General features: G+C 53.6%; 1 protein-coding gene across 3 annotated transcripts; it reads right to left on the minus strand.

Moving 5' to 3' along the window:
* Positions 1-45,672: 45,672 nt before the first annotated feature.
* NDST1 (N-deacetylase and N-sulfotransferase 1) lies at positions 45,673-109,496 on the minus strand. Of its 3 annotated transcripts, none has more exons than XM_039239465.1 (15): positions 109,382-109,496; positions 76,771-77,632; positions 70,114-70,608; positions 67,166-67,253; positions 65,650-65,804; positions 64,816-65,001; positions 63,163-63,291; positions 62,085-62,267; positions 60,882-60,978; positions 59,561-59,684; positions 57,002-57,176; positions 54,399-54,569; positions 53,712-53,821; positions 51,924-52,026; positions 45,673-50,657 (listed from the first exon to the last, which is right to left on the minus strand). In XM_039239465.1, the coding sequence occupies exons 2-15, from the start codon at positions 77,284-77,286 to the stop codon at positions 50,538-50,540; spliced, it is 2,652 nt and encodes an 883-aa protein (XP_039095396.1). In that variant the 5' UTR covers positions 77,287-77,632; positions 109,382-109,496; the 3' UTR covers positions 45,673-50,537. The 3 variants fall into 3 exon arrangements, with proteins under 3 accessions (XP_039095396.1, XP_039095398.1, XP_039095397.1); XM_039239467.1 differs by lacking the exon at positions 109,382-109,496 and adding an exon at positions 108,931-108,991; XM_039239466.1 differs by lacking the exon at positions 109,382-109,496 and adding an exon at positions 80,340-80,450.
* Positions 109,497-111,993: the final 2,497 nt, after the last annotated feature.

Raw genomic sequence — 111,993 nt, forward strand, 5'->3', positions numbered from 1 at the left:
TTCTCGGAAAGGGCAACTCTGGGCCCAGAGCACGGAAGGACTCACCCAGGTTGTACAGCACGTCAGATGCAAGCCTCGCCCGAGGACCCAGGCATCCGGGCACCTGCCTCCAGCTAAGCCCTGCTCCTCCCCAAGGGGTCAGCTTTCCCTCCTCCCTCCCCTGACCTCCAGGGGTCCAAACAGCATCAGATGCTCTACAGTCCCTGGGCACACCGTTCTGAGGGGCTGCCGAGACCTCCCGAGGGCGGGCCCAGGGAACGTGGCCTTGGAAACCCCATGTTCCTTCTGCTGTTCCCTGTGTGATGGCGGAAAGACACTGGCTTTGGGATCAGATCTGGATTCAAATTCTGACCCTGCCATTTGGTGTCTACCTGATCCTGGGTGAGTCTCTTCATATTTCTGAGCTTCAGTTTTCCCAGCTGCAGAATGGGTTAAAATAGGGCCTCTTTCAAAGGGTTCTTGTAGGGATTAAGTGAAAAGCGCAGGCTCATTCCATCACTCAGCAGGGAATGAAGGAGCACAGTTGTATTGTCACCTGCTGGGCTCTGGGGAGGAGTGTACAGCCAGGTGAGTGTACAGTGCTGGCGCCCCCTGACTCCCCAGCTGCAGTACCCACAGTGGGCTTTGTGGCTGCAGGGGAAGGGAGAGGGAGTGAAGGGTGCTGAGAATCAGGGCTTAAGTATGTGCATTGCAGGGGTCAGTTCGGACTGTCCCCCTGACTTAGTCATGTTGGGGAAATCGGAGGCTCTGATCCTATAGAGGGGAAACGGAAGTAGCAGAGAGGGGGGAAGCAGCCCAGGAGGACTAGACCCTCATTCTCCTGAAGCCCTTTTGGCCCCGAAGTCTCCACACCTGGCCTCCCCACCTGCAGTCTCTTCCTGTCTCCACCCTCTATGCGGTCCAGTCCATTCTTCTAAAGCACGGCCTTGAATGTCTTGCTCACTTGTTCAAGGACCCTCCATGGCTCCTTATTGCTCACAGAATTAAAAAAAGAAAAACCAGTTGCAAAGAAAGGGAAATGCAGATTCAGAGGCAGATCTCATGATTCGTGGCTGAAGGGAAGGAAGGAGGGCTTCCTGGGGACAATGATGCTTCAGCTGGATTTGAAGGACCTTGACAGGAAGTGCTTGGCATTCTGAGGGCTGGAAGGTGCTCCATCCATCAAGGCCCAGTGAAGGCAAGAAGGCAGGACGATTTGCGGATGAACCTGGAGAAACAATGTGGGCCCCGGTAGGCTGAAGCTAGGGCGTGTGTGGCCAGGCAGAGGGAGGTCAGGCTGGAGGACAAAACTGTGACAGGCTTCAGTTGCCTAGGCTCTCTCCTCCTGCTTGAGAGGTGAGGTAGAGGGTAGCCCTTATAAGACTAGGGGAGCCACCGGGGCGCCTGGGTGACTTAGTCGGTTAAGCGTCCGACTTTCGCTTAGGTCATGATCCCACGGTTCGTGGGTTCGAGCCCCGCGTCAGGCTCTGTGCTAACTCCCAGCTCACAGCCTGGAGCCTGTTTCAGTCTGTGACTCCCTCTCTCTCTGACCCTCCCCTGCTCACGCTGTCTCTCTCTCTCTCCTAGAAATAAATAAAACATTAAAAAAAATTAAGAAAAAAAAGAAAAAAAAAGACTAGGGGAGCCACCGCAAGGCCCCGTTCTTGGGGTAGGACTGGGAGGAGAAGATGGGAGGGTGGAACAAGGACTGGCGTGCAGGGATTCCTGCCAGAGGCACATTTTGGAGCCATTTCCTCAACACCTGGCACTGCGCCAGGCACATAACAACAATGATAATAGCTGATGTTTATGAAGTGTTTACTATATCAGGTGCCATTCCAGACACTTAGTGTGCAATAACTCATTCCATCCTCAACACAGCCCTATAAGGAAGATGCTATTCTTATCCCCATTTTACAGATAGGGAAGTTGGGCTTACGTGACTTGCCAAGCTCACACAGCTAGTAAGTGGATGAGTCAGGGTTCATATCCTGATAGTCTAGCTGCAGATAGCACTCTTATCCATAGGCTCTACTGGCTCTATAGTGTAACTAATTACTGAAGGAAGGAAGGAAGGAATGCGAAGGAAGGATGGGAGGGAGAGAGGGAGGAGATTATCTCCAACACCTGGTACATTGCCTGACCCATAGTAGTCACTCAATAAATATTTATCAAAATAATGACTGTGAAGTGACCAAGGCATTAGCTGTATATATAGCCTAGGGGCAAAAATGGAGTTCTCCTGGGGAAAGGAGTAAGTCGGCTCTGGTCCAAATGGTTCATCTGCCTCCCTCACCCCTGCATGACAGCACTCAGCATCAGGAGTGGGGTGGGGGTAGTGTCTGGTCTGTCCAGAGCTGAGTTCCCCCGTCACTAGGAAGAGATCTTCTGTGGTCCTTGGGAATCTGGGCTAAGAGCCTATTCCTGTCTTAGTGCTTCTCTCCAAGGAGGGGATGGGAGCCAAGGTGGGGGGTTTCTTCCTTATGGTTCCAAAGGGGAAATCCCAAGCCCCCCCAACCTCTGGAACAGGTGAGCATAAGGAAGCCCAGCATTCATGATTATCCTGCTATATGTTCTTGGAAGAGTCACTTCCTTTCAGTGGGCCCTCATTTTCCCCAGCTGGAAAGGCCTTGCGCAGAGTGGTTGGAGGGGTATTCACAGCCAAGATTGAAACTATCCCTGAATTCACCCTGGACTTGCCCTGTCCCGTCATTTTCCAGTGAGTGGAGTCAGTGCCAGAGAGAAATGCAAGCAGTGGCCACACATTACTGACTGACCCCTCCCTCCAGCGCTGCAGGACTGACCGACCAATCCTGGCCTCATTCCTGCCTGCCTGCCTCAGCCTCCCGCTAGCACTGCCCTGGCTGCTCTGACCTCTCCTCCTCCCTCCCTACTTCTCTCCTTTCCTCCGTTCCCGTCCACCTCCTGGGGCAGAAGGAGCCAGGTCGAGGGGGTGTCATGTGAAGCTGGGGGCAGCTCAGGAGGTGTCAGGAAGCTATCGCTTGGCAAGAGGTGAGGGCCTGGGAAGAGGTCCCCATGCTGGGCAAGCTGAGTGGTCTCGGAGAGATGAGTGTCAGCCAGGCCTCAGTGCAGCCTCACGGTAGTTGGGTGACCCAGCCAGTCACATCATCTCCCTGAATCTCAGGTGCCTTCTTGGTAGAATGGCTACTCAGTCATTCATTTATTCATTCACTCATTCGACACGTACTCACTGGATGCCAGCTATGTACCAGCGGCTATTCTAAGCACTGGTGGTACACAGTGAACAAAAAAGAAAAAAAACCCTGCCCACGTGAAGCTCACATGTTAATTGGGGTGGACGGATGATAAATAAATAAGAAAGTATGTCAGATGGTGATAAGTACAATAGAAAAGTAATTAAGCAGGACAGAGAACCAGGGACTGCAATGTATCATTAAGACAGAGAAAACAGCGATATTAATGTGAAAAACCTTGACAGATGACATTCTGTGTTTTTATGGCATATGTATTTCAAGTTCACAATTATGTTAAATTCTCATATGCAATTATAAATACATAAAATCAACATTAGGTGGCAAACTCAGGCACATAAGCCTGCAAACCTCTGAGAGATTTATTTCTTATGCTAATATTCTGATTATACAATTGTTCATTTCATCTTCCGCTATGAGCACATATAACATTTAGGATCGAGTATTTTTATAATCCTGGATATAAAAACATGAATTTGTATATTAGCATTATCTCTTTGAAAACATTGTTTTCCAGATTCATTACACTGAAATTATCTCCTCAATGTAAAACACACGCTAAGCAATGAACTTGAGGATTACTATAATAATGGTGTCATATAGTTGTGAAGATGAAGTCAGGTAAATGTATATAAGTACTTGATAAGATGTAGCTATTGTTAGAATTATTATTTTTGGTAAGGGGTGACTGGGGATATAATCAGAATAAAAGCTACAATTTACTGAATGGACTAGGTACTGGGCACTGAGTTCATACCTTATAGCAATTATGATCTTATTTATTCCCCATAATAACTTTATGCGTCAGGTACCTACTACTATTCCCATTTAACAGATGGGGGAATAGAGGCTGGGAGTATGAGTCTACCCATGATACCAGAGCAGGAAAACAACAAGCCAGGACTTGAGGGTGCCTGGGACCTGAGCTGGTCATTTGGGGGCTCTCTGAGGGTCAGTGCAAAGGACCCTTCATTCTGGCTATGACCTGGGCCACATCCCTCCGCTCCCAGGACTTGGTGACCCACCACCGCACAATCACAGGGCTGGGCTTGGTGGCTCCAAGTGCCCTTCGAGCTCTGGATTACCCATGAATTGCAGCACCCAGGATGCTGGAGGATTCGAGCCCATTCTAAATGGACTTGCCAAATCCAGCCTGCTCACAAAATCAGCCAAGTCCCATGCACGTCACATCTATTTCTGCCCTGCTGGGTTTATAAATATGTGGGCCAGGGAACCAGCTTCGGCAGAACCGGAGAGACTGAAGTAATGACTATAAATACAGGGCCAAGGCTGTTTGGGGTCAGGTAGGAGATGCTGCAGGGTCAAGGCCAGCTTGAGAAACCACACCCCCAAGGTCCTACATGCAGTTCTGTCACCTGGAAACACCACAGAATGGAGGCCCCAGGATCAGGGACTTTCCCATGGCCACAGGGGCAGTGAGGGTCAATGGTGGGGTTGGAGCACCGGGCTCCTGGCTCTGAGTAGAGGCTGTTCCTCACGCCACCTACTGTCCACGCTCATAAGTGCCCCCTCACCCCGCCCTGATCAGTCAAACTGGGAGAGCCCAGTTTGAACAAACACATGATATTGTGACTTAGGTTTATAAAATAAGCTTCTACTGGGGCGCCTGGGTGGCTCAGTTGGTTGGGTGTCTAGCTCTTGGTTTTGGCTCAGGTCATGACCTCATGGTTGGTGGGTTCAATCCCCGTGTCAGTGTCTGTGCTGGCAGTGGAGCCTGCTTGGGATTGTCTATCTATCTGTCTCTCAAAATAAATAAATAAACCTAAAAAAAATAAATGAAGCGTCTACTAATAACATACTGCTTTTTATCTGTGGGATATATTGGGGTTCTTAAATTTTTCCTTTGAGAACATTCTATGACTAAAAACTGAGGAAATTACTAACATACCTACCTCCTGCTCAGTAGGATTCTTCCCCACGCAAAGTGGCCCAGCCACGTGCTGACGCCTGCCATCCTGACCCGACCGTCCACTGTGGGAATTTCTTCCCAAGCCTGCATTCAGAGATGTAGCTTTGAGAGCTCATAATTGGCCGTGGTGGGAGTGGTTACACCACAGAGATGGGCACATGCTACAAATCAGGCTCCTCACCCCCCGGAGAGCTGGTTGTTCAACATTAGCAGCACACCACTGGTCAAGACCATGGCTGGTGAACCCCGACTATGCCTGTTTCCTGGCGTGCCAAACTCGGGCTAATTATCTTACCACTGTGAGCCTCCGTTTTTCCATCTGTAAAGTGGGAGCCATAACCACACCTACACCATATCTGCTGTGAAGGCTAAATAAGCGTGCACCCCTAAGGGTTAGCACAGCAGTTTCCAAACTTGTGTGCACAGCAGAATGCTCGAGGATGTTACACATGCCAAAGGCCCAGCCACACCCCAGGCCAATTCAGTTACAACCTATGGACGTAGTCCCCAGCCACCCATGTACTATTTTGAAATTCCCCAGGTGATTGGAAGACTCAGATTAAGAATAGGGACATCGGTGTTTATGCCAAGGGCTTGGGGCCTCGGCGCAGCTTTCCCTGGACCACCCCCAATGAAAATCAGTGGTAAAAATAATAATAGTGGCCAATATGTATGGGATTCTTCCTCTGCACTAAGATCTACCTCGATAGACAGTCTCGTACAGAGCTACACCGTCCAATCCAGTGGCTGCTAGCCGCAGGCACTACTTGCATTTGAGATGTGGCAAGTTCACATTGAGATGGACCGTGAATACAGGATAGCATCAGATTTCACAGTCTTCGTTCCCAAAGAAGAACGTAAAATGTCTCACCGCTAACTTTTTAGAGATTTATTACATGTTAGAATGATGCTATCCTGGTTTTAAAGAAATGTATTATTAAAATAAATTCCACGAAGTTTTTTTTTCCCCCACTTGTTTCTTTTTACTTGTTTAGGGTGGCTTCTGGAAAATTTGAAATGACATATGTACTCGCATTATTTCAATAAACAGTGCTGGCATAGAGGTTCGGGAAGGCATACCCTAGTGCCTCAGTCCTGGGCTTCACATTATATTCTGTATTGTGCCACATACCAGCTGTGACACCTTAGGCAAGTTCTAGGACTCTGTACCTTGGTTTCCTCATCTGTCAAATTAGGATCATAATAGCACCTACATCTTATGGCTTTGATGTGAATTCAGTGTCTTGGTACAGAGAAAGCGCCCGTGAAAAATCAGCTATATGGGGACCATCTGGCACACAGCTAAGTGATTTCCTTGGATTATCTCATGCCTCAGTAGGTGCTGAGCTCCCTGTCACTGGCAGGGAACAAACAGATCCTGGGAAACTCCTGGGCAGGCTGCTCCAGAGGTAGTCAGGAAATTGAATGTGGGTCAGGGAGGCATTGGATGAAATGGTCTTTGAAGATGGCTTTCAGCAGTTGCTTGGTGTTCTCCATTAATCTCTTCTCCACCCTATCCTTTTCATTCAACCCAACTGAATATAATAAACATTTAAAGGTGCCCCTGGGGGCCAGCGTGGTGCAGGACACTGTGGGGGGAAACCAAGGTAAGTGGATGTGACTCCTGCCTTCAAGCAGTCCAGCATGGGCAAAGGGCATGAGGTAGTGGCTTGGATATTTATTTTTTATTTCTTTATTTCTTTATTTTTAAATGTTTTATTTATTTCTAGGAGAGAGAGAGAGGCAGTGTGAGCAGGGGAGGGTCAGAGAGAGAGGGAGTCACAGACTGAAACAGGCTCCAGGCTCTGAGCTGGCAGTCAGCACAGAGCCCGACGCGGGGCTCGAACCCACGAACAGCGAGATCATGACCTAAGCGAAAGTCGGAAGCTTAACCGACTAAGCCACCCAGGCTCCCCGTGGCTTGGATATTTATAATACAAGGTGGGAGGTAGCAAGGGCTGGGAGTAGTTACCTAACCTCTTTAGGCCTCAATTTCTCCATCTGTAAAATGGAGCCAATGACAGAAACATCTCCTAGGACTTGTGAGGATTACAAGAAATCATATGGGAGAAGCACTTAGGACAATACCAGGTACACAGACAAGCCCAGGAAGTGTTGGTCATCATTCGGGTCCCACAAGGGCTGGCACTGTGTCAGCTTTTGCTCATTCATTCATTCATTCATTCATCAAGCAGTTTTTAAACATGTGCTGTGATCCGGGGCTGCTCTGGGAGCTGGGAGTACAGCAGGGGTGAGTCACAGTCCTGGACTTGGAAAGGCTGAGGCAAGGCATGGTAGACAGGGAAGACAGACCACAAACTAGTAGATGAGTAAAGAAGCCAGGTAATTGCAGATCATGAAAAGCACTCTGTAAGGGATAGAGGGAAGAGGCACAGCCCCTGCTCTGGGGCGGGAGCTATCACACCCCTAGGACCTACTGTAATGCCTGGCACCTAGTAGGTGCTCACTAAATGCATGCTGCACAGATCTCGAATGAGAGACACTGTAGGGTGTGGGAAGGGGGTGGACTGGTTCTGCCTGGAAACTTTCTCTGATGGGGGGGAATCAGATTGTCAGTTCATCAGCCACCTGGTGGGACAGGGAGGCAGGCACCTAAGGCTGGAGACCTGGGTTCAAGCTGAAGTTATGATCTGCCTGTGAGCCACTGACTTCAGGCAAGCCGTTTCTCCTCTCTTGCTTCAGTTTACCCCTCCAAAAAGTGAGGAGGTTGGAGAAGATGCTTGCCAAGAGTTCTTCCAACTCTGGTAAGCCTGTGGATCTATCTTGTCTAAGATTCTGTGTCTTGGGGCTGCCTGGGTGGCTCATTCAGCTAAGGTCCTGACTCTTGATTTTGGCTCAGGTCATGATCTCACGGTGTGTGAGATTGAGCCCTGCGTCAGGCTCTGAGCTGACAGTGTGGGGCCTGCTTAGGATTCTCTGTCTCCCTCTCTCTCTGCCCCTCTTGCACTCAATTTCTCTCTCTCTCTCTCTCAAACATAAATAAACATTCAGAAAAAAAGTTTCTGTGTCTTGGTTCTGGAGGACAGGGGGTGGGGGAGGGGTTGAGGCCGTGAAGCATGGAGACACTGGCTGAGAGAGAGTGCCCGGGCCTACCTGGGGGCCCCTCCACTTTAGCCCACCTGTGGAAGGAGCCAAAGGCAGGGGACACTGTGCCGTGGCCGAATATTGGAACTGGGAGGAAGCTAAAGCCTCCATCTGATTCTTTTTTTTTTTTTTAATGTTTTATTTATTTCTGAGAGAGAGACACACAGTGTGAGCAGGGGAGAGTCAGAGAGAGAGGGAGACACAGGATCTGAAGCAGGCTCCAGGCTCCGAGCTAGCTGTTAGCACAGAGCCCGACACGGGGCTTGAACCCACAAACGGTGAGATCATGACCTGAGCCAAAGTCGGACGCTTAACTGACTGAGCCACCCAGGTGCCCCAGCCTCCATCTGATTCTTGAGGTCCCTTTCGGTCAGGGCCCTGAGCCTCAGCTTGTTCACTCCCGATATCTGGGGCCTCACTTTCCCCAGGGACAGTTCACTCAGTCTATTTTGAGTGCCCCTGTTCCACAGAGGCGAAATCTCCCTTCAGGTAGCCCCTCCACCCCGCCCCAATGATCTCGATCCCATCGTCTGAGAATGACGGAGCAAGTTCAGCCCTGTGTTCTATTCCTTCCCTCAAGCTAAATCAGTCCCTTCAAACCATTCCATGCAGGAGAGAATTTTCTGACCCCCACCCATCCTGTTCACTCTCCTCTACCGTCATGGTCTGTCAGACTCTCAGAAGTGAACAGACCCTAATATTCCAGGAAAACCAAACCAGTACACACGATGGCAAGCCCATCACCACCTCCACTTTGGATTCTCTATCATCAGCACAGCCTAGCATCCGATTGGCCCTTTTTCTCACTCTCTCTCTCTGCTGGGTCCTAAACTCCCTAGCTCCCTAGGGATCCCAGAGACCTCACTGTATAACTGCAACTTTCATACCACGCCCCCCACATCCTGGACCTGTGCTGTTGGTATTGTGAGCCCAGAAGAGGACTCCGATATGTATTTTAGTTACTTTGACCCTCTGTGGAAAGGATTCTCAGGGAGCCGTGGAGTCAAGGTAAGAGAAAATCATAATCGCCACGGACCCCTACCCCCACCCTGTCCAGCACATTCTCGCACACACAGGATGAAATAAAATGATGGATGGGAAACATGTTTTGTCAACACTTATCCAAAGCTATTATTAAGGAAACTCAGACCACACTTATTGAGGCCTTGGCTGTCAGGCTGAACAAGGGTGAGGTGTGGACACCCAGGTCTAGAGGATGGAGGTCCAGTCTCAGGGGTCCGGGTGGGTGGGGGACAGGGGGTCCGGGCAGAAGGTGCTGAAGGAGGAGGCTGGAGCAGCTGGGTCTAACTCTGCGGAGGCGGCCCTTTGCCCGTCTCTGACCCCCGCCTCTCCTCTCCACTCAAGCCTTAGCTCTGCACACACGGAGGCGGCCCAGCCCTGCTGCCTCTGCTGTGAGCAAGGACAGGATGCCTCCCTTCCCTGGGCTTGAGGCAAGGGCAGCCTCGGGCTGCTCCTTCACATGGCGTGGACAGTGGACGTGAAAGTGCTGAACGCAGTGCCTGGTGCAGAGCCAGATCCTGGGCCCCCAAAGACAGCGAGGAGTAGCGCTCACCTGCCGGGCCCTGGGCTCGGGGGCCTGCTTTGGGACAGGGGTGAGGGGGCTGCGGCGCCGGACAAACTGCGTGACATTGGCTGAGTTGCTTTGCCTCTCTGAGACCGTTTTAACAACATGCAAACCAGGGCTAATTACAGTGCCCTCCTCATCGGGCTGCTGGGAGGATGAAACCAGTTCATATAAGTAATGGGCTTCGAGCTCAACAGTAAGTGCGCGGTGTTATTGCGGTTGCAGTGAAGAGCTGAGCGAGGGGTTCTAGAAATCCTCCATCTCAGCACCTGCCCTCCAGCCGGAGCTGCCGCACCAGGTGTGTGCATGTGTGTATATGTCCATGTCTTGTGTGCGTCTGTGTGTGTCTGCATGCCTGTGTGCAGCCGTGTGTGCGCGCGCGCGCGTGCGCGCAGGAGTGTGGGGCGGTTGTCGGAGTCTGTGCAGCGCTGCTGGGAGTGGCCCAGGAGGTGTCTCCGCCAGTCCAAACAACCCCAGTGCTTCAAGCTCCAGGCTTTTCTCTGACTCTGTTTGCTTTCTTTCTCTCCTTTCCGGTTTCCCTGTAACTGGTTCCTGCTTCCAGTGAGCAGAGCTGGAGGGAGGCCCTGGCAGGGTAGGTACGGGGCCCTCCCCTGCCCCCTGAGCACGAGGTTTTCTAGCCCCTGCTTCGCTGCCACAGCCCCGCACAGAACCTTGTCCTCTCCGAGCCTCAGTTTTCCCGGGTCCCCCTGTAGGAAGCCGCCCCACTCTCCTGCTGGCAGTGCCCGAGAAGAGGGCTGTTCCCGCCCACCCACTGCCCGGGGCGGGGCACAGCAAGCACTCCAGGAGCTGATTTTGGTAGATCTGAAACCAGTCCCCAGAGAGAAGCCTTCCTGGGGCTCCCTGGGCGTCTGGCCACCTGGCCTTACTACCTACACGGGCTGTGACCCCACCCAGGGACCAGAGGGACTATTTGGGAGCATTGGAGGGGCAAGGGCCCCTGAGGCCAGCCATGCCCAGGCCTCCTGGTTCCCATTCAGCCAGGGGAGGATTCACTGAACACTTACTACCTGCCAGGGTGGCTTCCTGGACCCCCACTGACGCCCTACGAGGTAGCCGCTATCCCTGCCCCAGTTTTACAGATGAAGAAACTGAGAGAAGAGGTAAGCCGCTGGCTTGAAGTTACAGGGCAGGTAAGAGGAGGGCCAGGCCGGAGCCCGAGGATGGGAAAGAGTGGGCGCCCTCCCCTCATCTCAGGGCAGTCCTTCTCGGTCTCATTCTCCCCCTCGTGAAGTGGTGATGACATCCCGCTCTTAAGTCAGCAGTGCTGCTGACAGGCCCGATACCCCTGAGCTACTGCTTACTGGGTGCAGTGTGTGACGTCGCTTTTCTACCATCATCTCAGGAGTCTTCATGTGACCCATTTTACAGATCGGGAAAGTAGGGCTGAGAGAGGTGCGGAGACCCGGCGAGGTCCCGTAGCCGCAGAAGGAACGGAGCGAAGGCCCACCCGACCGTCTTTTTTCTTCCTTCTCTTTTTTCCTAACCCCACAGCAAACTCCAGCTTTCCTTTGCCTGAAGTCGGTATCATCACCAGTAGACCTGGGTGTGACTCTACAAGGAAAGTACCTTGCTGCCACTCCACACTCTGCAAACCCAGGAAAGGGAAAGCAAGGTGAAATCTAAGGAAGCAGGGTGCCCGGGCATCACTGTGGCTAGGTTTCACTAGAAGCCCCTGCCTTCGTCGGAACCCACTGTTTAGCACAATGAGGGTTACACATGTAAGTGGACCCTGGTCGTATGAACAGTTTCGTCTTCTAAATGGGAATGCTTCTTTACGAAGGGCTTGCTCTTTAAAGCCCCTTCCTCCCTACTGAGCAATGCCAACCCCACTCTCTGGGCAGGCAGACCTCTCTATGACGATGCCCAGAAAGCTGTCCAGTGCAGCATAAAGCAGGCCTCTGTTTGCCCTTGGCCTTGGGTGTAGCTGCTAGCAGTTCCGCAGGACCCACAAGGCCGCTGAAGGCCAACTGAAATGTGATAAGTTCTGTAAGCAGGGACTGTGCCCCTGACCCTGGCCAGCTGCTTCTCCAGGATTTGACACAGCTGGTGGAGGCTGCAAGGGAACCTGGTCCCACGGACTGTGGCTGTCTCCATGTGGCCCACCCCTGCTCCAAGGAGCCCACCCCCAAAACTCACGAAGTTCCCTCCTGCACCCTGGAAAGCACCCCTCTAGAGGTGCAAGAACCTCCTAGAAGTAGATGGATGTTGCTTCCTCCTCAGACAGAGCTAGATAATTACTGCAGCCTCCCTAAGAACAATGCTCCCGAGGCTGGTGTGGACCCCGAGGCCCTGAGGACGAGGAGCTTGCCCTGGGCTCCTTCCTCTGCACCTGCTGCCTCCTCAAGGAGGGGTCTTGAACTCTCCCCAACCCAAGGATGCTGTCCACATCCTTGAGCCAATGTGTGGTGCCCTCTGCCCATTGCAGGGCGAGACCAGAAAGCACAGTCTTGGAAGACTGTGCGGCCAAGCAGGGTCCTGCTTGCCTAGAGTCCATAATGAGAAAATCACCAACAAAGACCAACAGGTAAACAAACAATGTCATGGGTAACAATAACAGCATCAGCAAGCCACTGAGTAAGGGGGGGCATGAGGGGCCATATCCTTAATGACACCAGCTCTAACCAGTCCAGCCTGGAGAAGTGACGGAGAGGCTGTGCCCAGGGGCTCCCCACACCTCCTACGTCCTCCCGGGTGCGCCCCTCCCAGGGGGTGGTCCTGGGTTGGTCCATAAAACACAACTGAGTAGCCAGGAGGCCAAGGCTGAATGGCAGGAAAGGCTGAAGCCAGGGTGGCCCCTCACCTACCCGCCCAGCAATTCAAAGCAAGGCTGAGGCCGGATAAAGCACTTGAAATGTCAGTCAGGGAACAATCTCGTTCCCAAACTCCCTGCCTTTAACCTTGGGCACTCAGCCTGACCTTGGGATGGGCTGATCTTTTCTCAGCAATGCCAACTCCGTCTCCAGTCCCTTCACACACACACACACACACACACACACACACACACACACGTACACGCACACACTGTGTGACAACTGGGCTTTTTGCTGTAATCACAGAATTACAGAACCGCTCATTTGTGGTGGCCAAAAGATGGTTTACAAGCAGATCACACTGGGTCCTAGACAGGCAGAACCAACATTCTTCTGAGCATTTAAAATGGTAGAAGCATTGAGAAAGCCTGTTGCCAAAATGGACAGGACCCCAGGGACCGTCTAGCATCCCCAGTCTTCATTCATTTGAGCAGTGTGTAACTCTCATCTAATGTATTTTTATGTATGTTTCCCCAGTGTAGGTGAAAATCACAAGTCTCGTTCAAATGAAGATTAACATTCCACGTGGCACATCTCACGGGCTGCCGGGGCGGCACATACCACACTTGGGGAAATACTACCTTGACCCAAACTTGCCATTGTAGGGATGGGGAGAACTGAGGCCCAGAGAAGGGAGGAGACCGGTCCAACTTCCTTAGCAAGGTAGCAGCGGGATCACCACCAGACCCCAGAACCCTGCTCCCAGAAAGTCTCACTCCTTAGGGAGAGAAGTTCCTGGACTCAGGTCACTGGGCCCCCCAGGGGCCCCTGTTTGCCGTAGAATCTGAGTGCAGGGTCCCCCCTTTTCCCCAAGGCCTTGCCCTTGTCCCAGTTATCCTCTGACCCCTCCTGGAGCTGACACCCCCACCCCCTTCTCCCCGATGCTATGGGAAAGCTGGCCCTTTCCTTGGGACTGTTTTCCTCTCCGTCCATGGCTACAGTGAAGGTGCCATGTGCCTGGGAGTGAGCCCTCAGAAAAAAGATAACAAGAGATGTGGGAGAGGAGGCTATTATCAGCCCCTTGCTCCGTGCCTTGGCCTTTCTTTCTGTGAAATAGGTAGAGGCTTGAGGGAAGGCTGAGCTAGGCTAGAGGGAAAGGAGCAAAGGAGGATGGTGGTCACAGGGGTGTCCCTGCATGGAAGGGCCAGCCCCAACTCAGCTGGCGTGTCTCCTCGCCCCAGCAGCAGGCTCCTAGGCTCAGGGATGATAGGTGGGAGTCTGCCCAGGACTCTGGTCACAGGAGGCCAAGAGGGAGGCCAACCTTGCCCCGTGCACAGCCACCACCGACCTGCAGACACGCTCACGGGCACACACTCATCCGTGCGACCTGCACACACACAGAACTCAGACACTCACACGCGGTTTGTGATGCACTCTCATCTGTACAGATGCAAACGACCCCAACCCTTCCTACCCCCACTCACCCTGGGCACACACAGGGCCAGCCTGCCTCTTTCCTCCCCCTAGTCCCAAGCCCCAGGCTTGGCGGCGTCTCTGTCCCGCTGCCTGGGAGACACATGTGGTTTCAGTTAGCAGCAGAGCGGGCATTTCCGTCCCAGACAGCCGGGCCCTGCCAGGGCCCCGGCCCCGCAGGCGCCCGCAGCAAGGGCCACTTCGACCCCCCACTCCTGCACTGGCCATACCAGGGGCCCCAGAGGGCCCTCTCCCCAGGAAAGCCCTGCTTTCCTCTCCCAAGGTCTCCCCTCACCTGGAGCCGGAATCCGCACCCGCTCGCGCAGGGACCAGCTATGCCCGGGGCCTCCGGCCACGACTGCCAGCCTGCTTCCTCGCTCTCACTCTGTCTCGGAGCAGAGGCTGAGCTGGATGGAAGGAGGGCAGGGTGTCAGGGGGGCGGGCGGGAGGGAGGGGAGGGGGCGTGTGGAAATGAAACTTTAATAACAGAGCCCCTTTTGTTTCCGAGCATATGGGATATTTCATACATACTGAAGACATTAGCCGTCTATATTTTTAAGGGCTCCGGCTAAAGGATGAATAAATACAGCCCATATTCCGCTCTGCAAACACGCACACGCAGAGTGCTGACTTCTGGAGCATTTCAAAACCCGAAGAGAAAGCCCCCAGTGACACCGGACACTTAAAAATAAATATGTTTCCAAAGCCTCCAGCTCGCCTTGCCCCTCTTACAGCCACCTGGAGGCCTTGGGGCTCCTTCCCTCCCACCGCCCTCCCTGCATCCTCTCTACCTTTTACTTTGGAGTAGGGAAGCCAGCCCCTGGAATCCGGCCTACGTCCTGGTTCTCTTTCCCGTGACCCCCTACCCCCACCCCCAACTCCCAGCAGGATCCTAGTGTGTCCGAGTTCCAAAAAAGCTTGGAAATCTTTGTCCTTTTCGTTTCAGAGAAAGGGCACCAAGGCTCAGAAAGGGGCAGGGACTTGCCTGAGGTCACACAGCAAATCAGGATCTTGAGCCAAGGGGCAGTGCCTTCTTCTTTCAATAGAAGGGATCCCTCGCTTCCCCCACCTGAGGTCAGGGGTGGGGAGACCCCAGTGCCCCAGAGGGAGGGCCAAAGTATGGGCTGGGAGAGTGCCCGCCTGTCTTTCCCACTGGATGCTGTTCTGGGCACCCCCCCCCCCTCCAACTCTGGGCACTCATCCAGGGGAGACGTCAGCAGGGCTGGGAACTGGGCCGGCCCCAGGAAATCCCCTTCAGGCCGGCAGATCCCAACAGGCCTGGAGGCCTCAGGTGAGGGAGACTCCCTCCCTGGCGGCCCGGCTCCCAGTCCCTGGTGCCCCCCATCTGTTCTCCTGGAGGAGAGACAGAGGCCAGGCCTTGGCCAGAATCACAAGGCAAGATGACGGGCGAATGGAAAATTGAACGGGGCTTCAGACCCTGTGCTTGTTGGCATGCTTCGCTGGTGAGCTCTTCCCCAGCTCCCCCTACTCAGGGGGCCCCTTCCTCCTGGTCTGCACCCCCCACTGATGTTTATTCACCCTCAGCAGGGGCCTCTGCTCCCCGGTCCTGTTAGAGTTCACCAACTGTCTCACCATCCATTTAGCTGAGTAATATACACATACTTAGTGCCCTGAATAGATGTGAATGATGGATCGTGATGACATGGACAGCCTCTGTGATGCTCTGCGGCCCGCGCCAGGCATGGGGGCTCTGACAGTGACTGTGAGATAAGTTGACTTCGTCCCAGAGCTTGGGGAAGAGAAAGAGCATCCGCTGTGGCAGACAGCTCCACATGTAGGGGAAACTGAGGCCGGGGAGGTTCAGATGCTTTTCTAGGCCACACGGGTGGTAAGTAATAGGGCGGGGCCTCCAACCAGGATTCCGTGACTCCAGAGTCAGTGCTTAGAACCCTTGAGGGGCTCACTCATCGCCTGGACCCCACCCTGGCCCCAAGACTGTGCAGTGCTACGTTGTTCTTGAATGTTCTGCATTTAATAAGAATCGGCAGGGAGAGCACCCTCAAACCCTTCATGAGAATGGAGCACTGATGTAGGAGTTGGTGGCCTGGGGTTCTGGCCTCACGGTGCCACTAACAGCCGTGTGAGGTCCCTTCTTTAAGGACACCGCTTTTCTCCTCTGTAAAGTGGAGATAACCATTTCACTGAAGTATGAAGATCCTATGAGATAAAGGATGCGAAGGGGGGCTTTGCCAAGTACGTGGTGATTTTCCCGTCTGGAATTTCATGCTGTGGATAGATCCTGGCATTAAATCTTGTCTGGGTTCCAGCGGGCCCTGACTGGCGGCCTCCTTATCAGCCGGTGGACCTTGCTGTAACCTGCACTAGCCCCCAGAGTCAGCTTCCTGAAGATGACCTTGTATCTTGCCACCACTCCCCCCACAGAGATCCCACAGCAGCTCCCCCATTGCCCCAGGGCAGCCAGTGAGTTAGAGGTGCATTCAAAACCCCTGGGAACCTGGTCCCCACCTGAGCTTCCCCACTCTTTCCCAACCCAGACCCTGTACCCATGTCAGCCTGGCATCCTCAGACCTCTGGAAGCTTTCCTGCCCCCAAGTGATCCAAATTAGTGCCACCTTCACTTCTATCATCAGCTCACCGATGAGAAAGGCCAGTGAGCCTTGGTGACAGCCCAGAGGCCTTTTTCGAAAGGAAGCTTCAGACACGTTCTAGGCTGAGTTCTGCAAGGTAGGAAGGTTTCTGGGTAAGTGAGAGGTTATTGTCTTAATGCTAATTATATCACAAGATAATAATAAAGCAGCCACTTTACTGTGTGTCAGGCACCGTGTTGGTGTTCCACGCATAGCCTGCTCGTTCCTGACAACCTGACAACGTTTTGAGGCTGGTAGGGTGGCTAAACTGTCCGCCGGAAGCCCCACACCTGTCTGTGGCAGAGCCAATATTCAAGCGTAGCCTGCCCAGCTCCAGCTCATGCTCTTAACTGGCTTGACACGTCAGTGTTTTCTATCCCCATCGACAGTGTGAGCCCTTCGGGGAGAGAGATTTGGCCTCACACTTTTCATTCTCTGCAGAGCAGAGCTGAGCACAGTCCTTTGTTCTTAATTGGCATTAGTGAATAACTGCTGGATTAAACACGGGAGCGGTCCCGGTGAGATTCAGCGATGGAAGGAGGCAGTGTGTGTGTGTGTGTGTGTGTGTGTGTGTGGGCACGCGCGTGCACTGTTTCCTCAGCCTGGCGAGCCCAGCCTAACTCATGAGGGGCCATGACCATGGTGGGTCACTCAGAGTCGGGATTCCACTGCCGATAAGTATGACTCCCTCTGTTTCCAATCCTTTTGGCAATCTGGTGGCCCTGAACACAGCACACCAAAGCTCAGATCTCTTGGGCTCAGTGACCATCCTGTGTATGTGGACAGTGAGGGGTAGGGAGGCTCAATGTACAGGAAAACAGTTCTTTAGCAATGGGCTCAGCATAAGAGGTTTTAAATGAAGACTTAAAGAAAGAGGAAACTCCAAAGCCCACTGCCCCCCCCCCCCCGCCACAACTTAGCAGAAACCACAGGAAGACAACAGGGGTCACCTTAACTTCCCAAAGGGGATTCGTAAGACACAGCACTCTACCCCCAACCCTCACTATTGCAACCCTGCAAGTAAGCACCAGCCTTTACCATCCAGGCCCCCTGCTATGGATTGGAATGTAAAGAGAAGTCATAACGGTTACCACCTTTGAAGATTCCATGGCTGGAAACTTAGCCAGACCAGTTGGTCTAAAAATCAAACACCATCTTCCTTCACCCTCTAGCCTATATATGCTGGTTCAGGTCTTAAATGGATAGAGAGCCTGAGACAGAGCAGGAGGTGAAACCCCTGCTGGGTCCCCGCCTCCCCTGTTCATCAGGACACTGTCCCCCCAGGCCCTGCCCCCCAGCAGCCCCAGGAAGGCATCCAGGCTGCGAGAAGGGTGGACCACACGTCCAGGAACCCTCGTCTCTGGCAGAGCAACCTTCACCAGGGCCCCCTCTGACACATGAGCCGCCCTGATCAGATCACCGGTAATTGAGTTGCTTTGGGGGGTAAATTCCATCCAGATGTGAAGGGCGGGGTAGACTTCCTGAGCAGAGCAGAGGCGGGGTACTGATACAGGGGGGCCACGCAGCCAACTTGCCAAGCACCCAGGAGGCCTGGGCTAGAACATCATTTTGTGAACAATCTAGCCGTAGGATTTCAGTGCCAGGATGTGTGTCCAACCCGCCCCCCCTTAGTGGGTATCTGGGGAAACTGAGGCCTGGGGAGCCTAGAGAGCAGAAGAGACAGGTCCATCAGTGACTGGTCGCTCCCAGATCTCCTGTCTGGTCAGATCTCTTAAATCTGAGAGTTTTTAGATGGAAGAAGGTAGAGCAGCTTTTTCCTTAGGTTAGGAGGTCACGACCCAGGGTCACGGAGTAGGGAATCTTCAGATGGGGGAAACTCTAATCATCTCCATCTTAAACTTCCCCAACCAGAGAGAGTTCTGTGTTCCATTGGCAGGGATTTGAGGGGGCTGGGAGGGAGAAGACTCCAGGGACAAGCCCTTAAACAACATGCACCTCCCCAGGCCACACCCTGCCCGGTCCTTGCTGGTGGTGGGAGAGCCCGTGGCCTGGCCCTGTTTTCCCAGGGGAAGCCCCTCCACGCTTCTCTCCTTTGACCTTCTCTGGGCTACATACCTTCCTGGCTCCTTCGGGCTGGCTTACTGGAAGGCAGGAAGAGGCCAGGCAGCCGGGTGGGTTGGCGGGGGGGGGGGGGGGGGGGGGGGGGGGGGGGGGGGGGGGGGGGCATGAGAACTTGGAGAGAATGAGAGGAAATGGGGGGGGGTTGGGGGAAGAGATTAAGAAGGGAATTTTTTTCCTCCTGCCTCATGTTTTGGCTGCCTTAGTGTGAACATGTCTAGGCGCCTTATCGCAAAGGCCAGCATAGTCTGCACGAGAAAGAAAATAGTGTCTGCAGCGGGAAAAATTACATCTTGATAAAATATCCCTTTGGAATGGCATTGTGGGTCTCTTATCAGCAGGCGGCTGGACCCCACATACCTCTTGTCTGACTGTCCCCAGGCCCCTAGCCCCCTCTTCTTCTTCCCCCTCCCTAGCCCTCTATCCTGTGTCCTCCTCAGCAGATGGCCTGTGCTGAAACTGTGGGGGCCATCAGGAGACCCCTCCAGTTCTAGTCCTTTCTCTGCCCCTGATGCTGTGTGACCTGGGCCAGATGCCTTCATCTCTCTGGGCCTCTGTTTCCCGTCAGCGAAGGGCAGGGAGGGATGGATGGACCAGCTGGTTTCTAAGAGCCTTCCATCACGAACACTTTGTGATACTGACATCCTCATTCTTGGTGGTTCTGTGTGTTGTGAAAATTTCCACGCTCCACCCAAATGCCATCACAGGCTAAATGTCTCTCATTAAAAACGTGCAGGGGCACCTGGGTGGCTCAGTCAGTTGTGTCCAACTTTAGCTACGGTCATGATCTCACGGTTTGTGAGTTCAAGCCCCATGTCGGACTCTGTGCTGACAGCTCAGAGCCTGGAGCCTGCTTCAGATTCTATGTCTCCCTCTCTCTCTGCCCCTCTCCCGCTTGCACTTTGTTCTCTCAAAAATAAATAAACGTTAAAAAAATGTTTAAAGTGCAAATCCCCTTCATTTCCATTAGACACGTGAAGCCCTTGCTTCACAAGTAAAGCTATGCAGCCCAGAGCTTGGGCCACTGAGAAGGGGCCCTTCTCAGCTCCCACCTGAGAAGCCCAAGGTGAGCACAAGGCTTTCAGGTTTGTGGATTTTTTTAGATACAACTATTTTTCCCACAAAATATTTCCTACATAGAAACCCATGTGGAAAACAGGTAAGGGAAGCAGTCATGCCTGATGTGACCCGGGCCCTCATCCCCTGCACCACGGGAGTGTGCAAACCGCCCGGGCGGCAGAGGGAGGTCTCAACGCCGCAGGAGACTGGCTCAGCCGCCACCTCACTGAGTGAAGTTGGAGGACCCCTTCCTCTCCTTGAGTCTCCATTTTACCATCTGAAAACAACTGGAGGGGCAGCGCTCACCACATCCACCTCACTAGCCACCAGGTTGTTAAGAGCTAAGCTAAGCAAGAAAGGAGAACCTCTGTAAACTCTCAGAGCTTCTCAGTATTGAGAACTTGGGAGTCTCAGAGACCAGGAGAGCTCAGAGGGACCATCTCTCCAGGTCCTTCCTCACGCAGCTGGGGAAACTGAGGCCAAGAGGGGCGGGCAACGACTTGGCCAAGGTCATGCAGTGACATAGCAGAAACAGGTACCAAAGGAGAGAGCCGGCCATCTGCCATCTGTGCGGAAGGCCTGTCCGAAGGCCAGGGGGCCGACTTCTTGTTTTTTTGGAGACCCTGCCCAGCTTGAAGATTCAGTACGAGCCCTCTGAGCTTTCCACTCACTCAGCCCCCCCCCAGCCCTGAAGGGCAGGGCCAGGAGAAAGCCCCTTTGTGTAGCAGCCAGGCCTCAGCTCTGACTGAGTGTTTGTTTCCTAAAGACCTTCTCCAGGGCAGAGAAGCCCCGTGTGCACCCCCAGCCCCGCCCAGCCAGCCTCCCCTCCACCTTCCACACCAGCCTCAGGCCCTGAGTCTTGGCCTGCTCCACAGAGCACCTCTGTCCTCCGGCCGGCCGGGCGGCAGGGTGTGGGCCGACACACGTGTGCGAGTCTGCAGGCTGGACTAACACAAGGCTGGGGCCAGCTCACCCGTGCGGGGGCACCTCCTTCCTCCCAGCAGGGAGGGCCCCTCCCCCAAACGGGGCCTCGTGGATCACCTTGTGTTGTCCTGCTTTGTCACTGCAGAGCCACGTACTGCTGGAGCGGGCCCCTCAGGCCACGACTGGCACACGGGCAGTTCCGGGACTGCCATCGCCTTGTCCACGATGCTGCCCGTTTTCCTGCTGCACCCAGACCCTGCCTGACATCCTTCCCTCAGGGAACGCCAGCCCGCAGGGCACCATTCACTCAGGACGGGCATGGGCGTTTTTACCCATTAACTAGATCAAGTCGCTTGCGGTGCCTAACACAGAGCGAAGGCCCAGGAAGGAGAGGGGGCTTGCCTGCAGCCACACAGTGGGCTGGGTGCTGAGCAGGGAACGGAGCCCAGGCTCCGGAGCTCTTCCTGCAACTCTGCAAGAAAGACACTTAACCTCCCACCCTGGTTCTAGCCTCACCTCCACTCCCAGCATTCTCCACGCACAACCTCTTCCTAAGGATACTACCCAAGTCAGGGCCACCCACTCCAAGCAACATCCCCGTCCCAGCCCTGAGACGCACCCCTGCAAATGAAGAAGTCAGCAATCAAGCCTTAACAGGTAGAGTTCAAAGGATTGCATCTAAGAAGACTCCGTTGGGCTACAGACCTCTGAAGGACTATCCTGGGCCAGGGGGGAGACTTTGTTCCGAGGGCCCAAGGGAATCTACAGAGACTCTGGGGAAAGGCAGACTTCTGTTCAGGCTAAGGAAGGGCTTTCTCACGGTCAACACTGCCTAACTATGGAAAGAGATGCCTTAAGAGGTAGTGAGCATCCCGTCAGTGAAGAAGTGCAAGTAAGTTTCACATTCCTACACGGGGTGAGCAGGGGCTGGGGGAAGTGTTGGAGGAGAGTCCCTCAAAAGCCCTTTTGTGTCCCAAGAGGGTGTGATTTGGGCAAACACATACAGTCACTCATGCTCACAAGCCACATTTCCTCAAACACATGCCCCTCTGTTGTCTCAGAGCAGGGTTGACTGCATCCCTGCGGGGTGTCCTCTGTCCCTCAAACTCGGGTCAGTGGGGGAAGGGTGTGGCCTTGCACACACCGTCCCTGACTAGGACCCAGACCCCATATCTCCCTCTTCCTCGTGGAGCCTTTCAGAAGTTTGCTCAAGTGCAAGGCCCCCTTCAAATCTCCACACTAGTTCGCTGGTTGCTTGCTCTAATTCTACCTTGAATCAGACAGCTTTTCTCCAGATTATTTTTGGTGGCATAAGGCTACTGCATGGAAACATCTAATCTCTGAGCAGTGAGAAAGTTATTCCTTTAAAAACTGTCTTCCATTCATCAAGGAGAAAATGGAACTTAGCAAAAAAAAAAAAAAAAAAAAAAAAAACAAAATTCCCAGTTAATTTTGAATTTCTTTCTTTTTTTTTTCAGTACAGGTATAGCCCATGCAACATTTAGGATACACTTATAAAAATATCATTCATTGGGGGCACCTGGGTGGCTTAGTCGGTTAAGTGTCCGACTTTCGCTTGGGTCATGATCTCGCGGTTCGTGGGTTCGAGCCCCGCGTCGGGCTCTGTGCTGACTGCCAGCTCAGAGCCTGGAGCCTGTTTCAGTCTGTGACTCCCTCTCTCTCTGACCCTCCCCTGCTCACGCTGTCTCTCTCTCTCTCCTAGAAATAAATAAAAAAACATTAAAAAAAAATATCATTCATTGTTTATCTGAAATCGAAATTTAACGGGCATCTTGCATTTTTTCTGACATTTTCTCCTCTAATCAAGGAGGCAGCCGTAGCTGGATGCTAGCCTGTCTTCCTTTCGCATTTGCTAATCTCCTTTGTTCATTTTTTTGTCAAAGAGAGAGCTAGCTAGAATTGAATGACATTGTTTTTATTTTATTTAATATGGTGCTCTGCATGGCAAGTGATAGAAGTCTTCCATTTACATTAGCAATATAAAGCTCCTTTTCAAAGAAATGTATTCAAGTTTTAAAAAGGAGTCAATTTAAAGAAAAATGTCATATAAGTAAAATCACAGGCTAAACACAGATAGGACAAACAACCAAGGTAGAACCCAGAGGCCTGACAAGGTGCGTCCCCCGTTCCCCACCTGTGGGCCCCTAGGACACACAGCTGCCCTGACTTGACTCCTTCTTCACTTGGGCCCCTGGCCCCTGACCCTGAGAATTATCCAGCCCCCAGGGCAGGCCCTCAGGAGATGCGGAGGCTCATTGGGGGGGGGGGTGTTGCAATTCTCAGGGAGAGGCTTTAGCCTGTCCTCCATCACTGAGGTCCCCTGAGCCCCTTTATATAAAACAGCCTCCCCGGCCTGGGCTCGACTTCAGAGAGGCCGTTTCTGCGGAGGCAGCCGCCAGGGACTTCTCAATGTGTTTCCAAGTCAAATCCAAAGCTTTTCAGCTTTGCCAGAAAGCCAATCCCCCTTCCCCATTCCGGCTGCCTCCGGAGTCAGGGCCACGTCCTCCCAGACAGCCCTCCCCTGGCTCTTGAGCCTCCTGGCCCAGACCCCATCGGTGCCCCCACCCTCCGCCTGGCACCCTGTTTCGGTTCATCCCCACGCCCTCCAGCTGAGGCTTGGAATCAGAGGTGGGGATTTAGGCCAGGAGGAAAGAAGGATATTATTCCCTGGAGGCAGTGATGGCCCCAGGCCCTCCTTAGAGCCTGACTAGACAGGGGTGGGGCCTTGGATTAGCAGGGCTACTGCACACCAGCCCCCTCTGCTTAGAACCCCCTTTCCCACTCCTTGGTTATCACCATCATCAACAGCAGAAGCCTCTGTATCAGGCACTACGCTAAGTACTTTCAGGAATCTTCTCAATTCCCCTCACAAGGACTCTCCGAGGCGGGAATTATCATCTTGTTTTACAGAGGAAAAAGTTGAAGCTCAGAGGTGTTAAGTAACTTGACCAAGGTCACACAGCTCAAAGGGACAGATCCCAGGATCTGAGTCCACCCAAGGTGACGCAGACGACCACGCTGCCCCCCAGCCTCAGCTGCAGGTATTGGCCCCAGGAGGGTTTTAGGAAATAAGGTGGGGAAACTGAGAGACCAACAAGCACAGGCTGCCAGAGTCTGCTCAATCCCAGTAGAAATCCCCTTCATGGCCTCCCCCATGTCTGGACACCATCTGAGAGGGAGCACTTCACCAATTCGTTGTGTGGCCTGCGGTGGCCCCCTGGCCTCTCTGGGCCTCTGAGTCCCCTTCTGGGCTCTATCACAGGGGCCTAGGCCAGGCAGTGATGGTCTTTCCACCCCCCGCCCTCCCGGGAGCCCGTGGTCCCAGCAGGAGTGGAGTTGGGGGAGCACATGAGGTGGGCAAGGCCTGGGGACCGTCTCAGCTTGACTCCTCTCTTGATCCTCAGCAAAGATGCTTCTCCCCGAGGCGGAGGCAGGATCGGCCCAGACATCAAAGGGCCTGCACGGCTGGCGCTTTGATGGGAGTCTTGTAAAGTAATAGGAACCATGAGGATGACACTGTGCCCCGGCCCAAAGCACAAGACTTGGAGAAATGAAAAGAAGAAACTCTTGGCAGCCTTCTGCACGGGTTTTGGCTGAACCCGGGCCCCTCACAGCTGCCGACAGCCTGTCCTCTCCCCACTAGGCTGCTTGCGGGGGTCCTGTGCACGGCCGGTCGTGGGCCTGGGAACCTCTCGCCGCGGCAGAGGAACACGTGCACTGAGGCCCCTTCCTCCCAGGCTCCATGAAGCAGTGCAGGGAGCGCGGAGCTCACAGGGGCTCCACGGGAATGCTCCTGAAGGATCTTAAAGGCCCCCCCTGGGGTACCTGGGTGGCTCAGTCTGTTGAGCATCCGACTTCCACTCAGGTCATGATCTCGTGGCCGTGAGTTTGAGCCCTGCTTCAGGCTCTGTGCTGACAGCTCGGAGCCTGGCTCCTGCTTCAGATTCTGTGTCTCCCTCTCTCTCTACCCCTCCCCTGCTCACACTGTGTGTGTGTCTCTCTCTCAAAAGTAAATATTTAAAAAAAATTTTTTGATGCCCCCCCCCCTTGACCTTGAGACCCTGTGGCTCATAATCAGATACCTTGTTCTTTCCGCCCCGTACCTTAGAAACAACTGACTAGATCCTGGACGCCTGTCATCTATCCCCCTGACCAAAACTTGCAGGGGGCGGTGTGGTGACATACCCTGAGACCCAGCAATACCACTGCTAGGAATCTATCTGCCGGGTACCAGCCCATGTCCTCACAGGTGAACGCACAAGGATATATTCATCTCAGGATTGTCTGTGGTGCCAAAAGCCTCGGAACAAACATCCCAGGTAGGGACCAGGGAATGAAGGGCAGACTGTCCACACCATGGAGCAACACACGGCAGTAAAATCCATGTGGTGTGCGAGATATACTTCCTCTGTTCAAAACGAGGGATGGTACATTGAATAAATATAGCCTAGAATATTGCTGCAAGGATATAAATGACCGGGCAATAGGGGTTAATAGGGGTCACTCCCCTGAGGGAGAGGGAAGGGAAACAGATTTTACCGAGCATTCAGTGGTACTCTTTCCTTTTTTTTTTCTTTTTTTTTTTTACAATGAGCATGCAACATGAATTTTTTAGTGTCAAAAAAAAAAAAATGTGAAAGCCTTACCACCAAAACAGAAAGTTTCTCTACTTTCTAGAGGATAAAGTCTAAGGGCTTCAGCCTGACTTTATGGCCCAAGGAGTCCCTGCGACTGCCACCCTGGCCTCTTCTTCTGTCCTTTGCCCTCTTCCTGCACCCCACCCCGTACCGGTGCCATGGGACTGTCACCTCTATCTCTTGTCTCTGTCACACACACACACACACACACACACACCCCAGAATCCCTTCCTCTTCTGACTCCCCAGTCCTGTGTCTGGGGCCTCTGAGTGCACTTCACACCTGTTTTCTTCTGGGGCCACCACAAAGCGCCCTTCCTTGCCAATACATAGAATCCCTTTTCCTCAAGGCTGGGGCCGACAGCCCAGGGCCGACTCTGGTGGGAGTTCTCCCCAACTAAACCCACCTCTCCTCAGCTTTGGGAGCTGGGTTCACAGGTGTCCAAGGAGGTGAAGAACTTCCCCACAAGGCATGTGGAGCCAGAAACTCCCTGAGGGGCCCTGCGGCCCCTTCCTGAGAGTGCCAGTGCATGCCCTGAGGTACAGCGAAGGCCAGGCCAGCTCAAGAGTCACATGGAGGCTGGCCTCCCCCTCCAGATTTGGAACCTCACCCGCCCTCCACCCCCGGGGCCTGGCACCCACTCTGACAGCTCTCTGGGCTTTCTGAAAGCTGTGGGAAGGGTATCTGTACCCACGTCTGGCAAAGCCCAGTGAGGCCGGCCTTCCCAAGAATGCAAAGAAAACCTAGCTTTTGTAACTTTTTCTTCTAAAGAGGAAATGGAGGCCCATTGACTTGTCCCAGGTCACACAGAGACTGCGGAAGAGAGAGGACTGGAACATGAGACTTTGACCCCTTTCCCAGAGGCGGTTTTTCCCCATGGTCCCAAAACAGGGAATTGGGGCCACCTCACTGGTGATCTTGGGCAAATCTACTTCACTTTTCTGAATCTGTCTGCTCATCTCTTATAAAAGGGAGTTGAGTTCTGTAATTTCCTCTTCTAATTTTGATGCTGAGCTGTGTTATTCTAACAGTATAATGCAATTTTTAAAAAGTATCTGACTTTAGCAACCTAGAGTTTCATGATTCTTAATATTCTTATAGTCTAACATTCCAAGGTTTTGCCTACCCATGCTTTCACTCATGTATCTGTCCCTGCACCCATTCATTCATCTATTCACTATCCAGCACCCATTCATCAATACATCCTTCCACACTTTCATCCCTTCTACTCACCTATCCATGCACACGTGCGCACGCGCGTGCACACACACACACAGACAGACACACACAGACAGACAGACAGACACACACACACACCCCTTACCCATTTGTTCAACAAATAGCTCTTGTGTTTTTACTCTACACCGGAGCCTGTGGACATTCTGGTGACCATGAATCACTCATCTCCTGCCCTCTCAGGGCTTGCAGCCAGAAGGGGCACAATATCAATCAAATAATCCCGTAAATGAGAACATAATTACAAACCATTCTAGGAAAAGCCCCAGTTCTAGAAGTGCTATTCCAAAGGAGTCTGACCACACCTCCAGTGTGCAGTGGGGGGACAGAGGGCAGATACCAGGCAGCTTCCTCAAGGAGAGGTCACCTGAGCTGAGAACCAAAGGAGGAAAAGTCGGTTAACCAGAAATCAGGGTGGAAAGTGAAGGGTTGCGGGTTCAGAGGTCCCTGGTTTCATCATTCACTGGCTCTACTGTAGAGCACTGGGTTCTGACTTCTGTGATTTGGGGATTTGACTGAGCACATCATAGCACTGCTCTCAGCTGCCCTACCCGTCCTGGATAGAAATAAGTAGCGGAAGTAGGGCTCCCCTTCTCCCTTCTCCACTTTCCAGTCTCTGCCCACCACTCACCTCTGCCAGCTCACTGGCCTACAGCTGCCCCATACGCCAGGGAGATGGATGCCAGTGGGTCCCGCAGAACTTCAGAGCCCGGTTCCTGCACCTGACATGTCAGTGCCTCTCTCCAAGGGTGGCACAGTCACTAGGGGCCTCTTGGCTCCTCCTTCCATGGCACCTGGTTAATGACGCCAGGGAGAACTTTGCCCAGCCCAGGCCTTCCTGTGATTTCTCCGGGGCCAACAGTCTCCAGTCCCCAAGAGCACTACAGACCAGGGTCAAGGGCCAGGCTCATCTATCAGTCCCTCCTTTAGGAAAGGATCTGAGGTCAAGAGCTTGCTGGCCTCCCCTCTGATTGATCTGTCCCCTCGTGAGCTAGGACTCACGGGTACCTTGACTTTAAACTGTGCCTCCAGGGGCACCTGGGTGGCTCAGTCGGTTAAGCATCCAACTTCAGCTCAGGTCATGGTTTGTGGGTTTGAGCCCCGCATCGGGCTCTGTGCTGACAGCTAGCTCAGAGCCTGGAGCCTATTTCAGATTCTGTATCTCCCTCTCTCTCTGACCTTCCCCTGCTCATGCTGTCTCTCTCTCTCTCAGAAATAAATAATAAACATTTAAAAAAAACTTTAAAAACTATGCCTCCTTCCCAAGATGCTCCCTCCCCTCTTCCCATCCTTTAATTTATTTATTTTTATAATTTATTTTTATTTTTTAACTTGCATCCAAGTCAGTTAGCCTATCATACAATAAAGATTTCAGGAGTAGAATCCAATGATTCATCCCCTACATATAACACCCAGTGCTCATCCCAACAAGTGTCCTCCTCAATGCCCCCTAGCCCATTGAGCCCATCCCCACCTCCTCCCATTCTTTTAAAAGCCTGCTCAAATCCCAGCTTGCCAGAGCCTTCATGTGTCAGCTGCCACAATCCCTTCTTCACTCACAGCAGTGCAGACTCATGAGAGAGCTTGAGCTTTGGAGAAACATGCCTGGGTTCGAGTTCTGACCAGCTGTGAGTCTTGGTTCCTTACCTGTTAAAAGGAGGAAAGATGGTAATAATAGCACCTGCTTATCGGGTTATCAGGAGGAGTAAATAAGAGAAGGCATATAAAGTGCCCAGAGCCATTGGTGCTACAGTTAGTGTTCATGCTGCTCTGAGCTCCTGCCACATACACAGCACAGCACAGCCGTTAGCCCTCCTCGTGGGGCCTGAGCTTAGCTCCCCAGGAAAAGCCACAGCCTTGGTGTGGGACGCTTGGCTGTTAGGTCTGGCTCTGCCACCCACTCCTTGAGTGACCTCGAGCGAGCCTGTCCTCTGGGCCTCATATGACTAGCTGAGCCGTCAGTCCCTGGAGGATGGGAACCTGGATGCTCTCCCCGCTATAGCCCAGCGTTGACCTCGGGCTAGGCACAGGTAAGTAAGCCCTCAAGTTCAGCTTGAGAGGGCAAAGAAGGAGATAGAAGGGGAGATGAAGGAGGAGAGGGAGGAGGGGGAAGGCAAGAAGGGTGCTGCTCCCCTTATAGTTCAAAAGCGCAGGTCTGAGGAAAGTTCTGGATCTACATGAGAAACCAAGAAGGTGGTTTGCAGATGATTTCCTGCATCTCCAGCTGCCTGAGTCTGGACAAGCCTGGTCTATTCGACTGTGTACCACAGGCTGGGTGAGACTTGGAGGGGCTCATGTGGCATGCCCTCGCTCGGCCACCAGCAGCTCGGGGGGGAAGGCAGCCCACGGGGAGCTGGAGTGGGTCAGCGTGCATCCAGTGCAGGGAGAGGGACCCTGTGTGCCAAGGACGGGATCCTCTGCTCACCATCTCTGTGACCTTAGGCAAGTGACTTACTTCCCCCTTCTGTGCAATGGCGCTAATGCTCCTGGGGGCATTATGTGATGCGTGGGAAGTGCCCACCACATAGGAAGTGCTCAACGGATGGGTTATTAAAATTACTGTTATCCTGTTAATATATTGTGTATCTGAGCATGAGGCAGAGTGGAGGCTTCAGTGTATGTGTGTGTGTGTGTGTGTGTGTGTGTGTGTGTGTGTGTGTGAAAGGGAAAAGAATTCTGGAATGCTGTCCAGAGTAGCTGATGTGTGGGTTTGCGTGTGAAGGTGAATGAGAGTGTGTACATGCAAATGTCATGGAAGGAGCTGATTCCATGCAGTTCATGAGATTCTTGGGTTCAAGGAATCCTTGAGAGATCACCTCTCCCCTCCTCCAACACTTCCTCAAGAGGCCACCACTCGGGCTGCATCGCACATCTTCTCCCCAGGTTACCAAGGAGGCGGGTCCCCTAACACCCCATGTGGGTCTGTCCCGTAAGCAGACGAGTCACTGCACAGAACTGTGCCTGTTGTAAGTGCTTGGAAAGTGAAGTCCTGTCTTCGTGTCTGCCACAGTCCCCACGAGCTTCACGGAAGTCCCTGCCAGCTGGGCAGGATTACAGAAGAGGGTGCTGTCATTCATGGGCCGCATGCACTGGAGAGAACAGTGATACTGGCTCTCCCAGCTTGCGGATGGGCAAAGTGAGGACCAGACAGGACTTATCCAAGTTCTCCTCACCTCCAGTCCAGGGCATCCCCACTCCTTGGTGTCCTCTAGAAAACATTAGGGAGAGATGTATCCCTAGGCCCGCAGTGACAGCCCAGTATCCCCGCAGGTACCACCACCTTCCTCCAAAGGTGGGGCCAGGCCAGGGTGGGCGTGGAAGGCAGCCTCCAGTGTGAAGCACGTGAGCTGAGTTGGGGGAATGAGGGCTTACGTGTGCAAATTAGATGGGTCCAGGCTTTCAGAAGGTCAGTTTGATCAAATGTCCCCCACGCCCCCAGAGGACATATTCTTCAGCTGACTGAGTTTACTTCTTGGAATTTATCCCAAGGAAATAATCTACATGTGAACAAAGGTGTAGGTACAGAGCAATTCGGTGCTACACTGTCCATTTTAGAGAAATTCCGAAAATCTCCCCAAAGCCAACGACACGAGGCAGCCGCATAATGAAAAGGCAGCGACAAGGTCGATGTGGCCCCACATTTCTGAGTGTGGGCAGCTGTTCAAAGCGTGCTGCTGAGTGGATGAAGGCAGGTTACAAAGCTAGATGTGTATGATGAGCCCACTTACTGACAAACATGCATACATAAATATGTATATCCACAGCCTCAGAATATAAAGAAGAACTTGCACCATGTTAGCAGTTAATAATCATACACGGTGAATCTAAGGCTGATGTTTAGTTCTCTTTTATTGTTGCTTCTTCTATATTTTTTTCGTTTCCCTTTCATTATTATGTATTAAAACCCAAATCCTTAGAAGGCCAGGGATGATGTTGTGCTCTTTGCTACAATCACGGTTCCTGAGAGGAGCATATGAGGCAATGAACATTGGATGGGTCTTGGCACCTGCTGGTGGGACACCACCTTCCTACCCAGAATCTGCCTTCAGATCCATTCCTCAAGCCGCAAACCCAGGGGCTGCACCTGGCTCTCCCAGCTCTGTGTGGGGCCCAGGTCCGGGCCACACCTCTGCCTGGGGCTCTGGCCAGAATATCACAAGAGCCTTGGGCAGGTGGGACAGTTTCCTCTTTGGAGGCAGCTGCGTGCCTCACCCAGCAGGACTGGGCGGGTGAGAACCACCATCCCCAGTTCTGAACAGAGTCAAGGCCCAGGGAGACCCTGCCACAGGCCAAAAGGTCAACAGCAGAACCAAAGCCACCTGAGCCCAGCTGCTGAAGAAGAGGAGTTAGAGGCTCAACATCTGGGCGGCTGCCCCCTGGCCCGCTGCCGGTCTTCCCCACCCCCACCCCAGCTCCCCAAAGGCCAGGAACATCTGGCTGCTGGCCTTGTTCCAGCAGGGGTGAGTGGCGGCTGAGGGGCCTCCTTCCGCCAGGCCCCGCTGCTGTGGCGCAAGGCCCATCAATCAAGGCTGCGGGGCTGGCTGGCGCTAGGAGGGAAGCCGATGCCTTCCCCACCCCCTCCCCAGACATTCCTGCGTAATGCAATCTCCTTTCCTGTCTATTTATTACCAACCCACAGAGCTCGGCCAGGCTCAATCCGCAGAGTCAAACCCCACCAGCCAGCCCTGACTTTTCCTGGGGAAAGGGGTTCCCCAGGGAGGAGCCCCGGACCCTAACCTAGTGTGTCCTGCCCCGCTCTCCCATCCTACCCCTGCGTTTGCTCAAGGGCCCAGATCTGAGTGGAGCAATTCACACCTTTTATGTATCCTGACCTGGGAAATGAGCACTTTTCTCATTGTCTTCATGTTAACAAATGAAAAAAACTCAGGCTCAGAGAAATTAACTCACTTGCTCCGAATCACATAGCAAGTCAGAGTCGGCCTGATCTCCTAACCCAAGCTCCTTCCTTGCTCTTCTTGCTGAAAATACTGTTCTTTCTCCATTGAATGGTCTTGGCACCCTTGCAGAAAATCAGTCGACCACAGAGATGTGGATTTAATTCTGGACTCTCAGTTCTGTTCCATGGATCTAAATGTCTGGCCCTGTGCTGGTACCGTACCATCTTGCTCTGCAGTGAGTTTTGAAATCAGGACCTGTGAGTCCTCCTACTTTATTCTCCTTTTTCAGGATCATTTTGGCTATTCTGGAGCCCTTGAAATTCCATATGAACTTCGGAATCAGCTTGTCAGTTTGTACAAAGCAGTCAGCTGGGGTTTGGATGGAGATGGCATTGAATCTGTAGACCCGTTTGGGGAGTATTGGCATCTTAATAATATTAATGGAGCCTTCCAATTGACGAATATATGATATTTTTCCATTTAGTTAGATCTTCTTCAGTCTATTTCAACAATGTTTTGCAGTTTTCAGAGATAAGTTTTGCACTTTTTTGATAAGCTTTTTTGTATGTATTTTATTCTTTTTGATGCTGCTGTGAAAGAATTGTTTTCTTTTTTTTAAACATTTTTTTTTAATGTTTATTCATTTTTGAGAGACACAAAGAGAGTGCAAGTGGGGGAGGAGCAGAGAGAAAGGGAACACAGAAACTGAACCAGGTTCCAGGCTCTGAGCTGTCAGCACAGAGCCCGACGCAGGGCTCAAACCCACAAACCGCGAGACCACGACCTGAGCCGAAGTCAGACACTTAACTGACTGAGCCACCCGGGCGCCCCAAGAATTGTTTTCTTAATTTCATTTTCAGATTGCTCATTGCAAATGTATAGAAGCACAACAGATTCTTGTATATTGCTCTTTTATACTGCAACCTTGATGAAGTCATTTATTAGGTCTAATAGTTTTTTAATGGAGATCCTTAGGGTTTTCTATGTACAGGATCATGTCACCTGTAAATAAAGATTAGTTTTACTTCCCTCTGTCCAATCCAGATGGCTTTCTTATTTTTCTCCTCTTGCTTTGTAATTCTGACTAGGATCTCCGTTACAATGCTGGGAGAAGAAGAGCAGACATCCTTGCGTTGGCTCGTCTCTTCTTCCTGTCCTACATCTTTCTCCTTCCTTTCCCATACTTCCTTTTCCTCACCTTCCATCCCAAACAGTGGGGGTTGTCAGGAGAGAATTCATACACACACATAAACACATGGTAAGTGGCAAGAATAAAATGAGAAAGAAGGAAACCAATGTATTCTGAAAACTCAAGGACGAATACATCAGGAACCCCACTATATAACTGAGGAAATTGAAGCCCAGAAAAAAGATGTGACAACTGACATTTATTATATACCTACTATGTGCCAGATACTCAGGATACAGAGATGAATCAGACACTGAAGGGTCAAAGCTGGAATTCAACTGGAGATAAAAATTCGAGGAGACACACACTATTATCCTATAATGAGGGAAAACACAAAAGGGACCTATTGCTGTCAGGCGAAAACCTCTCTCACTTTCTAGGAGTGGCAGGCTAAGAGCTGTCATGATAGTAGCGAGATAAAGACTCTAATTCCATTCGGGCCCCTGTTCCTTTGCTACGGCTGTGGGATCTCGGGTGCCCAATGATTTTCCCTGTGACTTAGTTTACCCTTCTGTAGAATAGGGAAAAATCTAGTAGCAACTTCAGAGGCCTGTTATGAGGATTAAAGTAGTTAATATGTGAAGTGGTTAGTAGGGGTGTGTAATGAAGTTATGTGACTGGTTCTTCTTCTGTGTGTTTGACACCCACAGATACCAGCCTAGTTGTATGGGAAGCTGGGGTGTGGGGGGCAGTGAGGCTGCCCATGCTGGGGTCTTGGGAATGGATTTGTCCTTGCTGCTTGGATCCTTTTGAGTCGTGGAAGAAACTGACATGACTTCTGCTCGCATGGTGTTTGCCAAGGGCTTACTATATCCAGGCCCATGCTGGGGACTTCTCAAAGATGACAGTCATAATGGTTATTATTCTTATTGTCGCCTACTATAAATCGGGGCTTAGCCAGAGGACCACAGTCAGTAGGAGGAACATGCTAAGGAGATTTATTGCAAGGAATTGGCTTACGCAGTGGTAGGGGCTGGCTAGCAAGTTTGGAAATCTATATAGGATGGTTAATTTTATGTCAATTTATCTGGGCCATGGAGTGCCTGGATACCTGGTCAAACATTATTCTGGGGACTTCTCTGAGGATGTTTCTGAATGAGATTAACAGTAGACTGAGTAAAGCAGATTCGCCTCCCTAATGTGGGTGGGCCTCATCCATGTAGTTGAAGGGTTGCTACAACAAAAAGGCAGACTGTCCTAGATGTAAGGGAGAATTCTTTCTGCCTGTCTGCCTGCGAGCTGAGACATTGGCTTTTTCCTGCCATTGGACTTGAACTGAAACTTTAGCTGTCCTGGATCTCAGGCCTTGGAACTACACCATCAGCTTCCCACTGCATCGCATATACACATACATAATGAATAGAATGTATATATACCTACACACATTCCATTCCATTGGTTGTGTTTTTCTGGAGAACCCTATCTCATACAAGCATCAGGCCCCTGTGGAATCTCTTCTCCAGGGACACGTGGGCTCTGCTCTGAAGGTCTTCTGCCTGATTCAGTAAGGCCCACCCAGATTATCTAGGATATTCTTCCTCACTAAACATCAACTGGTCATGGGCTACAATCACACCTATAAGTTACCTTCCCAGCAACAGGTAGATTCGTGCTTGGCTGGATAGCCGGGTGTGCAGCCTGGCCCAGCCGGCACGAAACTGACCAATGCAGCATGGGCCAAATGGGAAGCCAAGCCCATGGCTACATGTCAGCTCATTTGTTTCTCTAGCAGTCCCATGAGGAAGATTTTTTTAAACTCTTTTTTTTGCTAGAAGGAAGTGACTGGCCCGGGGTCACACCGTGGTGAGGGAAGGCGTTGGCGTTTGAACCCAGGCTGTTCCCAGCACACACTCTTCCCCACCCACGGGTCCTGCATCACTGCCTGATCCTCTTCTGCCCTGACACAGCCGGCCCTCTGTGGTAGCTTCTCCTCTCCACTTTAGAAGCAGGTGGAGGCTCAGAGAGGGCCCGTGGGCGCCCTGGTCGCTCAGCCAGGAAGAGGAGAGCTGTTTCACATCCTCTCAGATTCCCCTTCTCGCAACAGCCATCTTCTCGCCTTCCCTTACCTCAGCTGTCCGCCCCAAAGGAAACCACTGACCTTTCAAAAAAAATTTTTTTAATGTTTATTTTTGAGAGACACAGAGAGACAGAGCACAAGTGGGGGAGGGGCAGAGAGAGAGGGAGACACAGAATCCAAAGCAGGCTCCGAGCTGAATCCGAGCTGTCAGCACAGAGCCCTATGCAGGGCTCGAACCCACGAACTCTGAGATCATGACCTGAGCCGAAGTGGGACGCTTAACAGACTGAGCCTTGCAGGCGCCCCAAAACGCTTACCTTCTGCACCTGAATGCTCTGTGTGACATGGACCCACTCTTTCTCCTGGCTTCAGCATTGTCCTGTCTGAGGAGGGGCAGGGCTCTTTTGGATTGGACATTGGGTGGAGGGTGAGCACAGGGTGGAGCCCAGGGACACCTGTCTCCTGGAGGCTCCTATTCTGGGGCTAGGCCCACCCCTGGGGATGTCCTGGGGCCATCCTGTGGGAGACACCCAGCCAGGACCACAGGGCCTCCAAGTATCTCTGTCACCGGCCTCAGGCTGGACGAGGCCCGAGCTGCCCAGTGGAAAGTGCATTCCTCGGGAGACCAGAGCGCCTTCTGAGACACCAGGCCCCGGAAGGGTCCTGGCTCAGCCAACACCGTGGTCGGTTCTGGCCACAGTCTAGCCTGCACAGCCCTTCCTGTGGGGACCTCAGTGCCAGGGAGGCGGCCCTGCGAACAATGCCCTGCTCTGTTCCTGGCATGGGAGGGGATGGCTGGTTTAGCCGCACCTCACACCAGCCAGGGATTCAACGCTCCCCTCCGCTAACGGGAGCTCTCGGGCCTCAGAGGAAACAGACACCCCACACTTAACTCACCCTCCCAGCTCCCAGACAGGCCACAACTCAGAGGTCAGGAGTTAGAGCCAAAATGCCTTTAGAGGTCCTAGTTCCTGCAGCCCAGGGATGGCACCTCAGCAGAGCCGGCCACGAGCACCCAAAACCCCACCCCAACCAATGGGAGCTGCATCTTTGCTCAGACCCTTTGATCAGGTCGCTGGCCTCATCGTGAATGAGAAGGGCTCAGAGAGGCTAAGAGCTTGCCTCTGGCCATACAGCTGGGAAGCAGCAGGAACGGAACTTAATCACTGCACCAAAGTGCCCTGTAGACATCCCAAAGAGGTGCCGGGCTGGCTCAGTCGGATGAGCATCTGACTTCAGCTCAGGTCATGATCTCATAGTTCATGAGTCCAAGCCCTGTATTGGGCTCTGTGCTGACAGCTCGGAACCCGCAACCTACTTCGGATTCTGAGTCTTCCTCTCCCTCTCTGCCCCTCCCCCACTCATACTCTGTCTCACTCTCTCTCTCTCAAATATAAACATTAAAAAAAGAAGAAGAAATCCTGAAGTGACCATGAGTCCTGGGTCTCAGGGTACCCTGCACAGACTTCGGCATGCAGACACACACAGACAAGCACACGCACACCTTCCTTAGTAGCCAACCCTGCCAAGGATCCTCTTGGAAAGTCTTGGGGCCCAGTCCCCCAACCCCTCGCCCGGAAGGGGCCTCCCTACCTCCCAAGTCCCCAGTCTGGGCCCAGGAGTCAGGGAAAGTCTTGGGGCCCAGTCCCCCCACCCCTCACCCGGAAAGGGCCTCCCTGCCTCCCAAGTCCCCAGTCTGGGCCCAGGAGTCAGGGTTGCCTTGGCGTGTACACGGGTGGAGGGGGAGGTCAGGCCTGCCCTGGGGCTCTCCTCAGCCCCGCAGGCCTGCAGGTCAGCTGGACGGCCTCCCCCAACCCTCCCAGGGCCCACAGGCCCCGGGCCAGGCTTGGCTTCCGGAGCCGCCGCCACCTTGGCCGGCTACACCACACATGGTTTCAATCAGCAGCCTGAGGGATGAATGGTGCCTTGTGAGAGCACCACGGGGCTCACCTCGCACAGGACAGCCAGGTGGGGCACCCTCGGGGAGGCAGGGGTGCAAGGGGGCGCCAGGCGGGGGGTGAACCGGAGTGGGGGGCAGGACTGCCCAGCAGTCAGTCAGGAGCCAGGACCCGTGGTTAGACTCTCTGGGTGAGGTCCCGGCCCGGCCACCCAGAACTCACCAGACATCTCTAGGCCTCGGCTCAGGTCTCTGGGTAAAAGGGAGTAATGAGCCCTTTCAGGGGGGGTGTGAGGATTTGCCAGATGGTGCCCAGCACGCAGTGAGGGGGGGCACACAGTAGGCGCTCTATACCTGTCAGGGACCCAGGGGCAGGAGGCTCACAAACTCGATATAATGGGGAAGGGAGAGGACCCCACTTAGAGCAGGCGACTTCATTTGTGAAGGGGGAAGGCTGCCATCAAGTGTTTCCACGGGCTGCCTCCTGCCTCCACACCTTGAGGGGGCTTCCAAGAGGGAGCTGGGGAGCAGGCCTCAGGTCCGGAGCGGGGAGGACGCTGCACCCCACGTCTGTAGGAGAGGAGAGCGCCGGGGTAGCCAGCACAGTCATAAGGAATGTTTACTGAGTCCTGACTGGAGGCTGCACTCTGTGCCTCCTTCTATTAATGTTTCCATTTTACACACAGTAAAACTATGACTCAGAAAGGGAAAGTGACCAGGCTGCAGCCACACCGCTGGGGAGAGGCCGAGCGAGGTGGCCCCGGGCCCAGGCTCTAGCTTCTACCCCACCTGCTTCATGGGTGTCCGGCACAGGGCACCCCCCACCCAAACGGAGATGAGAGCTCGTCTTCTGAGGGTTTCTAGTAGACAGGGCGAGTGGGGTCCGCGCTTCCTGGGGTCCCTGCTCAGTCTCTTTTCCCGCCCACAGAGCTTCCAGTGACCCAGTCGGGAGGGCCCAACGACCCATGTCCTCTGCCCTGCCTCCCTCCCACTACCAGGCAGAGCCAGGCACAGAGAAGGGGCCGCAGGGTATTTGAGAATAGAGAGGTGGGAAGGAGGAAGGGGCAAAAAACTCATCACATTTCTCTGTACAAAACTGGTATGTGGGTCCCGTCACCGCTGGGATAACACGCAGACTCCTTACCCCTTGGACAAAGCCCCGTGGACCCTGCAACAACCTCCAGCTTCGTCACCCCTCCTTCCTCACCACCCCGCTGTCTTCCACCCTGCAGACTAAGACCCTTCAGGTGCCCGGCGGCCCGCAGCTATCCAGCCCTCTTCTTCAGGCTTTGCCCAGGATTTCACTTGCCCAGATCCCTCTCCTTCCCCACGCTGGCTGGCTAGTCCTCCAAATCCCAGCCAACCGAGCACTCTGTGCACCAGGATGCGTGATCTGCCCCATGGGCTCCAGAGCAGCCCCCCAGGCATTTCTGGGAGCAGAGCCCAGGGCTTTGTGGACTTGCTCTGGGATTGGCCCCATATTCAGAATCTAATCTAGAGCTGAGGAGGAAGGAGAAGCATCCTGTCCCCTCGGTTGGAGACGGGACACCACCTTTTCAGACTGGTTTTCTCTTATCCTTTTATTTATTATTTAGAGAGGGAGGGAGAGAGAGAGAGACAGAGAGAGAGAGAGGGAAGGAGAGAGCGAGAACATGTACAAGTTGGGGAGGGGCAGAGAGAAAGGGGGAGAGAGAAAGAGACTCCCAAGCAGACTCAGTGCAGAGCTCGATGCAGGACTCAAACCCACAAGCTGAGAGATCATGACCTAAGCCGAAGCTGGATGCTCAACTGACTGAGCCACCCAGGCGCCCCTCTTATTCCTTTTCTGCCATCTATGGAAACGAGCAGGCTGCCCTCATGTGGACACGGGGGGGGGGGGGGGGTCAATTGCTGAGCAGTTCATTTCTAGCTCTTAGCCCTTTAGTGGTTCCCTATGCTCCCCCGAGAAATGGTTTCTGGAGCACAGTTTAAAGAACAGGCCTTTCCTGCTGCTTTCTGTATAGACAGAATACCCCTCTCGAATAGCACCAGCTCAGCCAGGAGCCAGGTGTGCACATCTCACTGGATGCCCCTAGGCCCCCCTGACCTCCTTGCCCTTCAGTGTGATGGGTCAGTGAGGGCCATTAGAGAAAGCAGCCTTGTAGAAATAACTGTGGACAGTCTTCAAGGGTTAAGCTGCATAAATAGCATGGCTTTGTTTATGATACTAAAAATCTAACATAATGGACATATTCAACCATTAAATAGAGTGTGGTACATTCACAAACTGAACCCCATGAAGAGGGATTTTTAAGGACACCAGGAGATCGTCATAATTTATCACTAAGAGAAAAAACAGCAGATTATGAAACCAAATGTTGGAAGAGGGAGACCAGTCTCTGGGCAGATGTGTCAAAGAACCAGGGGCACGTAGGTGGCTCAGTTGGGTGAGTATCCGACTCTTGATTTCAGTTCAGATCATGATCTCATGGTTCATGAGTTCGAGACCCGCACTGGGCTCTGCACTGGCAGTGTGGAGCCTCCTTGGGATTCTCTGTCTCCCTTCTCTTTCTGCCCATCCCCCACTCACTTGCTCTCTCCCAAAAATAAATAAGTAAACCTTAGAGAAAGAAGAAGTCATGTGGTAGGGTAAGAGTGTAGACTTGGAAACTAGAAACCCTGGGTCCAAAAGCAGACAGACTAGAGCCGGGGGACAATGGACAAGTCTCCAAAGCTAAAAGCTAGACGAGCATCATCTCTCAAATAGGAAGGACACTGGTCCCGTGATGTGCCAGGCAGGTAGCATGGTGAGACTGGCACAGACCAAGCATCCAATAAACATTGCAGCCTTTATGATTCCACACACCAAAATGTGGGCAGTACATCTTGCTGCGCTGAGTGATTTTAATTTTCTTAGGATTGGCTTATTTGTATTTTTTAAATTTTCTGAAACAAATGTGAATTCCTTGCATTAATTTAAAAGATACAAACATGACTGCCCAAGGAAGCAGCTGGCTTCCCACCAGCGTGTGGCTGAGGGGACATCATTCACGAGGACGCACAGATGAGATTTTCTGGGAGAAACCAATCTGCTTTTGGTGTCAGGAGACTTTCCTGAGTGCACCGGCTACCCGTAGGCCTCAAGCCACCGCTGGGTGCCTGACCTCAATGTCCAGTGAGAGGGGAATCGCTGAAATCAACTACGACCCAGCGATACAGCGTGTGGAGGACCATGTGTGAAGGAGTCCCACCAAAGAGTCAGAGGTGTGACCGCAGCGACCAGACCCAGAGGACACCCGTGCTTCAGATTCTGTGCACCTCCTGGTGCCTACAATTCTTTCAGTCTCGTATCACAATAAAAAATGGAGATGACATGACTGGCTACGGTAGAAAAACATTTAATAATAACACGTAAAAATGTGGACAAAGTATTACAGTTAAGAAGAGATTTGAGAAACAGAATGTCCTTATATTTTCATTTCTACAAAAACAACTTGACACATCAGACAGAAGGGCAAAGCCCTGAAATATGCACTGCGGTTTTCCCGAGTGGTGGGCACAGACATTTTCATTTTCTTCTCATTTGTCTATATGTTCTCAATTTTCCACAATCGACGTCTATAACTTTAGTGATTTTTTTATTAAAAAAGTGTATTTTCTTAAAAGGAAAGATTTGGCCCAAGACTTGGCCCGCATTCCTAGCCTTTGTCTTGCCTCCACTTTGTCCCCTCCCCCATGTGCCTGTTTTCTCACCTGATTTTAATCAGCGCCATCTTGGGGTCCTTTCCGTGTCCCTGAAAAGGGCCCTAAATCCTTGTTGGAGCGAGGCAAGGCAGAAGTCAGGGCCCGGGTCCAGCCTTCTGCTCCCCATCAGTGGTCCCCCACCACCCCACGCTGCCTCCTGGAGTATTGTTCTCATTAGTGGGGACGCAAAGCAGACTCAAAGGCAGAACTATAAACACCAGAGGCAAGGCCCGTAAACAGCTGGGTAACTGCCTCCAGCTTGTGCAGATGGTGCTGGCATCCTTCACACTAAGGGCCGGATGGGCGCTGGGCTGGCCATGGAGGACTTACCTCTGTCTCCCTCCTTAGACCACAAGCTACTATGAGCCAGGCAGTTAGAAAATTGGTGGGTCAGTCTTTGGTGGGCTTAAATCCACATGAACAGGAGGTATGGGGACCAAGGATCTTCATGGCCCCTGAGCTCCATTACCTGCCGTGGGCCTCAATTTACCTAACTATAAAATGGGGATGAGAGGAACTAAGAGATTGAATGGGCCTTCTTAGCTCTACCACATCATGCCTAAATGTATATACCAGAACTAAATGCCTATAATATACCTAACTGTAATATAATAAAAATATATACCATGTGATAACATAAACACATGCTACAATAAAATTATCTGCAATATAACCTATGCATCATATTCTTCAATCTGGTACTTCTATTTTATTGAATGACCATCTATGGATATCTGTGATCAGAGAGTATGTAGAGGCAAGCCAGGAAGACTTCCTGTATGAAGAGAGATTTCAGAGCTGTGGATTTGACAGGCAGAGGAAACAAGCCTCCAAAAATGTCATAATGGAGCAGAAGGGAGAGTCTTGAAAGAGAAGAGATGTACAGTAGTATTTAGGATGTCATCTGGGGCAGGGATCCATGTCTGTCTTCTATCCTGGAAGCACCCTGCCTGGGGCTGTAGAGGACAGGAAGAAAACACGCCGGATTCAAATGACCAAGACTTGCTGGCTGTGAGAAGCCCGCTGACTCAGTCAAAGCGGGGGCGCAGAGATTCAGAGCACAGTGAAGGGAGGCTTTAATGAACATTCTTGCTAGAGCAGGTGTCTGATGGAGAAGCACACCTGGGGGCGGTTACAGCAGGCAATTTATCTCCTAGCGTGCAAGTCCCTCCCCTGATTCCCCATTGGCTGAACGCTGCAGAGGTTACAGCCTTATCCGGAAGTGGCCTATGCCTGCTCAAGGCCAAAAAGTAGTCTGATTGGAACAAATGTACATTCCTTGAAGTGATGCAGAGATGTCAGTTCTTTGGCACATGCTCATTGCAAAGCCTGCAAAAAATAAGCCCATGAAATGGAGAGGGGAAGGAGAACCAGGAAATGAAGGAATGAACTTAAGGGTTTGGGACTCCCTTGTGTGTGTGTGCTGGTGGTGTGGGGGTGGGAGGGTGTTGTACATATTTCCAATAGGTTGTAAACCTATTGGTAATTAGACAGTACAGCTTTTATCTGGTATTTCTGAAAATGAACCCTCTCCCTTACTGCTCACACCGGCCTCTGATTACACAACAACCCCTGGGGAACTTGGTAAAGCACAGCTTCCTGGGCCCTTCCCAGAGTTCCTGAGTCAGAATCTGGAGCAGCAGGGCCAGGCGTTTGAATTTTAAATTGCTCGGGTGATGCTGAGGCAAGAAGTGCCCATGTCTGGCACAGGTGGATGTCTGGGAGCCCATGGCCCAGGGCTGCTAGTGGCTGTGGACCGAAGGTGGAGTGCAGGTAGATTCCCCTAGCCTGCTCTATGCCCGAGCAGGCACAATAGAGCCCAGTGGGCTTCAGGCTGTGGGGTCTCGCACAGGATCTCGCTGTGTGATCCTGGCAGAGCTATGTACCCTTTCTGAACCTCAGATGCCTCACCTATATAATGGGAATGATACGAATACTTACCTCAGAGGGTCGTCACGAGGATGAAAAGAGGTAGTCCTGAACAAGCAGGAGGCCTGCCTGACCCAGGGAGAAATGCTTTGTAGTATTCATGTAATTTAACTTATTGATATTATTATTTATAATAGTATTAGCCCACCTCCATTGACCACCAGCCCAGCCTTCTGCGGAGACATTCTCACACTCTAGCTAAGAGAAGCTGGGGTGATACTGCCCCTAGGTGGACACATTCTAGACTGCACCGGATAAGTCCCCCACTGGAGAGTGAGTCAAAATACAAGCTCCATTTTCTTCCCCTTTACCTATAGATACTTGAGCGTGAACTTAAGAAAAATCACAGACTCTTACAATAATTAAAATCAGGACGCAGAATATTGATCCAATACTACGATCCAATCCACACAGTCCATACTCACATATGCCAGCTGTCCCTCCGGTGTCCTTTATAGCTGATTGTTTCCTGGTCCAGGTCATACATGGCATGGCATGTGATTACCAGACGTCTTTAGTTTCCTTTCATTCTGGACCATTGCTCAGCCTTTATAGTTCATGACCATGACAATTTTAGAGTTCAGGCTGGTTATTTTGCAAACTGTCTCTCAGCAGAGATGTATCTGCTGGCTAGTCTCGTGCTATGCTTTTATCAGAAATCTCACAGGTGTCCAGCTGCCTCCGTCTCATACCATGTCCGCTGTCTGGTGCTGCTGATGGGGGCTCTAACTCCCCCAACTGCTAGCATGTGCATGCTGGGCTCGCAGGGCTAGAGGCTGGAGGCAAGTCTCACGGCTAGTCAGGACCCTCAGCTCAGGATCCTGACAAGTGCTGTGGCAAAGCGAGAACTTCCTCCTACTGCCCGGGGCTCCAATGGGGGCCTCACGACTGGGTCAAGGCCAGCCGTGTGGCCTTCATGGCATCATCCTTACAAGCCCCCTTTCTATGTTCCCATTTTCATTCCACAAATGACACACAAATGTCCTATCTTTATTTTTTTGATTTATTTATTTTGAGAGAGTGAAAGAGCATGTGCACACAGAAGGGGCAGAGAGAGAGAGAGAGAGAGAGAGAGAGAGAGAGAGAGAGAATCCCAAGCAGGCTCTGCACCATCATCATGGATTTCAGCAGGACTTGAACTCACAAACCGTGAGATCATGACCTGAGCCGAAGTCGGACACCTAACCAACTAAGGGACCCAGGTTCCCTGTCTTATCTTTGTTTTTTTAAAAAGTGTTGGGGCGCCTGGGTGGCTCAGTTAGTTAAGCATCCGACTTTAGTTCAGGTCATGATCTCACAGTTCATGGGTTCAAGCCCCACATCGGGCTCTGTGCTGACAGCTCAGAGCCTGGAGCCTGCTTCAGATTCTGTGTCTCCCTCTCTCTGCCCCTCTTCCGCTCACTCTCTGTCTCTCTCAAAATAAAATAAAGACATAAAATTTGTTTTTAATAATAAAAAATAAAAAGTGTTGCTGCCAAAGTTAAAGTCCCCTTTGAACATTCCCCCTCTTCCCAGTGTCTTTTCCCTCTTCCAAAAGTAACCAGTTTCCAGTTTGATGTGAGAGCTGGGAAAAATGTTTCCCAGGAAAAATATACACTATGCAGCATTCTTTCCAAAAAAAACCCAGTCATGCTATAGGCCAGTCTCATAGGAATTTTCCTGGCAGGACTTGAAGACTGAGCTAATTATTTTCAGCTGCATCATCATGGTCCTGCTGTCCCGCCGGTGGTGTGGAGACTCTAGAAGCTACTTAGCTGATCCCCTATGGATGGACACTTAGGTTGTTTCCAGTATTCTGCTATTATGAAGCACACTGCTCTACCCACCTGATCCAGGGCCTCTCTGAAGGATGTGCCTACTTTGGGGAGCCCAGACTGTATCAGATTCCCTGGACTCCTCCTCAATTAAGGGATGAGGAGGGTCTAATGTGCCTTTATTCACTCAACCTATTAGAAATGCAGAATCTTGAGGGGCGCCTGGGTGGCTATGTCAGCTGAGTGTACAACTCATGATTTCGGCTCAGTTTATAATCCCAGGGTGATGGGATCGAGCCCTGCTTTGGGCTCTGTACTGAGCATGGAGCCTGCTTAAGATTTTCTCTCTCTCTCGGAGGGCACTTGTGGGGATGAGCACTGGGTGTTATATGGAAACCAATTTGACAATAAACTATTTGTAAAAAAAAAAAAGATTTTCTCTCTCTCTCTCTGCCCCCACTCATGCTCTCTATGTATAAATTGAAAAAGTAAATAATAAAGAAATGCAGATTCTTGGGACCTCTAAGAGCAGCTGGGTTGGATTTTCACAATGTGTTTCAAGGAATTTTAGGGTCCAAGACAGTATGGGGGACAGAGAAGAGGAATTAGCTGGTGAGTCTGGACCCTGACCCCACTCCAACCAGAGCGCCCCTGCTTTTCAATTTCAATTTTCTTTTAAAAATGAATATTAGCTATTTTAAAATCCCACAGTCTCTGCTGTAGCCTGACCCCTTCACCTGCACAGGGCTCCTTTCTGCATCACACGTTCCGGAACTTCTCCCATTCATGCAGCCGCCAGCCGCGGACTGCTGGTGATGCCACACGGCCCCTAACGAGCTCCCGGCTGACAAACTACAAGGGTCCCTGCAGGTGCCACCCTCGTGCCTGGAGGCTGGCATTTTGGTATGTTCCCAGCTGTGCCCTCGTACGCCCCTCGACAGCTGTCCACGTTCCGGTGGACCTTCTCCGGCTCGCACTCAGTGGCCTGTTTCAGTGTTCCCAAATCTTCCTGTGTATCAGGGGGTTAAAATGCATGCTGCTGGGTCCCCCTCCCAAAGGTTCTGAAAGAGTGGATTTCAGGGAGCCCAGGAAGGTACATTGTTTTAAAGCTTCACAGGGGGGTCTCAGGGGAGCAGGTCCAGAGCCCCATGTTGCAGACGGCGGGTGGGGGCCTCTCTCAAGCTCGGCGCCCAGTCAGTCTGGAGGGCTAGAGAATCATATGTTTTAACCACAGTTTGGTTAAACTGTGGGAATTGCTGAACTGATTAGAATCCATAGGACTCATCGATCAAGCCAGGGTTTCTGAAGGGGGGGGGTGCCTCGGTGTGCTGGACATTACAAGGCGGATGGCTGGGCCCCACACCACATCTGCCAGAAATGACTCTCTGGGAGAGTGACCTGGGGATCTGGATTTTAAGCGAGTTCTCCAGGAACAGACAGTGAGTCCAACCTCCTCCAAGTCCCTCAGGGATGAGGGCAACAGGATTGAAGAGTGGAATGACTGATCACCAGTCACCATACGCAGGGGTGGCCACACTGGCTGTGGTGCAGACCTCCCTATCTCCACCCCTCCCCCGCGGGCCTTTCAAAAAGCTCAGAGGGACAGACAGACATGACCAGCGCATACAAATAGAACCCCACTTTATTAGCAGTTAGTTCGAGATTGTACATTAATGGAGGAAGGTTCCCGCTTTTAACACAACCCAAAACGGCTGGTTCGAGAGCCCTGATCAGGTGAGCTGGGTAGCATCCCCTCTCCCCCTCTCCCCCCCAACAAGGGAAGGAAACCTCTGTCTGCTCCCCTGGCGTGCCCCCCACCCTCTCCAGTCAGCCCTCTCCTCTCCCCAGGAAATGACATGAATTTCATGCACAAATTACACAAGGAGCCCTCTTGCTTATAATAAAAGCTAGCACAGTCATAGAAAACCCTCTCCTCCTTCATTCCCCTCAAGGGCCAGAGAGACGAAGGAAAGAGGGAGGGAACAACTTATTAGGATAAAACACAGCCAGAGTCTCCCCAGGCCCTTGACACTGACCCTTCACAAAGCCCATGCCCGTCCCCTGTGGGAACTACAAAAACCTCTGGCTGTCCGAGCTGGCAAGAGCAAGCCCGGGGGAGGGGGGAGGGGGACGGTAGCCAGCCCGCGGTTGCAAACCAGGCACCCAGCATTGCCTTGAGGGCAGGGGTCTGGGCCCTCCATCCTCACTTCGCCTAGAGCAGACCTGCTTCCTTCTCTGACATTTGAAAACCCCTGCTTTAGCCCCATCTGCGCATGCTGTAAATGGGGAAATTGAGGCCCTGGGAGGAAAGCTGTCACGCAGCTACTAAATGCACCCAGTTGGGACAAAATTTCACATCTCCTGCCTCCAGCCCAGTGCTCTTCTCCTCACACCACAACTGGGCAGTTCCCCAGCTGGGCCCGTCCTGGTGTATCCCAGGGGCCTGGCTCTGCTCCAGTGCACACAGACCGTGGGCCTCTGGGAAGTAAACACCAGGAGGCCACAAAACAGAGAGAGAGAGAGAGAGAGAGAGAGAGAGATGCTATTTGGTGCCCTGTGGTCCATCGCCGGGATCAGAGGGGGTAGCACAGGGTCTTCTGAGCCAGAGAAATTTCCTCCCCAGCGAGCCCAGGCTCCTCCCCGTAGTCCTCCCCCTGAACTGCAATGGTTGCCCCCCTTGCCTTCCCCTGGGCTCCTGGAACTCCACCCGGCTCTTCTGCTGGGTTGGCACTTGGTGCAGGCAGCAGTAGAGGGGCATCTCAGGCTGGAGTGAAGTTGTCACATCAGCACAAAAGGCAAAACTTCCGACAGCCTGAATTACCCTTGACAGCGCAGGGGCTGGAGGACCGTGTTCTGTAACACCACAAAGAAACGATCAGACAGATCTAGAATGTGGGATTTCGATGGGGCAGCAGGCCCGCTCGCCTCAGAAATAATGGCATTATAAAAAATCAAAGTGAGCAGAGAGAGGATTTTTCAGCATTTCAAGGGACTGAACAAAAGCCATGGTTACAAGATGCAGTGAGTGTGTGCACCTTGACAGGATCCTGATTCCCCAACCGGGTACGAGTTACTTGGGGGACAGTGAACGCAGACCAAACAGCAGATGCTCTTAGGACATTGCTGCGGTCTTCAGTGTGAAACAGGCCAATATGGAGGACGGCGTCCTAACTCGGAGGGGACGCAGGCGGAAGCATGTGGTAAAGTCTCATGACATTTGCAACTTACTTTTGAACAAATTCAGAAAAACATATATGTAGACAGAGAGAGAACAAGTGTGACAAGATGTTCACTTTAAACCTGGTTGGAGGGTCGTGGGTGTTCAAATTAAAATAATCAGTGAAACATGTTTTCACTTGCTCCGTCACCAACAAACCCGTGGGACGCCTCCCTATGGAGACCACCAATCTCTGGGGATCAGCCTCGTTTCCCTCCACTGGGAATAGATCACGGCTCCCTCCGCTGGGCCCCCAAGGCGCTGGCTGCGTTGACTCACGGGCTTGGAAGGGGGCCATCTTTAAACTTCAGGTTCATCCTCCAAGCCCAAGATGCCTGCACCACGGGTGGCTCTAGAACACCTAGGGACTCGGGCAGCCGCGTGTGACCCTCACACCTGTGTCCACCTCCCGCCAAGGCTCAGGGGGGTAGGGCAGAATGGATGGTGGAGTCAGCTACATGACCTGAGCTGTTTCTCTCTCTCTCTCTATTTTGATTTTGTGGCCCAACACAGTGAATTAGCGAACATTAGAGATGCTGAGATGCTGTACCCATTTGCTCCTCTCACGTCCGGGATCTGTGTGCTCAGCGGCTGAGAGCCCCTAGAGGGATTTATCTGCCCCTCCCCCCCAATATCCACAGGTCCTGGCAATGGGTCCACAAGAAAGATTCATTATAGCAGGAAGGGAAGTAGCAGTGACCAGACAGAACATGTGGCAGGTCAAGTCCCTAGCCTCCCAGAAGAGCCCGGACAAAAACTCTCTGATATTTCCTCCGCTCCCACAGGGTCCCACAGGGCCTCGACACTGCCTGCTCCTTCCTGGAGCCAGAGGCAGAGGGAAACGGGGCTGCCTGCCCACTAGGCCTTCTGAGCTCCCAGAGGCAGGGGCAGGCATCTAGACACAGAGGGTAGATTTCAGCACGTGGAAGCTGTAAGGTCCTTACGGGCCCGGAGCTTCCCCCGGGGGGAAGGGGGGCCTGGGGGGACAGGGAGGCCTGGGGTCTGCACTATGGAAGACCCCATTCTGAGAGTCTGGGCTGGATCCCAGGCTCAAAGGCCCCGAGAAGAAGCGCGATGGGAAGGCTTCTCTCGCAGGGCAGCGAACCCACACGTGGCCATTCTGCCGAGAAGCCACCCAGTGAAGAATTTGAGGGGAGGGGACAGGTTCAGGGATCAGCCAGCCCCAGCCCCCCGCACACTGGGGAAAGGACCCTCTTAGGGAGAGTGAGGCGGGACTGCAAATGCAGATCAGGGACTGAGAAGGCTCAAAGGCACCCTGGCTGGGAAGGAGTGGTTTGTCCCCTATCCTGGAATGACCACGGGTGTGACTGAGGGTGGGACAGGAACCTGGCACAGAGTAGGGTCCCAAGGATGGGCTCAGAGGCAGTGTGGCGTTGGAAGAAGAGCACTGGACTCGGAATCGGGAGCCTCGGATGCAGTTCTCAGCTCTGCCTGCACCCAGTTCTGAGACATGGGTCAAGGAGGCTGCCTCCCCTTTCTGGGCCTGTTTCCATACCATCAAAGGACCCTTCCAGCCCCAAGATGCTGGAGGCTTCCGAACAGGACGAGGCTCTCCAGAAAGGGCTTCCTGGACGTGGGCTGGAAGTGGACCTGGCAGTGGGAGGGGCTGGGGACAGGCGCCCAGCCTTCGTCACTTCACATTGTTAAAGAAGGGGGTAGGAGCAGGCCCAAACCAGAAGACAGCCCTGAGATCCCATGGTCTGTGGGGGGCCTGGAGACCGTTCAGAGGGTCACAGAGGGCCGCCCGGCTCCCAGGGCAGCTCCCAACCTAGCACCATGTGAGGGGGAGGGGACAGGCTGGCCTTCGGCCTCCCAGCCACCCTCTCCAGCCCAGCTGTTGCCTTTGGCCAGAATTCCTCCAGGGTCCCTGAGCTTCAGGAAGCCAGGTTTCCTGGGAGGAATAGGTGTTCCCTGTTCATCTCCCTGCCACCTCTGTTCCCGTAGCCCCAGGGCAACCACGCCACTCGGGGAGGGAGCAGAGACCTCTCCAAGGGACACCTCCAAACTGTCTCCTGGAGGCCCCAACACATGAGGACATGCCCCCCTCCTCCCTTCCGTCTCATTCCCTAGCACTGAGATGTGACACTGGGGCTTGCCACCATTTTGTATGACTGAATTAAAAATAAACCCAACCAAAAAAAATATAATATATATATATATACACATTATATATATATATAACACAGTGCGACCCCAGCACCCAGGGTATAAACTCTGGCACCAAGAGAAAAACAAAATATTAAAATACTTTAGCTTCTTAGTATTCGGGAGGGGGGTTAGGGGGTCTCTAGGAGCCCTTGGCCACAGGTAGCTGGGGCAAAGCCATGGATAGCAGTCTGACCCACTCTGCCCAGTGTCTGCCAGGGGCCAAGGTCGGGTGGGGCGTGGGGACAGCATATGTACAATGGGACATGTATACTGGCAGACTCCTGAACCGCCTCAGTCTTTTACCACAGGAAACACCACACGTCATATCCCAGGGTGAGGAACGGGGGTAGGGAGGCCTGGGTCTCTGGGTCCAAATGGCACGGCAGTGCCCCAGGGTCCTGAAGAGGCCCCAAGCACTGGGTGGATACTGTAGGAATCAGCGATTCTTTACCTCAAAGGGAAGGTGAGATGTGAAGGTGGTAACCAGAATGTGTGTGGAGGTCCAGAGGTCTCTTGAGGTGGCCACCCCCACATCCAGCCTAGTGACTCTGGGTCCCCGGCTGAACCCTCTGAAGTGCCTGGCTCAAAACAGTCAGGGAACCATCCAGTCTCTCTCCCTGGTTTGGCAAAAGGCCCAGCTGGGCTCTTCTCCCTAGTGTCTGGAGGAACAGGGAAAATATGGCAGCTAATACTGAGGGAATACCCTGCCCGGGGCAGGGAGTGATGGGATGAAGGGGAGGGTAGAACACAGTGAGGGACAGAAAAGAGTCTCACAGACTCCCTCCTCCCAGGAAGTGGCCTCCCCCCGACAGGAAGTGGCCTCTCCCCGACAGGAAGTGGCCTCCCCACGGAAGGCTGTGAACAGAATGGACCCCCGGTGGCTAGGGAGGTCCGGAGGCAACAGACCCAGCCCGGGATGCTCTGAGGGGCCTGCGGACCCGCCCGGGCTCTTCTCCTGGCCCTGCCGGGGCCTCAGCCGAGTATTGCTCATACGTGCTTGGCCAGCCCGGGCCCAGCTCCCCACTGCGCAGGTCAGTCTGGCTCAGCGTGCGGCAGGCCGTGCAGGCCGTCTCGAACGTTGCGTCTGGCGGAGGTGGCTGCGGCTACCTGGTGTTCTGGAGATCCTCCCGCAGCCAGGTGGGCAGTGTCTGGCCCATCTTGTACAGCAGCTTGGACAGCTCGACGTTGTGGTCCCGGTAATAGTCCTTCAGGAAGGCGCGGGACTGGAACAGGAAGGAGAGAGGGGTCGGGTCTCAGTGATGCGCTGATTCAAGAGGGGTCCCCCACCCCCCACCCCCACTCTGTCAGCGTCAACCCACACGCAGATGACTTGTTCGCTGTCTTCCTCAAAACGGCAGCTTCCAAAAGCAAACTCCTAGAGAGCAGGCCACCAAAATACAGTGCACAAGGTCACAATTCTTGTGACGGGGTAAAAGGGAGAATTGATTAAATAACCGGGGCAACAGAGAGTCAGTCACAGCGTGTGACCTTTCCCTTCATCCTTTGGACATGCCATTCTCTCCTGTGAGAACAGCCATTCCTCTTGGCCTGGGTCCACATGTCGCCCCTTGTTGCAGGCCCAACTCCAGAGACCCTCCCCTCCCTTACCCCCCCACCCCACCCCCCTCATTAACGTCCAGTGGCATCTCGTGTTCTGAATTCCCACCGCACTTGCGTGCAGCTCTCTTACTGCATGAAGCACCTGCCCCCTTTTTTATTGGTGTGTGGGACTCCTCTCCCTCCCAGACTAGGAGTCCCTTGAAGGCAAAGCACATGTCTGAATCATCCTCAAAGCCCAGGGCACTCCGCCTGGTGATAAATACTCACTTGACCAAATCAGTTCTGACCCACCACGTCCTAGCTTATAGTTCCTCCTTTTTTTTTTTTTTTTAAATATTTTTATTTATTTCTAGGAACTATAGGGGCGCCTGGGTGGCTTAGTCGGTTAAGTGTCCGACTTTCGCTTAGGTCATGATCTCGCGGTTCGTGGGTTCGAGCCCCGCGTTGGGCTCTGTGCTGACTGCCAGCTCAGAGCCTGGAGCCTGTTTCAGTCTGTGACTCCCTCTCTCTCTGACCCTCCCCTGCTCACGCTGTCTCTCTCTCTCTCTCTCCTAGAAATAAATAAAACATTAAAAAAAAAAAAAAAAAAGAACACCATCTAAGGGGTGCCTGGGTGGCTCAGTCGGTTAAGCATCTGATTCTTCCTATTGGCTCAGGTTACGATCTCACTGTTTGCAGGATCTAGCCCGGCATCAGGCTCTGGGCTGACAGTGTGGAGCCTGCTTGGGATGATCTCTCTCCTCTCTCTCTCTCTCTGCCCCTCTCCCTTCTCTCTCTCTCAACATAAATTAAAAAAAAAAAAAAAGAACACCATTCAAGAAATACCAAGGCCATTAGGGTGCCAAGTGCATGGTAAAGTGGGGAGGGGATCCCTGACAGTTAGGGACCCCCTCCAGTTATCCGGCTGCCTAGGCAGTGTGTCCACTTACATCCAGGTCCATCTCTGGGTATTTCCGGCCTTTGCTTTTGCCCAGACACTTGGTTTTTCCTCCTTCAAGCAGCTGGCACCAAAATCCTTTCTTTGGATCAAACCTGTGGAGTTGGGGAAAGCCTCTGGATGGGAGCTGGCCCAGCCCATCCCCTTCCCACCTGAAGGCCATGTTCACAGACCTTAGGAGGGGAGGAGCCTAGACCATGAAACCCACTACCCTAAGCCCACTCTGGAACCCACAGGTGGATAGATGCGTGGGTCTGGTGTTTGCATCTGCTGGCCCGGGTTCTGCCCCCAGGCTACACTCAACGTCCCTGCCCCTTCTTCCCAGCAGAAGGCAACTCCCATGCTCTGAGTCTTCTGTCCTGGTGGGGCGGCATGAGTCCGCCCCTCCAGCAACCCATAACAGAATTCCAGAGATTCCTGGGACATCTTTTTCTGAGCCTTCACCTACTCAGGGCTGAGCAGCTTTTTTCACCCAAGAACCCAACAGGGAAAACAAGGTTAGTGGGGGTTTTTTGTTGTATTTAAGCATGTCCAGCACTGAGAAGGTCTGGCTTTTGGAGCAAATTTCAGAAATGACAGAGCAAGACTGCCTTCAGGATTCGAAGTCATGCTGGGCCTTCAGAGGCTTTTTGGGGGCGATGAGATCTGAAGCTGCCAAGGGGAGGGGAGGAGGCACACTGGCATCAGAACTCAACCCCAGATCAGGAACCGTTAGGAGCTCCTTGGGTGTGAGAAGAACCGGAAAACAGAATTCACACTTGGCAGGTGAGGGAGACGGATTTCTGGATGGGTCACAGGGTAGGCATAAAGGAGGAAGACGATGCTGGTGAAGATGAAGATGAGTTCTGAGCATCAGGACATGCCAGGCACTGAGCTAAGAGCTCTGCATTCAATACAGTGACCCCTGGGTGGTAGGGATTGTCACTTTTATCTCCAATTTACAGAGAAGGAAAGTGAGGTTTGAACGAGTGCAGACACTTGTCCAAGGTCATACAGCTCAAGAAGCAATGGGCCTGGGACCCTAACGCAGGCACCTCTGGTGCCACAGCCCGTACCCATAGCCGCCATTCCTGCCTGCCTGAAGGTGGAGAACTACTTCTCTTCTTCACCTTCAACTTCCAAGACAGCGAGAAGAGAACGTTCTTGCTACATGACCTTCCCAAAATGGTAGCCAGACATGGTGACTTCATTCTGCCCTCTCTTGAGACTCCCTCCTACCCCCATCTGGCTGCGTGAGTCACTTGTCTGGGACACAGCACTAGGGGACACGACTCCCCATCCCTGAGCTCTTGCAACACAGACTGGCACCTACTCAGTCTGGGGAGGGCATTCTCAGTGCACTTGTGCCAGGTTCTGAGTGAGTGAGATTACTAGTTGTCAACAATACTTATGGTTTCCGTTTGTAATTAAATCAAAATCTAATGCTAAGAAACTCTTACAGGGAACTGGGGCTGTTCAGTGGTAGTCTAACTTACTTCAAAAAAGATTCTGAAAATGTTCAGCACAGACTGACAAGAAAACCCCAGGGTTGGGACTGACCAGAGTAGAACATATTTATCACCTCCGTTTTTCTTGAGTTGATACTTTTATTAATATGACCCACATCATATTAATATTAGCTTTTCTGCTAGACAGCTACCAAGGATATGCACACTTTCTAACACTTGGCTATAACTCGAATTAATTTGTGTCTCTTCCATAATCATTCTAGCCTTTGGCTGTTTGGTCCAGGTGTCTGCTCAGAAAAATCACCCTAGTGAAAAGCCAAGGCAACACTCACGCCAAGGTTTTGTGGTAGTCAATAGTGTTGGTCACCCCAAGGAACTTTTGCACTGTGTCCATCACTTTGGCGGGTTCTGTTCGCAACAGTTTGCCATCCAAGACCAGAATCTGGGAGGGAAAGAAGAGGGAGAACAGGGGGATGATATGAATGTGTGTTTACTCCAGGGGCAGACAGGTTCCCAGCCTTCTGGTCGCAGCAGCCACTCACAAGCTGGGGACTCTGCGCTCTGCGGCCTCTGCCTCGTCTTCCCCTTGGGAATGGCAGGCAACCCCATGCCTCAGTCTCCTACAGTCCAACTCTGTGCCAGGTTCCCTGGACTGATGTCATCCTCTCCTAGAGATGAAGCCATCTCCCGAGCACAGCCTGCCCCTCACAACCCTCACCTCTCTGCCCCTCCCCAGGCCTCCAGCCCGAAGCCCTTCTCCTGTGACCCGGCCCTGCCTCCCTTTCCCACCAGGCTCCCTTACCTCACCATATCCCTCCCCTCCTCCCAGGAGGGTAGCCCTACCCTGGGGCTTTCGGGGTCCCCTCAGGGACATAGAGCCCCTTGTGATGGGACAAGGGCTCAGGAAATTCTCACCCATCAGCCTTGGGACAAACAAAAATGACAAGACATTGGAGGCTCTCCTCCAGCCACAAGCCGGTATGGTGAGTGCCCTCCCAAGGGCAGGGCTGGGCAGCTACCTGGTTGGCGTGAAAGGCGCTGAGCCAGCGCTCGATGTGGGTGGCGTACCAGCCGGGGACCAGGCAGCGGCTCTGAAGGGCACGCAGCTTCGTGGACGCGTCAGGCCCTGCCGTGATCACCTCGTGAAAGGTGTACTTCAGGGCCACTGGGTCATCGTGGGCTCGCTGGTGCTGTGGGCAAAGGACGGGGGTCAGAAGGTCGCGTGAAGGCCACAAAGGAGGCGGCGTTCTTGGGGCAGCGGCCGAGAGGTGGCCAGAAGACCCTGGGCTGGAGCCAGGGTTCAAGTTCTGGCTCTGCCTCTCACTGCTCTCCAAGCTGGGGAACACATGGCCCCTTGGAGCCCCAGTTTTCCCATCTTTGCAAGACGGGAGCTGGACTAGATTGGAGCTTCCAAGTGTTGGTCTCCCGCTCACCACCTGTCCGATGTCTGCCGTGTCCACAAACCGCGTGCATGTGCCAATGTCAATGCCCTTGTGATTTACATCCACTCATCTTCCTTATTCACATAAATCTATTCCAGCATAAAAGTCACTAATGCCTCCATATATAGAAGACCAGAATCAGTTATCACATAAAGAAGGTAATCATGGGGCGCGTGGGTGGCTTAGTCGGTTAAGCGTCTGACTTTGGCTCAGGTCATGATCTGGCGGTTTGTGGGTTGGAGCCCCGCGTCCGGCTCTGTGCTGACTGCCAGCTCAGAGCCTGGAGCCTGTTTCAGGGTCTGTGTCTCCCTCTCTTTCTGACCCTCCCCTGCTCATTCTCTCTCTCTCTCTGTCTCTCAATAATAAATAAACGTTAAAAATGTTTTAAAAAGGTGATTATTCATAAAACCAATAAAAATAAAGCAGTGTTCTCAAGTGCCAGTCAGATGCACGTCTGCTACAGGCGCTGAGCCCAAAGTTTGCACTCTCTGTTGAAAACAGAGCTTCGCAGTGTTAGGAAGGGCTTAGGAGCCATTGACACCAAATTGAAAATGTCTCCTTTATGGAAATCACAAGGTGTTAGGGACTGAATATTTGTGTTCCCTCCCTCAAATTCATATATTGAAGCTCTACCCCCTGAAAGTTGGTATTTGGAGATGGGACCTTCCGGAGGTAATTAGGGTGAGATGAGGTCATGAGGGTGGGGCCGCCATGATGGGGTTAGTGCCCTTATAAGTAACATCAGAGAACGCTCCCTCCCTCTCCCTCTCTCTTCCTCTCTTTCTCTCTCCCTCCCTCCTCTCTCCCCCCTTCTCCCTTTCCCTCCTTCCCTCTCTCTCCTTCCCTCCTTCTCTCCCCATCCCACTCCCTCCCTCTCCCTCTCTCCCTCTCCCTCCTTTTCTCTCTCTCTCTTCCTCCCTCCCTCTCAGTCTCCCTCTCTCTCCTTCCCTCCTTCTCTCCCTCCCTCTCCCTCTCCTCTCCCTCCCTCCCTCCTTCTCCCTCTGTCTCTCTCTCTCTCTCTCTCTCCCCCACCGACTCTGCCCTGTGAGGACACAGTGAGAAGGTGACTATCTAAGAGGAGGAAGGGCACTCTCACCAGGAACTGACTCTGCAAGCCTCCAGGACTGTAAGAAACACATTCTGTTGTTCAGGCCCCCAGTCCGTGATACTGGGTTGTGGCTGCCCGAACAGACTAAGGCAGGCTTGCGAAAGAATCACAAAGGTTTGAACCACCTAAAACAATGTCCTGGGGCGATCAGCATCCAGACACCGGGAACCTGCCCACTGTAGGTAACTCTCATGAGCCCCCCACACCCCGCACCCCGCACTGAGGCTCAGACACATCTCAGGGTGGGGAGTGAGAGAAAGGGGCCCTGTGGGACCAGAGCAGGGCCTGCACCTGCCGACTCTGTGGACACACTGAAGCCCCAGAGAGGAAGTGGCTGGAGACACCCGGGTGGACAGGCTCTGAGAGAGGCAGGGAGCCGCTGCAAGTGGCCAAGCCTGAGGAGGCCTTCCTGGACCAGCTGGTGAACACCGCCCCCATACCCTGACACTGGGTCATTATCCCAGGAAGACTGGCAGGCAGCAGAAGAAACCCTCAAAGGCTCAAGTCTCAGCTTTTCGGTAAGTCTAGTGGAATGGTGCTCCAAAAAAACTGTTAGGTCACTGAAGTTACAGAAAGTTCTAGCTGTTCCATAGTCAAGTAGGAAGTAGGAGTCCAACCCTCTCTATTGCAGACAGCAGCAGGGTAAATTCCTTACCTGCTCAGGTGTTTGCATCCTCGACCATGAATGGAGACCCCTACGCCTTATCCTTCTCTGAATCCCCACCCCCACCTGGCGTAGTGCCCAGTGAGGGGGCCAGTTAGTATGGTCACTGCTCACTGAATAGGTCTCATCTGGGTGGAGCCAGCTTCCACATCTTATTGGTCAGAATCAGAGTCAGGAGCGGCGATGGAGCTGGGAGGCTGGGTAGGCCTCGTGGATTTCTGCCCGTTCCCTCTACGAGGCCAGAAGCACTGTGGAGGGGCTCCATTCCTGCCCGCCACCCCATTCCTAGCTTGGGCCTGACACATGGCAGGCGTGAACTCCGTATCTGCTGAATGAGTGCGTGAGTGGCGGAGTGGTAGGCAGAGCCCCGTGCCCCTCAGTCAGGGCTCCGCCCCAGCCCCGGCTCACCTGGTACCAGGAATAGGCCCGGTCCGCTGGGTTGATAAGGATGGTCAGGACCTTGGCCTTGGGCAACAGAGCGGCTGCCCGCCGGGGCGCCACTTCCGAATCAAAGTAGTTGGCGCTCTTCTCAAAGTAGAAGTCGGAGGTGGTGTTGGAGGGGATAGGGAAGAACTCCATGTACCTGCGGGGTTCAGAGAGAAGAGCCCACAGGCAAGAGTCATGAGGAGGGGCAGAGGGTGCAGCATGAGAGGCTGGGGGGAGGGTCCCCGGGGGTAGAACTTCAAAGAGCAAGCAGGGCACATTGATCCCATGGACTTGCTTTGGGAGGGGTCCTGTGTAGATGGCCACCCGGCAGTCTCCCTTTTGCGAGTCCATTCCTTTTCAAGGGGGACCTGGGAGTCAGGAGGATATGAAGACTTACGGAAGCCACATGGGTTGGGAGGCATGGGATGGGAGTCGTGTCTTTGAATCTAAACAAGATGCTCACAGTTCAACCGACAGGGCCCTAACTCCCCTTGCCTCCAGGGGGCGAGCTGGGACCCTCCGACCCCAGGAAGGGCCAGCATGGGCCCGAGGAATGCCCTCAGCCACCTCCAGAGTCCGGGGTTTCTTTCCTGACCTAGCGTGGCACTTTCTAGGCTGCCACTGTGGACCAGGAGACAAAGGGAGGGGGAGTGTCTCCTCCTCCTAGCCACACCCCTCCCGGCCTCACATGGGTCAGTCTGATGGCTTTCCAGAGAAAGCTCCCATATCTCAGCCAGACTGACGTCCACGCCAGCCCTTTGGGACCAGCTCTGGGTTGAGGACAACTTGGAAAACTAAATGAACACTCCAGACCCTCCCAGGGGCATCTACTCATGCAAAATAGAAGAACAAACACAGGGGTCCCTAGGTGGCTCAGTTGGTTAAGGATCCGACTCTTGATTTCAGCTCACGTCATGATCTCACAGTTTGTGAGGTCCAGCCCCACGTCGAGGCTCTGTGCTGACAGTGTGGAGCCTGTTTGGGATTCTCTCTGCCCTCCCCCCACCCCCACTCGAGCATACCCTTGCTGTCTCTCTCTCTCTCTCTCTCTCTATATATATATATATATATATATATTTTTTTTTAAAGGAAGTACAACTTCAGGGGTTTATGGGAGCCAAAGCCCACAGGCCCACCTTCGGTAAGGTTGTAGGCTCCCTCCTGTATCCTACAGGGAGGTCCCAGGAAGGCCTTTATCAGAACCACCTGAGAGCCTGTGAGATTCCTGCACCCACTTTACGCCTACTTAAAAAATCAAAATCTTGGGAATAGGGCTGAGGAATTGCTAGCTCTCTCCTGTTTCTGAATTTTCGTATTTATTTTTTTCTTGTCTTTGTTTTAAAATTCCAGTTTGTTAATATACAGTGTTATATTAGTTTCAGGTGTATTTCTGAATTTTCTTTATGAACTAGCATCTGTACACCCACCATCCATTGTCTGTAACACCTAAATTGGGAGAGCTCTGAAAACAGAAGCTTACCTCCACCCCACGTTTGAGGCAAAGCTGTTTGGCAGCAAAACCCGACTTATGAACCTGAGTGTAAATATTCACAGAGTTTGCTATAGACACACCAACTGATGTATTTGCTATTGGGGTACTTGCTAATGGGGTGCTGCCCCAGACCTGCTGAAAATGTTGCTGAATATATGATGTCACACTGCGTTACCTCCCTAACATTGGAGGGAAGGTGACTTCCAGTAGCTACAATGGGATTTAGACAAGAGATAATAGACACATTAGAGATTAGAGGTAGGCAGGTAGGTAGGTAGACAGAGAGACGATAGACAAGAGAGAGAAAAATACAGAAAAATACAAAAAACTACACAGAAGAATGCCCATAATCTCTCCACCCAGGCAAAACACTACGTTAAAATAAAAAAACAAGAGTAATAATATGTGTATAGGGTAAGAAAAGGCAAAGAGTAGAGAAAGATACACATTGAAAAAATCGGAGTGTAAAACTCTCCCCACGGAGGCTCTGCACCCTGCGCTCACCTAGGTGATGGGTTCTGGCGGGCAGCTGCATTTTCAACCACCTCCCCAGACAACCCCCCAAGGCTAGCAAGCCCACTCCGAAGGGCTCACAAGAATGCCTCCTGCTCCACTGTCAGATAAACACAGTTGAGAAAGGCCAGCTCTTGGGTCAGAACACTCGGATCTTGGCCCCTGCTCTGTCCCCAACTCTCGGGACCTTGGGCAAGTCCCTGTCCTCCTCTGGGACTCAGGATGTTTGCCGGGCAAGCAAGGGAGGGGTTGGCTCCAACTTCTAGCAGTCTCTGACCCCAAGTGATATGCAAAGGGGCAAAGGACTTCCTCGTCAAATGTCCCGGCCCATGATAAGGCGCCAACATCATGATTCAAGGGTCACTGAGCTTCGTCCCTGTTTACAGGAACTTTGGTTGGGGATGAGCAAGTACCAGCTGCTTCCTGCTGTGAACCACAGCCGCCCTCCACCTCCCCCCCAACTCCCCCCCCCCCCCCCCCCCCCCCGATTCCACGACAGCCTTCTCATCCAGCTCTGGACAGAAAGGGCCACTCACCAGTCGATGCCTTTGTGGTAGTTGTGGCCATTAAAAAACTGGATCTCCTCAAAGGTCTCTGAGCTGGGGTAGTTGCTGCTGAGGTCGGGATGCATGCCCAGGAACAGGTAGAGGGCTGTGGTGCCTGCAGGACGAGAGGGCAGCTGAGACCAGCTGGGCCCAGCCCCAACTCAAGGATGGAGTCTGCCATCCTGGGTTCCGAATCCAGCTCTCTGTGCCTCACAGGGAGAGCCTGGGGAAGTCCCTTTCCCGCTCTAGGGCTTCATTTCTTCATCTATATGAAGAAGGATTTCACGAAATCCAGGATGGCGAATACAGGGCATCCCAACTCCTGCAGCCGCCGTGGACATCAGTAATCCATCACGGCATTCCAAACGCTACACAGGAACTTGGCTTCAGAATCCTCCCAGCCCCTGGACTCCAGCAGCCAATTGATTAGTGTCTTCTCAGAATCCCAGAGCTAGATGGTTTCCAGTTCTGGGCTCTATCCTCTGACACTTGGGAGGAGCTAAGAGAAAAAGGAGCACAAGACCCTGCAATCTGTTGATGTGAAGAAATTCTTGAAGGGCGAAGAAATTTGACTCGAATGCCTTTTCTTCTGGGTGCTCTCCCCTCACTCATACTCTCTGCCCACTTGACTGTACAGGACCTACTTCCTCCTTTAGGGAGCTCATTCCTTTCCTGGGTGGGAGTCTACGGTTTATATGCTATGAGGAGAGATCTTGGAAGAGAAGGAGACTATAGAATTAGTTTACTTAAGAGGTTAAGCGTTGGGGACCATAGAGATAGGGATTCAAGACTTGAATCGGTCATTTCCTAACTGAATGTGGGGGGGAGGGTCACTTAGTTTCTCTGAGCCTCAGATGTTTTGATCTGTAACACGGGAGGACCCATTCATGCCGCAGAGTGTGTTTGTTGGCAAAGACTTAGCAACCATATCACCCCTTCTCCCTCTTGTGTCTCTGGCAGACACGGCTAATCGATTGCCCTCCTCTGTGTACTGAACCAGTTTGGCACTGCTCAAATCTGCAGAGCAGCTGATCTGGGCTTCTCTGCCTCGACTCAGAGACTCCCCGGAAGATGCAGAGTGAGCTCCCTGAGGCTGGGGTTCAGGACAGAAAGAAAATTCCACGCCCATCCTCTACCCCCTCCCCACTTCCCTACATGACAGGCAGTTCCTGTGCATCCCAACTTCACTCTCACTTCCTGGGAAAGAGGGGGAAGAGCTCTCGGGAGTGGACCCAGGGCACGGTGGTTCCCAGAATTCTGTGGCTGAGACAGCAGGCCGTGGGGGACATGGGCCAAGAGGAGAGAAACTTGCCTGTTTTCTGCGGGCCAATGATGAGGAGCTTTGGGAAGCGGTCACACGTCTTCTCCTTGGACCAGATGTCTTTGTGGCGTTTGTCCTCACAGGGGTCCTAAAACGACAGTGGAGGGAATGCTGGCGGCGGGGGAGGGGGCGCAAACCTAATGAATGGGCTCTCCTGGCACAGGGATGTGTGGCCATTACAGTGCTGCCAGGACACGTCACTACACGTGTCCTTGTCGCATCCCCAGCTCAGGACACTGAGCTGCGAGCAGGCAGGGGCCGTTTCTGGTTAGACCTGGCAGAGCTTCAGCCCAGTGCCTGGCGCGTAGCAGGGGCTCATGAGCACCTCTTGACTTTAACTGGATGAGCTGTGGCTAAACCAGGGGTCAGCGAACTTTTTCTGCAGTTTAGTAAATCTTTTGGCAAATGTTTTGTAACTATTTTAGCCTCGAGTAATATCTGGTCTCTGTCACAACTACTCAACTCTGTTGCTTCAGCACAAAAGGGGCCATGAGCAGTACTTACAACAATGAGTGTAGATGGACTTCAAGAAAACTTTATTTATAAGAACAGACTGCAGGCCAGATCTGGCCCATGAGTCATGGTTTGTTGACCTCTGGTCTGAACTATGAGACTGCCATCGATTCCTGCGTAGCTTCTGTGTCCTGATTTTGACAACCCCCAGGGATCGACTTCCCCAAGAGCTGTCCCTCAAAACTTCCCATCAGTCCCCTCTCCTGTGGCACAGAGCCTATGAGGATGAGAAGGACTATCTAAGAGTCTAACCAGGCCATGGGGCACCTGGTTGGTTCATTCGATAGGGCATGTGACTCTTGACCTCAGGGTTGGGAGTTCAAGTCCCATACTGAGTGTGGAGATTACTGAAGGTTAAAATCTTAAAAAAGTCTAACCAGGTCAGGCAGCTGCTTTGACCCTCACTTGATCTACACTGTGTTCCTTTTCAGGTTTGTAATGCTTTTTCAGGTGTGTACGAGTATGCATGCATGTGGGTCTGTGTGGGAGGGGCGTACACACGTGTGTGACAACAAGTGAGTGTGCCCCTGCTGGCGAGCAAGTGTGTGCCTGAGTTTGCACTTGTGAGAGCATACGAGGGTCTGAGGGCCAAGCCCAGGTCTGCAGTGCGGGCCTGTGAGTGGTGGGCATTCCCCGCTCTGCGACAGGACACCTGGGCCATGGCCCCGCCCACCCACCCACCTGCCAGAGCGGGTCCTTCTCCTCAGAGAAGATCTGGAAGTACTTCTGTGCCAGCTGCACGGGCGGCAGCGTCTGCAGCCGGAGGTTGGTCCAGGAGTGCAGGAAGCGCACCAGGTGCTTGAAGGTGTATAGGCCCAGGCGGTCATTCCCATAGTTGGACAGGTGTGTCATGAAGATGCTGATCTGCTCCGGGGGAGGAGAGGAGGGGGGCAGAGCTGCTCAGCATCTGAGGCACCTCCACCCTCCCCCCCTTCTGACTCTTCTGGTCTTGCGGTGGCTTGCAGACTCACTCTGCGACCAGTCCAAGGTTTACCGGGGCCATTAACACACTCGCTGTGTGGTCTTGACCGAGGCACAGCCAGGTGAATCCAGGTTTGACTGACCACCAACTATTACAACCCGGAAATGGGGAACTGACCTACTGCGCGGTCACTTGGGCATTCCTTTGTATTTTTTTCGGTGGGGTGTTCATGGAAGATAAGGAGTACTTGGTTACCCTGTAAAGCTGAATAACACCACCACTTCATATCTACTTAATACTACTAAAGCGTGGATGATTATTTCCATTTTACAGGTAAGGAAAGAGAGGACCAGAAAGTTCAGGTGAATAGTTTAAGATATATGTATTATATTTTATATACGTGTATTTATATATGTATTATATAGTACATATATTATACATGTATTATATAGTACAGTATATTTACATATGTATTAATATATGCATTATATATGTAACTACATACGTAGCTTATAGATCATGATTTACTATGTATATTAATATACAACATTCATGTATTTATACACACACAAAGAGAGGGAAAGAGAACATAGACAAAAATGCTAACACTACTGCCTTGAAGTACATGATTATGAAAGGAAAGAAAAGAAGACAACTTGATTCCCGTCACACAGTGAGCAGGGACAGAGGCAGCGCTGCGGAGTGAGCTTCCCGACTCCCGGCCCTCCTGCCTGCTTCCACCTCCTCCTCCTGAGGCCCAGGAAAGCCAGCGGGGCTGCAGACAGGCTGTCTGGCATCTGCTCCCTCCCCACATGCCAAGGGCTACGGAGCACTCACAGGATTGAGGAGCACGGTGAGAAAGAGCTCGCCCCCATTGATGATCTTGTCCAGCTCGCTGGAGCCGCCAGGGTACTCACTGTAGAAGATGGTGTGCGTGAAGAGGCCGCAGGTCTGCCGCGGGAGGACCTGGGGTGGGGCAGGGGAGAGCTGTGGCATCTCTGGGCACAGATGGGGGCCCGGGACCCTTCCTCGGGAGAACAGCCAGGTGTCCCCTCAGAAAAGGCAGCCCCTTGTGCAGCCACTCAGCCCACGCCCTTGGGGGTCTTCTCCCCACAAAGACCACGGGCCCGTGCCTTTCACGTACTTAACAAAATGAGCAGATCCCAAAGTAACAGAGACAGGCAAGGGAGAAGGTCTGTCTGGCGAGGGTCCCTGACCTGCCAAGCACCCCTCCCAGTCACACCTGCAACCCCCTCAACAGCATCAGAACCTGCCTGGCAGTGCTCTCAGCCACGCACTGGTTTAACTGCTGATTCTCTGTCTCCTCTCATAAAACTGGACTCCAGGATAGTCTGGTTACCACCTCATCCCCAGAGAAAAATCCAGAGGTCAGTGCATGGATGGACGGACGGATAAAAGGATGGACAGATGAAAGCATGAGTCCGGCCTTCCCACATATGCCTCATTTGGACTGTTGACAACTCATTCTTCTAGTGTCTCAGGCCAAAAACCCTGGAGTCATCCTTGACTCATATCTCCCTCCCACACCTCACATCCAGCTCATTAGCAGATCTTGTTGGCTCTGACCTTCCAAATGAGTCCAGAATCTGACTGCATCCCGACTTTGCACCCTGGCCCCAGCCACCACTAGCTCATCTGGAAGACCGCAGTGGCCTCCCAACTGTCTCCCTGCTTCCCGCTTTGTCCCCGGAAGTCTCCACGACTCACAGGAGCCAGAACAATGGAAATCTTTCTAAAATAGGAGTCTGGTCATAACAGCGCTCCATGGAAACCTTCCCATCTCAGGAAAAAGCTAATGTCCATCCAATGGCCTTATGTGGCCCTACACAATCAGGCCCATGACCTCTCCGACCTTATCTCCCCCTCACTTGCTCCCCTCCAGCACAAGCCACCCCAGGGCCTTTGCACATGCTTTCTCTGTCCTGAATGCTTTTCCTCATATAGCAGCATGGCTCACTCCTAGGAGGGCCCTCCCTACTCACTTTAGTTCAGTCAGCTTCTCCTCTTGTCTGGCACTCCCTGTCTCTCTTCCCTGCTTGACTCTTCTCCATGGCCCCACCACCATCTTACTGTACACTACTTGTGTTACACATTTATGAGCACACTGTCTATCTCCTGCCACTAGAATGTCAGGTCTATAAGAGCAGGGACTTTAGTTGATTTTGTACACTTCTGTATCCCCAGTGCCTAGAAGAGGGACAGAGACAAAGTATAAGCTCGTGAGAAATGTTTAAATGAGCAAATGAATGAGGCCGAGGCCTGTTCCCAGTCCTTACCAGAGATCCCTTTCACAAATGTTCATCCCCTGATCCCCTATCACAAAAGCTACGAAGGAGCTCCTGACAGGCCGGATTGACAGGCCACCGTCCCTGGGGGGACCGGCCTGAAACCCGGGGCCAGCCCGCTGAAGCCGTGCTTCCCCAGACGATGCGTGTGCACCGGCCTCACGGCCGCCGGGGACCCACTCACCATGATGCCGTTGTGGATAAAGCCGCGGCGGTAGCGGGCTGGCTTCAGGTGGGGGTACTCCTCTGTGCTGGTCACGCGGATGCTCCACACCTGCTTCCAGGCCTCGTACAGCTGCACATGCACAGGGTACACGCCCGAGTGGTGGGGCGCCACGGCATAGCCCATGTCTGTGGGAATGCCGTGCTCCTGGGGGGAGGAGGGCAAAGGCTGGGTGAGCATGGAGTTCCTTCCCCACTGGGCCTTACTTCTCCTTTGTAGACCAGGAGAGAGCGATCAGAGGCTAGAACGGCAGGGCAGTGGGCCCAAGCCCTTGAGGTACAAATGGGAACGCTGAGGCCCAGGGAGGGAAAGGGATGTGCCCGGAGTCTTGGAGTGAGGGACTGACCAAGCTGGGGCTCTTAACTGTCAGCCCAGAGTTCTTACACTCTAGCTCCCAGGAGTGAGGAGCAAGCACAGTCACTTTTCCTGCGGGTCGTGGCCTTGGATTGGCTGGTGGGCCCAGGCTGAGCCCATACCTGGGCCTCATTCCCTCTTCCCTGAGCACCAGCCGCAGCCTTCCTGAGCCTTCCACTCTGGCCTGAAGGAAACAAGCAGGCCTGGATTTAAGTCCTGACTGGGCCTCGTCCTAGCTGGTGTGGTCTCCCTGAGCATCGGTTTCTTATCGAAAAGGGAGAATATCGAGAACTACCTCTCGGGGCCTCTGCGAGGCTTCAGAGACAGTGGTTCATAAAATGCTATCAGACGGAACTGCCAAAGCCGTTAGAGGCCGGCAGTCCGGACCCCCAGCCCGGCCCCTGGCCCGACCAGCTCCGCCCCGTAGGGAATCTTACTCACGACAGCGAACTTCTTGTTCAGGGCCATCTGCTCGGCCAACACCGACTGGTTGTGGAAAAGGTGGGGCTGCATGTGGCTCCACATGTGGGGAAACCACCAGAACTCCTTCACGTACGACAGCAGCAGGTCATCCCCCGCGTCCTCAGCGTCAGTACCTGCCACCAGAGCACGGGCAGCTCGGCCCAGCCCCCCACCATGAGGCTCTCCCGCCTGGGCTGCTGCCGGCGGGAGGGAGTACCCAGCCCCAGCCCACCCGAGAGCGCTGCCTGGGAGAGGTGCCTGAGCTACAGCATGGGAGCAGACAGACAGAGCCCCACCCCGGGGCCCTGCATTCTAGACTAGAGTGTAGATTTCACTCAATGCGTGACTTCGGCGGGTCTGTGTCCTCTCTGGGCCCTCGGGCCCCGGGGTTGCAACCCGTGGTTCAGAGGCAGTGATCACAATGGTTTCTCCTAGCTCTGACATGCCTGCTCTGATTCTGTTCCTGTCTTCCTATTGGGCCATCTGGCATTTGTCTTTCACTTAATGATCGGAGAAGCTCTTTAAACACGCACAGGATGTCTAATCCTGTCTCGTGCATGTTGCCACAACTCCTTCTGATATGCTGGAGGCTGAGAATATGAAAAATGCACGCAGACAACCCAGTATTGCTCTTATTTGGTTTTAGGACCCTGCTGAACACTTTCCCCTCAGAACTGTGTGGTTTTACGGTTTTTCCTAGAATTCAAGAGAGGCTGTCCACACTGTGGCCCAAGCAGGATATCGTTAGGGGAAATATGTACTGCGGAGGACTGCTCGGGGGTCTTTCCCTCTTGCCCAGCCCAGAAGGTCAGCATTTGAGGACCTGGGGGAAGCCCAGGAGAAGAGGGAAGGCATGAATCAGGCAACCTACACCTTCAACCTCAACCCTTAAGACTTGAAAATAAAAACAGGGTGCCCGGGTGGCTCAGTCGGTTAAGCGTCTGACTTCGGCTCACTCAGGTCATGATCACACGGTTCATGGGTTCGAGCCCCCGTATCGGGCTCTGTGCTGACAGCTCAGAGCCTGGAGCCTGTTGTCTCCGTCTCTCTCTACCCCTCCCCTACTCATGCTCTGTTTCTCTCTGTCTCAATAATAAATTAAAAAGACTCGAAAATAAAAAGGCAACAGCCATCTCTGGGGTGGGAACAACTATAGGACGTTCTTACTTTGTATACTACATGTTTTTGTGATGTTCTTAAAATTCAACCAATTACTTTTTAAAGCAGACAAATAATTTTAAAAGACGGAGGTAAGGGGGAGAGAAGAGGGAGAAGATATCCCCAAAAGACAGCGGAGCCTGAAGGGCAGGGAGGCCTGAGTGGGGGCTATCGTATTACTGCTGTCCCCAAATGCCTTCCACCTGGGGCTGTGACTGCTCTGTGGGCTGTTGGATCAGGCGGAGGCCACAGGGGTCAGCCCACCTGCTGCACTCAAGGACACAGATGCTGAGGGCCCCTGGAGGTTGCTCATGGGAGCAGAGCCAGGCCCACTTACCTGTGTGGAAGAATTTCCCTGAGTAGCCCAGGTTGAAGGTGAAGTTTGGGATATGCGTGCGTAGTTCATTCTGCGTATCAAACAGGGCCTAGGATAGGCAGGGGAGGAAGGAGCGTGTGAGGGGGAAGCCAGGAGCTCCCTGTTCTTCCCACTGACGGCTCAGAAAGATCCTGCAGGACCAGCTGCAGTTTGTAGGGCCTGGCAAAAAATGAAAATGTGGGATTCTTGCTCCAAAATTACTTAAAATGTCCAGAAGGCACCCGCAGAGCATTGACCTTGAACAGGCCCCTTCTGAGTGTGGGGTCCCACAGCCACAGAGCCAGCCCTGTGCCACCACCTCCACTAGGCCTCTGGCGAAGGAAGACCTGACTCTAGCCTGGCTCTGCTCTGTGTCCTTGAGAAAGCTTTGTGACCACTCCAGGCCTCAGTTTCCCCAACTGTGAAATGGAGATAATAGTATCTCCCTGATGGGGCTCTTGGGATGATTAAATGAGGTACTGCATATAAAACTGCCAGACATTTTGGTAAGTAATGTAAGTGGTGACGTCGCCATGTCCGTGGTCACTGCCACCGTGAGCCTCCTCTCTGTGTCTGTCAAATGTGAAGGATCTCTCTCAGTAAGTGCAAGGCTAATGTCACAGGATTGTGGCTTTTCAAAAGATGTGCTGTGTACCCAGCAATGCAGTGTCCTCATGCAATGGCACATCCCACGCTTGGCAAGCCAATGAAGGGACGCTGACGCTGTGGACCAAACATATGCTTGTACTCTGTAGTCGGGACTCCAAACGTCCCCACCCTGCACAGTGCATGAGGCCGCTACGAAACCCACAAGACCCTGCTGTCAGGGTACTTCGCAAGCTGGAAGTCATGGCCCTTCTGGGGCCGCCGCCTCCAGCAATCTCCAAGACCAAATACTACCTGACAGATGTGCATGCTCGAGATGTGTGGCCTTGGGCAAGTGACTTCACCTCTCTGAGCCTTAGTGCCCTCCTCCGCAAAATGGGACTTCCAATAATACCCACCTCACAGGGCTACTATGGGATCAGATGAGGCAGTACACAGAAAGAGTGAAGCACAGAGCCTGGTGTTTGCCAAACCTTGAATAAGCAGCTGCTGTTGGCATTATTTAAATTGCACTGTACAGCCAGTACTGTACCAGCTAATGAGGCGACATTCATGTCCCTAAAAGAAAGGCTTAGTTGTGGCCTGTGCTTGGGATAGAGGGACGGGGGGGGGAGGGAGAAAACCTCTGCCCTTTCAGATGCACAAGGATGTTTAAGGCAAAGGGGACCCTGGCTGGAGAAGCACTTTGCCATCTGCACGGAGCAGAGCATGCGGAAGAGGGTGTCTCTCTTAGTATTCTTCGACAGAAATAGCTCCAAACTGTTATCATCCCACCTCACTGCAAAAACGGGGAAAATAAGAACCAAAGAGGGCAACTCAGGGCTGATGGGGGGCACGGTGAGCCCCGGTAGCCTGGTTTCCTCGTGGGATCAGCTGTGAACCAGTGCCAAGGACCCTCCCAGACAGGCAGCCGAGACTGCGGTTGCAGTGGAGGGAGTGGAAGACCACACAGTCTACTTTGTTGGAAGTGGGCTATGGCATCGCATGAAGCCTCAGAGCTGGAAGGCTCAACAGGAATCATCTTTAACACTTTCTTTCAACAGGACCGCCCTTGAGGAAGTGATATCTCAGGAGCAGACACAGTGCGTAAAGCAGATCAAAGACAGCCCGCTCCCGCGAGATGGGAGCCAGGAGGGCTTCGAGAGCCTGGCCTGTCTGCACATGCCCCTCTGTGAACCCCCTGGGGGTGCCAGGAAACAGCCTGACAACCTCCCATCCGCCCCTCCTGTCAGTTCTCCACTGAAGCTCAGACACCAGAAGAGACCGCACAGGTGTGCCAGTCAATGTAGGGTCAAATTGGTCTTGACTCCACAGACAGTGCCTGCCTCCCAACACCATTCACTGTGTTCTCCTCTGGGGGTATAAGGAAGAGGAGAGTGTTCGCTCCTGACCCAGGCAGGAAGACCAGTGCTCCCGCAGCCCCCCCACCCCACCCAGGCCCCAGGGCCAACCCCAGCAATGGCTGCGGGATGCCAGGGAACGCAGCGCCCACTCGTGGACTCTCAGACTCACGTAGGAGGAAAGCGTCCTTGGCGATCCTAACATCAAAGGGAAGCCTAGGGTTGGTGCTAATCTCGTAAGGGAGGGCCCTGCGTCAGCAGGCAGCAGTATCTGGGTAGGATTTAATCCCCGGGCTTTGTTTTCCTTGGCTCTACTGTTGTGCTTGCCCTCTGACAACCGGCACTGATTTCCCCATTTACACTAGCGATCGCTTCCTTTGCAAAGAACTCTGAGTAAAACAGAGTGGATGAAAACTACGTTTTAAAGCTTCCTTAATGATCCTGATCTGGAGGTTTCTCTTCAGCAGTGATGCATGTGAGTCAAATTTCATGGTTTGCAAAAATGCTTTTACATACACTTTTGTTTGGTAAACACTTTTAGGAATAAACATATGCATTCCACTCTTTCTATAGCCCTCCGTTAAACGACGCCATGTGTATGATTCCAGCTCTAATTCTCGTTTGAGAAGTTTTGCGGAGGCCCTGGTACTGACATCAACATTTCTGAGTGAAAAATCAGGTCTGGATTCAAAGGCAGAGAGGCAACCCTGCCCAGCGCCCAGCCCTGTGCTTCAGTCACTGGGCCTCGCACCCTATAGGTATGTTTCTGAGCTCCACACGCCAGACGCAAAATCCCTCTATACCTGACCCTTCAATATAACTTTCAGGGCCGCTTTCGTCTGGCAAAGCAATTAATAAAGTCAGCCGGCCCAGGAGAGGGATCGGCAGCACTGGGAGATGCGGCTGGCAATGTCACGCTGGGGTACCCCAAGGTCCAAAGGTGGCGAGGCCCTGCCCTTATGTGCCCGGCAGCCCCCGCCCTACCTTCACGTCCTCCACCTTCATGCGTGTGCCCTCCTTGCCCACAAAGATGTCATCGATGTCCACCAGGATGTAGCGGTCCAGAGGCAGCGAGAGGCGCTTGCCGGTGAGGAAGGCCACGGCATCGACGAAGACGAGCTTGTGCAGCCAGAAGTTGAGGTTGTTGCCGAACAGCACGCGCTGGATGCCGTCATGAAGGCCCAGGTCCTGGACCACGGTGGCGTGCAGCGCGGCGTGCAGCCCGGCATCCGCGCCCAGGTGCGGGATGGACTCGGAGGAGCGGGTCTTGGCCAGCAGCACGGGCTCGTAGGTGGAGTGGTTGGACTGGAACACGGTCCAGTCCTCGCCGGGCAGCACGCCCTTCTCCACCTCGCTGGGCCGCGTCACGTAGAGCAGCGGGGACTTGGGGTTGATGCTGCAGTCCTTCAGGCCCAGGTTTGAGTGCAGGAACAGGGGGAAGCCTTTGAGCTGGGCGCTCAGCAGGCTGTTCTCGTTGGCCTGTGGGCAGAGTCGGGGGGAGGGGCAGAGTCATCAGATCCAGAGCCCCTGAGGGACCGCAGGGTCTCAGGTGGGGACTGATAACAGTAGTGTCAACAGCATTGTCTAACATTTGTCCAACATTTGTGGAGGCCTGGTGCTAACCGAGCTGTGCAAACCCGGCCCCACCCATCACAATAATATACCGGCTAACACGCATGACGTGCTTACCAAAGCCAGAACCCAGTTGTGCATGCCATGTGCTTGGCATGCAGGGACGCCGTTAATCCTCACAGTGACCCCATGAGGGAGGCATTCCCATCTTACAGACGGGGAAACTAAGGTCCAGAGAGTCTACGTAACTTGCCCAAAATCACACAGAGAAAAGTCCAGCAGGTGCGAGCCCAGACTCTGCCAGCAGACTGCCTGGCCTTGGGCAAGTCATGTAACCTCTGGGCCTCCGTGTCGTCTGCTGTAAAATGTGGCCGACAATGGCGAACACCCCACGGCGAGGTAGGGGGCGATTCTGGCGAAGTGCTCAGGACGGGGCCCGCAGCATCACCGAGTGCTCAGTCAGTCCTCGTACCAGCCTCAGGAGGCTTTATTATCCCACTTCATGGGTGGGGAAGCTGAGGTTCTGAGGGGAGGCTGCCCTCAGTCACACAGGGGCAGGAGGAGGCACAATGACCCAGCCGGAGGGGCTGCCCTGCAGCCCTCACAGCACTGGCCACCAGGCTCCTCTGTCTGGGGTTTCCACACTGGCTTTTGTCACAGAGTCCTCTACTCAGGAAAAACAAATCTTAGGTGGGTGCCAATGCTGATGAGGTCAAAGAGGAGGTGTCTGCTGGGGGTGCAGGAGCAGACGGTCTGCCCCATGGCATTCCCAATCCTCCATGTACACCTAGCACCCGAGCCCCCCACCACAGGAGTCCAGCTTCTGGCCTCCCTTCTTCTCCCAGGACCTGGCGCTGCCCGGCTGCCTAAGGTCTGCAGACAGTGCCCATGGCACCCCTCGCCCTTCCCAAGACTCACGTGCCATCCCTCCCCTTCCCAGCCACCCGCTTCTGGATATGGTACAATTCGTCCTTGTCCCTGTGCCAGTTCAATTCTCTATTCTTGACCCAACAAACTCCTGTTCATCCCTCAAAACCCAATGCAAATGCCCTCTTCTTTACACTGGCCTCCCTGGGACCAGGCTGGAGCCTCACCGGCAGCACATTCACCTCAGCTGCTGCGTTGTCTGTTCAGGGTCTCTGTCCCACCAGTCTGCCCTCTCCAAGGCAGGAGCTGTATCATTTCCACCTATGGAGCCCTGGTGCCCCAAACAGGCTTGACACCCAGTGGGAGCAAACACATGTTTTATGAGTTAACTGGATTTTTAAAAAGAATAAAAAGGAGGGGTGCCTGGGTGGCTCAGGTGGTTAGGTCTCCAACTCTTGATTTTGGCTCAGGTCTTGATCTCGCGGTTTGTGAGTTCGAGGCCCATAGGCTCTGGGCTGACGGCGTGGAGCCTGTTTGAGATTCTCCCTCTTTCTCTGCCCCTTGCTGCTCCACTCTCTCTGTCTCTCTGAAGATAAACTTTTATAACTAATTAACTAAATAACCTAACTAACTAAATAAAATAAAATAAATAGAATAAAAAGGAACAGACACATCCCGAGTGCCTGGAACAGGACAGGTTTTCAGTATGGATTTCATTTGTTTGTTCCATAACTATTCACTGTGCCAGGTACTATGTTATGTGCCAGGGATACAGTAAGGAAAAACAGATGTGGCTCCTGCCCTCATGAACCTTAAAGTCAAGCAGGGAAGAGAGACAGCAATCAAAATCGCAGAAATAAGTATAAAACTTCAGTGTGGCACATGGTACCCAGAAGAAGTTCATGGTTCTGGAAGAGACAATAACTGGCCATAGTCAGCTGGCTCGAGGAAGACTTCCCAGAGAAGGGACTTTTGAACTGAGATTTAAAGAATGAGTAAGTATCAACCAGTGGGAAAGCTGAGGTTACATTCAAAGAACAGCAAGTGCAAAGGCCCTGAGGAAGGCGAGGACTCAAGGAATAGCAAGAGGCCAGCAGAGTGATCAAGAGGGAGAGGAGGAAAAGAGACAGGAAGGTCGCCTGGGGCGAGATCTGAGGACCCTGGAGGCTTGAAGTGGCCGTGGAGGCCATCAAAGACTCTATCAAAGGGTTTGGAACAGAGGGATGACAGGTTCCAATCTGCATTTTAAAAAGACCCATCTGGCTGCTGTGTGGAGAATGAGCGGGGTGGGGCACAGCGAAGGGCACCAAATGAGGTGACAGGGAAAGGTAGGGCGGTACAGAGGACCACCCAGGAGTGCTGGCCAGGGAGCACTGCACAAGGACATTCAGCTGAGGACCCCGAGCAAGCGTGTGTCCCAGGTGGAGCTGCCTCTCCCCCGAGGGTGTCTTTTGCTAATATCCACCATGCAAAAAAGCTTTTTTTCTAATTCCCACAAAGGCTCTGCAGGGCTCTGGCCTTGTAATTGTGCATTCAATTCTCCACATACCAGGAGTACTTGCCCACACCCCACCCTGTCCTGAGCCAACCTGGAGTGTTGAGACCCAGCGCAGAGTCCCACCCTGACAGGCCACTCCGCCCAGCCCCAGGTCCACAGGATCCCTAAGCCAGCACTGGCCAGCTACTTGGGCCTCGTGGGGGCAAAGGCAGTGGGGCCTACTGACATTTCAGGCCCTGTCTGTCACCTGCTGTCGCCTGGGAGGCCACACTGGACCACAGGCACTGGGAGATCCCATTTCAAAGCCCCGTTCCTGAGCTGACTGCCAGGCGCTGGGCAGCTCGGCCAGCTGCCCAGCTGGGAGACATCGAGGAAGAGAGAGAGCCAAGCTGCTGATCATCCACCCTAGTGGGCAACAAAAGAATGGAGAGTAAGCCTCAGCATCACTGAGGCTGACCCATACTGCAGGCTTCAGCCCACCACAGGAGGGTACCCCCCTGCTCGCATGCACTGGGGACCACTCAGGAGTCACCAAATCTCCCTGGGGAGTCATCAGGTAGAGGGAGGAAGGGCCCTGCCCTGGGACTTGGGAGGCCTAACACAGACTCGGATGGTAATGGCTGGATAACTTTGGGATGCACCGCTTTGTGCATCTCAGGTCCCCACATCTGTCCATCCGTTTGCTCGGATAGACTCACCTGTGGCTGGGTAGGGAGGCCTGAGTGTGGCTTTCAAATCCTGGCCCTGACTGACTCAGCTACGTTACTCCAGACAGCCATTTCACTTGCTGAGCCCCAGTTTCTTACGTGAAAACAAAGTGCCGGCTTCACAGGGCAGTTCTGAGAATTACACGCGGTAAGGCTTGCAAAGCAATGAGTTCAGTGTGCGGCACATAAGGACGCAACGAGAGAGGCTGGGTAGCCTTGTCACTCCTCTGCTGGGGTGTGCTCAGCCCCAGGGACCCTGGAACCCTGAGGTGGAGACACACAGTGGCAGCGGCAGGAACCAGGGCTCCCAACCTCAAGGACCTGCTCAGGGCGCAAGTCAGAGCCACAAGGTGGACAAAGGCGACCACCACAGCAAACAGAGCTGGTGGATGACAAGGAGATGACAAAGCGTGGCAGCTGCCATTTACTGGGTGGCAGAGGGTGCGACCTACTGTCGTCATCGACATGGCCCAGTGAGGCAGGGGCTGTGACGGGCCCCCCTTTACAGATGGGCTGAATATCCTGCCTGAGGTCGCTCTGCTTGGAAATGACAGAAAGGTTTGAACCAGGGTCTGGACTTTCCAGTTCCTGCTCTTGCCCTGCCCTGGGAACCCAGCACCAGTGGGAACTGGAAAGGAAGAGTCTCCAGATGGCTGGTGTCCACGAACCCTCTGCGAGCCGGGTACACAGCACTGCCAGAGGCCTCGTGGAAAGAGCCAAAAGACGGAGCTTGGCCACCAGAGGGCTCCATTTGAGCAGAAAGTCCTAGGCCTCCACTTCAGACCAAGGAGGGGTCGTTCTTGCACAATATGGTAGGAAGAACGCAGAGACTGGACTTTCCAGTGACCCCACAGTGGGACTGGTCGCGTGTCTCCGCTCCCCGGGCCTCATGTGCACCTTCTGTGAAGAAGAACTGGGGCTAGATAGAATCCGAGCGCTGGCACAACTGTGCCCCCTGCCTGGTGCCCAGAGACGACGGGAGCTCTGTGCGCTGACGTGATTTCTGCTACATAAATGCCATTTGAGGTCCTGGACTCCTCACACAGTGGTTAAGACTACAGTCTCTCCAACCGGGCTGCCTGGGTTCAAATCCTCGATCTGGACTCATTAGAGAGATGATTAGTCACATTTCTTCGCCCCTCTTTGCCTCAGTTTTCTTTTCTCTTAAATCAGGATGATAGCCACCTGCTTCAGAGGACAGTTGATGGGTGTTCTTTGAGTTCATTCACAGAGAGCCCATGGATGGTGCATGGTTCTGGGTCAGCACTCAATAAATGTCGGCCATTGAGACGTTTTCCAGCCCTGGGGCTCTGAATCAAACTTAATGAAGTTCATGGCAGGGAATGGAAGAGTCGGGGGGGGGGGGGGGGGGGGGGGGGGGGGGGGGGGGGGGGGGATGGAGCAGACAATGAAGGGAGTCTGAGGTTACGCCACTGTAAAACCAGAAAGCAGGCCAGCGTTTCCTAGAGGCTGCTCTTTGAAATAAAGGGCTTTGTGATCAAGCCAGCTGGGGAACAAACCTCACCAGGTTGCTCTACTGCAGGACTTCTAAAGGCCTTCAATTTCTTGGCCCACAAAACCTTTTTGAGTGGCAGAGCAGCCTGCTGCATTAATGCATGAAAGGCCATGCCAGGAGGACCCCTCCCCTGGGTCAGGCTCCTCCCTACCCCGAGCACAGGGCCCAGTGCACACGGACATATAGGCCCCCGTCAGCGGATATGGGCCGTTTCTGACCCACTCCTCCTCCTCTCCCAGCTTCCACCAAGCAAGAGCCTGCTTCAGGACCTGCCACCTCTGTTGGGAAGGCCCTCAAGACCTGTCTCCTCTGTCAAAAAGGCCCTCTGCACAGACAGCTCTGTGGCTCCTTGCCTCACTTCCTTCCAGTGCTTTGTCAAGGACAAACTTCCCGGCCATTCCGTCAGAAAGGGCGTCAAGTGCCCATGCTCCTCACACCCCATGCCCTTTCCCAGCTTTATTCCTTCTTGTACTTGTCACCACCTGCCACTTGGTATGTGTATTTGTTCATTGTCTGCCACCCACCCCACCCCACTGCACTGAAATGTCAGCTCCGTGACGGCAGTGAAGGACCGCATGCTCTGATCACCACTGTGTCCCCAGTGCCTAGCGAAGGGACTGGAACACAGTAAGTGCTCTGTAGAAATGTGCTGAATGAAGAGATGCATGTCCCCACGCACCTCCCTAAAGTCCTTACCGCCCATCTTGAAGGGGAGAGTTCTCTGGCCAGAGCGTCTAGGTTCCCCATCCAGCTGTCCCCAACTTCCTCCTCCCTACAGGCAGCTTCTCCACGCACATGCAGCAAGGACTCTGATCCCAGCAGTCATTCTCAGTGTCCCCACAGAGCCCAGGGCGGCTCACCTGCCCACCGGGATTTCTTTCTCCTCTTTCCTCCAATGCAAAATGGCCCTGTTCGGGAGGTGTGTAAACGCCACAGCCCGCCACAGCGAAGAGGAAAGAGCACAGGATCCAGAGCCCAGACTGTCTTAAGTCTGCCTTCAAATCCTGGCTCTCCCACTTCCAGGCTACTTAGCCTCAGATACATAAGCCTCTGGAGCCTCGGTTTGCCCTTCTACAAAATGAGGACACACCCCAGCTCTTAGGAGGACTGCCAGGACATTCAAGGGACCTCGCCTCTCCCAGCTCACACGTGTTCCCGGGGCTTCCTTTGGGCAAGCGCCCGCCGTGTGCCAGGTCCCATGCAATCCCCTGCCACGTGCTCCTAAGAAAAGCTAATACTTAAAAAGCACTTATTAGACACCAGGCACTCTGTGCTCTGAGCGCTTTACATACACTCACCCACTGGCCCTTCATGACAATCCTGGGAGGTAGGGGCTACCATTATACCCATTACACAGATTAAAAAAGCCAGACACTCAGCCATCGAGGGTCGACGCGGACTCCAGACTCAGCCAGAGCCCTTACCTGCTGGGGCACCGCCGACCCCCGCTGCCCCCCCTGCTGCCCTCCCCGGCCACGTACCTTGAAGAAGCCGATGATGCCCACGCCATAGGCCACGCAGTACTTGTCCAGCAGCTCCCGGTTCCAGGCGTCCAGGTTGACGTACTTGAGGATGTTCTCATAAATGATGAGGGCGAAGCGGCCGCGGCCCTTGTCGGTGAGCGTGGGCATGTCGCCCTTGCCCGGCGCGATCTCCGTGCGGTACTTGAAGCGGCTGGACTCCAGGATGGCCACGACCTCCTGGCCCAGCTGGGAGTAGAGGCTCTCCACAAACACCAGCACCAGTGGGTCCGTGCGGGAGGGGGCGGCCGCCTGCACGGGCTTGAGCGGCAGCAGGCGGCTGGGGGCCACGGGGGGCGGGTCCCCGCAGTCGGGCTCGGGGCCGTCGGCCGAGGACGGCTCCAGGCCCCGCTTCCAGCCATACAGGTAGTAGGCCGACACGAAGACGCTGAACAGGCAGAAGACGAAGAGCAGGAAAAGGACAGCCTGCGGGGACACGTGCCGACACAGCCTGCGGAGGCGCGCCAGGGCGGGCATCCTGGCCGCCCCCGGGCCCCACGCAGGAGGGGAGAGCAGTCGTCCCCCGACCACCCAATTCACAGTCACTCAGCAAGCACGGCCCTCAGCGGGCAGCAGGAGTGGAGGATCCGGGCGCCCGGCCCTTCCTCCCAGCCAGGGGCACAGTCCGCAGGCCGGTCGCGCTCCTTCCTTCCTCCGCGCGCCTTTATGTCACCATGGCAAACCCCCACGTGGTCCTGTGCACAGCAGAAGTGGCCCCAGGGCGTCAGGGCCTCCTGGGGGGGCTGGGCAGTGGGCCGGAGGACGCAGCGCAGGCCCGGGGGTGCCGCATGCCGCTCGCTCAGTGGGGCCCCCAGGGCCAACGCTGTGGAGAGGACAGAGAGACAGAGGTGAGAAGTCCGCTGGGTGTGGACACACGGCCCCGACCTAGGTGGGCCCAACCCAGGGGCTGCTGTCCAGCCTGGCTCCAGGAGTTCACGCAAGCTGTCTCGGCCTCAGTTTTCCTCGTGGTGAAACGGTTGACAACAGTACCTGCCTCACCAGAGGCTCAGGGATGAGGTCCTTGAGCCTAATGCGCATAATGTGCAGAAATCACCTAGAGCCACACCAAGCATATGGTGTCCACAGGGGTGGTGTTTGTTACAATTACACGAGTCCAACGCTAGAGCTGGCAAACTCCAGAGGCAGGGAGGACAGACTGAAACAAACATGCGCAAGGCCTGGGAGCCCGAGGTGGGGTTCTGAATCCCGGCTGAACACCACGTCCTCACCCACACAGCGCCTCCCCACACATTTCTCTGTCTGCATGGGCCGAGCGGCCTTATCAGGCAGCCAGGACTTGGGGTTCCTGGGTCTCTCTCAGCCCCCTCCCCTGCCCAGAGCCTCCACATGTATTAATCTCCCTGCAGAGTAAATGAAAACCCACACTCACTAATCTAAGGCCCCAGTTTCCTCACCCCAAACAGCAGCCCCTATCACGGCCCTCCAGTCTCCCTTGAACAGTGGAAACAGCTGCTGAAAGCCAGCAGGAGAGAGATGGGGAAGAGGACAGGGGCAGGAGGGATGACGGTCTGGGCTGACAGAGCCAGGAGTGAATATAAGCCTTAGACCTGCACTTGGAGGGGAAGGTCTTAAAAAATCCTTCCCGGGCCCAAGACTACACGGTGCCCTGGGTGGGGGCACAGCATACCAGAGTCCGGACAATTGCACTTCTAGGAACTTATCTCAGAGGTTGTAATTGCAGAGGTGTGTAATGATTTCCCCACAAGAAGACAAATCCCAGTGCTATTTACAGTAGCAAATACCCAACAATGGGGGATTGTCCTTAGCAATTATAATGCAAGCATTAGATAGAAGCCCAGGCAGCCACTTACAACATTCACAGTACGTGGAAGAAAAGACAGTTACTGACATAGAAATATGATTACCATACAAGTTGTTAAGGCAGAAAACATTTATTAGACACTACGCATGGGCATATTTCTGTTGAAAATTGTTATGCAGAAGCCAGAAGCTGGTACTAAATCCGAACAAACAAACAAAAAGCCAAAATGTTAACAATGATTATCACAATGATTCTCTGAATGATTTTTATTTTCTTCTCTGTTTCCTAAATTTTCTATAATACTCATTTACCAGTTTTGTGAAAATAAGAAATGGTTTTGTTTTAGTTTTTTTTAATGTTCATTTTTGAGAGAGAGAGAGAGCGAGAGAGAGAGAGCGAGCAGGGGAGGGGCAGAGACAGAAAGGGAGACACAGAATCTGAAGCAAGCTCCAGGCTCTGAGCTGTCAGCGCAGAGCCCGATGCGGGGCTCGAACTCACCAACTGTGACATCACGGCCTGAGCCAAAAATCAGATGCTTAATCAACTGAGCCACCCAGGTGCCCCAGAAAAACAAATGTTTTTAAAAGATGTGCTCAGGGGCACCTCAGTGGCTCAGTTGGTTGAGCGATGGACTCTTGATTTAGGCTCAGGTCATGATCCCAGGGTTGTGGGGTTGGGAGCCACGTGGGGCTTCGTGCTACTTGAGAGTCTTTCTCACACTCCCTAGCCCCTCCCCCACTCTCACACTCTCATAGATAGATAGACAGATAGATAGATAGATAAGAAAAGATGTGCTCAAAAGCAAGAGGCAGGAGTATGAAATGAGGAAGTGTCTAGGCCACCACTGTTGCTCCCAGCTCTGCCAATGACATGCTGTGTGACCCAGAGCACACCCTAACCCCTCTCTGGGCTTCCCGCCTGTTAGAGAGGGGCTTGGGCCAGATGCGCTCTGGGGCTCTTCCACCTCTGATATTCTCTAACTCAGTCCCAGTCCTACTCTGTGCCAGCACCACAGGGAACTGAAGGCAGCCACGAAAACAGGTGCCAACAATGCAGGGGGTGAGTGTAATAGTGGGGGAAAGGTGTTTGAGAGAACTCAGGGACACACAACTACCCTTGAAGGGGAGGGGGCGAATCAAGGAAGGCTTCCTGGGGGAAGTGGTTCCTGAACTGACCAGAAGAACAAGCGCAGTTGACCAGGGGTAGGAATGGGGAGAAGCAAGTGCCTCAGCCTGGAGATAAGGGACTGTGCAAAGCTTTCCAGCAACTCCTTGCAACTCCAGCTGAGCAGGGCGAGAAGGAACAGGTTTCCTGGGCGGAGGCTGGAGGGCTGGGGTAACAGTCCTGTTTATTTCCAGGTTGCAACGGTCTCCTTTTTCCCACTGATAAGGGCAGCTCTTTGCCCTGGGGCCACAGCGAGCCCAGCCTCTTGGCCTGGGGCCAGGACCTGAGCACAGTGGGTGGGGAAGGACAGCTGTCCGACACCTGCCTGCCATGCCTGGGGGCACCTGCCCACTCCGGCCACTCAACTGCACTTCCCCTGCAGGCCTGGGTGCTGTGGTCACTGGCCCTTAGTCTACCGCATTAACAGACTCTCAGCGTGTGTGCTAACGATGCAAGCAACAGACTCAGGCACCTAGGGATCAGAGACCCCTGTGGGAATCTGACATTTTCCCATAAAAAATATGCATAGCTGCTGGAAAATCCTGTAACAATTTCAAGGAATCCAGACCCCATATCCATGGACCTGAAGTCCGACGGAAAGAGAGCCTTATGGTTGCACGCAGACCGGAAGTGGGCGGCTTCATTCACACCTGAGCGCAGCCGCCCAGCAGCTGTGTGATCTCGGGCAAGCTACTTATCTTCTCTGTGCCCCCAGTCTCCTCCTAACCTGTAAAACAGCAAAGTTGGACATGCTCTTGTGGCTGTGAACAGCAAATGAGTTGACACACTGAAAGCACACAGACCATGCCTGGCGCACAGCCCTGAATAAGGGTTAGCGGCTCTTACCGCGCACTCCTGTCCCTTCCTTAATGCAGGCACAGTGTGGATATAACTGAGCCTGATCAGACCAGCTCTGTGCTCTCTCTCAAGTCTCTGACAGCCAGTCCTCGGAATCCCAAACCCCCATTTGCAGAGGCCCTGGCCTTTCCCTAGAGCCAGATGGGTAAGCAGGGGCCAGATGCTTAGAGGCCAGGAGGCCAGAGAGAGGGCAGGGCAAAGGCCAGGCCCAGGAGAGGGTAAAGGGAGAAAAAGAGGGGGCCAACCAGCCCGTGTCCCCAGAGAGGCCAAATACTCTGGGATGGGGGTGGGGAGAGGGCTAGATGCTTTGTAAACCAACTGCCGGCCACCAGCACGCAGGCGAGGGGTGCCTCTGCCACTGTCCCCCACTGCAGCCCTCTCAAAGATCTGGTGCCAGACCTTCCACCCCCACCTGCATTCAGAGCCCCTGTGGCTCAAGGGATGGAGAACTGGGGGGATTTTAATCTCCTTGGAGCCACCAAGTCCTCCAGGACAGCGGGGAGGGGGGGGGGGCTGAGGCCTCAACGTTCCCCCTGCTGCCCAGGGCCTGCCTGGGTCTTGCTGATATGACATCCCCAGCAGTTTTCCTAAACTCCAGCCTCGCCCAACCAGTCACCAATCTTGGTCATGCATCTAGGCCTTTGCTAATGGAGTTCCCATTGCCGGAATGCCTTCCCCTCTCCCCTGGGACACTTATTCATCCTTCAAGACCCCGGTTCCAATGTCATCACCTCTCTTAAGTCATCCCTATCCACCACCCCCTTTCCTGCTCTCAAGTCCCATTCCTCAGGCTTCTGTGGGCCCCATCCCCCTCCCTCGTGCGGCCCAGGAAAAGCCAGTACCCTCAGGCCAAGACAGGACACAAACGTGCTTTCTTTAGCTTGCACAGCTTTTTACTTAAATTTGAAATTAGTTATCATTTTGTTAAAATCATGAGATTTCACATAAAAGTTAGGACTTCTAACTTCTCTTTAAAAAGAGCATGTCCGGGGCGCCTGGGTGGCTTAGTCGGTTAAGCGTCCGACTTTCGCTCAGGTCATGATCTCGCGGTTCGTGGGTTCGAGCCCCGTGTCGGGCTCTGTGCTGACTGCCAGCTCAGAGCCTGGAGCCTGTTTCAGTNTTTTTGCCCCTTAACAAACAAAGCTACAGATGTATGACTTTCTAATTTACTCTCTGTCCTCCAGTAAGTGCTGAGCACATATTAATTTAATTGAAAAGTCATAAAATTACAACTAAAGGGGTGCCAGGGTGGGAGGCTCAATCTGACTCTTGATTTTGACTCAGGTCATGATCCCATGGTTGTGGGATTGAGCCCCCATGCTGAGCGCGGAGGCTGCTTGGGATTCTCTCTCTCTCTCTCTCTCTCTCTCTCTCTCTCTGCCCCCTCCCTCTACCTCCCTCCCCCACTTGCTCTCTCTCTCAAAAATAAATAAAATCAATAAAAATAAAAATAAATTTTGGTTAGACTGAAAGCAGCTACTTATTTGAGCTATAGTTGAATACACCTGCAAGATGGATGTCTACTGATGTCCAGAAAGTGGGCATTTAAAAAATTTTTAATGTTTGTTTATTTTTGAGAGAGAAAGAGAGACAGATCGTAAGCAGGGGAGTGGCAAAGAGAGGAAGACACAGAATCCAAAGCAGGCTCCAGTTTCTGAACTGTCAGCACAGAGCCCGATGCAGGGCAGACTCAGGAACTGCAAGACTAAGACCTGAGCCAAAGTCAGACATTCAGCTGACCGAGCCACCCCGGTGTGCCAGAAGTGGGCATATTTTTAAAAATTAAGAGTTATGCCTGTGGCTGGACTACCACACAACAGAGCCTAAGAAAATTTACCAAATTATTCAGAAAGTTGCCTAGAGTTTATTCTGTTACTGAGCTTGTCCTTCCTGAAAAGGGTATAATATATATTCATAAAAAATGCCTGCTTCCCTCCTAAAAGTTCCACCCTTAATGCCTGCCCAACAAGAATGAAGACATCAAATGATGTTTCTCCATTTGATTATATACCTTTCATGCCAGGAATAGTGGTTTTTTTTTTTTTTTTTCCAAACTTCTAAAACTAATGAGTATATAAATTCCTCTTGTGGTGGAATTTCAACAAAGGAGAGACGATGGAACAATTAATATCCACCTTGTTCCTAGGGGCTCTGCTAGAACTCCTTAATCCTTGAATTGTTGGGTAAAGGGCAGCACGTCAAGGAGAATATGCATTAAGGTTATCGAGAAGAAATGGATTTTGGTGGGAGGATCTCTGAGCCAGGAATCAGAAATACCAAGTCTACTTCAGTTGACTGGTATACTTCTAAATGTGATGCTGTGCTCTTAGACCTAGGTAGTTTGTCCATTTGACCTTTAAAGGCATGCTTTGAAGGTACAGAACTTAAGAAGTATTTCATTACAAAATGTAGTCATCACTTCAAATATGCATGCATAAAAAAAATATGGTCAGTTACAAGTAAAACGGAGATTAACAGTAATTATCTCTGGGTAATGCAATTATTCAAAGATTTATAAATTCTTTTTCTTTTTAAAATGTTTGTATTTTATAGGCTTTTCTTTTTTAGTTTTTCCATAGTTAAGATGTTTTTGTGTGTAATAAAAAAATAAGTATTTAAATTAAATAAACCTATGTCAGATTTTTCAATTTACTCACCTTTTCATTGAACCAACTTTTATTCAGCTCCTGCTATTTGCATGACACTGCACCAAATCAGAGAAAACATAAAAGAAGATTTAATGTACTTCCTTTCAAATGTGCTAATGCATATATACTCACCGACTGATGGTTAAGTAGATAAAATGTACATGGAATAATGGAGAACAGGAAAACAAATTCAATACAGTATAACAAACTATTTTATAGTGTTGAGTAGATAGGTAGTAAAAGAGAAATTAAAATGGGGTAAGTTTAGGGGCGCCTGGGTGGCTTAGTCGGTTAAGCGTCCTACTTTCGCTTAGGTCATGATCTTGCGGCTCATGTGTTCGAGCCCCGCGTTGGGCTCTGTGCTGACTGCCAGCTCAGAGCCTGGAGCCTGTTTCAGTCTGTGACTCCCTCTCTCTCTGACCCTCCCCGTTCACGCTGTCTCTCTCTCTCCTAGAAATAAATAAAAATATTAAAAAATAATAATAATAAATAAATAAATAAACTTAAAAAAAAAAAAAGAGCATGTTCAGGGTACCTGGGTGGCTGTCATTAAGCATCTGACTTCCGCTCAGGCCATGATCCCATGGTTGGTGAGTTCGAGTCCCACATCAGGTGAACACGAGCTCTGCTTTGAGTGAGTCCTGCTTCTGTCTGTCTGTCTGTCTCTCTCTGCCCCTCCTGGGATTCTCTCTCTCTGCCCCTCACTTAGTTGCACCCTCTATGAATGAATGAATAAATGAATGATAAAAATAAAAAGAGCATGTTTGGCTGACATTGGGTACATACCCAGAGGCCACCATCAGCTGAGGTATGCATTCCCCAGTTAACACAGTCCTACAGCCGACCTCCTTCCTTCCTTTGGCTTCCTGCCCAATCACTGGGTGCACCTGAGCGTGAGGTCCATGCAGAGAAGACTAGAGGTGTTTCTATACACAGCTCTGCACCCTATAGGCTCCAGATCCAGGGGCAGGTGCAGGACTGACTGATGTCCTCAGGGGCAGAGGCCCTTCCTAGCACCTGGCACACAGGCCCTCCTCGAATACTAATTTCATTCCTTCTTCTTCCCCACATGCCTGGGTGCCCCAAAGAACAGAGACAAGTCTGATTCATCGTGGAAGCCCCCACTCCTCTCCCCAGGCAGAGGTTCTAATTGAGTACTCAAGATATGAATGACTCATAATGAGCTGTTATTATTCCCAATGTACAGATAAGGAGACTGAGGCTCTAAAGTGAAATGACTTGTCACAGTCACATAGGAAACCGGTAAATCATGACTCAAATAGCTTTCCCCCCTAACTTCAAATTTGGTCTTTTAGACCTCTGTGAAGCCCAGGGGCTTCTATAATAAAAATAATAACAACAATACAATTATAATTATCGCCACTGTTATTTTTACTGCTACCACATATCAAACATTTACCAAAAGCCTGGCTGGTACTGTGGTTAGCACTTTTATGTACCTTATCTCATTTAAGCCTTAAACTACTGTCATTATTGACATTCACAGTTGAGGAAAATGAGGCTCAGAGAGGTTAAGTCACTTGCCCAGAATCACACAGCTAGTCCATGGCAGAGCTGACATCGGAACCCAGACCTCAGGAGACAGAGGCAGCTCCAGGGCCTGCAGGGACATGTTAGCTGGGACGGGGAGAGCAGGAGGGGCCTCAGCCACTGAGGCCTCCAGCCCTCAGCCAGGCTCCCACTGTGTTCTCCCAGCCCTAGACCCAGCTCTCCCTGCCAAGGTGCTGGGGATAATGAATGAGATGCTCTGGTTGTCATGGAGATGCCATGGCAACGCTGCACTTTCGGGAAATACCACGGTAACTGTGGCCACTGCTCTGGAGTTGAAAGTCACTCCCTACCCCACCCACCCCCCTACTCCCAAACGCTCTGGTTCCCTCACAGTCCTCTCTAGGACCTGGAGAGAGAGGAGGCAAAGGCCAGGGGCCTTCCAGAAACCTAGCCATTTAGAATCAGGACTGGGGAGAGGGTCCATCTCTGCCCTGGGTGGACAGGTAGACACCAGGCACAGGACCAAGAACTCTCAGAGGCTGAGCCTCCTGTGCCTTTCGTGGTGACGCGCACCCAATGACCCAGCTCTCACATTTACCTGGCACCTACTGTGTGCTGCAGTCCTCCTGTGAAGGGCCGCACACGTCATTCTGTGCGGAGGCTGTACACCAGCTGCTAGCATGACAGTTAAGGGCTCAGACAGGAGCCAGCCCTCCTGGCCTTGAATCTTGCCTCCTTTGTTTATCAGCCTCGTGATCTTTGAGCAAATCCTTCAACCTCTCTGAGCCTTGGTTTCCCCAAGTGTAAAACAGGCTTTATATCTTTGCAGGGCTGCTGCCAAGACTAGAAGTGATGATGTGTGCTGAACAGCTCGGGGCCTGGCACATGGCGATACAGGCTGATAAAATGATTAGCCATTTAACAGATTTGGAAACTGACGCTCAGGAAGCAACTGGCCCCGGGCCACATATCAAATTCACCATGGATCCAGAAAGAGAAGAAACAGGGGCAGGTTTGGGAGTATGTTGGGGGTTGGGAACAGCAGATGCCCCATTCCCTGTCCCCTCGTTCTGTGCTTACCGAGCACGGCTAGGCACCAAGACTGGCACTGGGCACTGAGATGCAGGCTTTACTAAAACCCCAAGGTTTTCTGTTTCTGGTGTGACACTGCTGCAGAGTAAAATGCAAGAAGGTCCCTGCAGCCCGGGGTGCTCACCTAAGCCCAGCTTTTATCTCCTGCCTGGGTCAGACCCGGCACTCTCCCCAGATTCCCCCCTACTCATACACACATAAATGCACAGGCATGCTCGCATGGTGCTAACATGTTCAAATGGTGTCACCACAGCCATCTGGGCCACAGGCACAAGTGCGGGGTGGCAAGCTGACGGAGGTGCAAGAAGAGCCAGGCAAACAGCCTCAAAAGTATGTGAATGGGCACCGGGGGAGGAGGGCTGGCTGCCGGCCCAGGCACTGGCGGCCCCACAGGCAATCCCAGGGCCACGCCCCACAGCTGACCCGGCCCCTCCCGGCCCGTCACACCTCTAGCACAATCACACCACCACCCACCACCCCGCCACACCCCGCCAACGCCCAGCTCCGCCAGCCACCCGGCCGCAGCCTGCCCCACCCACCACGTACGGCGCCGCACAGAAAATCCTCCACATTTGCTTCCCAGCTGTGCAGGAGTTTCTCCAGCCCGATGACACCCCTGGGAGGCCGAACCAGAAGCAAATCCCTTCCTCTGCTGGAATTCGCTGCACACCCCCTCCCCCACAGGCCCGCAGTGCCGCCTGGCCGAGGGCCCAGCCACTGCCCATCAGTCACCCCGGAGTCCGGGGCCGCCACCAAGGGGTTCTCGGTAGTCTGGCTCAGAGCCTCGGGGCCGCAGTGTGCAGTCCACCCCACGGTGAGCACACGGGGACACTGAGATCCCGAGAGAGAAAAAAGGATCCCCTGTCCCCACCCCCAGCTACCTTGACCCATTTTCTTGTCCACTAAAAGCCTGCCCATCTTCTTCCAAGGCCAGCCGGCCAGGCGTTGGGCTCTGCCAGCTGTGGCTTTCAAAGTCCTAGATGGGCTCTTCTGCTCTGCGTCCCAGCGTGCAGTGCTGGATCTGTGCTGCCAGATGCCAGGGGCTGTCACAACACTGGTCCCCCAGCCTCACCAAAAGCTCTCCAGGGCAGATGTGGTCTCCTACCCACCGCAGACAGGTGCTCAAGAGAGATGCGCCCATGCCAATTACCTTCCCCTTTGTGGATCCGAGCTAAATGGATTAATAATAGGAACTTGCATTTATTAGACACAATATGCCTCTACGATGTGCTAATTTAACCCTTAGTGCAGCACCATCACCTGCCTTCCCCTCATTTTACAGACGAGGACAGTGAGGCCCAGAGGAGGTGTGCGACCTGCCCCCGCCCACAGAGCTAACGAGGCGGTGACTGGGATCTCATACAGGCCACCCAGCTCTAGAGCCTATGCGCCTCATCTTTCAGCAACACGGGTCCTCTGTGCTCACCAGGCAGTGCTATCACATGCTACTGCTCTGCCCATCCTCTTCTCTGCCCTCTTTGAATGGTGCTCTTTCTGTCTTTGCTTTCGTCCATTTTACGTGCATTTTAACATCAAAAGCAGCCTCTCACGATCCCCATCCCGTCTTGGAAGGAGCCCTGCAAATCAGCCGTCAGTCAACATGCAAACAAAGCATGAGGTGCTACTTCACTCCCAGGTTCCTAACCTGGGATTTGTTCCGGGTTCCCCAGCAGGGAAAGCTCAACAAAAAACCTCGGGAACTTAGAACCTGCTTGTCGAGAACTTGTCTTTCCTCCAACAGGGCCTGAGTTGAGAGTTTACCTTCGCACCGGCTCTGAACAAAGGCTTTACCAGGCAAACAAATAAGACGGCCGGTGGGGAGCGGCAGAGTCCGGAACAAGACAGGTCAGGACCAGCTGCCCCCCAGTCCCACCAAAGCTCCTAACACAGTCCGAGATGGGCAGGCCCATCATAGGGTACATTCTTCACTAGCCCATGAGGCTTCCCCAAATAGGGTTTCCTGACTCCAACCCCCAAATCCATCTATGATAGAGTCAAATCCATTCCTATTTTTCTTAGGCTCAGGTCACAGGCACTCAAAAGGAACGGAATGGTATTTCCCTGCAAATCTCATAACCTCCCTCCCTGAGGGCAGCCGGCACTGGATGAGCTCATGATAACTCACCAGCCACACACTGGGCCCTGCTGAGAGCTTTCTCTGATCTGTCACACCCAATCCTCACACTCAGAGAAGGGGGATCACTGATATTTGCGCTGTACAGATGAGGAAACCTAGACTCAGAGAGGGTAAGCAACTGACTGAAGGTCACACAGCTAGTCAGAGGCAGGGCTTAGGATGACCCCGGGCCAGCCCACCTTGGAGCCCCTATTTGTAACCCCTCGACAGTCTTTATGCCCAGCATTCCACACCATTCTTGAGCCAGGTCTGTGGCCTAGAGCATGTCCAGAAAGAGGTTTCCTGCAGATGACCTGCTCCAGCTGCCTACACACAGGCTGCCCCAATTTCTCCAGGAATGGGAAAGTCTGCACTGGCAGAGAAGGACACCACAGGTTCCCAGAAAGGCAAGACCTCAGCCAGAGGGTCCTCGCCTTCCCCTGCCCCAGGGGCCTCTGTCGTCTCTGACAAGCAGGTGTCCATGTTAGAAAGGGGGCTGCCTCCACGCCCCCGGCAGCAGCCTCAAGTGAAGGAAAGAGAGAGAGAGAGAGAGAGAGATGCAGGACTGAGGGTAAGAAGTAGGAGGTCTCAACTTCGAGGGCCACCTCGAAGGGAAATGGTGACGGGCATGCCTCATGGGTCTGCTGCATGGGTCATCATTCCTTCCCGGTGACATAGAAACAAGCTTATCATGCCCTGGGCCTCCCCAACCCATCTGCCACCCCAGAGGAGCCAGGCAGTGCTGGTCAGCCCCTGGCCCTGTCCTTCCACAGGCATTCCCCAGATGCCCCCCCCCCCCCCACTGAAAGATTCCCAAACGCAGGTGCACTGGTGGGGGTGGGGGGTGGGCTCCATCTCATGGAAGAGGAAGCCAAAACCCATGTGGGCCTGGAGTCCACATCAGCATGCCAGCCCCGCCACTCGCTCCCTAGGTGCCCCTGGGCGAGACTCTTCCCTTCTCCTCGCCTCTGTTTCCTCAACTGGACAACGAGGGGTGTGCACTAGGTCAGAAGTTTGTGACCTCCTGGGTTACAGAACGCTTTCAGAATCTGTGAAAGCTGTTAGCGGGCTCTCCCCAGACAGATGCTGCACTCCAAACAAATGCGGGGTGTCTGTGACCGGCCCCCACCATGCCACAAATAAGAACATGGGAACTCTCCCTGGGTCCTTCTGGCTTTGACGTGCTGTGGCTTTCACAGTCTAGACTAGACAAGACTGAAGCCATGAATGTGACCTCTGAGCGCCCTGGGGCCTCACGGTTCCTGCTCCCCACAACGACCCTGCAGTAAATCTTTAAGTCTTGGACCTGTGGCTTCTGTGGGTTCACAGGCTCGCCCAACTATCTAGAGAAACAGCCCTTCTTTCCTATCCCTCAGCCACCACCTCCTTCTCCTCCATCAGGAAACTGCCAGGTCAGCCCTGAGCCATCTCTCTGGGGCTGGCCCAGGGGCCGGGACCCTTGAGGAACCTGTTCCTGGTCCTAAAGGCAGACAGGACCCAGCAACAGGCTTGGGGCCAGCCTGAGCCACTCCATGCACCCCCGGGCCCCTCCTGCGTGGCTGTGACAGGCCCACACCGTGGGTGCACACACATCCAGACAGACCTGGGGGGGACTGGACGGGAGGGAGGGGCCTCGGGGCTGTGGTCAGAGGGTAAGGCAAGGCCGGGAGAGAAGGGCAAGACCCACCAGACCTCCAGGGAGCAGCGCTGGGCTCTGCTTCCTTTCACTGCGTCCTCTTAATGGTTGCGCACTCCGCACTCCTCACTTGAAGCGGCCGCACCTAATCCCAGAGCTAGGACAAATGGCATTACTCTCAGCCAGTCCCCTCCCTGGGAGGGAGGGAGGAAAAAAGAGGGAGGGAGGGGTGGCCCTAGGGCACCCGGAGCCAGGAACCACATTCCGGAAGGCTCCAGGCCCCTCACCACCTGGTTCTTTGCCAGAGGCCACCAGCCCCTCCCTCCTGGACCTCAGGAAGAGGATGTCCTGCTTGATTCTGCCTCACACTCAGGGGCCCCACTGCAGGCAGCACCCCTCCCCCCCGAGACCCCCTCCATGGAGGAGGAGAAAGTCTGTCCCTGGCCCTCATGCTGATGGGCCCTCCAGACACTCTCAAGAAAGGTGGCAGCCGGCGTGGAGGGATCCGCACTGGCCACAAGGAAACCTGCACTCTGGCTACAGCTCCGCCTGACTTGCTATGTGAAGCAGACCCCTCCCCCTCCAGACCTGCTCCTCCACCTGTCCTGAAAAGAACAGGAAGAAGGCCTGATATCCGCTATCTGGGCCGGCTGGCGGTCAAAGTGTCTGCCACAGTGGCCTCTGGGCCCTGCCCCCATGCCGACGCAGCTGCAGGGGTCCTTCCCATTGCCCCGCCCCGCAGAGGAAGAAGGGTGACTGCCAGAGTGTGGAAGGTGAAGAATCCAGGCCAGCGTGCTGAGGGGTCAGGTGAAAGCCCAGAGAGGAGAAGCAACATGGCTGCGGTCATACAGGCAGGCTGGGAAAGGGCCAAACTTGCCTGGCTTTACTCTTCAGTAGCAAACACGTAGGACTGTCCACATGCAAGAGTATTTGCCTTTTGAGAGGACGTCAAGGAGAGCACAAGGCCACTTGCCAATGGCAGAATTAATTCCAGGCCTCAGGAGTCACGGTAGGGGGAAAAAAAAAAAAAAGATGGGAGTTTTTGTAGGTGTGGGCTCTGGGACAGAGACTGGGCCAATTGTCCAAGTCCCTTCATGTCACGTCATAAAGGTGGCCCAGGACCCTTCCAGCCCTGGATGAACCCTAAGAACTCCCGCAGGGATTAGTGGCCTCAGCTACCTCTTAGCAGCCACCTGAGGACCAGCCAACAGGCCCACCAATGGTGACAAGGAAACTGGCCCAGACGGATGCCCCAGGGCCGGGCTGCCCACAAGACAGGGAAGCTTTAGGGAAACCGAAAACGCCCCAGGCCCTGTGGCCAGCGCAGACGAAGCCAGATGTGCTGGGGGCAACAAAGAGGCAGGGTAAGCTTTGAGTGACTTAGAGCAGCAGAAGCTCCCTAATCTCCCAGAGACCTGGTGGGCACAGCTCAGGCCTGCTGAGACTGGGAAGCTTTGCTCAGGGCTCGCCTGAGGGTGGCCTGCTGCGGCCTGTCACCGCGACAGGAGCCCACCACCACCACGCACTGAGTGTGAGGGGTTCAACACGCTTACACGGAGGCACAGCTGACAGGGGAAGGGGTAGGAGATGGCGGGAGGCAGGTAGGAGGGCCTCAGTCTCTCTGGAGCACAGAAACTAGAGAGCACAGAGCGAAAAGTTATCAGGTGACCTACTTATGGCCGATTCTTTTTAAAGGGGCCTGAGGGGCTCTGTGAGGCCCTTAGAAGGTGCCCCGCAGGTGTCCCTGCCCTCCCAGGGCTTGGGGCTCGGTTCCTGGGGTCAGGAGACAGGAGTTCTAGTCCCAGACCTGGCTAGGGGGAGGCAAGTGAGGCGGTAGGCGCAGACGGAAGGGAGGCGCCCAGTCTCAGGTGTTGCTGTGTGCACCTGCCCGAGGCGGAGAGGGCGCACCATCTCCCAGCAGCACCCGAAACTGAGGGGCTCCTTAAGGTTCATCCCAGGCCCAGCCGTCCTCTACCCTGCCAGTGACCTCAGCCAAGCATCTGCTCCTTTCCAGGACTAGCTTTCTTCACCGGCAAAGTGAGCAATGCCAGAGGACCCCAAGGGTCCTTGCTACCTCCAAGCTGGGCGTCTCTGGCCTCTACAGCTACTCCCCAGAAATGGGCACAAAGGTTCCCTCTCCATCAGTACTCAAACTCCAGGCAGAACACATTACACAACCGTCCTAGATAATAACCATGTGTTGCACGCCCTTTGCTAAATGCTTGGCCTCCACTTCACTCAGGCTTCATCTTACAAGTATGGAAGCTGACGCTCATGGAAGTGCAGCAACTTGCTAAGGCTCCCAGTGGGAAGTGCTCAGCTGAGGTTCGAACCAACGTCTGGCTATAATCCGACATTCCATGGCATTAGCCACAGATAACCCAAAACCCACTAGGGCCTCGAAGACGCCACTGGGTCTTTGCACCTCCCACACTTTCGAGTGTGCTGTGTTGAGGCTACTGTGGAAGGCAGGCTGCTGGAGGCCGGGAGTGAGCAGGCAGGCATGGGAAGCCCGTGTGGGCGCTGAGCCTTTGCAGACTGACCAGCCCGCAGTCAAGCCAGTTGTCCATCACTGTGGCTACAATGTCCTCACTGCCATCAGCACCTCACAGCCACCATCGTGCCATTTTTAAACCACTATACAGATGCAAAGCTTCTTCCCAGACTTTGCTTCAGCATCACGTGACAGCCTTATAAGAACATAGTGGGGATTTCTTCCACCTTTCTCGAATGAGGGAAGTGGGGCTCCCAGAGGAGAAGTGATGTCTCCAAATGCATGCAGTGAGGCAGTATTTGAGAGTGAACTTGGAGCCCATATCTTCCGCCTCCCAGTTCAAAGCTTTGTCGACTCCTCCATGCTCCTGACCTTCAGTTCCATCAGCATTTATAAAAGTGACCATTTTTGTGAGCTCAGTCCATGCAGGTATAATATCCAGCACTTCACCCATTATCTCATTTAAGCCTCCCATAAATTAAGTGCTACTATGGTTTTCCTTTCACAGAGACACGGAGGCTCTGAAATTGTGGCTTGCTTGCCCCGGGTCACCATGCTAGGAAGGGACAGAGCTGGCTCAGAACCTCTGTGTCATGCTGCTCTGTCTGGGATCAGACACACTCAAACCGCACGTGTGCCTGGCAGGTCAGGCAGGAGTATGGTAATAGGGAGACAAACAAAGCTCACAGAGAGCCCACAAGGCGGGGGGCGGTTACAAACATCCGGGCAGGGGGCCAGGAGTCCAAGCAAAGGACATGGGAACAAAGGGAGGTGACAGATAGTAGGGAAGTGGCCTTGTGAGACCTTGGTCAAGTGCCTTGCTCTCTCTGGACCTGAATTTACCCAGCTGTTAAGAAAAGTCCCTGAAATATCTCCAGAGCCCCCTCCTTCCCTAAAAACGCTTGGACCCTGGGAAAACAACCAATGCCTAGTGACAGCCTGGCCGTAAGCCCTGGGGTCCCTGAAATGTCCTTGGCTGTCCTGGCATGGCTCCGCTGCTGAGAAACAGGCTTGCAGAAAAAAAGCCCAGGGCCCAGCCGGCATGCCTGGGCACCAGTGAAGTGTGGTCTTGAGGCGGCCACATTCCTCCGCCCGTTGTGAACCTCTCCACAGCTCCTCTGGACCCAGCCCAAGAACTGAGGGCACAGTCAAGTGCCCCGTGGAATGCCTCTCCAGGCCTGCCCTACCCCCACAGGCCCGGTCCAGAGCCCTACGTGTAACTCAAGTCCCTTCAATGTCACCCACCCCCTAAAGCCCCACATTCATTGGGGCTAAGGTCAGCCACGGGGAAGCACAGCCCAAGGGGCCTGTAGGAGAACTTAAGGAAGTAATCGCTCCATCCCCGAGGCCCCTGAGCAAGGCAGAGGCTGGCCATGCCACGTCAGAGGAGACCCCCACCTGGGGAGGGCAGGAGAGCTCAGCGGGGCCAGCCCTCAGTGCCCACTCTGGCGGGTAGAAGGGGTTGGGGACTTACCAAGAGGACTCAGGCCAAGTGCCCACACTCACGGCTGCTCTCACATCACATGTGCCACCAGGCAACACCCATTCCCCTGACCAGCCACACAGGTCACGTTACTAACAGCTTGAGTTAACAGAGAATGGGATGTGCCAGGGCCTAGGCTAAGTGTTTTGGGTGAATTTTCTCATTTAACTCTCACTGCAATTCAGACCCAGGTACTGGGGTTGGCCTATTTTCCCAGGTGAGAAAATTACGGCTCAGAGAGGTTTGATCACTGGCCCAGAGTCTCACAGCCAAGCAGCAGAACAAGGATTCACAGCCATACCTGGACTCCGAAGCCAGGGTTCTGAATCACTGTGCTCAGCGGCCTCCTCAGGCACAGCCTGCCGCCCCCCCTTCTGTGTACACGAGGGGAAACCAAGGCCCAGAGTGACAGGTCTCTTGGTAGGTAGCAGAGCCAAGGCCTGACGCCTCCAAGGCTCCCCTCCCGCCCCCACGAGAGCCATGCTGGGTAGAAAGGCTGGGAGCACCATGATATTGAGCCGTTGGAATCTGCCTTTTTCCTCCAAAAGGAAGAGCAGGAGGAGGCTTGCAAAGAGAGAAAAGAACACGAAGGGCCCAGGGAACATCTCTTCTTAGAGAACAGAGTCTCAGAGTTCAGGAGGGCACCTCTCACACCCATGCAGGAACTGCCCCTTCAACAGCAGGAATACGCGGCCCAGGACCGATCTGTACCCGTGTGCCCCTCCACTCCAGCCAACGCTCCAGTGTAACGCATCTGGCCTGAAATCTCCATTTCTCTCCCCAAGCCTGCTTGTCACGCAGCCTTCCGTGTCCTGGTACATGACAGCGCTGCCCTTCCAGTGTGTCAGGCCAGAATCCTTACTGTGGACACCCTCTTCCTCTCACACCCCACACCTAATCCACCAGCTTATTCGATGGAATTGAATCCGACCTCTGGCTGCCTCCCACATGGTGGTCACACTGAGCCCTCCTTCATCTGAGCGCCTGCAGGGGCTTCCCCCTCCAGTCACTTCTCAGGCGGTAGCCCACTCAGTCCCTCCCAAATGTGTGCTGGAACAATAGTGCCCCTGCCCAGGCCCTCAGCAGCTTCGCCTATACTCAGACTGAACAGCAAAGTCCTCTCGCGGGGCCAGAGGGCCCCACACAGTCTGCCCCCCCTCCAGCCCCATCTCCCACCAGGATGGCTCTCCTAGTCTCTGTCCCAGCCACAGCAGCCTCCTGGCGGTCCCTCAAACACACCCCACACCCTCCTGCCTCAAAGCCTTTGCGGTGCCATTTCCTCTGCCTGAAGTGCTCTTCCCCAGACAGCCCGTGGCTCCCGCCGCCTCCCCCAAGGAGCCTGCTGGCTCTCTTACCAGAGGCTTTCCACCACCGCCCAACACAGCAGGGCCATTTGCTCAAGTCACTCTTTCTACTCGCACCCAAGCTTTATTTTTCTTCCAGGCACCTCTTGCACCTGAAAAATAGCCAGTACTGAACTGGTATTTGTTGCTTTGTTGATTCTGCCCCACCGCTAGAATGTCAGCCCCAAGTCCAAAACAGGGGCGTGGTCTGTTTCGACCAACGCTATGTCCGAGGGCAAGGAAAAGCGCCCCAACATGCTGAATGCTTGACAAAAAAAGCATTTTTTTTTTTTGAACACATCTTTTAGTTTCTGCAGGCCCTGGAGACTGATGTCGCTTGGAGGCCGGTCACCTGTGCCAGCTGCAACCCCAAGGGCTGTCACATGAATAGTTCCTGGCCCAATCCCCATCCTGTCCCGGGACAACTGACTGCTTGCACCAGAACAGGACTCTGCCTTGGCCCCGGTCTGGTGCCTCGGCCCACCCTCTTGGCCACTGGGGGAGAACTTCTGGGTTTGACAGCTGGGCCCATGGGGCAGCTCCAGTCACTGGCAGGAGCAGAGGCTGGGCTGCGGCTGCCAGCACCACCACCCCCCCCCCAGTGCTGCCAGGTCCCGGGTCCGGCATCTGACAGAGGTTGCGCCCCGCTCCCAGCAAGAGGCGGTGGAGGAGGGCAGCCCAGTGCCACGCCTGCCCTTTTCCTGCTGTAGCACTGAGGGCCATCAGAAGGAAGCTTTGTCTCCAGAATAAAGAGCATGAAGCCCAGTGCCAGGCAGAAACGGGCACCGAGGGGGCTGGCCCATCAGAGACAGTTTGAGGAAAAACAAGAAAATGGGATGGAGAATGTTTGAGGACTAATTTGCACACCCCACCGGTTTCATGCCTCCAGGGTGGCCGTGACGATGGTAACTTCACTTTTCCAGGCCCTGGCCTGAAGGTCAACACAGACAATCAGACGATTGTCCCAGTGGGGTGATCTGGCATTGACCCTGCACAGAGGGAGGTGGGGACAGAGGACTGTAGTTTTGCCTCAGAGTCAGATGACCTGAATCGAGGCCTGACTTTCCATGCACTCGTGTCTGACCCATCTGTACCTCAGTTTACCCATCTGTAAATGGCGTGTCCAGGCCTGCACTCTGAAGCCTCAGGTTGCTTGCCGCTGGATCACACAGTGGGGCAGCTCTCAGCCTGTGGCCAGGTTCCTGGGCCACACAGGCTAGACTCCAACTTCCCTGGGCTCAGGTCCTCTCGCTGGGGCCTGATACCTAGGGCACAGCCCCTGCCCACTCTGACCCAGGCTTACAGCCTCCCTCCTCCCATGATTACCTGACATATGAAACCTCTCTGGGCCTGGCTCAGTGGCTGGTGGTCTCACCCCACCCAGACACTGGGACCTGCACTGACCCCCTAGGCCCCTTCAGCCACAACCACAGAAAGGAACCCACAGAGAGGGCAACAGAGAAGCCCAGAGAGGGAAAGGGGCATGTTGATGACACACAGCACAACTGCCACCCACAGGTCCTCCCTAGCAGCCTTGGGCTTCCCGAGTTACAACAGGGTCCTCAAAACCTGTCAACAGAGCCCCATGACTGAACCCTCCGGGGAGGGGGTGCTGTACCGTAGACTGAAGAAACCAAAGATGGGGGATGGAAAGCTGCATGGAGTTTTACAGGCTTCCCAGCTTTTTCTTGCACCCAGAACTGTAACCTCTCAGCCAAGGCCTTTTTCAGGAGGGGACAGCTTCACTGGCCTCAAGGGATGCTCAGGATTTCCACTGAAAGAGTGAAATAAACCTTGGACAAACATCTGGACAGAGGAGCCAACCGATAAGGCACGTATTCTAGGAACAGAGGAAAGCAGCTCAAAAGAGGGGAAGCCCAATCCAGTGAACACCTGAACTGACACCTCCCTTCCTTCTGTACACTCAGGACGCAGAAGTCTGGACTTGGTGCCATCTGAGGGCTGCTGACCCCAGCCTCCCTCTCCCCGCATACTCCTCCAAGCTGTCTGGGAGAGTGAGACCTGGGACAGCTGCAGGTGACGGTTCCTCTCTGTGGTTATACTGCAGCATGGGGAAGACACTTTCAGTGACTGTATCCGCAGCTTAAGAGGCTGCCTGGGTCAGTGGCTAAGCAGCCACAGCTTATCTGGGAGGAGGATTCAAGGGCCACAGGGCAGGCTGATCCAGAGGCCTCTATTAAATGGAACCTTTGTGGCCGGCGGGGAGCACCACGGCCACACCTTCATTCATAAAGGAGATATTTAATGTGCTCCTGCTGTGTACTGAGGTGCTGAGCCTGAGCACCATGCTTGGAGAGGAGATGAGCCAGACCCCCGCCCCCCACCATTCTCAAAGAACTCACAAAGCAGACGAGGAATGACACTGTATAACACAAGACAGAAAGTAGTTCATACCTCCAGGATGGGGTTACAAACTCAGATACCTGGAGGGACAGAAACACCAGGTAAGCGTGTGTTAACGCAGGCTCAAGGTTTTCCAATCTTCCGATTTGTGAAGTAAAGCCAGAAATCAGGATTTTTTAAGGTAAAATCCCCTCTTGGCAATTAGCTCAATTTTTGACATGGGCTAAAGTAGAATCTGCCCCTGGGGCAGATGTGGCTTGCCAGTCTGTGGCCTCTGTTTTCTTGAAAGGGACGCAGAACATGCCATGGAGCTCAGTGGAAGCCCACTCCCCTGCAGCCAAGGTCCCCGAGAGGACATCCTGGGAGAGAAGGATTGGTGTGGGCTGCCAGATGGGGAGGACACCCCTGGGAGGGAATCCTGGGGAGGGGTATGCATACCCACCGGAACCACAGGGGTCAGAGGGCAAGGGCCCCCCAGCCTACGGCCTGTCTTTCCTCTGAAAAAGGAGTCCCTGTCTCCGTCCCCCAAGCGGGCGCAGAGGCATCAGCTCTGAACATCCCCAGGTGGTGGGAGGGGCCGCCTGCCCAGCAAGCCTCGGGGTTCAATTCCTCTGTGGCAGGACAGCACAGGTTAATTTCATCCCTGGAGCTTGAGGAACAGATCAGCTAATGCAACAGCTCCATCAGAGGAAGAGACAACGGAGGACAGAACGAGGTTAAGAATCATGTCCTGCCTGGCCAGGCCTGGCTGGTTACGTAAGCCGGCCTCAGGACAAAGCCACGTTCAAGGCACCAGGGAGGGCCCGGGCTAGAGAGTCCCAGAAATATAGAGAGGGTTCTCCCTCCCTCCCTGTCTACCCCGACTCTCCAAACTTGCCTTGCAGCGCCTGGAAAGCCCAACAGAGTACAGACCTAAAGGTGGAGACTAAGACCCCAAGATAAGGCACTAAACAGGACTGCGGAGCTGGAACTAATAATAATAGCAAACTTTTACCAAGTGATGACCTTGTAGCAGGCACTGGGACAAATCCTTTCATGGATTCTTTTACCTAAAAGTCAGTAACACCATGAGATGACAATTACTATTACTCCCATTTTACAGGGAGGGAAACTGAAATGCAGACACAGCTATCCAAGGTCACAGGCCTCCTAAGTGAGGGGTGTGGCTCAGACCCCGATACTGGCCTCCGAAACCACACTCTGATCCATCTGCTGCCACCAGGCGACATTCTGCTAGAACACGGGAACCACCCCGCCTCTTCAGCAACCTCCTGGCGGCATACATGTATGTGGCCCCCTGTCCTCCTGTCAGCACTTGGGGGGAGCCGACTCCTCCGAAAACCTGATGAAACCTCCAGACTCTCTCTGCAGGGAAAGAATGCATAGAAATGCCCACAAAATGTTGTGCATGATTTCAGGGGGCACACAGCCTCCTGCATTGGTGAGAATGGATGAGTCAAGATCACATGATACGCAGGATCAAGAGACAGGAGGTGGCCAAGGGAGAGGACTCCCCCAAGCCCTTTGGGATGCCTCATATCTATAAACGTGGAACCCAAACTCACAGTTGCTAAAGTTCACAGGCGTGGGCACAATTCAGGGCTCAGGGTCTGGTCATGCCTTTGGGGCTAGGAGAACAGAATAAATCACGACATACAATAGCCTTCACCACTGCACCCACTGGCTGTGACTCACAGCTCCCAGCTGCTGGGCAGACGGGGAACAGCTGGGCCCCAGCATCTGGACGGGGGTGGCATCACCAAGCACACCATACCAGCTTCCTGCCCACTGCACAAGTCACCATCCAGGGAGCCCACCTCACTGCAGACCAGCCCTGGCCTTGATCTAACCCCACGGCTCAGAGCGCTTCCCGGGGGGTCCCCTCTGTCACCCCTGCCCGGCTCCCATGCCAGCCACAGCCCTGGGAGGAGAGGGTCGGACGACAGCCCCTTGCAAGGCCCCAGAAGACCCAGGCTCTGGTGCCAAGTCTTCTGCTGTCTCACTGCATGACCTCAACGAGGCCCGTCCTGCCTCTCAGGGCCTCAGTTCCACCAATTGTCAAATGTGGAGACCACCCTATCAAGTCCTTCCCAGCTCACAGCCGAGTATGTAAACAGCGGCATCTGACAAACTCTGTGCCGCCCTGGGACCCTGCTTTCGGGAAGTTACATAAACATCCTTCGGAGAAACAAAAGTCAAACCTAAAGACTACTTTTTTTTTTTTTTTTAAAGGATATCAAGAAGCCCTTTTTATAGTCCAGCTTCCCTCATCCTACTTCCATTGTTCCAAATATCCTCTCAGGACCTAGAAAACACACTGGGTTTCCGTCGGGGGTTTGAGCTTCTCAACGTTCTTCCCTTGGAAGCTGCCCCGCCTCTCCTTGGCAGCTTTCTCCCCAGGACACACCCGTCTGGGCCCCCGGCACTGCCCTGGGCCACCCTCTGAGGGCGACGGCTACCCAGCCTGCCAAAGATGGCGTGGGGGCAGGGACTGTTTTTGGGAAACAAACAAACCCTTCCCTGGTCAGAACAGAGACAGTTCTGGGTTCCTGTCCCCATCATGACGCCACGTGTGGCCCTGTGTGGGCAAGTCCCTGTTCCTGGGTTCACTGCTGAGAAATGAAGGGGTTCCCACTGTGCGTCGGGAAAGCCCTCTAGGTCCTGGGCAGTACCTTGGTGACACTGAGGCAGAAAAAGGCAGCAGGCTAGACGGTGGGCTCTGATCTTGACCCCCACGCCTACCCCTCCTCCTAGAAGCAGAAGAGACCCACTTTTCTTTCTCTGATTTTATCTCTTGTCCTAGCTGTAGGGCCTTGAACTCAGCACCGAGTGGCCTCAAATGGCCATCCCTGAGACAGAAAGAATGAGTGTCTGCAGTGGAGGCCCCAACAGAAGGCTTTGGCTCGAATCATATCAGCCCTGCCAAAACCCAATTCATTCATTTGGTATTAGATACATTTTTGCATCTTTAAAAAACCAATCTAAGTGGGGCCTGCTACATAAACATTCCAGGACAATCTCCCACTTCCCTTCTTCCAAAGAGATTATGCTTCCAAGCACCCTTAGAGGATTCTACAGAATTCCTAGATCTATCACCTTAGGGCTGTATGGCCTAAGTATTTTCATCTATAAAATGGGGACAATAATAGTGCCCACTTTATAGGATTATGCCTAGCAAGCACTGATAAGCTCTCAAAAAATGCTGAGAGGAAACTATATGATCATCTTCATTAAAATTATTGACATAGTTGGGGCGCCTGGGTGGCTCAGTTGGTTGAATGTCTGATTCTTTTTTTTTTTTTTAATTTTTTAAAATGTTTTATTTATTTCTGAGAGAGAGAGAGGCAGCATGAGCAGGGGAGGGTCAGAGAGAGAGGGAGACACAGAATCAGAAGCAGGCTCCAGGCTCTGAGCTGTCAGCACAGAGCCCAACGCAGGGCTCCAACCCACGAACCGTGAGATCATGACCTGAGCCGAAGTCGGAAGCTTAACCGACTGAGCCACCCAGGTGCCCCCAGCATCTGATTCTTGATTTCAGCTCAGGTCATGATCCCAGGGTTATGAGATCGAGCTCTGCGTCAGGCTCTGTGCTGAGTGCAGAGCCTGCTTGGGATTCTCTACCTCTCTCTCCTCCTCTGTGCCTCTCCCCCACTCACATGTGCTCTCTCTCTAAAATAAAAATAAATTTAAAAAAATTGAGATGCTGAAAACTACTAGACTGGTGACAGCTAAGGCCCCCTAACCCTCTCAGACCACATCCGACTACTGTGATCATACACACGTGCACACACATGCACACCCTTCTCTGGAGCAGGACCCACACTCTCTGCCTGGCCCCAGCCCCGGAACACAGCTGGTTTATTCCTGGCACCCACCCTTGCCTCCCCAAAGCCCTCCATCCTTCAAGTCCCCTGATCCCACCTTCCTCAAGTGGCCCAGCACTTTCTCCTGTAATTGTGTTGGGGTTCTATTGAACCTTATTATTGTGCCACAAGATTGTCCCCTGGAGATGGGAAGCTGTTACAAGATGGTGGCCCCTTGACAACAGGGTGGAGAAAAACTGGGCTTTTCTCTGGGTCCTTGACATTTGCTGGGTGTCTGAATATGATGAGAGCCCAAGAAGAGAAGTATGTTTTTGTTTTTGTTTTTTTATGTTTATTTTTGAAAAAGAGATAGAGCATGAGCCGGGGAGAGGCAGAGAGAGAGGGAGACACAGAATCTGAAACAGACTCCAGGCTCTGAGCTGTCAGCACACAGCCTGACCCAGGACTCTAACCCATGAACCATGAGACCACGACCTGAGCTGAAGTCAGTCACTCAACTGACTGAGCCACCCAGGCGCCACTCTAACCAAGTTTTTCTTGAACTTTAGCATACAACTACATTACTTGGCAGCTTCTTTTTTATTTTTATTTTTTTTAATGTTTATTTTTTTGAGACAAAGAGAGACAGACAAACAGAGTGTGAGCCAGGGAGGGGCAGAGAGAGAAGGAGACACAGAACCTGAAGTAAGCTCCAGGCTCCAAGCTATTATGACAGTACAGAGCCCGATACGGGGCTCGAACCCCACAGACCGTGAGATCATGACCTGAGCCAAAGTCAGATGCTTAACCAACTGGGCGACCCAGGCGCCCATTACTTGGCAGCTTCTTAAAACAGACTGCTGGACCCTTCCTTTCCCCTTCATCCCAGTTTCTGATTCAGTAGGTCTGGGATGGCATCAGATAATTTGCATTTCTAGCAAATTCCCAGGTAATACCCACGTAATGCTACTAGTCCAGGAGCCAACCCTGCGAATCACTGACCTAACCTGCAGGTTGAATAAGGAAGGGCTCTCATGAGTAGGTGACGCTAACACTCCTGTAAAAGCGTGAGCAGTAGTGCCATGGTCTGAGGAGAGGAGGAAGGGAACCTGGGCAGTGAGTGATGCATAAGGGAAGGCCCCGTGATGACGACACTCACTTGGCCTCTGCCTGGGCAGGTAGTGTAGACCCGAGGTGGCTGCCATGGAACAGTGATTACAGCAGAACTCCATCGACCGCCACCCCAGACCTGCCCAGACAGGCCAATGCGTGGCCGGCCCAGGGGTAAGGAGAGCCCACGCCCTGCCTCATACAGCCAGACCAGACTGTGCAAACAAGGCCAGAGCCTCGGCCACATCTCAACCGCGTGAGCGCTGGGGTTCTGTTCCACACCTCGGAGGCCAGCAGGCCGTGATGGGAATCCCCTGAGCCTGAGCCTCCCCAGGCTGAGCCTTCCACTTCGCTAAGCCTTTGGTGCCATATCTGCTACTGGGGGAGGGGAGTGACAGAATGCCTACTTCCTACTGCTCTGGGGAGGATGAAATGAGCTTCAATAACAACATCACCAGCTACAACAATAATCATAACTCACATGGCCTCAGCTTGTAGGTAAGCATCTTCCCTGAATTATCTTTCTAGACGCTATGAAACAGGGACAATTCGATCCCCTTTGTGCGGATGAAGACACCAAAGAGCTTCCCAAGGTTCCACGGGTAGGAACCGGCCCAGCAAGGATCTGAACCCAGACCATCTGGCTCCAGAGCCTAGCTCCCAACCTCTGCCCTGTCTGTGTCCCAGTCGCCTGCCCCAAGATCTACACCAGGCCACCTCTCTGGGCCATCATCCTGTTCCCCCTTCCCAGGGCACAGGGAGGCTGGGTGGGAGGTCTCTGGAGGCTCCAGCCCACAGCATGCACAGTCTGGGGTACGGGGCTCTCATCTCAAGGACAGCCACGGGAACTGCCAGGCCACCTTATCTGGCATAAGTTTTAGATACTATTCAACATGGCTACCAGGGAGAGCACTGGGCCTTGATGAAAAAGACAGAAGAGGAAAAACAGGTGGGACAGAAGAAGTCCTGTCAGGCCTCCTGGATAAGACTGGCCGCTCCCACACCCCATGCAAATTACCCTGTCTCTCCGGGCCTCAGTTTCCTCTTCCAAATAAACCTTCTCAGGCCATTAGATGGATAGTTCAGGAACTCAAACCCCAAGGATTCTTCCTTCCATCTCTGAAAGGACAGACCACCCCCTAGGTATAAACAATAATAACCATTGTTATCTTTGAAGAGCTACTTACTGGGCTCTTACTCTGGGTAAAGCACTGATCTCCTAGCAAAACAGGACTATTACTATCCTCATTGGTTGATCGCTAGAGGGATTTAAGATTTAGGTAATTTTCTCTAGATCCTACAGCTAATGATGACAGAGCTGGGAATTGAACCCATGACTTTTGACTCCACTCTGCAATGCTGCCCACTGGTGAAATGAGCCACACGCAGCCTCTGCCTTCAAAGCCTGGAGCCTAGAAGAAACGAGACCTTTCCCTAAGAAACCAGACTTCAAAGCCAGGTGTGTGAAGGGCCCCAGGAGAGCGCCACATAGTAGGCTCTTCCCCGTAAAAGCAGGGAGCAGACAATGTCAGCTCTGTGCCATTAGGAATGACTGTATGGAGGAGAGGACACTGGCGTTGGGCCTCAGTGGGAGACTACTGGGGGGTGAGGGGAAGTGACTGGGGTGTGGCACCCTCACCATGAGCAGAGATGGGCAGGGAGGCAGGGGCAGGCACACGCGGCGAGGGAAAACAGGCAGGTTCTGCTCAAGGCCTGGGGGAGAATGGGAGATGGGGCAGGGGGCGCACAGTGGGCTACCTCCCATTCCTTACCCTCAAAATAAACAAATGCTCATTTACAATGCATGTTTTTAAATTAGATTAGCGCAATCTGAATCAAGAAATAGGACAGGTAGGAATAAAAAGGGCTAGGAGGGGACTTAATGTAAACTCTCCTCTGCCTGGAGAAGGGATTTGGCCCCCTCTGTGACTCCTTTGGTCGCAGACTGTCCCTACCCCAGAGGCCACACAGTTCTGGACATTCATCTCCACACCTTCCATCAAGCTCCAAACCTCGGAGCTGAGGCTGATGGGCAGAGCTTCGTAGCAGCCCCACAGACAGGAGAAAGCACCTCTGCTAGTGACCTTTTAAGACCAGGAGACCCAGGGGCGCCTGGGTGGCTCAGTTGGTTAAGTGTCCGACTTCCGCTCAGGTCATGATCTCACGATTCGTTGGTTTGAGCCCCGCGTCGGGCTCCATGCTGACAGCTCAGAGCCTGGAGCCTGCTTCGGATTCTGTGTGTGTGTGTCTCTCTCTCTCTCTGACCCTCCCCTGTTCATGCTGTCTCTCTCTCTCTCTCATAAATAAATAAAAAACATAAAAAAATTTTAAAAAGACCAGGAGACCCTGCATTAACCATTACTGAAGGGAAGGAGGGGGAAAGCCCTGTCTCTACCCCACCCCCTGCCCCCCTCCTCAGTTTCAAACCCTTCCTTTCAACTCCTACTGATTCAGGCTGACTCACGATTCAGCTTGCTTTCCACACATCTGAGGAAAGAGAGATGGAACCCATTTCACAGTTGGGGAAACAGAGGCAGAAGGTTCCAGTCCTCTGTGAAACCACAGTCCCGGCAGCTCTGGCTCTGGCAGCTGGTCCAGATATCCCGAGGGGCCCCCGGAAGGTCACCAGTGCTGAGTGTGTTCCATAGGGGGAAGGCCTCTCCCAGGCAGAGCACTGCAGGCCAGGCCAGGATGGGGAACTTCCCAAGAAGCACAGGAAGGGGCAGCTCTGAAGAGCTATGAGAAAAACGGGGAGGGGTGGAGTTGGGCCGAGCACCCCCCGCCCCAGCTACTGAGATTCTCGGAAGAAAAGGGAACTGAAAGAGGTCACCCAGGCGTGACCCTCCGACGACACGCCTCCTGCGTCCCCTCCCGCTCTCCAGTCTCACTGCACACCTTTAGCAATGGGACCTCGCCTCTCCCCGGGTATCCCGTTCCCCTTAGCCTCCTGTGGCTCTTGCTGCTGTCTCCTCCCTCAGGAGGCACAGGACGAGACTATGCCCTCTGCCTACAGAGAGCCCTGCCGGGGGTTGAAAGCAGTGACACTGTCACTTAACGGTCCTTCCCCAAACCTCAGGTCACCTGTAATGACCCGATCCCCAAAGCAGCTACAAAGTCCTTCAGCCTCCTCCTCCTCCGTTTCTCAGTCCCACGGCCTGAGTCAGACTCTGGTGGGCTCTCTGCGGGGCCACAATTAGCACCATCTCTGAGCTGGTCTCAACCCAACTAGTCCTGCCACCATCTTGGGCCAAATGACCTCCGAGGGGAACAGCACACTAGGGTGAAAACAGTTCCGGCACGCGTTCCAGTGCAACTCCGTAAGTGACTCAACCCCTCTGAGCCTCCATTTCCCCATCTGAAAATGGGGCCGGGGTGGGTGTTGCCAGCGGCAGCGGCTACTTTGCAGGGGCATTGTGAGATGTCAATGGAGCGTCTGTAAGGAGCCTGGCACGAGACACGGGAACAGGCATCGGCTCAACGAGCTGCTTACAACCCTCTGTCCTCTCCACCAGCTACAGAATAAAATCCAGACTCCTGAGCAGGATGCCACAAACTCCCCACAACCCAGCCTTGCCTTCCACTGCCCCCCTTCCCACAGCCTGCATCCTCACAAACACTTCCTCCCCCAGGAAGCCCCGCTGACATTAACAACCAGAAGAGCGTTTTTCCTCTACTGACCTTCCAAAGCCCATCTATCACTGACCACGTCCTGCCTCTTCACTGTCACCGATCCTCGTCCTCCCTCCCCCATCAGACCGGCAGCCTCTCTGCCTGGAAAGGAGCGGTACTTCACCCCATTTTGTTTCCCCATCACCCCGCTCCGCAGAGAGTTTCCATACATGTTTAACGAATTACCCTAATGTTCCATTTCTCTTAAAGCATGTCCAAGTCCTCCAAACAGTCCAGATTATTTCAAGCCATACCCAAAACCAAATTCCAAGCCAGTAGAAGTCTGCCCAATCTCTAGGGACTTGCAGGCCTGGCTTTGGTCCCAAAGTATGGAAGACGGGTCAAGCAGGCCCAAAGCCCAAGGCAGAGAAAGCTGGGAGCTGCTGAGACCAGAGTCCATTTCTATGTGTCTTAGATGCAGAGTTTCTCAGTTGGCTCCTGGGCCAACCTTCAGTTTATGATTTCACACTCGACCACATCCTCAACTTGTGAATTAAAACTGTTTCTTGCGCCCCTTATTGACGGGAGGCTCACTATCCATCTTTTCTTGCTTGCTGGCTCCTTCCCTTCACCTGTTGATTCTCCCAGAGGCCTCTCTAACTGCTCTGATCACGATGACAAGGACAGCCTGGCCACATGCCAAAGGGTCATCCCCATCCCTCAGGGCTCCTTTCACCCATCCAGCCCCTCTACTCATTGCCCCGCATTTCTGAGTCCCCTGGAAGTCTAGCCAGTAGTGCAATTTCCACTCTTGTTCCTAGAGGTTGACAATGATCTGTCAGCCCAGGAGGGCTCCCTGTTCGTGGAGCCTAACAAAAACCTACACTCCCTGCAAATCCCAGATGCAGTGCTGGCGTGGCCCTGGGATCAGCTAGGACGGTAATGAGCAAACTTTCATCTCCCAAAAACTTTCGTTCCCTACCCCCACTCCACTGTTTTAAGATGTCATTTATTAACTAGCAATTTGTTTTCCATTTTTAAAGAAATTACTCAAGGCCCCCTAACAGAGCCTGATCAGCAGTCATGAGATGGTGCCCTCACCAAGAGATTGGGCCACCAAAGAGCACTGAAGCCGGTGGAAGTCTGGGGCACCACGCATATTCACTCAGAGTGTTTACTGAGGGCCTTCTCTGTGCCCTAGGCTCAGAAACGCCATACACACATGCATTTTCCATCAGGATTCTGTAATCCTGACACTGGCTCAAAGTCCACCCCCCATCACTGTCCCCGGGGACCTTTGGGGCTGGAGCACCTAGGGCAGGCCACTGGTTTAGCAATACAGGCCCTGCTGATGAGTCACACAAGTGGACACCCGCGATATAAATCCCTTGGCCTTCTGTCTCTCATCGCCCCAAGAGCTCCACTTCTTGGTCCTACCTCTGCCCCCTGCTGATCTAAAAGTGACCTGGTCTGAATGGAGATGAAAGGTTCTGCCTTCCCCTGGGTGCCGGGGACAGGCCTGTTGACAAAGCCACCAGCTGTCCCTAGCTAGAGCCAGGGAGACCAACTCCTCCCTGCACCACCCGCACCGGGAAAGCTTTCCTGCCAGGGACCCAGCCAGCAACAGAAGTCAGACCACCGTGGAGCCCCAGGCCCGGGCGCCACTGGACATCCCTCCTGCCCCAGCTGCCCACAGTAACAAAAGCCAGGGCACAAGATCTCACCCTGCAACAGCACCGGGCAGAAGGAGCATCGCCTGGGGGTAAGGGTAGTGGGGAGAGGGGACAAATGTCCTCATAATTTCAACTGAAAACGACACCATGAGCTCAGTCACAGCAGGACCTCATAGAGACCTGTAGCTGAGACTCGGGCTAGGGGAGGAAAGTAAATCCAAGTTCTACCACTTCTCACCTGTGTCACCTTTACCATCCTGTGCCTCAGTTTCCCCCTCTGTGAAATGTGGTTAATAGTAAAATGGGAGATCTAAATAAAATAATGTATGTAAAACAATTAGCCCGGGAGCACCTGGGTGGCTCAGTCAGTTAAGTGTCCCACCTCAGCTCAGGTCATGATCTCCCTGTACATGGGTTCAAGTCGCACTTCAGGCTCTGTGCTGACAGCTCAGAACCTGGAGCCTGAGTGGGATTCTGCGTCTCCCTCTCTCTCTGCCCCTCTCCTGCTCCTAGTCTGTCTCTGTCTCAAAAATAAACAAACACTTAAAAACAAAGCAAAACAATTAGCCCAGTGCCTGGCACATAGTAAACATGCAATAAATACTTGTTGAATATAAACATGCCACAGTTTACGGAGGTACCACAGGTTTTCATTTCATCATATTCTACCCCATTTTACAGGTGAGGAAACTGAGGTGAAGGGAAGGGAAGGAACCCGCCCAAGGTCACAGAGCTGGGAAGTGACAGACACCCAGGTCAGTCTGCACCTCAAGACCAGGGGCAGTACTGCCTGAGGCCATTCTGAATGACTGGGGGCTGAGGGGGCAGTACAGCGCGGGGGGCCTAGACAGGGGTGGGGTCCTGAGTCCCCGGGGCCTGGCATGGCTCCTGGCTGACCCCTGTGCTCAATCCAGGGAAGAGCCGGGAGGCCAGTGCCCCCTCCCCACCCCGTCCCAGGGTGTTAAAGAGAAGCGTTCAAAGCGGAGGCTCCTCACTCTGAGAACCTGAGAGAGGAAGAGAGTTAGAGACCAGGCCGCTCGCAGCCCCGAGAAAACCGGTCCGGCCGCCTCACCCTGCCCCAAGCGGGGACCCGGCCTCTAACCCCCTCCCTCGCCAGACAAAAGTTTCCCCTGTTCGGGAGTAGGGGAGGGGGAGGGGGCATTCCTCGTGAGTGACATTATCCGTGACCTACAGCTGCCGCGCTGCCCTCGCCCGCACCCCGGCCTGCCCCCAGCCCCAGCGCGGCCCCCCACCCCTTTGTCCTCCCACCCCCGTGCGCAGGGCCCGGCAGACGCGGCTCGCCCGCCCGGCGCCCGCCCGCACTAAACTTGCGCCGGCGGCCGCTTGGGCCCCGCGCGGCCTGCACGCCCGGCTCGGGCCCCGCCGGCCCGGCGACAGGGGACTGGCTGGCCCCGGCCCTCCCAGCCCCTTACCTGCCACGGCTGGGGCGCCCCCCGGGGGAGGAGGCGCTCCCGGCGAGCCGCGGGACGCCCGGGATCCCCCCCCCCAGCCGTGCGGGCGCCGCCGGGCTCTGGCCCCGGCCGGGGTTAACCCCTCGCCGGCCGCCTCCCGCCGCTCCCACCCCCGCTCCACGCCGCAGCCGCCGCCGCCCGCTCCGCCTCCCGCCGCTGTCCCCCTCCCCCTCCCCCGCCCGCCCGGTGCCCAGCCCCCAGTCCCGGCCCCCGGCACCGCGCTGGGGCAGCTCGCCGTCCCCACCCCCCAAACCCCGCGGTCCCGCGGCGGGGAGGTGGGGGTCTCCCCGAAGGCTGGAAGTTGGGGCGCCCTAGCCCGCGCCCCGCAGGCCGGCGGCGCACAGAGGGGCGAGCCCGCGCGCCCAGGGCCCCCAGCCCGTCTCCCCTTCCCCGCGCCCGCCGCGGCGCCTACCTCCCGGAATCGCGGCTGTGGGAGCGGGGTTCGATCCCGTGATGGAGCGTGGGTGCCGGCCCGAGATCGGCTCCGGAGGCCCCAGCGGCCGACGGGCGTGCAGCGAGCGCCCCGGGGCGGGGGCCGGGGCGGGACCGGGAGCTGCTATCGGGGCTGGATTTCTCGGCTTCCACCCGGATTCTCCCTCGGCTCTCCCGGCCGATTCGGTGCTGCTCGGCGACCACGTGACGCGGGCTGCCTTTGACCCCTGTCTCCGAGCGGGTAGGGGGCGGGGGCCGCAAGGGGTGTCAGATGCGGGACCCGCGAGGGCCCCGGGGCGGCTGCCGGGCGCCCTGGAGGCGGTGACCCCGGGGAAACAAAGCCCGAGGGAAGCCAACAAGTTATTCGGGGTCAAAGAGGGAACAGCGCTGGGGGTCGGAGAGGCTTCAGAGAAAACTAGGGAGACAAAGACCTGTGCCCGCCGGGCCTCCGGGGGCCCTGGGAGCGCCCTGGCCGGCCCGAGGGGGCCTCCCAGCTCTGCCGCCCGTGGGCTTGGGACAACTGTCCAGGGCCTCTCCGGACAGCTCCCCGACAACCACATCTCTGCTGGAGTGACCCCTCCTGGGCAGGCCTTCCCCACCCCGCCCCACCCCACCCCACCGTATGCCCTGACTCTTGAAAACCCCTTTATTTCCTTTATCGTGATTATCTGGTTCATTTACTGGTCTCATTGTTTACTAGAATGTCATCTCCCCCAACAAGTTGTTCCCAGCTGAATCCCCAGCACCTGGCACATAACTGGCAGATGAGGAGGTGGATGACCTTGTGCAGATTTCTTCCCCGCTGAGCCTCAGTTTCCCATCCCCAGTGTCTTTTCCACCCTCTCAAGGACCCTGCAGGTTAGGCAAGACTACAGATGGGGACAATGAGGCCCAGAGACATGGGATGACTTCTGGGGGTCTGTAGAGAGCTGAACTAAGTCTCTGCTCAGATCTGACTGCTCTGGGGGGGGGGGGGCTTTGGGGCCTCCAAGAACCGTCCTGAATAAGGAGGGGTGGAGCAGGGGAGGGGTGAATTTGATTAGTGAGCCTTGAGGAGCTTGCTAATGATGTATGTAGCTAGGCCCCTCCCCTGCAGATCCTGACTCTGTGGACCTGCGGTGAGGCTGGGGCAGATTTGGAAAACAGGAGATTTGTAGTTTTCTGTGAACCTTCTGAGGCTGAAGATTAACTGTAGGAACAAAGCTCAAAAAGCATGTGAGCGGGGGCACCAGGGTGGCTCAGTTGGTTGAGCATCCAACTCTTGATTTTGGTTCTAGTCATGACCTCATGGTTGTGAGATCGAACCCCATGTCCTACTCAATACAAGCTCAGAGGCTACTTGGGATTCTCTCTCTCCTCTCTCTGCCCCTCCCCTGCTTGTTCTCTCTCTCTCTCTCTCTCTCTCTCTCTCAAAATAAATAAATAAACTAAATGAAAAAAGTATATGAGCAAACAGGGCAGAGCCAAGAGAAGTAGAAAAGCCAAGTTTGAAACATGAGAGTAGGATAGACTCACCCCAACTCCCCTAAAAAATAATTTTGTGCTGGGGGCAGGGGTTTCCAGCAGGCCCACGCATGATCCAGAGGGGAAAGATGTTAAGGCCTGAACAAGAAGAGGTGCTGTGGGATGGGACTGGGTTCCTGACTCCTAGATGTGCCCAAGTGACAACTTTGGACAGAGTACCATCAGACAGGAATGCGCCTAATACTGGTGGTCACAGGCCCAAATTGCAGGCCACATTCAAAGATAGACTCCAGCCCTGCCACCACTTTGGCCATGGAAATCAGCATCCACCAGCAATTTATCCTTTATCATCTATAGTCCTGTGGTCGATGATCTAAAAGTCCTTGAATATGCTCTGAGTCTTAGGCAGGTTAGACTACTTCCAGGGCACCCGGGTGGCTCTGTCGGTTGAGCATCTGACCTCGGCTCAGGTAATGATCTCATGGTTTGTGAGTTGGAGCCCTGCATCGGGCTCTGTGCTGACAGCTCAGAGCCTGGAGCCTGCTTCAGATTCTGTGTCTCCCTCTCTCTCTGCTTTCCCCCCTCCCCTCTCCCCCCCCACCCCCCATCATGGTCTCTCTCTCTCTCACCCTCAAGAAAAAATAAACATTAAAAGCTTTTTTCAGTGTTTATTTATTTATTTATTTATTTTAATGTTTTATTTATTTCTAGGAGAGAGAGAGAGAGAGAGAGACAGCGTGAGCAGGGGAGGGTCAGAGAGAGAGGGAGTCACAGACTCTGAAACAGGCTCCAGGATCTAAGGTGGCTGTCAGCACAGAGCCAGACGCGGAGCTCGAACCCACGAACCGTGAGCCAAAGTCAGACACTCAACCGACAGAGCCACCCAGGCACCCCATTGTGTTTATTTATTTTTGAGAGACAGTGAGAGACAGAGCACGAGAGGGGAAGGAGCAGAGAGAGAGGGAGACAGAATCCAAAGCAGGCTCCAGGCTCTGAGCTGTCAGCACAGAGCCCGGCACGGGGCCTGACATCATAAACCATGAGATCATGACCTGAGCCCGAGTCAGACACTTAACTGACTGAGCCCCCGGGGGCCCCAAACATTAAAAAACGTTTTTAAAAAATGTT

The sequence above is a fragment of the Hyaena hyaena genome, unplaced genomic scaffold (genome assembly GCF_003009895.1).
Source record: "Hyaena hyaena isolate Hyena2069 unplaced genomic scaffold, ASM300989v1 scaffold_157, whole genome shotgun sequence".
Classification (NCBI taxonomy): Eukaryota; Metazoa; Chordata; class Mammalia; order Carnivora; family Hyaenidae; genus Hyaena; species Hyaena hyaena.

What these genes read in the sequence shown, in the direction of transcription:
- NDST1 (XM_039239465.1), bottom strand. Translation starts at nt 77,286, where the DNA reads ATGCCCGCCCTGGCGCGCCTCCGCAGGCTGTGTCGGCACGTGTCCCCG. An exon ending in TGAACAAGAAGTTCGCTGTC is followed by an intron (nt 65,002 to 65,649) that starts GTGAGTAAGATT and finishes TCCTCCCCCCAG; the next exon opens with GAGCACGGCATTCCCACAGA. An exon ending in GGGCCTATTCCTGGTACCAG is followed by an intron (nt 54,570 to 57,001) that starts GTGAGCCGGGGC and finishes CTTTGCCCACAG; the next exon opens with CACCAGCGAGCCCACGATGA.